This window comes from Perognathus longimembris, chromosome 1, assembly GCF_023159225.1.
Source record: "Perognathus longimembris pacificus isolate PPM17 chromosome 1, ASM2315922v1, whole genome shotgun sequence".
Classification (NCBI taxonomy): domain Eukaryota; kingdom Metazoa; phylum Chordata; class Mammalia; order Rodentia; family Heteromyidae; genus Perognathus; species Perognathus longimembris.
Genome location: NC_063161.1, coordinates 72,137,363 through 72,248,793, shown reverse-complemented (window position 1 = coordinate 72,248,793; position 111,431 = coordinate 72,137,363). Strand labels below are relative to the sequence as shown.

Below are 111,431 nucleotides of genomic sequence, written 5' to 3'. Positions count from 1 at the left end.
TCCTTAAAGGTGTTTGTTTTTTTGTTTTGCCAGTCCTGTGTCTTGGACTCAGGGCGTAGGCACTGTCACTTTTGCTTAATGCTGGCACTCTACCACTTGAGCCACAGCAGCACTTCTGGCTTTTTCTGTTTACATGGTACTGAGGAATCGAACTGAGGGTGTGCATGCTGGGTGAGCACTCTACCACTACACCACATTCCCAGCCCCTTAAAGGTTCTTTGGGGGAGTGAGAGACCCTCACCCCCTATGCCTACTCTATTTCCAACCTGGCTGATTGTTTCTTCTGTCTTCCAGGTAAAGGATTGGTGTATTCTACCTGCCACCTATCTTTGCCAATGGGCAAAGGTGGGTGGTAGATCCAGGGGAAGTGAGTAAGACAGATATTCTTCTATAAGATTCAACTTTAACATAATCCTGTAATCTCTGTTCAAGGGCATCAGGTGCTTGTATTATAAAATGCAAAATAAGAGTCACAGATGTGGCTTAGCTTGGCCCACTCAAATGGAGCCTCAGTTTGCTAGAGACCGAGCAGTTGTAATGGCCATCATCTCCTCACTGGGTCAGAGTAATCACACCCTTCCCCTGCAAGAATCCATCCCCTAGAGGCTTTCAGCAAGTCTGCACACCACAGGCTCACTTTCCTCATCTGTACCCTGGGAACTGGAGGGGAAGCCTGGGAAGGCTTCCAGCCCCTTTTATGGCTGCTCAGCACCTGGTCAGTGAGCCTGGACTTGCAGCCTCCCTGGTCACCATGGCAATAGCTAGAGCTGGCCCAGACACCCGGGGGTGGGGATGGGGACAGAATCCTGGCACTGGCTTCCTCATGTTGGAGAGAGCAAGGCAAAGGTCCTGGCCTTGTGCCACGTGGAGAAAAAATGTGGGGAGGGACAAAGGGAGGGAAGGGACTGAAGGGCAGGCGTGGCTTTCCAAGTGTCCCCCTCTCTCTCCCCTGGGGCACCCTTCAATTTCCTCTGAAGCCAGGTCTGTGCCTCACGTGGGACTGCTTGCGAACCTAGCTAGGGTTGCATAACTGAGGAGGGAGGGGGAACCACCCCTGAGGCCATGGGACACCTCTGAACCCCTAGGTCTCCCTGGTTCCCAGGGCCCCCAGAATCTTCTGCAAGATCAAGCAGCAGCCGTCTAGGCCTGACCCACACTGGAAGTGGGGTCCCCTGTGCCCAAGGCCCTGTGTGCACTGTCCAATTGTTTGGGGCTGCCTCAGTTGCCCTATGGACAGACTTGGGCCAGAGGAGGAGGTGTGTGGGGTCAAGACCTGGGGAAGCAATTTCCACACCCCAATCAGGGCAGCTCACCATTCTGCCTGGCTGCCCTCTCTTCTGCTATGCTCAGCTTTCCTCTACCTGCTTCCATCTCAGGCTGGGCAGGTTTGATGGTGTGAATCACCCTGAAGTTGACTTAAAACCTCCATTACTGCCAGATTTTGGATCTAGTGGCAGAAGTGAGGTCAGCCCCAGGGTGGTTTGCCCTCCCTTTGTATTTCCTTCCATTTCTGGTCCCCTAAGTAGCCCAGCTGACCCATCCTCGATCCTGGGGACCCCAGCGCTATCTACAGTCACAATCAGCTGGATCTTGCCCTGGCCCAGGTTGAACTCCCCACCAACTGTGGTTAAAAGCCTTTGTTTATTCTGTCATCTCAGAGCTAGGGAAGGCTGAGCATGGTTGCTCCTGTCTATAGTCCCAGCTACTCCAGAGGCAAAGATTGGAAGATTATGGTCTGAGATTGGGGCCAGGCAAAGTTAGGGTGAAACCCCATCTGAAAAAGTAAAAAAAAAAAAAACTCACCCAAAACTAAAAAAATAATAAAAGGGTGTGGGGGGGTGTTCAAGTGGTAGAGCAACTGTATAGTAAGCATGCATCCCTGAATTCAATCTCCAGTACCTCACTCTGTTTTTTGTTGGTTGTAGGGCTTGAACACTGTCCCCGAGCCTCTTTGCTCAAGGCTAGTGCTCTACCACTTGACACAGTGTCAATTCTGGTTTTTGAGTGGTTAATTAGAGATTAGTGTCTCATGGGGACTTTTAGGCCCAGGCTGACTTTGAACTGAGATCCTCAAATCTCAGCCTCCTGAGTAGTTAGGATCACAGGCGTAAGTCATTGGTGGTGCCCGGCTTTTTTTTTTTTTTTTTTTTTTTAAGGAGCTTCAGGAGGCTCAGGGCCATGAGGTCAGACACAGGGCTTGGCCCAGGCAGGACCAGAGGGAGGTACACCTGAGGCCTAAAGGCCCTCCCCTCCCCTGGTCTCAAGGCTCATGCTCAGGTGTCTGGCACTGGCTGTCACCTTTCCATCCTTTGGCTGTGGGAGACTCAGACGCCTTGCAGAAGAGGCTTGGGGGGTGGGGGCTGGGAATATGGCCTAGTGGTAAAGTGCTTGCCTCATATACATGAAGCCCTGGGTTTGATTCCTCAGCACCACATATATAGTAAAAGCTGGAAGTGGCACTGTGGCTCAAGTGGTAGAGTGCTAGCCTTGAGCAAAAAGAAGCCAGGGACAGTGCTCAGGCCCTGAGTTCAAGCCCCAGGACTGGCAAAAAAAACAAAACAAGAAGAGGCTGAGGGGCTGGATCCCTTTCCCATCCCCGCTTGCTGACCCCTTTTCTAGTGGGTAGGCTGGAGCTTTGGTGAAGGCTGGCCATGTAGTTTGGGCAGCAAAATGGAATTTCTAGGACCCAGAACTTTGGAGCCTGCCTTGTCTTAGTCCTCTTGGGTCGCTGCAGTTCTTGAGCATGACATGAGCTCATTGACTTCAGGACTTTTCTACCCAGGCTGATTTCAAACTGGGATCTTCTCAGATTCCAGGTGTGAGCCACTGGTGTTCAGCTACATTGAGATGGGGGTCTCACTTTATGCCTGGGCTCAGCTGTGATCCTTCTCTTCCCCCCATTACTGGGGATAGCAGGTGTACACCCACTGCACCCAGGCATTGTGCTTCCCCCCTCCCCTCTGCCATAGCTGGGATGTCAGGTGCACATTACCATGCCCAGCTGTAAGTTGAGATAGAGTGTCTTAAACTTTTATGCCCAGGCTGGCCTTGAACCTCAATCTCCTGATTACCTCTGAAGTAGCTAGGATGACAGGCTTGAGATACCTCGCCTGGCTAAGACCACTACTTCTTGTTACCAGAGCTCAAGTTCTTTAGCTCAAGCTCTTCTTTCCCAAAGTCATATTAGCTTAGCCCCGTTACTGCCTCTTGCTGCTCAAAGTAAGAAACACCGGGCCTCAGAGGCTGGATGGCCCTGGAGAAGCCATACTTCAAGGACAGTAATATGTGCATTTTTCTAACGATGGCAGCAAGAGTAGAATATGGACATATAAATATAGAAAAGTACCTTGTTCCTAGCCAGGCATAGTGGTACATGCCTGTAATCCCAGCTACTTGGAAAAGGATAAAAGACTCTTTAAGTTTAAGACCATCCTAGCAAAAACAGTTGAGATCTTAAAAACAAGCTGGGCCAGTTGACATACACCCATGGTCCCAGCTACATGGGAGACAGAGGTAGGAGTATCAAAGCAAGAGGCCAGGGGCTGGGAATATGGCCTAGTGGCAAGAGTGCTTACCTCCTATACATGAAGCCCTGGGTTTGATTCCTCAGCACCACATATATAGAAAACGGCTAGAAGTGGCGCTGTGGCTCAAGTGGCAGAGTGCTAGCCTTGAGCAAGAAGCCAGGGACAGTGCTCAGGCCAGGAGTTCAAGGCCCAGGACTGTTCAACAAAACAAAAACAAAGCAAGAGGCCAGACCAGGCACTAATGGCTCAGGCCTGTAATCTTAGCTACTCAGGAGGCTGAGACCTGAATATTACAGGCAGGAAAATCCATGAGCCTTTTTTTTTTTTGTCAGTCATGGGGCTTGAACTCTGGGCCTACATGCTGTCCTAGAACTCTTTACTCAAAGCTAGCATTCTACAACTTGAGCCACAGCACCACTTCCAGTTTTCTGGTGGTTTATTGGAGATAACAGGCTCATGGGGACTTTCCTGTCTGGGCTGGCTTTGAACCACGATCCTCAGATTTTCAGCCTCCTGAGTAGCTAGGACTACAAGCATGAGCCACCAGACCTGGCTTCCAGGAGACTCTTATCTCCAATAAACCACCTAAAAACTAGGAGTGGAGTTGTGGCTTAAAGTGGTAGAGCACTGGCCTTGAACACAAAAGCTCAGGGACAGCTCCCAGGCCCTGAGTTCAAGCCATTACAGACAAAAAAGGAAAGAAAAGAAAACAGAAGCATAAAAGGACTGGGAGATATGATGCAAGTGGCAGTGCCTCCCTGGCAAGCACAGGCCCTGAGTTCAAACCCCAGTACCACTCTCATAAAAGAATACAAATATTGTCTAGTTCAATAATGCAAATTTAGAGGTTCAAATGGGTCAAGCTGGAGGCAGAGGTAGGGCCGTGATCAAGGGAGGAATAAGGCAGGGGTGCCCTATTGCATAACATTTGAGATACTGTCTACAGCTCATGGACCAAAAACTGAAAGTCCAAAGCTGCTGCTTAAACTTATCAGGAAGAACTAAATTAGGTATATAAATAATTATGTTGGAAAAGTGTGGGACGTAAGCTGTGGTGTCAAGAGCCTTAACTTGTCACTAGCAGGACCTGGAGAGATAACAAAAACCACCAGGCATAAAACAAATCCAACCACAGAAAGACTGACTTACCAATTTGGATAGAAAGATGAGAAGAAAGGGTCAAACAGAGAAATCAGTCACCTTGCCTTTTGTGTGTGGTGTGTGCGTGTGTGCGTATGCATGCATCCATGCACCAGTATTGGGGCTTGAATTCAGGTATTAGGGACTGTCTCTTAGCTTTTTTTGTTTTTGTTTTTGTTTTTTTGGCCAGTCCTGGGCCTTGGACTCAGGGCCTGAGCACTGTCCCTGGCTTCCTTTTGCTCAAGGCTAGCATTCTGCCACTTGAGCCACAGCGCCACTTCTGGCCGTTTTCTGTATATGTGGTGCTGGGGAATCGAACCCAGGGCCACATGTATACGAGGCAGGCACTGTTGCCATTAGGCCATATCCCCAGCCCCTCTTAGCTTTTTTTGTTCACTAACTAGTACTCTACCACTTGAGCTGCATCTGTACTTGAAGCTTTTTGCTGGTTAACTGGAGTCTCAAAGACTTTCCTGTCCTGGCTGGCTGGGGTCCTCAGATCTCAGCCTCCTGAGTAGCTGGGGTTAGAGGTGTGAGTCAAGGGTGCCCAGTGTTCCATTTCATAGTTGTTTTGTAAGACAAGGTCTTGGTGTTGAACTCAAGATCTTCCTGCCTCAGCCTCCCCAGTACCTGGGACTAGAAACTTGCGCCACCATACTCAGATCCAAGTTCAGACTTTAATGTAAGCTAATTTCTCAGTCTGTGCATTTATGACTTCAAAAGTTTGTGTCATCACTCAGAAAAGTCTCAGAGTTTTTGGAGTCTTGGAGTTTTGGAGGGAGTTTTCTCCCTCCCCTTCTCCTTTATTAGTTTTTTTTTTTTTTTTTTTTTGCTAGTCCTGGGCTTGAACTCAGGGCCTTGGCACTGTCCCTGAACTTCTTTTGTTCAAGGCTAGCACTCTACCACTTGAGCCACAGGGCCATTTGCCACTTCCAGCCTTTTCTGTTTATGTGGTACTGAGGAATTGAACCCAGGGCTTCATGCATGCTAGGGAAGCACTCTATTACTGAGCCACATTCCCAGCCCTCCCCTTCTCCTTTAAAGGAAATTATTTAAATATTTTATCAATCTAGAATTTGAGGGTATAGTCATGTGAAATGTATATCCAATCTGCTATTGTGTGTCTTTTTTCAAGCGTTGAGACGTGGCCATAAACTAGGGAGGGAAATATCCCTGGCCATGGAGTCTAGGAGAAACCAGAGGTAGTATTGTCAGGAAGCTACTGGGATCACCCAGGTAAAAGGTGAACTCAGGTGGGCCTGACAAGGGCACCGGCAGCAGAAAGAGCGAAAAGCAGAAATAAATGCACAGAGATCACTTTTTGTCTCCTGGAGAAAAGCATGGCACCTGGTGATGCAGAAAATGGCGAGGCGAGAGTCCTGTTAGGGTTTCTGGCTTCGCACAAGCAGGCACGAAGAGTAGAACGGGGTTGGGGGTGGGGTGTCACAAGCTCCCTGTCCGGTCCCCTCCGGTGGCCCCTGTCCTGAGGCCGAGGCTGGTCTACAGGGGTCAGATCGGTTCATGGACACCGTATACAGAGCTCTGGGCGTGGAATAATCCTATTATATAATACTGCTTTCACAATATTTGGTTGGAAGCAGAAGAGGGCAGAGGTTAGGATTCTTACACTGGATCTGGGCAGCCAGACTTTTCAAAGCTTCTGCGCCCTCGCCCCCCAAACAGCCCTCGCATGTTGCGCCCTGCAAACCTTCAAGACTCCACCAAGAACAGCGGGGTCGGGGGTGGGGGGGGCCACCACGCGGACGCCCCGCCCCGGAAAACGTGTCTAGCACGGAGGGGCGTGGTCACCCGACCAATAAGCGGCGAGACGGACTGAACCAAGAGCCCCGATTCGCCGGGGGAGAGTAAAGAGCCCCGGGCTCGCCACGGGAGCGCGCGCGGCTCTGGTGGGCGGGGCGGCGGCCTATCTGGCCACGCCCACACCCCCGCCGTCGAGGTGACGGTGGTAGCGCCTGAGTGGTGCGGCCCTGCGTCCCGCTCAGGTGTCCGGGAGAAGCGACCCGGCTGTCGGCGGCGAGTTCAGCGTCGCCGGGCACCGTGTGGGTGAGGTTGGCGGTCATGGGGGCTGGGGGCGCTCCGCGGTGCGGGTCAGCGTTGCCCGCTGAGGCGTCTGGACCTGGGGCGCGGAGATAGGCTCTCGTTCCGGGTCGCTGTGCGTTCGCTCTCCTATGCTGGCGCGGAAGTCGCAGCGCCCACCTCGGCCGGTCTTCGGGGGCCTTTCCCCTCGGGTTAACCCGGGCGGCGATTTGAGGGCCGCGGTTTCCACAGCCCAGGCCCAAGGACCAGGCGTCTGAGGGTTCAGACCCAGTCCCCCCACCCTCCTCCGGCTAAGCCACTGAACCTCTCCGAGCCTCAGTGTCCCCGTTGGCGAGATGGGGATCTGGGGACAGCGGAACCACGGGGGTCGTACTCGCGTGGAGTGGGGGGGGGGCGCTGTGAGGGCGGACTGGACCCGAATGGGGTCGCGCAGCATCAGGTGGGCGCCATAGCAGGCCCCGGGCATCTCCGGCACCGTCGCGCTCTCTCGGGCAACCCCGGCCACACACCCTTGTCCGGCCGGTCCTGGGCGCTTCGCTGGTGGCTCCCGTAGCTCGTGGGAGCAGCTGGGGGAGAGGTCGAGCCTAGGTGGACCTCCGGGCGGCCAGGAGGGGAGCGCAGGGCGCTTGGCCTGGGTCTTTAGCCTTCTGTTTCTCAAGGCGAGTCACCGGGTCACGGTTGTGTAAGCTAGTTGCCCGTTCTGTGGACTTTGGGACCAAGAAAGCTGCTGTCTCCTCTCCTAATACCCGGGAAGCTGCAGCCTTTGCTTTGAGCCTGGCCCAGCTAGAGACGAAGGCATACCTGAGGGATGCAGCTGGGCCTGGGCTCGAGTCTGGTCACTTTGGCAGAATACATACCTTCTCTGGGCCTCTGTTTTGTTTGTAGCCACCCGGGCTGCCCCCTCTGTCCAGGATGACATTTGGAAGATCAAGACAACAGGTTCTGAGAGTGCTGTTGAGAACCAGAAGGCTTTAATTTTTTTTTGTTCCACCTCTTTTAAGAGTTCTTATGTTCCTTTTGAAAAAAATGATTTTTTATTTTATTTTTTTGCCAGTACTGGGGCTTGAACTCAGGGCCTGGGCACTGTCCCTGAGCTTCTTTGTTTGATTTTTTGTTGCCAGTCCTGGGGCTTGAACACAGGGCCTGAGCACTGTCCCTGTCTTCTTTTTGCTTAAGACTAGCACTTTGCCACTTGAGCCACAGCACCACTTCCAGCTTTTTCTATATGTATGGGGTGCTGAGGAATCGAACCCAGGGCTTCATGTGTATGATGCGAGCACTTTACCACTAGTAAAGTCCACGTCCCTGAACTTCTTTTGCTCCAGGCTAGCACTCTACCACTTGTGCCACAGCACCACTTCAGGCTTTTTCTGTGTATGTGGTACTGAGGGATCGAGCCCAGGGCTTCATGTATGCTAGGCAAACACTCTAGCACTAAGCCACATTCCCAGGCCCAAAATGAATATTTTTGTTTGTTAGGAAAATGGAGGAGAAAGGAAGGAAACAGTCCGGATTTGATCTTCCGCAGGCGAGGACTATTTGTTGAGATAGAGCAGCGAGGGACACAGCCTTCCTGCGGGCTTGGAGACAGTGTGTAGGAGCTGGGACAGGAGCTGGGTTTTATGAGGTCTGAGCAAGGAGGCAAAGGTTAATGAAAAAGTCATTAGGTCCATGGAGGTGAGGGGCTTTTGAATGTTTACTGTCAGGCTTAGCTAGATGGCTGGGGTTAGGCAGACTGCACTTATTTTTGGTGGCTTGCTTGGTATTTGTGTGTATCTGTGTAAACAGGGTGAGGGTCAATCCATCTTTGTTATTTGTTTTTTCTCTAATGCAGACACCTGGTCTCAGTAGCCCACAGCCTCACTGTGCTCCTCCTGCCTCAGTCTTCAGAGTGCAATCCAGGGATTGCAGGTGTGGGCCATCCTGTCCATCTGAGGGTGACTCTTGGCCTTCATACCTTTTGAAGTGGGGAATTGATTTTCCCTCTGAGCAGACGGCTTCATCCTTGTCAAAAGTGGCCAGAGAAAAGTGTTGCCTGGGAGAGAATGGACTGTGAGCTGCTAACTCTGTTTAGTGGTCTCACCTGTCCAAATTTCTTCACAGCTGGCATTTGAAAAATAAGTAGTAAGTAGTAGGATTGCAATGGAACAAATCTGAGGGATGTACTTTGGCACTTGGAAATTGCAGATTGAGAGCAGCCTGCCCAAGTCAGGCCAGTACAGGTAGCCAGTAGGAGTTTATAAACAGCCACAGGGATATTTGTGGCCTGACAAACCTGAAATTTCAGGATATAGATGTACCTTTGACTGAGTTGATGTTCATTTCCTGAACTCTGAAAATCATGATCTGCTAAAGTCTGTGTATTTAGGAGAGCCCCCCCCCACTTTTTTTTTTTGCCAGTCCTGGGGCTTGAACTCAGGGCCTGAACATTGTCCCTGGCTTCTTTTTGCCCAAGGTTAGCACTCTACCACTTGAGCTACAGCACCACTTTTGGCTTTTTCTATATTTGTGGTGCTGACAAACCCAGGGCTTCATGTATATGAGGCAAGCACTCTACCACTAGGCCATATTCCCAGCCCTGAGAGCACTTATTTATTTATTTTACTTTTTGGTGGTGGTGGGGTTTGAACTGGGGGCCTTAAGCTTTCTGGGCAAGTGCTCTACCACTGTAGCCACACACCCTCAGTCTTTGTATCCTAGTACTTGGGAGGCTGAGGCAGGAGGATCTAGAGTTCAAGGATATCCTGGGCTACATAGTGAGATCTTGTCTGAATAATAGTATTAGAACTAGCCACAAGCACTATGTGTTTTCTTACAGTAGAAGAAACATAAATAAAGAAGACAGAAGTGCCCGTTCCCTTTATTAATGTTTTTACAGAGGCTGTAAAGCAAAATTCCTTTTCCTCTGCAGTCCTGTTATCTAACATCTAACAGAAATTTAAATTTTAGACTGTGGGGCTGGGAATATGGCTTAGAGTGCTCACCTTATATACATGAAGCCCTGGGTTCGATTCCTCGGCACCACATAAATAATATAGAAAGAGCCAGAAGTATGGTTAAAAAAATAAATAAAATAAAATAAAATTTAGGCTGTGGAGAAGCCCTGAACCAGAGGTGCTTATCTGCTCTTCGAGACTATTGGCTCCCACCCAGACCTGATTTCTTCATCAGGAAAGTTGGGGAAGATTCCTGTTCTTCTTGCTGCCTCGTATTGATCTGGAGATTACCTTCTCATTTTGCTTTTTGTTTCCCCCCCCCCCCCCCCAAGACTAGAGTTTGAACTCAGGGCCTCAAGCTTGCTCAGCTTGCATGCTAGACTGATATCCTACTACCCCAGCCACACCTCTAGCCTGTTTTTTTGCTGGCATTGTTTTGAGATGGAGTCTTGGAGTCTTATAAATTTTTCTGCTCATGTTGGCTTTGAACTGCTGTCCTCCAGTTTTTAACCTTCTGAGTAGCTAGGATTATAGGTGCACCCAGCTTGTTTTTTGTTTTATGTTTTTGAGATGGGGGTGGATTCTGCCTGTTCTTGGCAAGGTTAGGTCCCTGTGGAATGACACTTAAAAACACATATTTGGCCCTCAGGGTGTGCCTGTGTGTGGCCTCTGCTTCAGGCCCTTGAGAACTCTGCTAGGGAGGGAAACAAACAAAACTAAATATCTGGCAGAGCTTGCCAAGTTCACTCAAGGTGGTGGGTGCTCAGTGCCTCCTAGTCTGAGCCTGCAGTGTGTTCCTGGAACAGAATGTGCAGGGGACCACATGGCAGCTACCACCCCGAGGCAAGTGTCCCTGAACACATGCCAATTTTGAGTTGGGTCTTGGTGGGTCCTCCACTTCTGGCTTTTTCCTGGTTAGTTGCAGTCTCTTGGGTTTGTCTACCCTGGTTGGCTTTAAACTGAGATACTTAGATCTCAGCCTCCTGAATGAATACCTAGGATTACAGTTGTGAGACACTGGTCCTAGCTAATAGGCTGTTTTAGCACCTGTGTACATTGGGCTGCCTCCTTAAGTATTTATCATTTCTTTATGGTGACAGCTTTCAAATCTTCTTGAGAATGAGGTTCATCATTGCTATCCACGGTCCGGTCCCTTACCTGCAGTCACACCCAGCATTCTTCAACCTGTTTTCTTTTCTCTTCCTTTTTGGTGGTGCTGGGATAGAACCCAAGGTCTTGTGTATGTACAGCAAGTATTCTATTTGAGCCATGTCCCCAGTCCTTTATTCTTTATGTCTCTCTCTTTCTCTCTCTCTCTCTCTTTTTTTTTTTTTTTTCTGGAGGACCGTCCCTGAGCTTCTTTTGCTCAAAGCTAACACTCTACCACTTGGGCCACACCGCCATTTCTGGCTTTTTCTGTTTATGTGGTACTGAGGAATCAAACCCAGGGCTTCATGCATGCCCAGCAAGCACTCTACCACTAAGCCACATTCCCAGTCCCTTTCATTTTGTTTTTAAATGGGGTCTTTAGCTTTTATCTGGGTGGCCTTGGACCATGAGCCAAGTAGCTGGGGTCATAGTAGCCCCTGTTCTATTGTTTTGTGCCAGTCCTAGGACTTGAACTCAGACCCTGGTTTTGCCAGTCCTGGGGCTTGAGCTCCGGGCCTGAGCACTGTCCCTGGCTTCTTTTTGCTCAAGGCTAGCACTCTACCACTTGAGCCACAGCGCCACTTCTGGCTTTTTCTATGTATGTGGTGTTGAGGAATTGAACCCAGGGCTTCATGTATACAAGACAAGCACTCTACCACTAGGCCATCTTCCCAGCCCCCCCTTTGCTTTTTAAAGAGATGTCTTGGGTAAAGGCATTCTGAGCATTTCCTTCTATTGGAGTGCTAGAGGCTGAGGTCTCTGGATCTGTGTATAGCATCTATCCATAGCTGAGGGAATTATACACCTGGCTTCTGGAAATTAGACCAGAGTGTAAGGTGCCTCAAACCAGTGCCATTTGCTGTGGTGCTATTTGAGACTGGAGTTCTTCCTGAGCCAGCCTGTGGTAAAGGAGGGTGGGAGAAGCTGGCTTTTGTCCACCTGGCTGTGGCCATACATCATTCACTGACAGGTGAAGTTCCCAGAGCCTGGTCTTATTCTTGGGGCTTTTTCCTGCAGCGTTCATCTTCCAGCCCCTCTCTTCCTGTGGCAATCTCTCAGTGTGTGAGAACACTGTGATCTCGGCACTTTCCTGCTCAAGGCGTGGAGGTGGCACTGATGCTGACTGGATCCGGGCAAAGGTTTGCAGGATTGGGTGGGAACACATGAACTCCTGCTCACCTCAGCACATGGATGCCAGGCCTGCGGGTCACCCGGGGTTGTTAACACTGTAAACAGCACACTGGTTCTTGAACACACAGGCAACTGCATTGGCCAATCGTGCAGGGTTCTGTGGGTACACACTCCAGGCCTCCATCCCCATCCTGATTGGTGGGGTTGGCCTGTTTGTTGTTTACTTTATGGTTTCAGAACCTTTGTGATCGTTGGTTGGAAGCACATGGTACTGTGCGGGCATGCTGAACATGGCCTTTTACGTAATGGGATTTGAGGTCTAGGGGTGTAGCTCTGTGGGAACACACATCCTTAACCTTGATTTGATCCCCAGCCAAAAAGAATTCTTCATGGTTTTGAAAGGTCATTTAATACCTCGTCTACCATGAAAGCCTCACAAAGGAGGGGCTGTGCCCTGATAGTGGCCTTGCCATTTTTGTGGTCCCCAAAGCACTCTCCTTCCCCCTTCATCCTTGCCACATTAAGTCCTCCCAGTTTCTATGCTTCCATTCCCTCTCTGCTGTAAGGGGGCTTGGTCATCCCTGCTGAGCACATTCCCATCTGTTTTTTGGGAGCCAGTTTTCCTCTCCTCTTCTTCTCCTTTCCCGAGATCTGTCCATGGTACCCCCGCTAGACTGAACTTGCCCCTACACTGCTTTGCAGTTGTGTGTGTGTGTGTGAGTGTGTGTGTGTGTATTTGTGGCACTGGCGATTGGACCCATGGCCTCACACGTGCCAAACATACTATACCACTGAGTCACGCTCCATTTCAAATCAGCCTCACAGGCTTCTTTTCTGTGGATTTCTCTCAAGGATATAAAGTGGCTGACCCCTGGAGGAGTGTAGCTAAGTACAGTTGCACACACCTGTAGTCCAAACACTTGGGAGGCAGAGGCAGGAAGGTTGTGGTTCCAGGCCAGCCTAGGGTACATAGGGAGACTCTTATCTCAAAAGAAGAAAACAAAGCAATAAAAATAGTCTAGGGTTAGAAGCATGTCTCAGTGGTAGAGCACCTTCCAAGCAAAGCCCTGAGTTCAAACCCTAGTACCATCCACTAAAGGAAAGAGAGTAGTGCCTTTCTTTGTGGTGGGAACAGAGCTAAAGGCTGGCTGGGGGTGGGTGGGTGGAGGGAGCTTCTTTTATTTCTGGAAGACTGAGCCAGCATAAGTGGGCACTTGGTGGGTATTGACTAGATGAGTGAGTGAATATGGCTTCCATCTCCTCAGTTCACGGTAATGTAGTATGGACATGGCAGGTCTGGTGTGAACTGAGCTCTCTGTGAGGTTCCTTTGCAGCTCAGTTGGGTGGCTCAGCTGGAGTTAAGTCTGCCTCACTCTCCAGCAAAACTGAGCACCCTGGGGAGCACTGAAAGCCAAGAGCCTGGGAGACAACCCAAGGTCTTCTCCCCAACCAGTCACCAAGGTGGTTGGGAGTGCCAAGTATGGTGCACAGCTGAGGTCACCGAAGGAAGGAAGGAAACCATTCCTCACAAGAAGTGCTTTCTCTGGGGTTCACCAAGGAAAGCAGCCTGCAGCCCCATGCTCTGCAAGTCTTTTCAGAGCACCTCGCGTGCCAAGTTTTCTGCCTGGCTAGGACCATTCTGTGTGTGTGGACAAGACCAACGACAAGGAAAGAGGCCAGCGGAAAGGGAACAGAGGATTGGGCTGGGTGTGGTGGTACATGCCCGTAATCCTAGCTACTCAGAAGGCAGGGCTAGGATGATCATGGTTAAAGGCCAGTCTGGACAAAATTAACCAAGGATCTTCTTTTTTTTGGCCAGTCCTGGGCTTGAACTCAGGGCCTGAGCACTGTCCCTGGCTTCTTTTTGCTCAAGGCTAGCACTCTGCCACTTGAGCCACAGCGCCAGTTCCAGCTTTTATATATATATATGGTGCTGAGGAATTGAACCCAGGGCTTCATGTATACGAGACAAGCACTTTACCACTAGGCCATATTCCCAGCCCTAACCAAGGATCTTATCTGAAAAACAAGAAGCAAAAGGGCTAGAAGAGTGTCTCAAGTAGCAGGAATAGTGAGGCCCTGAGTTCAGAAAGGAACAGGGGTGTAGCCTCCACCAGGGCCTCCCCAGACTCACCTGGTCATGAACCTGAGCTTCAGGTTCAGCTGTGCCACTGTGGGGACCAGCATCTGGAGATGGGAGCAAGAGGATAGAGCCACAGTCCTACGTGGCAGCAAGGAGGGGTAAAGGCGTGGTGATCTGGGACAGGATGTGGGAAGAGGCGCTTTGCCTAAAAGTAGCAAGCAGCTAGTTCCAAGTGGAGTGCTGAGTGCTTAGTACCTTCTATGATCTTGTCTTGCCATTTTTGTGTGAAAGTAGGAAAGAAAGCCTGGCTGGCACTTAGTGGGGGCTGTGCTGTGAGCTACATGTGACGACCTGTGGCTCTGACCCAGGGCATCTTGCTCCTGTTGAACTTGGCATATAAACATTGAGCCCTGGTGCTGTGCAGGGCCTGAGGACCTTAGGTATACAGAGAGAGGGCAGCATGCCAGGCTTTCACCGTGTCCTCTGGTGGCAATGCTGTCATTCTGTGGAAGGACTGAGCTATCAGGCTGCTGGCATTTAAGGAAGCAGGACCTGTCTCCATCTTTGAAAGTGCAGGCCTTACAGGTGGCTGCCTGTGGCTGGGGCTCCAGGGGGCTGTGCATGGTTCTTCAAATCTGCTGTGGGCCAAGTCATTGAACCTTTGTGCTGCCTGTACCTCCTTGTCTCCAAGGGTTAGGGATTGATGGTTTCTGATGTTGAACCCAAGGCCTCTCCTGCCAAGGGTTGTTAGGAGGAGGAGATGAATGAGTAGAATGTCATATGAAAGGGGCTTAATACATGTGGTCATTTCAATAGTATTTCCTTTTTATGTTGTTTTTGTGCCTGTCCTGGGCCTTGAACACAGGGCCTGAGTGCTGTCCCTAAGCCTTTTTGCTCATGTCTAGCACTTTACCACTTGAGCCACAGCTCCACTTCTGGCTTGGCTGATTAATTGGAGCTAAGTGTCTCACAGACTTTCCTGCCTTGTCTGGCTTTGAACCTCCATCTCCCGCCTCTTGAGTAGCTAGGGTTATATGTGTAAGCTGCTAGGTGACAGGGCACATAGGAGCGAGGGGGAAGCTGGGATAGGCTGGTTGGTTACCCGAGGCCCTAAAGGTTTCTTCAGGGGCTTCTGATGTTAGGACAGAGGGGGAAGACATCCGGTGCCAGGTCACTGTGTCTCAGTTGAGGCAAAGCAGGATCCATCAGGGGGCACTGAGAGGATGAACTGGACCTGAGGTTGCTCCTTGGCAAGTACCCTGAGAACCGGAGTGCACAGTGGATGTGGGGAGCTTCCTTCTATGACCTCAGGCTTTGTCAGCATTTGGGAATCTGGTTGACAGGTCATGAGCTGTTGAGTAATAAGGTTCCTGCCCTGTCAGGCCGCACCCCACGACCTGAGCACGCCCCATACCCCTGCAGCCGGCAGCTGCTGTCTTGGGTAGTTCTCTGCTCCATACTTCTGAGTCCTCAGGGACTGAACTTCAGTGATGGCTGCCACTGTGGACAGGCATTTAGGAGGGCGGGGCTGCACCCCAGCCTTTCTGTGTCCTTCTCCAGGAGTTGCTTTGCTTGAGCAGTCTGCAGTTGCCCTGCAAGGTGGAGTGAATGGAAAGGTAGGCGTGCCCCCTGCCTCCACACCACTGATAGGCAGAAAGTTAATGGAGAGGCCCTGAAACTTCTGAGTTTGGGGTGTGTCTTCCCAAACATCCCATGTTGGTAGCTTGTCTTCTGCTTGGCAGTGTCTGTCCAGTGCAGAAGGAAGTCCTCAACCTAGAGGAGTGCCTTGTGTGGCCTCATGTCCTGACCTGCATGTGGGGAGCATGGGAGAATTTTGTCTCCCTGCCGCGTATGAGAATGCAATGTTGTGATGGCCTTTTTTTATTGGTGTGGAACTTGAACTGTGGGCCTGGGTGCTGTCCCTGCACTCTTCAGCTCAAGGCTAGTGCTCTGCCACTTGAACCATAGCACCACTTCCAGTTTTCTGGTGGTTAATTGGAGATGAGAGTCTCACAGACTTTTCTGCCCAGGCTGGGTTTGAATCAGATCTCAACCTCCTGAGTAGTTAGGATTACAGGCGTGAGCCACTGGCGCCCGACAAGCATAAATTTCTTTTTGGACCGTGTCACCCCTTCCCTCATTCTCTCCCAGTTTTGTGGTGGCTTTTACAGGTACAGCCACACCTGGCTCTGTCCCACAGAGAGAGATGGGATGCTGTGGATAGAATACTACATGTCTGTCTTCACATGGATCATATGACTGCCTACCCACAGATCACATCACTTTCCACTTGCAGGTCACAGGAGTCACCAAGACTTGATGTTCAGTACACATTTAGTTGAGGACAGCCTCTGTGCACAGTGACCTCATGCCATGGTGAAGCACAGCAGAGCCAGGGCAGGGTCAAATGGTACCATCCAAGGTCTCAGCTCAGCACTAGTCTGGGCTGTTCCCTGCATGTCCCCCATTGGCTCCACCAATTTTGCAGCTTTCCAAGGAGGCTACTTGTTAGACAGAAGAAAGGTTTTGCCTCCCGAGGCTGTCTGGTGTAGGGCTTTGAACTCAGGGCCTTGCTGGGCAGGTGTTCTACCACTGGTCCTATTCCCCTAGTTCTCTCCTTTTTACTTTAGCTATTTTTTGGATAGGGTTTCCAGTTTGTGCCTGGGCTAGACTGAAGCATGATCTTGCCATTTATACTTCCCACAGAGCTGGGATGACAGGTGAGTGCCACCACATCCAGCTCTTATTGGTTGACCTGGGTTTCTTGCAAAGTGTTTGTCCAGGTTGGCCTTTGAACATCGATCCTTGAAGCTAGGATTACAGCGGTGAGCCACCACTTCATCCTAGAAGCACCCATTTTGCTAAATGGCCCTGCCTGCTCTGGGTGCATAGACCAGCCCAAGAACCCTTGGGACCATCATGACCAGAGGTGGTGTTATCCTTCCTTGTCTTGGTAGCAGATGGCAGCTAAGGTATTCACAGAAGTGGCAGGCAGGGCCCTGCAGGGCCCCTCAGGACCCTCACAGCTTGTTCTGTAACTGGCTGTCCATGGGACCCTCAGTCTCTTAAGTGTTTCTACATAGGCTTGTCATGTGACCAGAAGGCCAGGGCTCCTGTATTGCCTCACATGGTGTTTGGCATGTGCAGGAGGTTAGAAGGGTGGTCCCTGTGCCTGGCTCTTGGTTAAAGAGCCGAGCAGCATAGTGCAGCCTTGGTCTAGGCAAGTTATGCTTCCCTCACCTACAGCCCTCAGTGCCCACTGACTTCCAGGAGCCAAGGGTATCAAGTGCCACACTTACTTGGAAATGTGTATACCTGAACCAGGGAGGAGCCAGACCCGATGGTGGGAGGTGCTGCAGGGCACAAGGAGGAGACCTCAGGGTATGGATGCTGATGCTGGGTGTGTTGTTGCTAACATTTTATTGTATCTATTTTCTTTATGTAATTTGGAATTTTAGGTTACTGTTGGTAGTGGAACACAGGCCTCAGACTTATTAGACTACCATCTCCAGCCCTCTTGCTTTAACCTTTATTAATTTTTTTTGGCCAGTCCTGGGGCTTGAACTCAGTGCCTGAGCACTGTCCCTGTCTTCTTTTTTTGCTCAAGGCTAGCATTCTGCCACTTGCGCCACAGCGCCACTTCTGGCCGTTTTCTACATATGAGGTGCTGAGGAATTGAACCCAAGGCTTCATGTATACGAGGCAAGCACTCTTGCCACTAGGCCATATTCCCAGCCCCACTTTAACCTTGTTATAGTTATCGGAAAGTTGCAAAATAGCATAAGGAACTGTGTTTCTCACCAAGCTTCCGTAATGTGAACATCTTACACAATGGTACTAAAGTGAGCTCTTACAGGAATCAGTTTTGTGCAGTGAGATCAAGGAACAGGTGGAGAGGACTTTGTTGACCTTGTAAAGATGGTGAATTTTCTGCCCACTGCTCAACTGTTGTTTTAGCAAGAAAGCAGCCTGCTTATATAACCAGACACAATAACTGGTATTAGGAAGTTAACAAAGGTATATGTTACCTAATCAGAAGTTTGTTCAAAGCCAGAGGTAGCAGCTCAAGCCAGTAATTCCAGCCACTTGGGAGGCAAAGATCAATAGGATCCCTGGTTGAAGGTCACCCTGGACAAAAAGTTTGCAAGATCTCATCTCAGCCAATAAAGAAAAAGCTGGGTGTGGTGGAGCATACCTGTCATTCCCACCTGACAGTATCCAGGTCCAGGTTGGCCAAAGGGGAGTTGCGAAGATCATATCTCAAAAATAGCTGAGGAATTTATTCAAAGTTTGCTGGGTATATCTTTCCTCCTCTCTCTTCCTCCTGTCCCTCACAGTCCTCTATCCTTATCTCTTTCTCTTCCCTTGCCTCTCTTGCTTCTGGTATTGGTGTTTGAACTCAGGGACTCACAGTTGATAGGCCAGCTCCCTTTCACTTGAGCCATGCCCCCAACCCCTTTTTGCTTTTTTTTTTCCTGACAGAATCTTGCATTTTTGCCCAAGTTGGCTTCAGACTGCAATCCTCCTGCCTTTGCCTCCCAGTAGCTGGTATACAGGCATGATGAGCCACCATAGCCATTTATAATTTCTTTTACAGCAAAGAAAAGTATTTTCCAGACCAAGATCACACTTTACACTTAACCTGGAGCCATTTTTATTCTTCCTTTGTCTTTGATGGCCTTGACATTTTCCAGAAAGCCAGGCCATTTCTTTGTAGGGTATCTCTCAATTTGGGTTTGTTTGATATTTTCTCAGGATATAAAAATTGTTTTAAATGCTTTGGGTGGAATGTGCAGAATGGTACTGTGTCCAAGCACTCCAAAGCAAGTGGCCTGTGGTCTCTTTTTGTTCCTGTACTGAGCCTGGGGACCTGTGTCATTTGGCCATCTTAGCCAGGTTCTCCCTGAAGAATTATTTACCCTTGGCAATCAGTGTCTCCAGTGAACTCTTCAGAGTTCTAATGATCGATTGTGATAATCTGAAATGGTGGTTAGCACTCAGTGTTTCACTGGGTTCCAGCTTTGGGAAGCAGGCTGCAGTGTGAAGTGCTGGAAGTGTGCAGGGCAGAGCCTTGTGAAAGTTCCCAGGCGCTGAGGGTGTCCTGGGCTTTGCTCTGAAAGGGTGGCTATGAAAGAGCAAGTCTAGCACCTGAATTGCCCTCTGGCGCCCTGACTTGCCACATGGTCTTTGATCTCTGCCTCCTTCACACTCCTGCCACCCTGCTACCTTGCAGCTAGGATTTTCTGCATGATGTCCTCATTTTAAATCAAACTAGGGGCATGCCCTTGGAGATTTCATTCCAGTAACAGAAAGCACACTTGTTTGTATAGCTACCATGGTGGTTGTTGTGTATTCTCCTCCCTCCCTCCTTCCCTCCCTCCTTCCCTCCCTCCTTCCCTCCCTCCTTCCCTCCTTCCCTCCCTCCCTCCTCTTCCTTTTCCTTCCTTCCTTCCTTCCTTCCTTCCTTCCTTCCTTCCTTCCTTCCTTCCTTCCTTCCTTCCTTCCTTCTTTCCTTCCTTCCTTTCTTGGTCTTCTGCTCCATCTAGATTACCCTTGGCTGGCCTCAAGTGCTGGGATTATGCCTCAGTTTAGTTGGCGATTTTTGTAAGACCTCCATCTTTCTGCACTTATTAATTTTCTACCGTACAGAATAGCTTTCCCTCCCTGCCTGTGGACTTACTTGTACAAACTGGATTATTACTTTATTTTGTGAGTTACAGTACCCTAGGAATGTTGCTTTAACCTGGAGTTCCACTGTGGGCCTGTGGAAGCTCCCAGATACACTGCTGTGTTGGGACAGTTCCCCATGTTCAAGTGCTTCTTTAGTCTCTGGCTCAGCATGGTGAATCCAGTTCTTTCCCCTATTTCCTGCCCTGGTGGAGCTCTGGTTCCCTTGGATAGGGGAACCAAGACCCAGTGCTGAGGGTGCTTGTTACTGCCACCAGGCCCTCTCCACACACCACACATGCCCCCAGGTCCACCTTTATAGACTAAAACCCAATGCAAACTGGGGCTTCCGCCTCGTCTCAACCAACCACATGAGTCTTTCCCTCTCCCTCCCCTTAACTTCCTTCTCCAGCAGTAAAGACTCCAGCTTCTTCCATAAACATTTCATCAGACTTGTTGATGAAGCCATCTGGTCTTAGATTTTAATTTTGTTGAACACTTTTCTTTATTGTCAGTCATGGAACTTGAACTCTGGGCCTGGCGTTGTCCTGAGTTCTTCAGCTCAAGGCTAGTGCTCTACCACTTGAGACACAGGCCACTTCTGGTTTTCTGGTGGTAGTTGGAGATAAGAGTCTCATAGACTTCCAAAAGTGTTCATGCCAGGCATTGGTGGTGGCTTGTTTCTGTCCTAGCTACTCAGGAGGTTGAGATCTGAGGATCACAGTTCAAAGTCAGCCCAGGCAGGAAAATCTGTGAGACTCTTTTCTCCAGTTAACCACTCAAAAACCAGAAGTAGTGCTGTAGCTTCAAGTGGTAGAGCGCTAGTCTTGAGCAAAAGAGCTCAGGGACAGTGCCCAAGCCATAAGTTCAAACCCCACAACCAACAGGAAAAGACAAAAGTCAACCTCATGTAACTTGCAGAATACTGGCCGAAAGCTGTTGGTGATTACCTGGGTTCCCATTCAATGTCTGTAGAACCCAAGGATGTCAGGTAATGAAGACGTCCTATGTGAAGGCAATTTAGACATCAAGAATTTAAAAAATTCAGGCTGCAGACATACCTCATGTCCTTATTTAGCAAGATGAGGCCCTAGCTACCTCCCCATCCATATCCACAATAAAGATTCAAACCTAGTTGAACATGTAAAAAATTTTCCTAAAAGTTGTTTGTCCAAAGATGCTTTTTGTTGTTGTTTGTGCTAATCCTGGAGCTTGAACTCAGGGCCTAGGTGCTGTCTCTGAGATTTTTTGCTCAAGGCTGGTGTGTACCATTTGAGCCACAGCTCCACTTGTAGCTTTTTAGTGGTTAATTGGTAGTGAAGCCTCACAGCCTTTCCTGCTCAGGCTGGTTTCAAACTATCATCCTCAGATCTCAGTCTCAAACACTTAATTCTAGCGTTGCACCTTTAGCAGTGGGGTGACCTTTAAGCAAACTACTTAAATCTTCTGAACTCTGAGCCTGGTGTGTTGGTACTTAGCTGTAATCTTAGCTTAAACTTAAGTTCCAAGCCAGCACTGGGGATAAAGTTATCAGGACCCTATCTCAACCAACTAGTTGGGTGTGGTGGAGTAATCCCCTAGAGGAGGTGGTAAGAAGTTGCTTGTCTCAGGGCCAGCCCTAGGCAAAAATCTTGAGACTTTATCTGAAAAATAACTAGAGCTAAAAAGGTCTGGGGAAAAGATTCTGGTGGTAGAGCACCTGAGTTCAAACCCCAGAATGGCAAAAAAAAAAAAAAAAAAAAAAAAAAAACCAAAACAACCCAAACCCTAAATCAAACCAAACCCCTCTGAGCCTTGGTTTTCCCATTGAGAAGTAGCTAATAGTCCACTGGAGGTTGTTCCGCAGCTCCACCTCTCACCATGCTTGGGGAATTATTTTGTTGTTGTCTTTTTTTTTTTTTTTTCCCGCCAGTCCTGGGCCTTGAACTCAGAGCCTGGGCACTGTCCCTGAGCTTCTTTTACTCAAGGCTAGCACTCTATCATTTGAGTCACAACACCACTTCTGTCTTTTTCTGTGTATGTGGTGCTGAGGAACCGAACCCAGGGCTTCATGCATGCTAGGCAAGCACTCTACCAGTAAGCCACATTCCCAGCCTGGGAGAATTATTTTATGGCATTTCCCCCATTTGTCTTCAGTACCAGCTGAAAGTGTGCGGTGCTGCCAACACTCTGGCGCAGCGGGTGTGGATGAGCAGCCCCTAGCTCTCAAAGTGGGGAATTTTTAATTTTTTTTTTTGCTTGTTGGCTGGTGCTCTACCAACTGTGCCACACCTCCAACCCAGGACCTGTTTTTTTTTTAATTTAATTTATTTATTAATTGAACACAAATTTTTTGACAAGGTGTTGTGCAAAAAGGGTACAGTTACATAGTAGGGCAGTGTGTACATTTCTTGTGATATCTTACGCCCTGTTTTTCTATCCCTTCTCTAGGTCAGGTAGACATATATACAATATACAATGTATCAAGAATATATACAGTAGCCACGTGGCCACGCCCAAGAAAGTTCACCTAGGGCTTTAAATGTAATGTTGATATTAGACAATATGTCGACAGTAGTCTTATATGAACATACATACATAGCTTTTGAGCTATTGTATTCCCCTGAGAGGTCAATTTTTGACCTTTATATGTTGAGTAATTGTTTGGTTTTAGTTACATACTGTTGGGTCGCTGCCCCAATCCTGTGGGGAATACTATTTGACAAGCAGTTTTTGGTTTCACAGACTTGGTCTCTACTGTCTCTCCATCTCCCTTTGTTAACAGTCATATATCAGGGAGATCATGCCCCTTTGTTTTCTGTGTTCTAGGCTTGTCTCGCTCAACATTATTTGTTCGAGTTCTGACCATTTCCCTGAAAATACCAATATTTCACCATTCCTAATCGCTATGTGGTATTCCATTGTGTATAAGTACCATATTTTTTGGATCCATTCGTCTGTGGAGGGACATCTGGGTTGTTTCCATATTTTGGCTATTGTGAATTGTGCCGCGATAAACATGGAAGTACAAATGTCTTTTTGATATCTTGGGGTTTGCTGTTTAGGATAGATGCCTAGGAGTGGTATGGCTGGGTCATAGGGTAGGTCTATATTGAGCTTTTTGAGAAACCGCCATACTGTTCTCCAAAGTGGTTGTACTAATTTGCACTCCCACCAACAATGGAGAAGGGTTCCTCTTTCCCCGTACCCCCTCCAGCATTTGTTGTTGCCTGAGTTCAGGGTATAGGCCATTCTAACTGGAGTGAGGTGGTATCTCAGGGTTGTTTTTATTTGCATTTCCTTTACTACCAGGGATGTTGAGCATTTCCTCATGTGTTTCTTTGTCATTTTTATATCTTCTCTTGTGAAGTCTCTCTTTAGCTCATTTGCCCATTTCCTAATAGGTTTATTGGGCTTGGAGGGGCTTCGTTTTTTGAGTTCTCTATAGATGACAGATATCAGGCCTTTGTCTGTTGCTGTGCTGGTAAATATCCTTTCCCATATGGCTGGCTGTCTTTCTATTTTGGTAGCTATGTCCTTAGCTGTACAGAAACTTTTTAATTTGTAGTAGTCCCATTTGTCGAGTCTTTCCCAAAGTGGGGAATTTTTAAAGACAAAAAATCATAAGCAGGGGTCACATGAGTTCATATGCTTTTGGCGTTACAGGATTGGTTACTAGAGAATGCTCTCTTACATGATTGGCTAGGAAGTCTAGGGGGTCTCCTGGTTTCGTATCTTGACTCACATCTATGTTTGCCAGCATCTGGTTTTTCCTAACTACCAGTTATTTTAGGATTAAGGCGACCTGACAGCAAGGTGGGGTAGTTCTCAGAACGTTTTATTGCTGTTCTCGAAAGCAAAAGGATTGGGACATGACTCAAGTGGTAGAGCACTTACTTGTTTAGCAAGTTGTGGTCCAGAGTTTAATCCTCCGTACCTTAAAAGTATAAAGAAAGGAAACAGGATAGGTTTTGTCAGCTTTTGATAAGAATTGTATATGTGGGGGTGGGAAGAGTGCTTGCCTCGTATACATGAAGCCCTGGGTTCGATTCCTTAGCACCACATATATAGAAAAAGCCAGAAATGGTGCTGTGGCTCAAGTGGTAGAGTGCTAGCCTTGAGCAAAAATGAAGCCAGGGACAGTGCTCAGACCCTGAGTTCAAGCCCCAGGACTGGCAAAACAAAAAAAAAAAAAAAAAAGAAGAATTGTATATGTATGTGTAGAGTGTTATAATTATGTATAGGAAAATAGGAAGAACCAGGTGCTGGTGGCTCATGCCTGTAATCCTAGCTACTCCAGGCTGAGATTTGAGGATTGTGGTTTGAAGCCAGCCCTAGCAGGAAAGTCTGTGAGACTCTCGTCTCCAATTAACCACTAAAAAGCTGGAAGTGGGAGAGTCCTAGCCTTGAGCAAAAAAGCTCAGGGACAGTGCCCAGGCCCTGAGTCCAAGCCCCGGGATGGGACACACACACACACACATACACGCGCGCGCGCGCGTGCACAAAACACTTGTAGAGAATAACTAGTTGGTAGGGGTCCCATTCATCTTTTGACCCGGAATCCCGGAGCACACACAGCAAGCCTAAAATGGTGAGTAGTGAGTTTCCTGTCCCTGGAGGCTGAAGGGCCTGCAGGGAGTGGGACCAGAGCTGTGATTACATTCCTCCACACCTCCCCCATGGCGCTCCCTCCTCCAGCCGGAAGAGGCGGGGAAACACTGTGAGGGAGCCTGGTTTGCAAGCCTTGTGCAGACACAACACTGTTGTGTTTTTCGGAGCCAGGAACAGGATGTGCTCATTTGCCAGACACCACCTTGTCGGCCAACTGTCTAGCCCTGCACAGCACACGCTGCTCCCTGTGCTAGGCTCTTCAGTGAATGAAGTCTCCCTATGCTGCCTTTGTGACCCTGCCTAGACCCTTTCTCGAGTCTTGAGGAGCCACTTGCACCATTGTGTCTGTAATGTCTCGTCATTCCTTAGCTTTTATCTAATGTGTGTGGGTGTGCGCGCATGCGTGTATGCACGTGAATGCACTTATTTCACCAGGAGTCAGTCTTCCGGGCCAGTGCCGGTCGTTTATCACTAGTGACCATTAATTTGGAGGTCTGTGCCTCTCATAAATCTGGAGGCCTGGGCCCTGGGCCCTGTGATATCACACTGAGACCTTCTGTCACCAAGGCCATGCTACCCAGTGTCCTGTGTGTATGTCTTACCTTGATTGATTTTCACCATGACTCATTCTGTTTTCATGTATCATTGTGTCTCTGTGGAGCCCCTTTGGGGTTCCCTCAGTGAGTCTTAGTGTATCTGCATTTTAGGGGGACTTGGTGGCATCCACTTCCCCCATTGTCCTCTCTAGAGAGTGGAGGGGCTGTTCTACGTATGTGTGTGTGTGTGTGTGTGTGTGTACATACATGTACATGTGCATGCACTGTACACAGGCAACAACCTTCTGTGAGCCTGTGTGAAGTATTTGAGCCCCAAGTTGGGTTACTGAAAAACAACTGGGAAACGGCCTGGGCCAAGTTGCCAAGGCGTGGGCGGCTGTGGGCTGGCCAAGCGGCCTGCTAGAAGTTGTAGCCCTGGGGGCCTGGTGAGCCAATCTAGGGCCCTGGGCCCTTCTCCTTTTACGGGGTGTCTCCGACATATGGCTGCTTATGTGGGGGAGGACCGGCCTTGGCATCTCATGGGGAATGTAGTCCAGGCCGTGGCCACCCTGGTGTTGCCTGGTCTGGCACCACCCACAAGGTGGCCTTTTCTTGTGGCTGTCCACAGAGTCATGCAGGGCTCCTGCCTGGTCTTGGCTCCTTTTCAGAGCTGGAGTCTTGCTGCCCTGCACCCACCTGTGCTTACAATCGTATTCCCTGCCCCCCTAACTGTTTTCCATGCCCCACTGATGATGATCCCACTCTCTTCCTGCCCCTCACCCCATCCTCCCTTGTCCTCAGAGCTTTCCCAGAACCCCCCCTACCCCCATGTGGGGCTCTTGGGTTATGCTCATTCCCAGCCCAGGTGGTGCCCCTCGATCTGTGCAGTCACTTCCTGGCCTGGGGCTGAGACCCTAGCTGCTGACATATGCCGGGTGGGCAGGTGTGACTTGCTATTCGACAGTGATTCAGAAGCCTTCCAGGCCCATGGATTCACTCAGCCTGTGCCCTGCCCTCCTGGCTATGCAGATCAAGTGATCAGTGCAGGACACAAGAAGAGTTAAGTCAGACCCCGCCAGAATTGGGGAGCCTAGAGGCCCTCAGCCTGGGGTCCCCTAGACTTCCACCTCCCTTGCACTAGTGACAGTCTAGAAGGGTGCCCTGTGCCCCCAGCCGGCTGCAGGGAGAGGGCTGGCTGGATTTAGAAGAGTCTTCAGCAGACCAGGGTTTGAGGCTGAGCAGTGTAGAGGTTGAGTATCCAGGCTCTGTGCGCACAGCCACGATCCAAACTCAGGAGGTTTTTTTTTTTTTTTTGGCCAGTCCTAGGCCGTGAACTCAGGGCCTGAGCACTGTACCTGGCTTCTTTTTGCTCAAGGCTAGCACTCTGCCTCTTGAGCCACAGCGCCACTTCTGGCCATTTTCTGTATATGTGGTGCTGAGGAATTGAATCCAGGGCCTCATGTATACGAGGCAAGCACTCTTGCCACTAGGCCATATTCCCAGCCCAGGTTTTTGTTTTAACTGGATGCATTTTGCTTCTCCAGCAAGGGTCAGAAATTGTTTTCCTTGTAATGCTGGGAATTAGTAATTAGTATTTCAGGCCTTGTGGAGTCACGGTGTAATTTAGGATTTCACATAGGTACTAATGGGACAACAGATGAAGCAAGTTCTGTGACTTTTTGTTGATATAATTAAAGTAAGAACATGAGCATCATTTTCTTTCTTCAGAACTGGGATTTAAACACTTGAGCCACACCTCCAGCCCCTTTGTCCTAGGTGTCTCTCAGCTAGGGTCTGGTTGACTTTCTTGGGGCTGGCCTTGGACTGCAAGCCTCCTACTTCCGCCTCCCATGTAGTTTGGGTTAGAAGACTGTGTCATCATGCCTGTCCTGAGTACAGTGTTTTTATAGGTGGTACTGGGGTTTCTGAGCACAATTGTAAATGTAGGTAGACTAATAAGAAGAGTGGAATTCTTTTTAGAAGAACATTTTGTTTTTGTAGGGTTCAAGGGTAGTTTCCCATCATCAAAATGACCTTCAAATACTTACTGTTGGAACCAGATGCATGGCCCAAACGATTAGAGTGCCATCTGTGAGGAACAAAGCAGAGCCACGCAGACTCAAAACACACTCACACTCACGTGTTAGGGAGGCTCTGTGATGCAGTTTTGTGGGTAATCCTTGAGAGTATCTTTTCACACCCTCAGGTACTGCCACATAGTGATGTGAGGCTGTGCTTACAAATGGCTGCTGGGTGGAAATCAATCACTGCAATTGAGGGCACTGGAATTGATGAGAGTTCCTTAGTTGTAGTCAACTGATTCTGTGTGTGAGCTGGTACTGGGGCTTAAATTCAGGGCCTGCATGTTTCTGATCTTTTTTGCTCAAGTTTGGCACTACCTTTTGAGCCATAACTCCATTTCTGGCTTTTTGGTGATTAATTGGAGATAACAGTCTCATGGACTTTTCTGCCCAGTCTGATTTTGAACTGTATTCCTCAGCTCAGATCTCAGTCTCCTGAATAGCTGGGATTACAGGTGTGAGCCATCAGTAACTGACTCTAGTATTTTATTCTCTCTCTCTCTCTCTCTCTCTCTCTCGTGTGTGTGTTAGTACTGGGGCTTGAACTCAAACCCCATATTCTCACTTGGCTTTTTCTACTCAAAGCTGTTACTCTCCCACTTGAACCACATCTCTACTTCTGGCTTTGGGCTAGTTAATTGGAGATGAGTCTCCTGCTTGGGCTGGCTTAGTACTCAAGGACAACTGTGTAGGCTTTGCCCTTCACTCTGTGTGACATACATACATATGTATACATATACATAATTTTTTTGCAGGACTAGGGACCAAACTCAGAGTCTCCATGTGCTAGGCAAGGCAATGTACCACTTGGGTCACACTTCTAGTCATTGGGTATTGCTATTTGCTTGAGCAAAAATGGGAGTCATAAACTTTTGGCCCAGGTGAGGCTGGCCTTGAACTTCGATCCTTCTGATCCTAGCCTCCTAAGTAGCTGAGGTGACAGGAATGAGCTATTAAGTGTCCAGCTAGGAGAAAAGTATGGGCAGTGGACTTTTAGATGTTGTGGAGGTAGTATAACCTGACTTCTTTGTCCGTGTTTCTCTGGCTGCTGTGTGGGGAGTGGCCATCAGAAGCCTCCGGCAAGTGGCCAGGACATGGTTCTGTGGGTACAGATGCTCTGCTCTCCCCGCTCCCCAGCATCCCCAACTTAGAAGCCAGCATGAGTTTCTTCGAAGTTGCACAATCCGCCTCATAAAGAGAAGCTGTGACTTGGCCATGTGAGCAGTTTTGTGTCCTTCCTGAAATGCTGCAGGGCCTGGGTACCTGGTGAGGGCAGGGGGCCGGTGCGCTAGCCTGCAACCACGTCTTGTACGCCGGTGCTGCACGGAGCAGACACGCAGCTAGCTGCAGGCTGCTCAGAGTGCCACTTGCACCACAGTTCTGTGGGACAGGTCCTTCCAGAATTCTTCAGAGCAAGTTCAAAATGCAGGTCAGGCTGTGGAAGTTTGGCAAGAGCAGCATGGGCCTGTAGAGCCTGATGGGTGGGACAGATGTGGCACAGATGTGGCAGTGCTGCAGAGCAAGTGAGTGAGCATCTAGTGCTGTGGTGGGAACTGTGCAGTCACATGCGAGTTCAGTTCATTCTTCAGCACCAGAAATCAATGAGGAGGGTGGGGACATGACTGAGTGGTTAGCACTTGTCCAGCCTGCATGAAGCTCCCGGTATATCTCCAATGCTTGCACACGCACGCGCACACCCACCCACCCACCAGTGAGATGAGATTAATGCTGACTGTGGCAGGAGCACTTCTGAGAGCCAAGAACCAAGAGTGGGTGGTTCTGAGTGGAGGATGGGCCAACAGTGCTGAGCCCAGCCCTGAGCTTTCCTGGAGGCTTCAGCTGGGTGGGCAGCTGAGCCTCTTTCTAGGAAGTAGAGATGGGAGGTCCCTAAGTCCGCCTCTTGAGTTCAGTGACTTGCCAGGACTCACAAATTTTGAACAGCCTTTTACATATTGAAGCAAGAGAGTACAGAGTAAAGGCAGCAAAAGAAAGGGCATGAAGGGCCAGATGTGTTTCATACCTGTAATCCCAGCCATAGAGAGATGGGGATGGGAGGATTGTGGCCCAAATCTAACCAGGCAAAAATATGAGACCCTATCTGGAAAACAAACTAAGGCAAAAAGAGCCAAGGGCATGGCTCAAGTCTTGACTTCAAACCCCAGTACTTCCAAGAGGAAGAAGAGAAGAAGGGAAGACAGCCCTACAAATATCCTGGTTTTCCCAGGATTGTTGGGGATATTCAAAACCTCAGTACCAAATGGCTTTGCATGACATGGTATGCTTTTCAGTAGGCTAGTGGAGGAGTTTAATGGAGGCCTGGCCTCAGGAGGGTGCTCAACGCTCAGTCTGTTGAGAACACTTTGGCTCAGTGATACTTGTGATTTATGGTGAGGTTATCAGGATATCCTTGGGTGGGCAGCCTCTGCATCACCAGCCCCGGGCTGCCCTGGGCTTGGAGTTCCGCTGTTACTGGGAGCTGGCAGGCCATATCTAGAAGCTGCCTGCTTTGGCTCCAGTGCAGGTTCCAGCCACCCTGGATGTCACCCAGCTGAGGGGTTCTAAACTAAACCCCAGGCAGTCACCAAACATCTCAACTCTGAGCAGTACCCGCTCACCCCACCAGGGGTCAGGTAGACAAAAGCATTTGTCAGGAGGGCATTGCAGGCCCTGAGGGCACTTCCTGGGAGCAGCCCAGGGACCAGTGCTGGATTCAGGGCAGCCCTGCAACTGGGGACAGGCCTCCTCTGGGGCCCGATGGCACCAGAGCCTCCAGCCATGGGGCATATTCACCATTCCAACTCCTGTGAGGCTGTTGCCCCAGGGCCACTCTCTGATCATGTCTGCCCTTGCTCTCTCAGGACAGTTTCATCATCCACAAGGGGAGATTTCCACCAAGATACCTGCCACCATGCCTGAGGCCACAGCCGAAGAAGTGTCGCTTTTCAGCATGACAGACATAGTTCTCTTCTCTGTTATCGTGGGGATCCTGACCTACTGGTTCCTCTTCAGAAAGAAAAAAGAGGAAACAATCGAGTTCACGAAAATTCAGACCACGTAAGTGACACTGCCCTATGTCCCCTTTGTCACTATTGCTTGGCTTTTCCAGCACATCTCAGCCCTCCCTGCACTTGAGTTCCTGAGGGGAAGTAGATCCATGAAGGACACAACAGTGCAGAGTGATTGTACTGTGTCCCCCTTCAATCCTGGTGCTTGAGCTGCCTGGGAAATGGGAGTGTAGGGTGCTGTGGGCACAGTCACATCTCACATTTACTACTGGCTGTGTTGAAGCCCAGTTCAAGCCAGGTTTGAATAGGGAGCTGTCAGGCCAGGTTTGTTCCAAACAAGCTGAGGGCTGCAGCCCTGCCCTGGGCGCTCCCAGGGACTTGGCACACAGCAGGTTTCAGGGCAGCATCTGGGGCCTTTGCAGGCCACTGAAATGGCCAAGGCTTCCAGGAAGGGAGTTTCTTACTCCAATTTGGTAACAGCTTCAATTTTTATTTTTATTGGGGTGCTGGGGATCTAGTCATTGCTTCATGCATCTGAGTGCATGCGGCACTGCTGAAATCACAGCCAGCGCTGGGTCATGGCCTTCCCTTCTAGAAAAGCCTTCTCTAGCCCACATATTGTGTAGACACCTGTGAGCCTAGTTGAGGTAGGAAGAGCCCTGTGTGCACCGAGGTTGGCCCCTGGCAGAAACATGAAAACCTTCCTGATAAATTATTAAAGCACAAAAGCATAAGGAATGTGGCTTAAGTGGTAAAGCACAGGGGCCTGAGTTCAAATCCTTGTGGTGTAAACTACAAAAGAAAGAATGAGAGAAAGAAAAGGCTCAGTCTTCCAGTGTTGCATCACCTGCTTTCAGCGGGCACTCCTATGCCACCCACATGGCACTTTCCATTTTTAACACACATTTTACAGTTTTCAAAACTGGAGTCAGGCTGAGTGCTAGTGGCTCCCACCTATATCCTAGATACTCAGAGACTAAGATCTGAGGATCCGGGTTCAGGGTAAGAAAGTCTGTGAGACTTTTATCTCCAGCTAATCACAGAAAAAGCTGGAAGTGGCACTGTAGCTCAAGTGGTAGAGTGCTAGCCTTGGGCAAACGGAGCTTAGGGACAGCACCCAGGTCCAGAGTTCAAGCCCCAAGACCAACAAAAAAGGTCTCTCAGACTGTCTGTAAACTTCAAACCTCAAATCTCAACTTCCTGAATAGCTATGATTACAGGCTTGAGCCACAGATGTCTGTCAAGTAATAGATTTCATGACCTTTTTTGGTACATGTGTAAACATACTTTGTATATATTTACCTGCCAGTACTGTCTTTTGTCCTCCTCCCTGCTTTTTTTTTTTTTTTTTTTTTTTTTGCCATTTCATTTACCTTTTTGGCTGTTGTGAGACTGGGTCTTGCCACATAGCTCAGGCTGGCCTTGAACTCTCAATCTTCCTCAGACTCTGGAGCGATGGGATTTTAGGTGTGCACCACCAAGCCTGGCCCTGCTTATTATCTCTATTCTTCTTCCTTCTTTCTTCCACCCTTACAAGAGCCCTTCAAGGAACACCCTAGGGCCTACTTTGCAGAAGCAGGGTCTGCCTGAGGGCTGCAGTTTCCACAACCTGGCTCTTCCTTTGCCAGCCATCTTCAGTCTCTGAGGACACTGGTCCTGTTCCTGGACCTCCTGTCATAAATGCCACCTCAGTATCCCTGGCTGGGTTTTTTTCTTTTGTTGTTGTTGTTTTTGTTTGTTTGTTTTTGCCAGTCCCGGGGCTTGAACTCAGGACCTAGGCACTGTCCCTGAGTTTCTTTCTTTTTTTTTTTTGGCCAGTCCTGGGCCTTGAACTCAAGGCCTAAGCACTGTCCCTGACTTCTTTTTGCTCAATGCTAGCACTCTGCCACTTGAACCACAGCGCCACTTCTGGCCGTTTTCTATATATGTGGTGCTGAGGAATCGAACCCATGGCTTCATGTATGTGAGGCAAGCACTTTACCACTAGGCCATATTCCCAGCCCCCCTGAGTTTCTTTTGTTCAAGGCTAGAGTTCTACCACTTGAGTCACAGTGCCACTTCCAGCTTTTTTCTGTTTATGTGGTACTGAGCAATTGAACCCAGGGCTTCACGCATGCTAGGCAAGCACTCTACCACTAAGCCACAGTCCCAGCCTCCCTGGCAGAACCCAGAGCAGCCATGCTGCTCTGTTGGGCACTGCAGGAGGCCCAGGGTGGCAGGCTCCGGTTTGCAGGGTGTGTCATGATGGGGAATATGGGAAGCACAATGAGGGGGGCAGGTTGAAACCTGATCTCAGGGCTGCGGCTCACATGGAGAGGGTGTGGATGGCATTGTGAGCTGGGATGACCAATGCTGACTTCACCATGGCCCCGCATGGGTGGCGCATGAGGGCGGCCCGAGAGGACCACATCCAGGATGTATTCCTGGTCACGTGAGGCCCCAGAACATCTAGTTGGGACCCAGTGGGGCGAGGTTGGTAGCAGGCCTGAGTGAAGGCCATGGAAGGTGGGGCTGGGCTGGGGCACCCGGGCAGGCCCAATAGGCCGGGGAAGGAGTACTAGAGTTTGTGCCCCCCCAGCCACTGGGAGAGGCTGATGAGGTGATTGAAGATTTGAACATCTTTGCAGACAGGACAGGATGGGGCACATTGGAGAGATGAGATCAGGTTGTTGGAAGGAAAGTGATGAGATTAATTTTTTTTTAATTTTTATTTTTGCCAGTCCTGGGGACTTAACTCTGGGCCTGAGCACTGTCCCTGGCTTCTTTTATCTCAGGGCTAGCACTTGAGCCACAGCGCCACTTCTGGCTTTTTCTATATATGTGGTGCTGAGGACTCAAACCCAGAGCTTCATGTTTGGTTTTGTTTTTGTTGCTAGTCCTGGGGCTTAAACTCAGGGCCTGAGCTCTGGTCCCTGGCTTCTTTTTGCTCAAGGCTAGCACTCTACCACTGCACCACAGCGCCACTTCTGGCCATTTTCTATATATGTGGTGCTGAGGAATCCAACCCTAGGGCTTCATGTATACAAGGCGAGCACTTTACCACTAATCCATATTCCCCAGCCCCAAGATCAAATTTTTAAAAATAATTAAGCCAGGCTTGGTAGAGCAGGCCTGTAGTCCCAGCGCTCTGGAGGTGGAGGCAAGAGGATTGTGAGGCCTATGCCATTTTGGGGCATAGAGACTCAGTCTCAAAAAAAAAATAAAAGATTAAGACCTACAGAGCTGTATAGGTAGCGGGTCTGGCTGCCTCAGGGCGGAGCTGGAGAATGTGCAGGTGTGGTATGCAGGCTCAGGAGGCAGAGGGTCCCTGCCAGGCCTTGCTGCTGCCTGTGTATGTCCATTCCCCTAGTAGCATGGCTGTGCATTCCCACTTACATCAGCACTGGCCAGCACCCAGGGAGCCCTCGCCCCCTCCAGGGTCGCTGTGACTTCTCAGAGCTCATGAGTTTAGTCTAGGTCATGACACCCATGCCTCTGGCTGGCTTCAGTGTGTCGAGCCAGCACCATTACCCAGCTTCCAGGCCCTCCACCTGCCTGAGCTGCCCCTGCCCCCAGCCCTGCCCACCCTCATTTGGTATGCTTGGTTTTTTTCACTACTGGCATGTGAACTAAGCACTGCACCCCTTGAGCCCCATCCCCAGCCGTGGATAGGGTCTGGTGCTTTTTACCTAGGTCTAGCTGAACTCCTCCTGCCTATGCCTCCCATATGCCTGGGATTATAGGTGTGCATCAGTGCACTGGGCTCAACTCATTAATCTTAATTGTCTAATGGCATCCTGTGTCAATCCCCATTTCTCTGGTGATCCATGAATTTGCCCCCATTCCATAGGTTCACTGGCCGTGTAGACCCCTCTTTGGTGAAGATCTTGTTCTAGAGTCCCGGTTCTCTATCTCCTTGTGGATTGGTGAAATAGGCAGTCACCTCCCTGTGCCAGCTTGCCTTTATTCTCCTAACAGAACTTTTGGGATGGAAGTTCCTTGTCCTTGCTTAATCTAATCCATCAACCTTTTGGTTGACCTTAACCTTTATAGTTAATGTTTTTTAGTCCAGTTGAAGAAATCTTTACTGGTGTTGGGGTATAGCTCTGCAGGGGAGTACTTGCCCAGCTTGTGTGAAGTCCTGAATCCCCTCCCCAGAACAGGGAAGGAAGAAAAGGGGGAGGGAGGGAGAGAGGGAGGGAGGAAAAGAAGGAGGGACAGAAGGAAGGGAGGCAGGTGGGGAGGGGGGATATGGATCATGAAGATGTTCATTGAAGATTGATAGTGATGAGGTGCTGTGAGTTCAGTGTTGGATCTTCATGTCTCTACTTGTCCCAGTGCAGCTTTTCCTCACCCCTGCATCAACAGCACAAGTTGGCATGGCAGGTGACTGCCTCCTCTAGGCAGGCTGTTCCCGGGGCCATTTGCTGGTGTCTCTCCTGTCCTGCTCCTCTGTGCTCTGACATATCACAGGGACTCTCATCTTCACAGCTGGTAGCTTTGTTGGCTTTTTTTTTTTTTTTTTTTTTTTGCCAGTCCTGGGGTTTGAACTTAGGGCCTGAGCACTGTCCCTGAGCTTCTTTTTGCTCAAGGCTAGCATTCTACCATTTGAGCCAGAGAGCCATTTCTGGCATTTTCTGTGTATGTGGTAATGGGGAATTGAACCCAGGGCTTCATGCATTCTAGGCAAGCACTCTACCACTGAGCCTCATTCCTAGCCCCTCTTAGCTATTTTTATTTTTACTTTTTTATTTTGTGTGTGTGTGTGTGCACGTGCACACGCATATCATCCTTGGGCTTGTACTCAGGCTAGGGAGCTGTCCCTGAGCTTCTTTTGTTTGAGGCTAGTGCTCTACCACCTAAGCTACAATTCCACTTGTGGCTTTTTTAGTGTAGTTTAGAGGAGATAAGAGTCTCATGGGCTTCCTTTCCAGGCTGGCTTTAAACTGAGATCCTCAGATCTCAGCCTCCTGAGTAGCTAGGATTATAGGCCTGAGCCACCAGTACCTAGCTACTAGTTTTATTTTTATTTTTTTGTCTTTGACATTTGGTGTCAGCTTGTTGATATTTACCAAATTCAAACAAAAACAATACAACCACCACCTACCCACTGGACTTGGGCTGAGGGCCGGTGCTGGGAGGGGAGGGTATTTTGTGTCACACAGCCTGGGGGCCTAGGGAGGCCTTGTTGGACTGTTTCAGAAATACTTGTACTTGTTAAAGAGGAGCAGACACAGGCAATAATGTAATAACATTATATAATAATAACACAATTACATCAGTAATAAGAAACAAGTGTTCTCATATCCTCTCATGCACCTACCACGGCAGCTCAGTTCCACGTGGATCAACACATTTCTTCTTTTCCAGTACTGGTATATGAACCCAGGGCCTCCAACTTGCTAGGCAGGCTCTCCACCGCCTGAGCAACGGCTATTGTAGCACTGTGCCTCCAGAGGGTCATGGGGAAGCCCAGGGGAGTAGCTTGCTCTTGTGGTTGTATCTGTGGTCTCCTCTTTGGAGTGGGGGCCTTGTGTGCAGAGGTGACACCCCTTCTTCTGGGGTCCCCAGCTTAGCCCAGGGCAGTGTATTATTCTCAGCTCCCCAGAATGGCTGTTGAGTTAACATGCTAATTTCTGTCTGGTCATCTCCAGGTTACAATGTGGCCACAGGCTGGATTTAGTTTACAAGGTAGTGTTCTTGTTTTCTTTTTGGCCAGTCCTGGGGCTTAGACTCAGGGCCTGAGCACTGTCCCTGGCTTCTTTTTGCTCAAGGCTAGCACTCTGCCACTTGAGCCACAGCGCCACTTCTGGCCATTTTCTGTATATGTGGTGCTGGGGAATCGAACCCAGGGCCTCATGTATATGAGGCAGGCACTCTTGCCACTAGGCCATATCCCCAGCCCCAAGGTAGTGTTCTTTAATATTTCTGTGGGAATGTTAAACTGCCTGACAGTGTCACATAAACCCCCAGACTGATAGCTTCTTTGGAAACAGGAAAAATCAGGGACTTGGTCCCATGGCCCACCTCCTAGCTGCCTCAGGGTGCTTTGCTCACAGCCCTGAGAAACTGCCTGTGCCCCCACCCCCCTCTCAACCAGGTTCTATAAGGAAAAAACTTCATTTTTTGGACCTTTCAAACAAACACCACAGTCAAGCTAGTTGGGATGCCAGGGTCCCTGTATGGCGGCTTACCCAGTTCAGTATAATCCTGCTTCTGGCCTGTTTCATGTCTGTCACCCTCCACCCTGCCTCTTCTGGGTTATTTTAAAGCTCTCCCTGTAAATCACATTTTATCTGAAAACATGTCCTCTAAACTCAAAGGTCTCATCTTTAAATAGCACCCGGTGCTACCCTTTTACTGGAAGATGTTGTTGCTAGCCTTCTGATGGAGTGCTCATGGTTTTAGATGGGATTTTATTTATTTTTATTTTTGTCGCTCATGGGTTTGAACACTGAGCCTGGGTGCTGTCCCTAAACTCTTCAGCTCAAGGCTAGCACTCTACCACTTTGAGCCACAGCGCCACTTGCAGTTTTCTGGTGGTTAATTGGAGATAAGAGTCTCATGGACTTTCCTCCCTGAGCTGGCTTTGAACCATGATCCTCAGATCTCAGCCTCCTGAGTAGATAGGATTACAGGCATGAGCCACAGGCACCCGGCTCTTGCTTGGGATTTTTGCTTTTTTGGTTTTTTTTGGCCAGTCCTGGGGCTTGGACTCAGGGCCTGAGCACTGTCCCTGGCTTCTTTTTGCTCAAGGCTAACACTCTGCCACTTGAGCCACAGCGCCACTTCTGGCCATTTTCTGTATATGTAGTGCAGGGGAATTGAACCCAGGGCCTCATGTATACGAGTGCACTCATGTGCACTCTTGCCACTAGGCCATATCCCCAGCCCCTTGGTTGGGATTTTTAAGGAATATTTATTGTTACTTTAAATCAAAATCTCAAAAAAAAAAAATCAGGATCTAAATAAGTAAGACCTGTCTACTGCAGTTAAATCCATCATTCTCTTGTATATTTGGAGGGGAGTTTTGAGTATATAACATTTCACTTCTATGGGGCTGGGAATATGGCCTAGTGGCAAGAGTGCTCACCTTGTATACATGAAGCCCTGGGTTCAATTCCCCAGTACCACATATGTAGAAAACAGCCAGAAGTGGCACTGTGGCTCAAGTGGCAGAATGCTAGCCTTGAGCAAAAAGAAGCCAGGGACAGTGCTCAGGCCCTGAGTTCAAGTCCCAAGACTGGCAAAAAAAAAAAAAGATTTAACTTACATACGACAAAGTCCCCTCAGACCCCACTTCTTTTTGTGGTGCTAAGGATGGAACCCAGGGCCTTGTACCAGGTTGAGCAAGTGCTCTGTCAACAGCCACAGGCCAAACCTGAAGTTCCTTTATTATTTTTTTTTGCTTGGTGCCATCCCTGGGGCTTGAGCTTGTGGACAGCTTTTTCATTTAGGGCTGGTGCTCTACTACTTGAGCCATAGCTCCACTTCTGGCTTTTTGGTGGTTCGTTGGAGATAAGAGTCTCACAAACATTGCTGCCCTGGGCTGGCTTCAAACCACAATCCTCAGATCTCAACCTTCTGAGTAGCTCGGATTCCAGGTATGAGTTCTGAGGTGCTACCTTTTTTTTTTTTTTTTTTTTTGGCCAGTCCTGGCGCTTGGACTCAGGGCCTGGGCACTGTCCCTGGCTTCCTTTTGCTCAAGGCTAGCACTCTGCCACTTGAGCCACAGCGCCTCTTCTGGCCTTTTCTATATATGTGGTGCTGAGGAATCGAACCCAAGGCTTCATGTATATGAGGCAAGCACTCTTGCCACTAGGCCATATTCCCAGCCGAGGTTCCACTTTTTAGTTGTGCAGTTGATTCCTGACATGTCTGCAGTCACACAGTGAGTGTCTCAGTGTTGTGTCTCTGCCCTTTGCCCTTCCTCCATCCCCTCCTCTGGCCCTCGGTCCCTGGTCACCACTGAATGTATTCTGCAGCTCTGTTTAAGCTTCCTCCACAATGCCAGAATGAGGCATTTGCAGCTGCGCCCTTCTGTTCCCAGCTCCTTCCCTTCGTCATCCTCTGCTTCATTTGGTCGCCATCTTCGTCCCCTGGCAGCGTCCAACCCCACACTTGTCCAATTGCTTCCCACAGTGCCTTGTGTGGATTGTCCCACTGGGAAGAGCCACAAAAGATCTCCTCCCCACAAGTGACCTTTTTTCATGAGCCAGCTCTTATCAGAAAGCCCAGCAAAGCCAGGAGTCAAGGCTGTGGCCACACACAAGCAACTGGCGTTATCCTTACAGTATTGGCAGGTGGAGCCTGGGGGAGGGGACCAGGGGTCTTACTGCCAATCTCATAGTAAAGTCACTTTTTCTGTAGAGACGACCTTGTGCTGCTGAGTGTGAAAAGAGAAACACAGCTGACTTTCACTGGAGAGAAGTGTTGAGATTGCAGGTGCCTTCGGGCCGTGGCTATGATATGGCCTGTGTAATACAGGTCTGCCTCCCTTTCCTGTCCAGGTCCCTGACGAGATTGTGTCCCTCATGCTGTCATCAGCCTTTCTGGGCATTACCAGGGGACTGGGGGCTGCTGGTGTTTCTGGCTCTGTGCCAGGCCTGAGGGCACAGGAAAAAGCAGAGTGGCCTTGGGGGTTATGCGCACTCTGGGGAAGGATGTGATACAGAGTGACAGCCCTATGAAAGCCAGAGCCGGGACGAGGCCCGGCACATGCACACAGGAAATGGCAGGCATGTGTGAGTGACTCACCCAGAGGAGGCTAGGAGAGGAGGAAGCTGGGGCAGGGCTATGGAGGCTCAGGCCTAGGCAAGAACCAGCAGAGCCTGCCTGGGAAGGACATGTCTTGGTAGAACTGAAATGTGCATGCCAAGGGAGTCTGGGCCATGGAGGAAGCTGAGATGGGAGATTGGAGGCTAGGGCAGAGCTGAGGGGCCTCAGGGCCATCTTTGGGGTGTGGACACCTTCCCTGAGTCCAAATTTAAGATGCAGGGCTGGGACTATGGCCTAGTGGTAAAGTGCTTGCCAAATTTAAGATGCACAGCTTTGGTCTAGGTATCTGACCCTCAAGGCTGGGGGACTGGACCTGGGAACCTAGGAGTGAGCAGGAGCCTTGGGGGAGCTCTTTGGAACTGGGTGAGATGGGCTGGAAATCTCCCTGCTTCCTGGGTAGCAACGGTTAAATGGAGTAAAGCACCAAGCTCCTTAAGTACTTAGTGCTGGCATGCTGCATGTGCTTAGAGCTTCCTAACGGTTGTTCCCATTCCCTCTTCTGTCCTCGACCTGAGGCCTCTCTGCCTGCTACCCCCTCTCTCCCCTCTTCTGTCTGGTGGCCATGTCTGGGCCCCACTATGGCCTGTTTCCCTGGAGTTTGTCATATTGGTTGCCAAACCCCGAGTTCTGCTGGCTGCCAGGGAAGGCAGCTCCCCCGGGTCATCCCAAGAGAAACGCAGCTGCAGCGTGACCTGGGAAGGAATGGAGCAGAGCATGCAGGGCATCCCTGCTTTTCTTTCCTTCTTTTCTTCCATTTTGGACTTCTGCTCCCCTTGGAGAGGAATAAGGGAAACCTTTCACTTGAGTTCTCTGTTCAGGAGCCACGTGGTCTGGCGTCTGGCTGAGCTGGGAAACTGCAGCCTGTGCACAGGAGGGGTGGCGTGTGTGTCCCAGGAACCACACATCCAGTGCCATAGGCCTCCGGCTCTTATAGGGGGAAGATGAGAACCAGACCCTCATGCGTCCCCCGACACCAGCTTCCTTCTTGGGGCTGCTGTAGCAGCCTGGCCGCCTTGTGCTGGAAGAGCTTTGTTCTGCAGACAGGACTTCCTCTTCTCCCCCTGGGAAGGGGGGTGGGAGCCGGGCTGCGATGGGAACAGTTACCACGGAGACAGTTGGTCCATACAGGGGGGGCACCCAGCCGCGGGGGATCACGGGAGGCCGCAGCTCCGTCTGATCCCTGCCAGATGTTGCAGAGTTCTTCAGCTCGCTGAACTGACAAGGGCCTAGGTGCCCAGGGACTCTGAGAGGATTTGGGGCATATGGCAGCACTTTCTGAGTCCCCAGGCCCACTCTGAGAATGGACAGGGCCGAACTTCCTGCCTGGTGGCTCCCCGATCTCCGTGTGACCTCCCTTTTCCCTTAAGTGCTGGGGTTGAGAGAGAAGCCATGGGGTGTGCCTACTCATCTCCGCTGGACGAGCTCCACCCGAGGTCAGTGCTGGCCTGTGCGGCCTGGGCAGGGCCACTGTGAGAGGGCTCGGTTTCCGAGGACACAGCCAGGGCTGCATTCGCAGGCTGCATTTCCTGCTTCCTGGAGGCCAGGAAGGCCCCGCCAACCCCTGGTGAAAGGCCTGGTGTGAGCCCTGTCTGGAACTTTAGGCAGAGAAAAGCCATTGCAGAGCAACCTGCAGCCTAGACCCTTGGGCTAAGCAGAAGGGATCTGCTCCCCTGGGCCCCACGCAGGCCTGAGAGTGGGCCAGTCACCGCAGGGACTTAGCCGCTCTGCTCTGACACAGGGTCCCTTTAGCCTACCTCGGGGTCCCCCTTTCCCCATATCTGCCTGTTCCCCAGGAGGCAACCTGAGCAAGGCTGGGGGAAGAGAGGGCCCCTCCTCTCCCCCAGGCCTACAAGGGACATGGCCATTCCTCCTGAGAGGCTTGCTCTGGTGGCAGAAAGGGTTCCTGCCTTCACCACACTGGGATGTCTTCAGGCCTGCCCCGGTGATGGCCACAGTGACCCCTGAACCTGCCTGCTCTAGGCAGTTAGAGCCGGGCCTGAGAGCCAGTGCTTATATGGTTCTCATCGGGGGGGTCCTAGGTAGCCCCTCCTCCTCCCATTACAGCCCCAGGCCCTCCATGGAGGAATGTGCAGCTGTGCCGTGTCCACAGTGCAGGTGCACATACAGTTGCACATGCTGGAGTGACTTACAGACGTGACGGTGTCACGTTCAAAGTGTAACCCAAACCTGTGGGGCCTCTGGGGTAGGAGGTCCTGGCCGGGATGCAGGTGGGTTCCACCAGGCCATGTGGACAAGGGGCACAGAAGTCCTTCAAGGGGCACGAGTTCCTGTCCATCAGGAGTGGGCAGGCTTGGCTGTGCAAGTGTTGCTATCCAGGCCTTGGGTTAAGTGTCAAGGGTCTGGGGGTCTGTACTAGCACCCAGCTTTGGCTTGCTCACCTGAGAGTGTCCCATGCCCCTCCCAAGGCACCTGCACCTATTCTTACAGTGCTTTCTTGTGTTTCAGGACCTCTTCTGTCAAAGAAAGCAGCTTTGTGGAAAAGATGAAGAAAACAGTGAGTTGCATGGCCCCTAGTGGGTGAGGGGTGGGTGGGCGCCTCCTCCAACCCAAGCCACAAAGTTCTGCTCTCCTCACTTTGTCCGAATAAACCAAGGTCTAAGAATAGACCCTTCCTCCTTAGCAAAGTTTGGAGTTTTTAGATTAAAAAAAAACTCACTGGACGTGGTAGTTCATGCCTGTGATCCCGGGCTGGGGAGATAGAGGCCAGCCTGAGCTATGCTGTGAGGCTCTGTCTCACAAAACAAAAACTGATACGTTGGGAATTGGTTGTGTGTAAGGCATGGTGTGGATCTGATCTGCCTTTCTCCCAGCTCACCACTAGAGCGAGGGGGTAACTGTTTCTGGCCTGGCTGGCAAATCTACTTTGCATAAATTCCAGCACTCATTTGAATACCCTGTCCTCAGCCAGGCTTAGTTTTCAGTTTTCCTGTATACGTTTTATATACATTTATTTTAAGCTACATTTGAGATACAGTCTGTCTGCCTTACAAAGTAACTTCTTTTTTGTTTGTGTTTGATGCCATCATCGGGTTTGAACTCAGGGACTGGGCACTGTCCCTGAGTTTTTTCACTTAAGGTTAGCACTCTAGCACTTGAGCCACAGCTGCATTTACGGCTTTTTGGTGGATAATTGGAGTTAAGAGTCTCACAGACTTTCCTGCCTGTGCTGGCTTCAAACCACAATCCTAGATCTCAGCTTCCTGAGTGGCTAGGATTATAGGTGTGAGCCACTGGCACCCAGCCAGAGTCTCCACTTCAAAATAATAACAATGTTTCTGGCTGCCATCATAAGCACTTACTTTCCTAGCCCTGGTGTGGAACCCAGGGCTTGTGTGGGGTAGGCGGTTGCTGTATCTTAGCTGTGTCCTCATCACCTGGCTCCTGAGCCAGCCCCGGGGAACACAAAGGCTGAACATGTGCAGACTGTCTAGTTTTCATTCCCTAAACAATACCGGAGTTTACCTAACATATACACTGAGCCAGCCATAGAAGTGATTGAGGTCACAGGGTGCTATGAATAGGCAAATAGTACACCCTTCATATTTATTTCTGTGGGTGGTGGCTGTCCTTGAACCTGTCTCCACCTCCACCAGTACCACCAGGAGGAGTGGATCTTATTGCTCTCTTGGTCCAAACACACAGGCATACAAGACAGGCATTCGAGACTAGATCTAATGGCTCAGGAGACTGAGATCTGAAAATCATTCATGATTTGAAGCCAGCCTGAGCAGACGAATCCCAGAGACTTGTACCTCCACTAAAGTAGCAGAAAGCCAGTAGAGGTGCACTCACTCAAGTGGTAGAGTACCAGCAATGAGCAAAAAAGTGAAGCAAGAGAGCAAGGCCCAGTACTGGCTCAACAACAAAACACTTCTTGATTAATTTCAAGGGTTTTTTGGCCAGTCCTAGGCTTGGACTGAGCACTGTCCCTGGCTTCTTTTTGCTCAAGGCTAGCACTCTGCCACTTGAGCCACAGCACAACTTCTGGCCGTTTTCTGTATATGTGGTGCTTGGGAATCAAACCCAGGGCTTAATGTATACGAGGCAAGCACTCTTGCCACTAGGCCATATTCCCAGCCCCTAATTTCCAGGTTTTTATGTAACATCATGTTGTGTTTTTTCCCACGTCATTAAAACCATGTCAGGCTAGATACTGGGGGCTCCTGCCTGAAATCCCAGCTACTCGGGAAGCTATGAGATTGAGAATCATAATTCAAAGCCAGCCTGAGCAGGAAAGTGAATGAGACTCTTTTAACTACAATTAACCACAAAAAGCTGGAAGTGGAGCTGTGGCTCAAATGGTAGAACACTAGCCTTGAGCACAAAGCTCAGGGACTGTGCCCAGGCCCTGACACACACACACACACACACACACACACACACACGCACGCACGCACACACACGCACACACACACACACATCCCCCCCCCCCCCCGCGATCCATGTACTGTGAGACTCCTGATCACTCCTAGGGGGGTGTTTGGGGTGCAGTTCATTCCCCCTGACCACACAACTGTGGTGGTGAGATGCCAGCTGGAGTGACTGAGGACTGGAGCTGGGGAGGAGGGTTTCGTGCCCCATGCTGACCTGTGCATCTGCTCCCCAGGGGAGGAACATCGTTGTGTTCTATGGCTCCCAGACGGGGACTGCCGAGGAGTTTGCTAACCGGCTGTCCAAAGATGCCCACCGCTACGGGATGCGGGGCATGGCAGCAGACCCTGAGGAGTATGATCTGGTACGCCCTGGGCATACCCTGCCCTATGGAGGCGGGCATGGGATGCAGGCAGCTTGCGTGAGGCTGGAGTGAGAGCAGGGTCAGGAGACCTGGGGAGAGCCCAGCCTGAGCCACAGCACTGGGGCAGGGGGCCCTTGCTGGGGGAGAGGCTGGCAGGGAGCCAGTGGTCCTGCCGAAGCCCCTATGCCACACGCAGCAGGGCTGGCTAACCCTAGCCACCCCTCATTCTCCCCTCCCTTCTGCCACTTGCTCTGTCCCCTTCTCAAATATCCAAGCTGTGCTGTGCCCCTGGAGTCCTGAGGGGTGGGGGCGATTTCCAGGGCATGCAGAGTGAGCCATCTTCTGGGAGCCCCTGGCTGTCCAGAGGCCAGCCACTCCCAGCTCTGCCCACCGTGGGCTCTCGCATTTGCTGTCCCCTTCCTAGAAAGGTGCCTGTCTCCACCAACCTGGGAGGCAGCTCTGTCCTGTTTTGCCTGGCTCTATCACCACCACCACCCTCCCGGTGTACCACCCATTGCCCTGCTTCCAGCCCTGTTGGCCTCCCCACCAGTTGCCCTGTGGGCCACCATGGGCCTGACCCCCGCAGGCATGGTCATGGTGGCGGTGGCCCCTTGTGTCCCCAGGCTGACCTGAGCAGCCTGCCAGAGATTGACAACTCACTGGTGGTGTTCTGCATGGCCACCTATGGCGAGGGTGACCCCACCGACAACGCCCAGGACTTCTACGACTGGCTCCAGGAGACAGACACAGACCTCAGCGGCGTCAAGTATGCGGTGAGTGGCCCAAGGAATGCTGGGGGCGCTGCCCTCATGTTGGAAAGGAACCCTGCTCCTCATTCAGTTCTTTTGGACTCCATTCATTCTGACCCAGGCCCCAGCCCCCATAGGAGCTTCTCCTAAGTCCCCAGCTGGCCACTGATAATGTTGTTTGTTGGAGACAAAAGGACAGAAAGTTGTGGTGGGGTGCAGTGCCCCCTGCTGGTCGCTAAAGGTGTCATGGCCCCATGGAGGGGTCACCTGTGGGTTGCCAGCGTCCACCCACCACAAGCCCTTCTGAGTGGCCAGCCTGAAGGCCATGCCTCGGATTTATACCTCTGCCCACACAGGTGTTCGGCCTGGGAAACAAGACGTACGAGCACTTCAATGCCATGGGCAAGTACGTGGACCAGCGGCTGGAGCAGCTTGGCGCCCAGCGCATCTTTGAGCTGGGCATGGGCGATGACGACGGAAAGTGAGTACCACACCCCAGGAGGGCAGGATCCCCAGCCTGTACATGGGACACCCTGGGGTTACAGGTCAGAGGCAATGGGGTGCAGGAGCACAAACCCCATGCCAGCAGAAAGTCAGGGATGTGCTTCACCAACAAAGCCAGGAGCACCCCCATCCTTCACTCCCACCCTGGGACATCACTGTGTCTAAAGCAGCCTCACACAAGCTCCACGGTGGGCCTGGACACTTGTGGACTTCCTTCCTGAGGTCTTGGTTTACACTACTGGGTAGGCCCTGAGGAGTGAGCCCTGGGTGCTGGAGAGGTGCTTAGGATTGGGGTTCAAGAATGCCTCACCCATCTGGTGCCAGACATGCTTGTCGTGTCCCTCCCCAGCTTGGAGGAGGACTTCATCACGTGGCGAGAGCAGTTCTGGCCGGCTGTGTGTGAGTCCTTTGGCGTGGAAGCCACTGGAGAGGAGTCCAGGTAAGCAGAGGCCAGGTGGGGCCTGACCTGGGCAGCCCTGGGGATATGTGGCAGAAGCTCACTCAGAGTCAGGAGGGTCTTCCCTGCCTACCCACTGAATCACCTGGAAGCTGCTCACCCCACACCCTGCCACAGGATCCCCACTTCAGGCCAGCCCCTTCTCTCTGGACTGAGCCCCCAGCCTCAGCCTTGCTGTCCCCTCCCCCAGTATTCGCCAGTATGAGCTCATGGTCCACACGGACATGGACGCTGCCAAGGTCTACACGGGCGAGATGGGCCGCCTGAAGAGCTATGAGAACCAGAAACCGTGAGTAGCAGCGGTGCCCGTGGTGTGTGCGCGTGGTCTCAGGTAGCTTGTCCGCCGATTGGGCCTAGTGGCAGGACCCACACTCCTCACATCCACTGCATGAGCACAGCTAGGAGCTGGTCCAGGGAGCGGTGCCGCTGCCCACTGGCCCCTCAGCAACCCCACCATAGCCAGCCTGGGCCAGTATGGCCTCGGGCAGTTTGTCCCTTCTCTGACACCTTGCTCTAAGGACACCTCAGTGCCCCCTGAGTTTTGGGCAAAGCCCCCCACAGACTTGTAGCTAGGTCCAGGATTACTTGCCTTGATTCCACCCCAAAACTCTGATGTTCCTCCCGTGGGCCCTGAGTCTTGCTCAGCACCCCGGGTACTGCCCACACTCCAGCTAGTGCTGCCCCAGGCCTCCCAGGACCTGAGTCAAGCCCACAAGCCTTACTGGGCCAGAACCCATGTCTCACCTAGGTGGGCTGTCTGGACCCAGGCAGCTTAGGGCTGCCCTTGGCACCCTCTGCTGAGAATGGGGGTTTAGGTCACCTAGTTCTGCCACACTGCTGTGCTGATTGGCCTCCGAGAGCCCTTGCCATATGGGTGAAGCCCAGAGGCCCTGGCCCACTCTAGTCGCTGTGCTTTGTGTAACTGGAAGGTCTCATGGGGACAAGGAGAGTCAGACCAGAGCCCTGGGGTCAACAGAACCCCTCACCCCCCAGGCCCTTTGATGCCAAGAATCCATTCCTGGCTGCGGTCACCACCAACCGGAAGCTGAACCAGGGAACTGAGCGGCACCTCATGCACCTGGAACTAGACATCTCAGACTCTAAAATCAGGTACCTGCTGCCCCCCGGCCGCCTTCTTGCCCCAAATACCTGCCTTCCACCCTCTAAGCCTATGCCTCCCTCAGGTACGAATCTGGGGATCACGTGGCTGTTTACCCGGCCAACGACTCTGCCCTCGTCAACCAGATCGGGGAGATCCTGGGTGCAGACCTGGACGTGGTCATGTCCCTCAACAACCTTGATGGTGAGCTGGAGACTCAGGCACTACTTGGGCCTGCAGCACTTACTCCAGGACTCCTAGGGTCTGGTTTTGTCCTTTATGCCACGCCTTATGCCTGTGGTGAAAGGAGAGAATGCCTGAGTCCTAGAAGCAGAGCTGGTTACCCCATATAGCTGGGGAAGGGGCTCTGCTCCCTCCCTTCTCCGCCTCCTGTGCAAAAGATGAGGCAGCAGTGCTTGCTGCCTGCTAAGTCCCTTCCAAGGTGCCGTGAAGCCCAGTCTCCCCCCATCGATTCCTGGGAACTGGGCAGGACTGACCCCGCTTCCTGCTCTCACAGGCAGAGCAGAGCAGGAAAGAGATTGTGCTTGTCCACTGCCTGCCCAGGCCCCTCTGTGGCACCAAGCTGCGCAGTCCTGGGGCAGCCCCACCTCCATGGCACCCTGACTGCTCCCCAGGGCTGACCACTCCAAATTCTGCCTCCCACCCTGCAGAGGAGTCCAACAAGAAGCACCCATTCCCCTGCCCCACCACCTACCGCACTGCCCTCACCTACTACCTGGACATCACCAACCCCCCACGGACCAACGTGCTCTATGAGCTGGCGCAATATGCCTCGGAGCCCTCAGAGCAGGAGCACCTGCGCAAGATGGCCTCCTCTTCAGGGGAGGGCAAGGTGAGTGCCCTGTGTGCACCCTGCGCACACGCATGCCTCCCATACCACCATACTATGTGGGTGTGTCCCACCTACACTTTGCATAGACATGCCCACTCATGCCCCCACCCACCTCATATAGACAGGCTCCTATGCCCTGCCCACACCTCCTGTTGAAATGTCCACACTCCCCATGCCCTGCCCACCCCTCCCATGCACTGCCATCCAAGCTATCCCTCAGGTAGACATGCCCATAGCCCCCCTGTGCCGTCTCCCCTGGACACACTGTGTCCCCCACAGGAGCTGTACCTGAGCTGGGTAGTGGAGGCCCGCAGGCACATCCTGGCCATCCTGCAAGACTACCCGTCCCTGCGGCCCCCCATTGACCACTTGTGCGAGCTGCTTCCCCGCCTCCAGGCCCGGTACTACTCCATTGCCTCCTCCTCCAAGGTGAGCACTGCCCGGCGGCCTAGAGAGGAAGTGGGCCTGGACAGGGTGGGACTGAAGCCCAGGCATGCCTGCTCTCACTGCCCTTTCTCTAGGTCCACCCCAACTCTGTTCACATCTGCGCCGTGGCCGTGGAGTATGAGGCCAAGTCGGGCCGCGTTAACAAGGGGGTGGCCACCAGCTGGCTGAGGGCCAAGGAACCTGCCGGAGAGAATGGCCGCCGGGCCCTGGTGCCCATGTTTGTGCGCAAGTCCCAGTTCCGCCTACCCTTCAAGTCCACCACGCCAGTCATCATGGTGGGCCCGGGCACTGGCATTGCCCCTTTCATAGGCTTCATCCAGGAGCGTGCATGGCTGCGGGAGCAGGGTAAATGTGCGGGCCTGGGCGTGGGGAGGGAGCAGGCACCCGCCCCCCTTCCCCCCCCAACTCACTACGGCCCCCCAGGCAAGGAGGTGGGGGAGACACTGCTCTACTATGGCTGCCGCCGCTCGGATGAGGACTACCTATACCGCGAGGAGCTGGCTCATTTCCACCAGGACGGCGCACTCTCGCAGCTCAACGTGGCCTTCTCCCGGGAGCAGGCACACAAGGTGAGTGGGCCGCACTGAGGTCCGGGCATGGCTGGCCATGGAGCCACCACCCCTGACACCCCGTCCCCACAGGTCTATGTCCAGCACCTGCTCAAGAGGGACCGGGAGCATCTGTGGAAGCTCATCCATGAGGGCGGTGCCCACATTTATGTCTGCGGGTGAGTGGGGGGCCAGGTGGGCATCCCTTCATCTTCTAGGATTACCCCTGCCCAGGGAAGTGGGGACCCACTGCCTTTCTGCCCCCAGGGACGCTCGGAACATGGCCAGGGATGTGCAGAACACCTTCTACGACATTGTGGCTGAGTTCGGGGCCATGGAGCACAGCCAGGCGGTGGACTACGTCAAGAAACTCATGACCAAGGGCCGCTACTCCCTGGATGTGTGGAGCTAGGAGGCTGACGAGCCCTCCCCACCCACCATCCTCACTCCCTCTGCTGGCCTCGCCACAGACAGGTCCAGCCAGACTCCTTGGGCGAGCCCCAGGCAGCCCAGCCCGGGCCCACCAGGGGACCTGGTCTCTTGGGACACAGGCCCTGGGCCATGTGCAGGTGGGACTGTCCTTGGTTGGGCTGGGACCTGGCCCTGCCACATAATTTTTGAATGAGTGTAAATAATTTTAAATAAGCTCTGGCCCTTAGAATAAAGTTCTGTTTTCTGTATGTGCCTGGTACTGTTTGTGTGTCTCAGGGGCCTTCCAGGGTTCCCAGGGAACCGAGAGCCCCAAGAGTGTGCTGGGGGGATGCTGATCCCTGCCCTCCTCCAAGGATTACAGCAGCCAGCAAGTGTCTCTGTGCCTCTTTATTGGGGCTAGTGCCTCGCTTCTGCAAGTGGAGATCAGGCCCAGGTCCTTTGCAGAGCCCTGGGGGGCAGGACCATCCCCCACCCCCGGCAGAGGGCGCTCCGGGCCTGCGAGTGCAGCCCGCTCATTCCTTCTTGCTTCCGTGCGTCTGGCTGTGGAACTTCTGGTGCACGACCCGCAGGGTGGTGAAGAAGTTGCCCAGGAAGAGGAGGAGGAAGGTGAGGCCACACATGAGCACCTGCGGGAAGCTGGCATTAGCACTCGGTCAGGATGCCCACGTGCTCCCCGCCCTGCCCGGCTCACCTGCCACTCCTTGCACTGTGGGTCCTGGGCCAGGCTGAACAACGTCAGGGCGTTGAAGAGCTGCCAGAACTGCACGGAAGGGGCTTTGCTCAGTGGACTTGCACCCACACATGCCCCGAGTCAGGCACATCATGGACAGGGGGACACCAGGCCAGACTTACATGTCCAAAGAAAAGGAAGGGGAGCAGGAAGGTGAGGCCCCGCCACATCCAGGACTGGAAGCCCTCTGTGGGGACAAGGCCAGGCAGAGTGACTGTGCAGGCCCCAGCACGTGGGCCTGGCCCTCACAACTAGCCCTGGGGGGACTGAGCCGTGGCCACTCACCCACAGTGAGGTCCATGGTGTGGCGTTCCCCCAGGGCGCGCAGGCGGTACAGGCAGCCGCTCTGGTAGTAATACTGCAGGAACTGGACAAAATCTGGGGGCAGGGCCGGTGCAGCCTCAGTGCCGCCCTGGCCTCAGCCCTGGGCTGGGCGCCTGCACTCCTCCCCTCTGCCCTGCCCAGCACCTCTGCACACTCACTCTGGTATATGGAGAAGGACAGGAACTGGTTCCGGAACTTCTGGTACATGAGCCCTTCGGGCCTGAGGAGAAAAGAGGAGGTTGGGGGACACCAGCCCAGCCCACCCCACACTGCCCCATACTGTCCTGCCCCAAGCTGGCCGGCCTCCCCGCACCCAAGCCCTGCACACTCACCATGTGAGCATGACGCCCGACAGGAATGTGGACACGTAGTGATGAAACACCCACCAGCCTTTGATCCTGGAGGAGGGAGCCACTGTCACCCCTGTCCCCAGCCGGCAGGGCTCAGCCCAGCGCCCGCCCTGCATACCGGGAGCCATTGGTGATGAGGACACTTTCGCGGATGGTGAGTGTGCAGTAGTACCACACCAGCAGGAAGTTGAAGGCTGCATCCGTCACCCTGGAGAGGGGTGTGGGTGGGTGCCAGGCCCAGGAGGGAGGGAAACACAGGTGGAGGGCCGGGGAGGGGCAGGGCCCGGGAGGAGGCTGGTGGCATGGCGGCCCAGGAGGGGCAGCACCCACCTGGAGTTGAGCAGGAAGCGGCAGGTGAAGGAGGAGAGGATGAGGATGATGGTGAGGTAGAGCTTGAACTTCTCATACTCATCTTTGTAGGCAAACCTGGGGTACAATGGTGGGCTGGGCTGCCTGGAGGCCCCTCCCTCCCTAGCACCCCTGCAGTGCACCGAGGGAGAAGGGCCTGGGAGGAGGGACATACTTGGCCTGCTTGCTCAAGAGTGTCACGTTGACGTTGCCGAGAACCAGGTTCAGGTACAACCTAGGGGATAGGAGACAAGCTGAGGCGCGGCCACCAACCCCAGTGCCAGCTGTGAGCCCCAGTGCCCGGCTGCTGACTCGCCACCTTCCCACAGCACTCTAGCCTCATGCCTGGCTGTCCCCAGTCCAGGTGGGACTCTGGGTTTCTGAGCTTGCGTGACCTCCTGCCACTGTCCTGCATCAAGATGCCTGCAACCTCAGCCCTGGTCTGTGCAGCACCCCACACCCATGGCCACCCACAGCCTCTGGGAAAGCCAGGCCCCAGCTGCGAGGATCTCAAGTTCCCACCCTCTGCCTGAGAAACACCACAGCAGAGTCCCGGTTGGGCTCCCAACCGCTCCACTGGGCTCTTCCCACTCAGCCAGGTGAAGAGGTAACCAAGCCGCACCACACAGCACCACACAAGCCCAATAGGGGACCAAGCTGCAGACCCAGCTTGTTCCCAGGAGGAATGCTCAAATCCTTGGCAGACCTTCCAGCCTGTTCCTCCACCTCCAGCCTCCACCTGCCCCTTCCTGCACCTCCACCCCTCACCTCCCACAGACAGAAGTGACAGCCACACATGGTGACACACAGTGACCTGCACACCTTAGTGAAAGCTGACCCCCCCATCTACCACTTCTAGTGACCTGTCCCCTTCCACACACAGCAGATTCTCGAGCGCTGCAGGGCTGGCCCAGCTGCCAGTAGCAGCTGCCTGGCAAGCACAGGCCCTGAGTTCAAAACCTAGGACAGGGGAGAAATAAAAGCCATCCAAACTGGGCTGCCTCTCCACTTCTGCCTCATATCAGTGTCTACTTTCTCCCTTCCCCAAAGGATAACCCCTGACCTCTGGAAGTCACCCCATCCTCACAGTGCCCCCTACTCCCATCTGACAGTGGCTTGTAGTCTCCTCTGCTCAAGGACAGCCCTGACCTTTCTACAAGCACATGGCACCTTCGCCCCCCTCCCCCGCCTGCTGCTGTGCCCAGCCAAGTGCTACTGCCTGGTGCCACCTCTGCTCTTATCAGCCCCCTCCCCAAGCTCTGCTGGGGCACCTTGGGATGGGGGAGGAAGCCTCAGGGCCTCAAGATTGCTAGACAATCACTCTATCATCTGAGCCAGCCCGTTTCGCTCATTTCTCAGATAGCATCTTGTTCTTTCTGCCTCAAGCCGTCCTCAAACCATGATTCTTCTACCTACATCTCCCAAGCAGCTGGAATTACAGACACGAACCATCATTCCCCATGCTCTTTGGCATAGGGTCTTATTAGCTCTTCTGCCTGGGCTAACCACAATCAATCCATGTCTGCCTCCCAAGCAGCTGAGACTACAGACATGTACAAGCACATGGGCCCCTAGTCACTACATTTTGTCCCAGACATTTTGTCCAATCTTCCCAGACCCTCACTGCTCTGTCTTCCCACTTCTGTCTGGCTCACTCTTTATTGCTAAAGACAGTCTAGATGTGGAGCTTTCTCTGACCTGCGGTGCTGGCTTGGGTGGCCTTCACTATGTCCTTATTCCTCCCTTCACAAAGCCTCTCACCATGAGCTGTCAGGACTGGACCGAACTGCTCAGAGAACACTGAACTCATGCTGTGCCGCAGCCCTGTGCTTCAGGCTGCTCCCCTGGAGAGAGTTTAGGACAGTAGCTGGAGTGGAACTCACCTGGTTTTGGTATGTTTGCCTATTTTTTGTACTGCGAGCTTGAATGTAGGACCTCAAACTTTTTTTTTCATTTGCCAGTCCTGGAGCTTGAACTCAGGGCCTGGGTGCTATCCTGAATTTTTGTGCTCAAGTCTAGTGCTCTACCCCTTGAGCCACAGCTCCATTTCAGACTGGAGATAAGAGTCTCCATGGACATTCCTGCCCGGGCTGGCTTTGAACCATGGTCCTCAGATCTCAGCCTCCTGAGTAGCTAGGATTACAGGTATGAGCCACCAGTGCCCAACTTTGTACCTCAAACTTTTTTTTTTTTTTTTTTTTGCTGGTCCTAGTGCTTGAACTCTCAGCCTACACACTATCCCTAAGCTCCTTTTGATTAGGGCTAACACTCTACCACTTGATCCACAGTACGTGCCACTTCTGGCTTTTTGTGTGACTAATTGGAGATAAGAGTCTCACGGACTTTCCTGCCTGGGCAGGCTTTGAACCAGGATCCTCAAATCTCAGCCTCCTGAGTAGCTAAGATTACAGGTGGGAGCCACTGGCACCCGGATAAGGACCTCAAATATTTTAGGCAAGTACTCCATAGCTTGAGTCACACCCCAGTCCTTTTGCTTTGGTTATGTTTCAAATAGGTCTCACTTTTTCCAGGGGCCAACCTGGGCCATAATCCTCCTATTTATGCTTCTCCCTAGCTGGGTTGACAAGTGAGAAGCACCGCACTTAGCTTTTTATTAGCTGAGAAGGTGGGGGTGGGGGGTTCGCATGAACTTTTTGCCCAGGCTGGCTCAAACAGCAATCCTCCCCACCTCAGACTCCTGGATAGCCAGGATTGTAGGTGTGAGCTAACAAGGTCTAGGAACCCAGGCCTACCCCACCCCACCCCGTCTTTTTTCTTTAGATGTTTCTAAGATAGAGTCTTAACACATTTTTTTCCTCAGGGCTGGCCTTGGATCATAATCCTTCTACCTATGCCTCCCTCTTGAGTAGCTGGGATCTCTGGTGTGGCACGATACCACTCTACTTACCCGTTCTTCTTAGGCAGGTAGGCTTCCATGTCAAAGAAGAGGCCTTGGCGCTCCTTTATTTGGTTCTCGAGCTCCTGCGCAGCCTTTGAGGCCTCTGAAGAGAGGGCCGTTCTGCATCTGTGGGTGGGGCTGGCATCACAACAGCCCTGCCCACCCCACCAGTCCCATTGGAGGGCAGGAGCCAGGCCAGGAGTTTCCAGCCCAGTGGTGCCAGCTTGCCACCCCACCAGGCTGGATGCCCTCCCCCAGCTGAGGGGCCTCACTTCTTCAGAACCAGGGCCAGCTCTTGGAGCCGCTTCTTTTGGCGTGTGATGGAGCTGGTGCAGTTGTTCTGCAGCTTGGTCAGCTCCTCCAGCTTCAGGCGGTACAGCCGGTGGGCCTCCTGTGGTGGAGGGAGTGGGCGCCAGGGGCAGGCAGGCTGACAAGCCGCAGCTTCCCAGGTGGCAGGACTTGCTATGCAGAATGTCCTGGGAGCGCAAGGCCCCCTGCCATAGTGCTCCACCAAAATGTGACTGCTAGACCCAGAGGTCCACTTCTGGACAGAGTGGTTGCCTGAAGCCACCCCTTGCACTCCAGCTCCTCCTCACTACCCAGTAGGGTGAGAACTGGAGGTGGTGTCTCAGGTCATCCAAGATCCCTTCTACTTGGACATTCCTCAGGCTTCCTCCCAGGTTAAAGGTCATTGCCCCAGTCCCCTCCCCTCTGTAGCACCTTTGGCCGGAGGGCACCCTGGGCACTTTGCCCTGGTGGGCAAGTGTCCACCAGGCACAGCATAGAGACAGGGCAAGGGGCAGAATGGGCAGCATGGCAGGGGCCTCAGCCAGCTCCACAGCTCCAAGTCTGGGCTGCAGAGGCCTCCAGGGAGCAGTAATGGCAGCAGGCTGGGCAGGGGACAGCCATGGAAAGGCCAACAGGCTGGAACCAGTCCAAGAGAGGCAAAGGTCTGACCCAGTCTCCAGCTGGCTTGGGCTCTGCTCTCTGGGTCGTTCCTCATACCCAGGAGGCCACCACACCCCCTGGAACTCCCCCATGTGTCACCTCTGCCATCACGGCCCCTTTCTCCTGGGATGGTGACAGGAGAGTGTCCCCAGCGGGCTGGGGACAGAGAGGTCCCGCACAATTCCCATCCAGACAGTTCCTGGGTCCCTGCGGGCCCACCCAGCCCACTCCCCAGCAGCCATGCCGACGGCGGGGTTCCCCCCCACCTCCCCCCCCTCCCCCCGGCCCCTGTTCTTCCTTGGGGACACCAGCCCCACTCCAGGCCTGGCTTCTCCTAACCCAGCCGGGGGCGGCCTGCGGGGGGGGGGGGGCGGCAGCCCACTAGGGACCCAAAACACTGGGCTCGGCGGGTCCTGGCCCGGGCGGCGGCTCTCCAGGAGGGTCAGGGTCCGGGGTGGATCGAGGTGCAGAGGTCGGGGTGGCCCATTGCGGAGTCCCGCCGGGACGTGCCGGAGAGCAGGGCCGTACCCGGGATGACTTCCGATCCCGAGCCTGACCTGGAGCCGGCCACCTGCCCCAGGGCTGGGCCGTGTCCTCCGAGACTTGACCGCGAGCCGGCCACCTGCCCCGGGGCGGCCCGACCCTTGACCCCGCGCAGAGGGACTTGGCTCGGGATGTTGAGCAGCGGCAGTGGGTGCTCACCTGGATGCTCTGGAAGTCCCGCTGCAGATCTACCCAGTCCTGCAGGCAGCTGCCCAGCGGGCCCGGGGGTGGGGGCTGCATGGCTGCCACTCCACCGGCCGCAGGGCTCCGGAGTCCAGGACGCCGCCTCAACCCCGGCCCGCCTGAGGCGCCTCCGCCGCCGCCCCCCGCCCCCTCCGTCCCTCCTTCCCGCCCCCCCCCCCCCCCCCCCCCCGTCGCTTCCGGGCCACGGCCAACGGGAAAAGGTCCGGCGCAGGCCGCGCGCTGACCACGCCCCCTGAGTCAGCCAATCAGAGCGTGGGGCGGGCCCTCCGGCCCTGTGCGCAGCCCACGGGAGCGGCCTCTGCCTCGACTCTCCGCCGGCCCGCCCGTGAGGCCTCAGGCCACGCCTGCTTCCGCGCTTCCTCCGAGGCTCCCGGGAAGGGGTCCTAGGCTCCCCTCTCTGCAGGTTTATATATATATATATATATATATATATATATATTAATTTTTTGCTTGAACTCGGGGCCTGAGCACTGTCCCTGGCTTCTTTTTGCTCAGGGCGAGCACTCTGCCTCTTGAGCCACAGCGCCACTTCTGGCTTTTACTATATACGTGCTGCTGAGGAATCGAACCCAGGCTTCCTACATGCGAGGCAGGCACCTTACCGCTGAGCCACATTCCCAGCTCCAGATTATTATTATTATTAATTTTTTAAAACAGTTTCACTGTGTAACCCAGGCCAGCCGGAGCTCAGCATCCTCCTGCCTCGGCCTCCGGGCAGCGCCTGCATCTCTTGCGGTTCTCTTTCCAGCGCCTTCCTTAGCCTGGTCCCCGGGATCCCGGCCACTCACTGCCCTTCCTAAAACAGGGCCAACTCCCCCGAGAGTCCTGGCTCCACCGAGCCACCCAAGGCTCCATTCGTCCCACACGGGTCAGGGTCTGTGCTGTCGGGAAAGTCCTTCCCCAGGGAAACCTCAGCCCTAGAAGGACCCCCTTATGAGGGTGGTGTGGCTCTACCCCATGTACTGTGCCAGCCTTACCCAGAGGTGGGGGGGGGGCGGCAAAACTGAACCCACCCCAACCCCCAGGCTTCCCCACCCCACCCTAAGTGCCTTCCCATTGTTCCTGGGAAGATGCTGATGCTCAAGAATTATGTTTGGGAAACGACTCCTTTTAAGATCTGAGGAGCCAGGCCCTGGTGCTAACGCCTGTAATCCCAAGCTCCTCTTGAGGTCGGAGGAGTTCGGTTTGAAACCATCCTGGGTAGGAAAGCCCATGAGACTCTTATCTCCAATTAACCACCAAAAAGGCCAGAAGTGGAGCTAGCTGTAGCTCAAGCAGTAGAACGCCAGCCTTGAGTGAAAAAGCTCAAGGACAGCATCCAGGGCCTGAATTCAAAGTCCAGGTACTACCACTAAAAGAAAGAAAAGAGAGAGAAACAGGAATTTCTAGGAACCCTAGTAGGGGTAGTGGAGAGGGGAGTTGCTCTTGGTAAACACCCCCAGACAATGAGTTGGGGGGCAGGGAAAGGAAATCGGAACCATTGATCAAGGGCAAGGTTAGAGTGCAGGGCCTAGGGGACAGGGCAACTCTCCACATTCCTGGACCAAGCACCCCAACACTGCTCACCCTTGTGGACTAACACAAGGCACCCTATATAATCTCCAAAGCCAAGTCCCAGTGGTGTATGGCAGTTGTCCCAGCACCAGGAGTGCCCATGCAGGTAGGTTCCTGTGGAGCCTGAGCGCATGGGCCCCGTCACCCAAGCTAGGGGCCTGGGAAGAATGGCAGCAGAACACACACAGAAACTTCAGGCAGCAAAGGCTCTTCTTCCAGGACAACCCAGCTGCCCCGTGTGTACTGGCCCACAGCCCCAGCAGGGTGCAAAGACATCAGCAGAACTGCTCCGTGATGTCTGTGACGGACATACCAAGGACCATACTCTCCCACTCCAGCAGCTGGCTCAACAGGCCCCGGTTGGGCCGCACGGCAGGTTTGCACTGCTTGACATAGGTCCAGGACCTCTGTGAGTACAGAAAGAATAGACTTCAGCATGGTTCTGGGTAAGGGGGTTCAGGAGGATGGGGGTACCTGCCTAGAGGTCCTCAGGATGGCTGAAGGGCTAGACAGGAAGAGCAGCAGCCTGGAGTGAAGTAAGGCAAAGCGATGGGAGCTGTCTGGGGCACAGTGGCACCTCTATTCTGAACAGGGGTACAGAAATGAACCCTATGTCCTGTGGCTCCTAGGAAGGCCCTGATTGCAAAGGTGGACTCTGCCTACAGCTCAGAAAGCAAGCCTGGCCCACACAGCTGCATCGCAAAGCTCACGCTGAGACCTGATGAGTTTCTGGGAGAAAGAGGCCAGAGCTGGGGCAGGTTCTCAGAAGGAAAGCAGAGAGCCTGCCTTTGGATAGGGCTCATCACAGGAGCAGAGGAAGGAGTGCAGTGACACCAAGGATGCAGGAGAGACGGAAGAGCACACATGGGCACAGACATCGGAGCTCAGGGCAGAAGCAAGTAAAGCCCACAGCATCGGCACATGCAGAAGGACCCAGAGCTCCTGGAAGACCAGCACGGAGCCCCGGAATCAGAAACAAAAGGAATCCAGATTGGAAAGAAGACATAGAATTGTCTCTGGTTGAGGATGGCATGATCTTGCAATCTGCACATGTCAGGGCTAACAGGAATTCAGCCAAGATGCAGCATAACAGAATCAATGCTTTCCATATGCAAACAATGAACAATTCAAAAGAAGTAAGTAAACACATCCATTAAGATGCTATCAGAGGGGGCTGGGATATGGCCTAGTGGCAAGAGCGCTTGCCTCATATACATGAGGCCCTGGGTTCGATTCCCCAGCACCACATATACAGAAAATGGCCAGAAGGGGCGCTGTGGCTCAAGTGGCAGAGTGCTAGCCTTGAGCAAAAAGAAGCCAGGGACAGTGCTCAGGCCCTGAGTCCAAGCCCCAGGACTGGCCAAAAAAAAAAATAAATAAAAAGATGCTATCAGAGGGCTAGGAAGGTGGCTTAGTGGTCAAGTGCCTGCCTGCCTCGCTTGCATGAAGCCCTGGGTTCGATTCCTCAGCACCACATACACAGAAAATGCCAGAAGTGGCACTATGGCTCAAGTGGCAGAGTGCTAACCTTGAGCAAAAGAAGCCAAGGACAGTGCTCAGGCCCTGAGTTCATGCCCCAGAACTGGCAAAAAAAAAAAAAGTAATAATAATAATAGGAAGAAGGCAAGAGGGAAGAGAGTGGGGAGGAGGAAGTAGAGGAGGAAAGAGGAAGGAAGGATACTTCCATATGCCAAGAATGGGGTGTGTGTCATGTGCATAGGGCAGATCACCAGATGTGGAATGACCACACACCCGGGACTCTTCTTCATGACTCTCCCTCCACTGTGTCAGCACCCCCAAACTTGTAGCCAGTACTAAGGAAGCTTATTTCTTTTTATTTGGTGGTCCTGGGGTTTGAACTCTAGGCGTCACGCTCACCAGGCAAGTGCTCTAATGCTTGAGTTACATCCCCCGTCCCAGGTTTACTCTTGTTTGTTTTTCAGATAGGGCCATGGGCTTTTGTCAGAGCCAGCCTTAGACCAGGATCCTCCTATCCCCACTTGCTGAGCAGCTGAGACTACAGGCATGCACCACCAGGCCCAGCCCCTCACCATGGTTGTCCTTCACACCTCCTGGCAAATGTGGAAGCCTGAAAGAGCAACACCTAGGAGCCCCTCTGGGTTCACAGTGCCAGCTCCCTGCTCCCCTCCTCAATTGCTGGCCAGGGCCCAGCTGGCACAGTGATTCTGTGCTTCCTCAAGCTCTCCCTGGGATTGCAATGTGGCACCATGCAGAAGTCCTGGCTTAGGGGGCCATGACTGGGTAATAGCTAAGTTTGGAGTCTCCCTCCCAGTGCTGAGCCCCATTTCCCTCTGGCCCAGCTATGACCCCACCTCCTCAGTGTGGCTGTGTGCTCTGCCCAGCCCAGCCCAGAACACATACCTTCAAGGTCTCCTCGTTATGATGCATTAAGAAGGCCACCACTGCAGCACAACTGCGACTGATGCCCAGGGTAGAAAAGACCAGAATGGCGGAGTTAAGCTCAATGTGAATTTCTGCAGAAGGAAGGAAGCGGGGAGGTTACACATGGCCCCCTTCTCTGTGGCTCTGGATGGTGAGGCAGCAGGAGTCTGGAACCTATGGTCCAAGAGTTCACAGGACTGGGTGCAGTGGCTCATACTTGTAGTCCCAGCACTCAGGAGGCTAAGGGCCAGAGGACTGAGAGTTCGAAGCCAGCCTGGGATAAGCCTCAGGTGGAGGGCTGGAGCTCAGTGAAAGAGCACTTTGTCTAGTGTGCAAGGCCCTCTCATTCCATCCCCAGCACTGCACGAAAAAAGGGGGAACTCATGGTCAGCTCCAGGCCCTAGGCCATCCATGTGCCTCCTCCTCCAGCAACACCGGGCCTCAGGAGCTAGGCCAGCGAATGCTGGCAACCCCAGCGATGCCAGAGGCCCAGGCAAAAAGATCTGGGTATGAGGCCAGCCCTTGGCAAAAATCCAAGATCCTGCCTTTAAAAAGTAACTGAACCAAAAAGGCTGGGAATGTGGCTCAAGTGGTAGAACACCTGCCTAGCAAGCCCTAGGCTCCAAGTTCAAATCCCAGTAGGACAACCACAAGAACAACAACAAAAGGAGGGATTTTAGACCTGATTGGGCAGGCTTCTAGCTGTAGAGGCTGAGGCTTTTCCTGGTTCCCACAAGGTGCTCACACACCACAGAGACTGTGTGTGCAGCCTGGTAGGTTGTGGCTCCATTATTGGGTGGGGGAGGGGCTCAGCAAAGTGTCTGAGCCACAGTTCTCACTTGGGAAGGGGGAGAATGGTGCACCACCCCTTTCCCTGTGGGGCTGGACACTGAGCCCCTCAGCGGGTGTAGATACATCCACTACAGGACTAGGACAAGACTCAAGGTGGCAGGGTGCTTGCCTAGCAAGTGTGTAGGTTCATCCAAGGAAGGAAGGAAGGAAGAGAAGGATCTGCCATCACCATGTAAATCTCCAGGCTCATGCTTCCCAGTGAGGGGTAGGAAGTTTGGGCTGGCCTGGTAATCCCCGAGAACAAAGCCAGACACATAAAGTCATAGACCGTCTGAGCTGGGGGGAAACTGAGGTACAAAGCATGGAAGGACTGGCTCCAAGCCACAGCACTGGGGCAGGGGCGGGCCTCACGCCTTGGGGCCTTATGCCGCAGGCCCTGCCATTGCAAACAGGACCATGAGTAGACTCAGCTTCTGATCTTAGTCAGGTGGCCGTGGGGATCTGCCGGGCAAATGAGGGGTGGCTGGACTCCAGGGCCGCCTCCAACCCCTCCTGCAAGGCTAGGGCAAGGGGTCCTGTGGGCCTCAGCCAGGGTTAACTTGACTCAGCCTTGAGCTGTGCTGGGATCAGAACTCAGGGTCTCACACTTGCTAGGTAGGCGCTGCGCCACTTGGGCCACACTTAGCACTTTTGGCTTGTGTTTATTCTTCAGGCAGGGTCTTGTGTTTTTGCCTGGACTAGCCTCAGACTATGATCCTCCTACCTACTGCCTCCCATCTAGCTGGGTTCAGGAAGCATATAGGACCATATCAGGTGTATTGACTGACATGGGGCCTCCGAAACCTCCTGCTTGGGCTGGCCTCCCCCTACGATCCTCCCAATCCCTGCTTCCTAATAGCTGGGATTGTAGGAGTGAGCTACTATGCTCTGCCTCACCAACCCAGCCCTGTTCGGCAGCTGGTAGGTACTGCTTGTGTGATGGGAAGAAAAAGGGGCAGGCTGCACACCTGGAGAATCATGGGAATTGGGACTGGGTTTTAGGGTCCTCCACCTCACCCAGCTGGGCAGAGCTCAGGCAGGGGTGGAGTGAGGGGCCTCTGGGACCTCAAAGTCCAGCACAGAGCAGGCCTTTGTGACACACATCTATGGCTGCATCCCTCATTGCAGCATGGGCTCTAGAGAGCCTGGCACTCTAGCTGGAGCCAGAACATGGGCGCTCAGCCCATGGGCAGTGCTCGTCCAAACCCCAGTGCCCCCAGGTAGACCTGCAGCTGCCTCCACATATGTGGATCTCATGCAGGGGCCTGGCCACCCTGGGCCATGGTGTGTCAAGGCTGGGCATGGACAGGAGGCGCCAGCAGGCCGCGTATGCTGGAAATGCTGCTCACCCATGAAGTGACAGATGGAACGCAGATGTGGGATGATGCTGTCCTCCGGGGTGTCTTCTATTTTCACATGCAGAAGGTGATCTGCGTCCCCCTGGAAACTGCAGAGACCACACACTGGTCCCTGGACCTGTGCACAGCCCCACCCCGGCCACTCCCAGCTCCTATGCTGAGTAACTGGAGATTCCAGTCTGCAGGGCACTTCCCTGCCCCGGCATCCATGTCTCTGGCACCAGGTCATCTCACAGTGAGTGACACTGTGCCCGTCAGTGCAGGAGGGCCTCACAAGTGGGCGAGGCCCCCAGGCCCAGGCCAGCGCAGGCGATGGCCACTGAGACCTACCCCAGCAGGTGATGACTGAGCCCTTGAGAGGGCAAGGGGCTGGAACATGGGAGAGGGGAGAATTAGTGACACACCCTGAGATGAAAGCCAACGGCCTGTCTTTCACTTACAAGGGAGTGGAGTCCATGGACACGTTGACGTGGGCTTTGATTTTCAGGTCCTTCTTGATCCTGGGGTCACAGGCTTGCTTGAAGCTTCCCAGGTAGACACGGCTGGGTATGATCTCAATAGGGTAGGGCTGAAAGGCATCCAGCTCCTGGGTGGGGAAGGACACGAGCTGCTGTGATTGCAGGGTGGGGGGGTGGGGGGAGCAGGGCCAGAGCCACGGGCAAGCGAAGCAGAAGATGCTGAAGATGCTGAAGAGAGGGGCTGAGCCTCAGAGGGCAGCACTGGCCCTCAACACTGCCACCCCTTCCCATACAGCACCTGCTCCACGGTTCCCTGGGAGATGGCTGGAGCACGTTAGGTGCTGTTCTAATGAAGATCGTTGTGTAGGGGGGTCCAGGGATGCCTGGAGTCAGGCCATCTCTTCCCAAAGAGTCCTCAACAGCAGAGGGCACAAGGGAAAGGCTGGGTGGGGCCCAGGGAAACCTCCCAGGAGAGGCCAACAGCACTGCTCAGAATCACACAGGGCCAGGGCTAGGGATATGGCCTAGTGGCAAGAGTGCTCACCTCGTATACATGAAGCTCTGGGTTCGATTCCTCAGCACCACATATATACAAAAGGCCAGATGTGGCACTGTGGCTCAAGAGGCAGAGTGCTAGCCTTGAGCAAAAAGAAGCCAGGGACAGTGCTCAGGCCCTGAATCCAAGGCCCAGGACTGGCAAAAAAAAAAAAAAAGTGGAGCTACAGCTCAAGTGGTAGAGCCTTGAATGAAAAATCTAAAAGTGGAGCTACAGCTCAAGTGGTAGAGCCTTGAATGAAAAATCTAAAGGACAGTGCCCAAGCCCTGACTGACAGAAGAAATAAAATATAATTTCATAAATATAAAGCTGAGCATAGTGGCATGCATATGCTTCAGTAATCCCAGCCCTTGGGAAGTGAGACAAGGGGATGGTGAGTTCAAGGCCAGCCTGGGTTACAAATGAAGCCTGTTTCAAAAACATGTATATATGTATATTCCATATAAATACTATATAGAATAGTATACAAACACTTCCGTCCACTCCCCAGCTTCCAGTATCATTAATTCATGGCCAATATTGTTTCGTCTATATCCCACTGACTCCAATTCTCCCAGATTATTGTGAAGGAAAATTTTAGAAATCATAATTTCACCTATAAATATTTCATTCTGTATGTATATAATATATATTATATAACATAATGTGTGTGCGCACACACCTGTGTGGATGCTGGTCCTGGGTTTGAACTCAGGGCTTGGGCGCTGTCCACTGCAGTCCACTGACCCTTCCTGAAAACTCTTCCTCCATCCTTCAGGCACCTGTGTGGCCCTCTGCCACCACCCATGTTATAGCCCCCAGTCTCCCCTGGGACAAGGGGTCCCCAGGAACCACAGGACCGACCATTTACCTCTGGATCCGGCTAGGGTTCAGGGAAGTGCACAGCTGAGTGTGGAGCAGCCCCTCCCCCTGCTCCACCTCTGGCTCAGCCTTTGGGCCATGAGCCCCCCATGGGGAGCCGGACCCCTGCTGTCCCCAGGCTGCTCCTCACCCCTGCTCCTCCTGCCCGGCCAGCCTGAGCTCACCTGGGGCATCCAGATGATTTTCTGGGTCCGGAGGAAGTGGTACAGGCTGGTGAAGTGCTCATAGCCACCTCTCAGGATGTAGACTGGGTGGCGGGTGAGGTGAATGAGGACCCGACCGAACTGCACGGCAGGCCCGGGCTCCAGTTCTAAGAGTGGACAACACAGAGACCAGCGCCCCCTGTGTGTCCAGAGCTGTCCCTGTCACTTCCCTGAAAAGATCCCTCAGGGAGCTGGAGCACTGGCAAGTAGAGAGGGATATGCTACAACTGAAGTGAAAAAGTAGGTTGGGGCTGGGCACCCGTGGCTCATACCTGTAATCCTAGCTACTTAGGAAGCTGAAATCTGAGGATCACGGTTCAAAGCCAGCCCAGGCAGGAAAGTCTGTGAGACTCTTTTCTCCAATTAAGCCACTCAAAAACTGAAAGTGGACCAGTGGCTCAAAGTGGTAGAGTGCTAGCCTTGAGCAAAAAAGGTCAGGGACAGTGCCCAGGCCCTGAGTTCAAGCTCTACAACCAACACACAAAAAAAGTGGACTGTGTGCATGGCTTAGGTGGTAGAGCCAAAGCCTTGGCAAGAGGAAACTGAATTCAAACTCTGGTACTGTCAATAAAGAAATAAATGTTCTGTCAGCAGCCTAACAAGTAGATTGAGATTTTCCCTGTAAATACACATACACACACACACCCCATACACTGTACACCAAGTCTGTGCTTTAGTATATTCAGAGTCAAAGCACTCAGCTAATCACCAATCGCCACACTCACCAACAACCCTGCCTGTGTTTGCAGACCTTTCCTCGCTTTCCCTAAGCTCCCAGCTTCTCTTACATCAAGCTCTAGTTAACCACAGATCTACTTTTGCTGAGGAATTTACCTGTTCTCCATATTTCCTATATCCCCTATTCTATCATGAAGGTATGATGTTTTGTGTCTGTCTTTTTGGTTTTCAGTAGTGGGGACTGAACTCAGGGGCCTCAGGTTTGGTAGGCAGTGTTCTACCACTTGAGTCGCACCCCAGCCCTGTGTTTATCTTCCATCCCTGGCTATTATCTCACCACCCTTTCTCTCTGTTGTTGATACCACTACATCTCATTCCTTTTCATAGCTGAATAATACTCCATTGTGTGGGTTTGCCACAGTCTGTTTTACCCATTCATCTGCTGATGGACATTGGTGTTGTTTCTAAGGTTGGGTTGTTTGTTACGAGGAACATTCATGTACAATCTTTTGTGTAGGTGTTTTCATTTATTCTGGACACATATCTTAACCTTGTAAGAAATACCAGATGATTTCCTGTGTGGCTCTACCATTTCACATGCTGGTCAGCAACGTGGGACAGTCCCAGTGTCTCCATGCTCCCTCCAACAATTGTTAGCATCTTTCTTTTTAAATTTATGCCCAACCTAAAAGCTCCACTTGTGGGGCTGGGGATATGGCCTAGTGGCAAGAGAGCTTGCCTCGTATACATGAGGCCCTGGGTTCGATTCCCCAGCACCACATATACAGAAAACGGCCAGAAGTGGCGCTGTGGCTCAAGTGGCAGAGTGCTAGCCTTGAGCAAAAGGAAGCCAGGGACAGTGCTCAGGCCCTGAGTCCAAGGCCCAGGACTGGCCAAAAAAAAAAAAAAAAAAAAAAAAAAAAAAAAGCTCCACTTGTTTTTGAAGAGGTCTCACTATGTCTTCCAGGCTGGCCTTGAACTTGTGATCCTCTGGCCTCAACTTCCAGAGTGCCAGGGACTACAGGCGTGCACCCCCATGCCTGCATCTCATTGTGGGGTTTGTTACCGCCTTCCCTGATCTGTAGAATTCAATGAGACCAAGTGCAAACTCCACATCTGTGGCAGGAAGGTGCATAGCTAAGCCTCAGCCACAGCCCTGGACCCAACCTGTGGCACAGCATGAGGAGGAGGAGCAAGAAGAGCACAGGAGTGGAGGGAGACCAGCCTCCCAGCCTTGTCCTGCCCTCCGCCATCCATCACTGGAAATAACAAAGCTCACCCTTCTGAATTAACTCACTTTTACCCCAGTGAGCACCAGTTCTTCGTTGCTGGTAGCTTGCATTCATTACTTGGAGAAACAGAACAGCGAGGAGGCCAAGTTTATGGAGTGGGGCTGGGGGGGGAAGACCCTAAATCAAATTTGAGATCCCTCCTGAGCCAGGTCTCATGAAGGGCAGGATTTGCTGAGAGAGGGGAAAATGATTTCCCAGATCTCCAAAGCTTCTCTTCCTATGTCAAAAACGTGTCCTGGGCCAGGCACTGGGGGCTCATGCCTGTAATTCCAGCTACTTAGGCTGAGATTGAGGGATTGTGGTTTGAAGCCAACCCCAGCAAGAAAGTCCGTGGTACTCTTATCCCCAGTTAACCAGCAAAAAGGTGGAACTGGTGCTTTGTCTCAAATGGTAGAGTACCAGCCTTGTGCCAAAAAAAAAAAAAAAAAAAGAAAGAAAGAAAGGAAGGAAAGAAGGAAGGAAGGAAGGAAAAAAAAGAACTGAGTAAGAGCTTAAGGCCTGGAGTTCAAGCCCCAGTGCTGGCACAAACGACAAAAAAAACAAAAACAAAAAACCCCAGCTTGAACAGCTTGGGGACCTGTAACCCACATTGCTTAAGGAAGGATGAACACGAGATATTTCATAAAAGAAAGAAGGAGGTGCTTTTAGTGCTGCTTGGAGAGAGACTCGGAGAGAGCCACTTCCTGGTTCCTAAGACACCGGCTAAGGAGGACGACTGCACGTGCGCAGGCTTGAAGGCGGCTGGTGCCTATCCAGGGGCACTGCAGCCCCCACGGCAGGCAGTGGCGGGTGAACCCCATTGAGGCGGTGGGGGACAACAAAAGGGCCAGGGGCTCACAGCCTGGTGGGGAGCCCAGGCAGGAGGGCCGGGGACGGGGTTCCCATGAGCAAGGGCTGTGCACCCCCAGGTACAGGCCCACTCACCTCTTCCTCTAGAAGCCACGGGGGGTGGGGGAGGGAGGTTGGTGCTGAACACAACAGGGCCAGGACCCGTGAGGTGCCACCTCCCCGATGCCTCACACCCCCACACCCGATCCGAGGCCACAGACTTCTCCCAGGTCTGAGGGTGATTAACGATGGGAAAAAGGCGGTGGTCAGAGGAACCCCAACATGGGTTTGGGCCTAACAGGCTTTGCATTTACTCAAAAGCTGCTGTCTGAACGGAGGAAAGTGCCTGGAGTTCCCGTGTGGCTTGGGGGTTCCTGCCGAGCTAGAGTGATGGAATGGAAAGAGGGTCTTAGGGTGCAGAATGTAACCCTAGAACTGCAAGTGGGAGACCCAGGGGCTGGAGGGGCACCAGAGCCGGAAGCGCAGGCGGAGCCTCGGCACCACCCCGTGGCAAGCGCTGGGATTGCACCCTGGAACTGCCCCCTGCCCGGGCCACAGGGGCCGAAAAGTAGGCTGTGGAGCCTCGGAACCAACAGAGCACCTTGGAAGTGATGGTGAGTACACACGCAAGCCCCACGTGGCTTCCCTTCCAGCTCACTGCCCAGGCTTGGGAGACAGACCAGGGTCAAACTGCCTGGCTCTCACCCCGACCCCACCATCGACCCCATTATGAGGCTTGAAAATGTGGTCATAGGTGTGATGGCACATGCCTGCAATCCCAGCTACCCCGAGCTAGGGATAGGAGGCTCCAGAGTTTGAGGACAGAGCAAAGCAAAAGTTAGCAAGACCCAAGTCTGAAGACAAGATGGGCATGGAGGCTACACATGGCGGTCCCAGCCACTGGGGAAGAGGAAGCAGGAGGACTGAAATCAGAGGACAACCTGGCAAAAGCACAAGAACCTATTCCAAAAGAGAAAGGACACTGGGCACCAGGGGCTCACGCCTGTAGTCCTAGCTACCCAGGAGGCTAAGGTATGAGGATCACAATTTGAAGCCAACCTGGGCCAAAAGTCCATGGAGCTGTGGGTCAAGAGGTAGAGTGCCAACCTTGAATGAAAAAACTAAGGCAGCTTCCAAGCTCTAAGTTCAAGCCCCAGTAGCTTTACAAGGGGGCGGGGGGGGGGGCTGAGGTACAAGTGGCAGAGTGCTGGACCAGCTCCATCAAGGCCATCTGGGTTCAACAGTAAGGAAGGGTGGGAAGAAGGAAAGGCCCACCTGCCTCCCCTGGAGGGTAGGCTGGACTTTGTAAGGACTGTGGCTGAGGGGAAGAGCAGGAAATAAAGGTCACAGCTTCTCCTCATCTCTGGGCTCACTCACACTGGAGAAAACCAGCTGCCATGTTTTCCCGTTGGCCACACAGTCCCTAGGAACCGTGGTGTGGTGAGAAGCTGAGGTCTCCAGCTTCCAGCTAGAATGAAAACAAGGCCTCTTAAGAGACAGAGGGAGGGAATCATTTCAATGCCATTGGTCCTGGCTCAAAGTCCCAGTGACAGCAGCTGGAGCTGATTTTTATTGAGGTAGTATCTCACGATTTCACCCAAACTGGCCTTGAACTCATGATCTTATCTGAGCCTTCCAAATGCTGGTGTTAACAGGCAGGAATGACCACCCCTAACCTAGGCTGACATTGTTATTACAACCTCAGAAGAAACCCTGGGTCCTCCCAGATGAGTAGTCCCTAAATTCTGGACCCATGAAAATAGAAAGCTAATTAGGTTGAATTTGGGATCACTTGTTACACAGACACAGATAACTAATTCAATATAAACTGGGCTAGCTTCAAACCATTTTTTTTTTCAGTTATGGGGCTTGAACTAAAGACCTGAGCACTGTCCCTGAGCCTCTTTGTACTCAAGGCTAGCACTCTGCCACTTGAACCGCAGCACCACTTCCGGTTTTTGAGTGGCTAACTGGAGATAAGAGTCTCACGGGACTTTTCTGCCTGGGCTGGCTGCGATCCTCAGACCTCCATCTCCTGAGTAGCTAGGATTACAGTTGTGAGCCTCCAGCACCCAGGAAACTTCAAACTCTTGATGCTCCTACCTCCACCTCCTGAGTGTTGGGATTCTGGAAGTGTTCCACCATACCTGGCAGTTAAATATTATTCTTGCCTACTGTTGGGGAAAAAAACCCACCTGTGAAATCTTCCTCTTCTTCCTCCTCCTCCTCCCTCTCTTCCTCCTCCTCTTCTTCATCTTCTTCTCCCTCGTCGGCATCCCCCTCCTCGTCATTCCTGTCCTCAGTGCTGTAATGGCTGCTGGGGCCGTACTGCTGGCTGTGTCTCTTGGGCTTGGCCTTGGGCTTGTCTCCCTTGTGTGTGTGGTCGGATTTGAGGCGCACCTCCAGCGAGCTGGTGTTTTTATCGTATACCACACAGTACCTCACACAGTCCAGATCCAGGCACTCAGGGACGAGGTACTGGTTCCCCTTCTACGGAGGCAGAGAGGCATGTGGTGGAGGCTGGCTGAGCACGCCTTCCCCACATACCAGCACTCCAAAAGCCTGGGGTGAGGGTGGTGCTCGCTCCTGAGGGTACAGGGCCGGGGATGCAGTCTGCTGCATTTGAGGGTCTCCCACAGCCGGATCCCCTTCTCAGCAGAATGAGCACAGCTGAGCATGCCACTAAAGGGCTGTTCCACTAAGGGCACAGCAGCCCATCCCAGCCTCTGCAGGAAAAGACACTACTACAATAAAAGTATAAATTGAGGGTAGAGGCAGGAAGGTCGTGGCTCAAGATTAGCCCGGGAGAAAAAATGTTGGCAAAAACAACCAACAAACTGGGCATGGTGGATCATACTTGTAATCTCAGCTAGGCAGGAGGCAGAGGTAGGAGGATCATGGTCTAAAACCCTAAGCAAAAACTATGAGATCTTCACTGAAAAATAAGCTAAAAGCAAAAAGTGCTAGATATGGTGGCTCAAGTGGTAGAGTACTTGCCTAGCAAGTACAAGGCCCTCAGTCCAGTGCCCAGCACCGCTGGATTATGGCCTTCTCGCTGAGTGATGGCAGGACCCTGTGCTGGCATCCCTGCCCCACGGGGAGGCAGCAGCTGGTTATTCTGACAGAAGTGGGGCACCTTTGGGAACAGGGGAGGATGCTGGTGGGGACTGCCACCATGGATGCATAGTGTCTTACAGGAAGTGCTGTGTCCTGGACTGAGAGCAGAATCTCTCCCCTTTCCCACCCTCCTGCAAGGCCGCCAGCCAGGCCCCAAGGCTCTGACATGTTCTGGATACCTTCTTCACCAGCATGGCCGTGATCACGTGACTCTCATCATATTCTTTTTTTGGACGAACATCTGGAAAGGAAAAGTGTTCAACTCAGAACTCGATTTGTGAAGAAACAGAGGATCACACTCCTTAGCATGACATCAGCAGTGTCCACTTTGATTTACCTGGCACATAGATTCCTGCATGTGTGCTCTCATGGCTCTGGGCTATTTGCTACTTCTCATAGCCCCTCAGGGGCAATGAAGTCCTGATCTCTGACTTGGAGAGTTTTCTCTTGAGGCTACAGAAGGAGATCTTGGAGGGCACCAAAGCCCAAAGGAACTCACACTGAGTACCTCATGAATGTAGACCCAACACAGACTCTAGAAGCTACAATCTAAGGTGTGGACAGTGCCCAGGCTAGACAGAGGTATGTATTGCTGATCTTTCTAAAAGATAAGAGGAAAGTGGAACAGATATACTTGTGGACATAAAGGAATAACACATCAGCTTGAGGAGGAGGATTATAAAAAACAAACTACTCACAAGAGAGAATGAAATGGGTCTGTATTGTGTGAAAAAACGGGTTCAGGGCTGTTGAAGGTGTGGGAGCCTGGTCAGGAATAACCCAGCCTTCCTGGGGGCTGCTTCTGTCACTCCCATGGAGGGATGAATTCATGACCAAGAATTAAAAATCACACGGGCCCCTCTACAGATGAATGGATCCAAAAACTGTGGTACCTATACACATTGGAATACTACATAGTGATTAGAAATGATAAAATATTGGCATTCGCAGGGAAATGGTCAGAACTTGAACAAATAATGTTGAGCGAGACAAGCCTAGAACACAGAGAACAAAGGGGCATGATCTCCTTGATATATGACTGTTAAGGTGTTGGGGTGGGGGCAGTAGAGACCAGGTCTGCGAAACAAAAAACTTCTTGTCAAATGGTATTTCCACAGTTTTGGGTCAGCGACCTTACATTAAGTATCTAAAGCCAAACAACTACTAAACATAAAAAGGTCTAAAATAGGGCTGGGGATATAGCCACTGCTGGGGATATAGCCTAGTGGCAAGAGTGCCTGCCTCGGATACACGAGGCCCTAGGTTCGATTCCCCAGCACCACATATACAGAAAACGGCCAGAAGCGGCGCTGTGGCTCAAGTGGCAGAGTGCTAGCCTTGAGCGGGAAGAAGCCAGGGACAGTGCTCAGGCCCTGAGTCCAAGGCCCATGACTGGCCAAAAAAAAAAAAAAAGGTCTACAATAGACCTCTCAGTGGATCACAATAACTCAACAGCTATGTATATATGATCATATAAGACAAGGATAAGCAAACTCTATTGTTGGTGTTATATTTAAAGTCCTAGGTGAATTTCCTTTGGCGTATGCCACGTGGCTACTGTATATGATTTTGGTACACTGGATATTGTATATATGCCTACCTGATCTAGGGAAGGGAAAGAAAAATGAGGGTGTAAGATATCATAAGAAATGTACTCACTGCCCTATTATGTAACTGTACCCCTTTTGCACAACACCTTGTCAACAAAATTTAATTAATAAAAAAATTTTGGGGGGCTGGAGATATGGCCTAGTGGCAAGAGTGCTTGCCTCGTATACATGAGGCCCTAGGTTCGATTCCCCAGCACCACATATACAGAAAATGGCCAGAAGTGGCGCTGTGGCTCAAGTGGCAGAGTGCTAGCCTTGAGCAAGAAGAAGCCAGGGACAGTGCTCAGGCCCTGAGTCCAACCCCCAGGACTGGCCAAAAAAAAAAAAAAAAATTGGGGGTGGGGCTGGGGATATGGCCTAGTGGCAAGAGAGCTCGCCTCGTATACAGGAGGCCCTGGGTTTGATTCTCCAGCACCACATATACAGAAAATGGCCAGAAGTGGTGCTGTGACTCAAGTGGCAGAGTGCTAGCCTTGAGCAAAGGGAAGCCAGGGACAGTGCTCAGGCCCTGAGTCCAAGGCCCAGGACTGGCAAAAAAAAACAAAAAAACAAAAAAACATTTTTTTTTAAATTACACAGGCCAGGTACCAGCAGCTTATGCCTGTCACCCCAACTACTCAAGAGGCTGAGATTTGAGGATAGTGGTTCAAAGCCAGCAAGGGCATAAAAGTCTGTAAGATTCTTATCTCCAATTAACCACCAAAAAAGTCAGAGGTGGAGCTGTGCCTCAAGTGGAAGAACATTAACTTTGAGCACAAAACTTCAGGGATAGTGCCCAGGCCCTGAGTTCAAGCCCCAGGACTACACATGGGTACACACACACACACACACACACACACACACACACACACACACAGACATTTACCACATATCTGCTGTTGCTTGTGTTTGTTTTGTACTTACCAAATAAATAGAGATAGTTGGGTTCAGCTAACCTGGACAGTTTTGTAGCCTGATTCAAGATGTTATAAAGCCTTGTTGGTTCACAAAATAACAATTCAGCCATCTTCCTATGGGGAATCAATAGTGGACAGGTTCAGCAGGCTTCTTTTTACATTTTTGATGGTCCTGGGGCTTGAACTCAGGGACTGGGTGTTGTCCTTGAGCCTCTCTGTGCTCAAAGTTAGCATTCTACTTGAGCCACAGTGCCACTGCCAGCTTTTTTTCCTGCCTGGACGGGCTTCAGATCCTCAGATCTCAGCCTCCTGAGTAGCTAGGATGACAGGCCTGAGCCACCAGTGGCCGGCTCAGCAGGCTTTTAAGATGAATGCCCATAGAATAAGACACTGGATTTAAATTTGAACATACCTCAAACTTCATAATATAAGTAATCAGGAAGGTTTCAAGTTTGTGGAGAAGAATGTACTGAGTGCAATGAGTACTGAGCACAATGTATGACACCATACACACACACATATTACCATATAATATATAATACAGGCTGAGCCACCAATTCACTGGTCATTTTGCAATTAATTCCTGATCACTCACCATGTGACACAGACTGGACATAACCAAGATAGACACAAACTACCCTCATGGAGGTTGCAGATGCAGATATCCCATCATAAAATAAAGCAAGTAGGAAGTATAACTTTAAGAGGAGGCCTAGCCAGGAACCATGGCTCAAGCCTGTAATACTAGCTACTCAGAAAGCTGAGATCTGAGGATCACAGTTTGAAGACTAGGCAGGAAAGACCGTGAGACTCTTATCTCCAATTAACCACCAAAATCCCAGAAGTGGAGCTGTGGTTCAAATGGTAGAATGCTAGCTTTGAGGGAAAAAGCTCAGGGACAGCACCCAGGCCCTGAGTTCAAGCCCTAGGACCACCACAAAAAAAGGGGGGGTGGGGAAAGACGCCCACCTGTGAAAGCAGGAGCCGATGGGAGTCTCACGTCAACTTATACCAGGGACTTCTGAGCTCACTTTCTGACCAAGGCAGTGTAAAAGGAACCTGGCTGGTGAGAGCCCCTCTAGCCAGGTCACAGGGCTGGACTTAGGATAAACAGCCAATGGGGATGTTTGATTAGGGGTTGCCAAGCCAACCAGATCCATTTGTTCTGCCTGCCTCCCAGGGCCTGCACTGGGTAAGAAGCTCTGCACCCGGGCATGTCTGGGCCAGCACTCAGCCACCAGACCCAGGCCCCATGCAACCTTGCTTCTGGGAAGCACTGCCTGCTGTTCCCGAATGCGACTCCAGCCCGACCCTAGGAGGAGCGCGACTGAGCCAGTGGCGTCCAGTCTATAGCCCAGCTCTCCAGAGCCCTGCTCTCTGCAGGAAACTAAGGGTGTGCCAAGGCAACACCACCTGAGTGCTGAGTGCCGAGATGAGGAAAGACCGGTTCCTCTCTTTATCTTCCCTTCTCTTCTTTCTAGCTTCCTCTAGAGCAACAGCTCCAACAGGCAGACAGCACCATTTGGAGTCTCTCAGGCCACAGCTGGACAGAGCAGGAGCTGGACAGAGCAGGAGCTGGTCACTGTATATGAGCCCTGGAGCCTGCACTGCTGCCCCAGGGCCTGGATCTCACTACCATCCATGTGACCCAAACCCCTGTAAGAATGGCTAGATGTCCTGAAATCTGTTCCAGTTCAGAGGGACACCAGGTCCCACAGATACAGAAAAGAGAAGAGCTGTGCATGGTAATGCACTCCTGTAATCCCAGCACTTGGGACATGGAAAGCCAGAAGGACTGCAAGTTCCAGGCCAGCCTGGGCTAAATAAGGAGGGAGGGAGGAAAAAGGAAAGAAAAGAGAGGAGGGAAAGAGGAGGGGGGAAAGGCCCGGGTCCAGGGCATTGCCTCTGCAATGTGGACAGGTGGATGTGGGCTGGAGATGTGAAGCAAGCTGTCTGCATTGCTGCCACTTCTCTTAGATCAGGCTTTCATCTCTATCCCCCACAGGCGCACATGCTACTAGAAGTGCCCTTGTGATCTTGGAGGGGTTAGGTCTCCATGTTCTACTACTGGACAAGGGGGCTGGGGAAAAGCAACAGTCTCCATGGACCACAAGGGTCACGCCCCAGCCTGGCTTCTTCTGGGGTGAGTGTAGGCCTACCTAACACTATTTTTTTCTTGGTGCCTGTCCTAGGCTTAAAGTCATGGCCTGGGCACTGTCCTTGAGCTTTTGTGCTCAAAGCTAGTACTCTACTACTTGAGCCACAGCTTCACTTGCAGCTTTTTGGTGACTAATTGGAGTCCCATAGACTGTCCTGCCTGAGCTGTCTTTGAACCATGATCCTCAGATCTCAGTTTCCTGAGTAGCTAGGATTACAGGTATGAGTCACTAGCACCTGACCATCTTTTCTTTTCTTTTTTTTTTTTTTTGACAAGTTGCCCTGGAACTTGCCATGTGACCTGGGCTGGCCCTGAGCACGGGATTGCAGGATCCTGTACTCAGCGCCATCTTCCACAGTAGGTCCTTGGCCCTGACTGGGTTATGCACTTGGCCCTGTTCTCACTTCCTGCCACCCTAGTCCACTGCCACAGGCGATGGGGTCATGTTCGGCTCTCAGGAGCCCCTGTCCACTGCCTCCTTGCTGTCTGGATGGGATAGGACTGGAAGCTGAAACCTTGGACTTTCTGACTCACAAGCGAACATCAAACTTATCTAAATATGGCTCTGAGTCAGGGGTATGTGGTGGCACATGTGTACAACCCCAGATCTTCAGGAGGTGACAGCAGGAGATCAGCTAGGACAAAGCTAGTGAAACCCTGTGTCACAAACAAAGAGGCTAGGGGCACCAATGCCTCACACCTGTAATTCTAGCTACTCAGGAGGCCGAGATATGAGGATCGCAGTTCAGAGTCAGCCCAGGTGGGAAAATAAATCCATGAGACTCTAATCTCCAATTAAACACCAAAAAAGCCCAAAATGGAGCTGTGACTCAAGCAGTAGAGTACTAGCCTTGAGCACCACAGCTCAGGGACAGCACTCAAGACTTTAAGTCCTAGGACTAACACACAAAAAAGCTGGAATGGAGGCTTGACTCAAGTGGTAGAGAGCCAGCCTAACAAATACTGAGGTCCTGAGTTCAAATCCCAGTATGGCAAAAACAAACAAAAGGGAACATTTCATACGTTACTTTAGGTAAACTGGAAGTCAATGAAGATAAAGTGAATTGCTAAGTTGTACATGCATGTGTTTATGTGTTGCAGGATGTGAACAAGCAGAGGTGTGCGTGTGCCACACGAGGCTGTGCAAGTCCATGATGTTGGGTGGGGTCTGCTCTGCAGTATACCCTGGGGGACTGACACACACTGGCAAGTTCAGAGCCACAGGCTGCTCTTTCTCACCTTGCCTCACTGACCTTCCCGGGACATGGTAACTCACTCACACCTTCTCAGCCATGCTCAGCCCCCATGAAACGTCTCTCATTTTCTAGTTGTTGCCTAGAACTAGGCAATGTTTAAGGGCTCTAGAGCCACTGCTCCTGGATGCTCTCCTGCGCCCCCCCCCCCAGGCAGAGCTTTTGCAGCTCAACACCCTCCTCCCAGGAGCATCTTTTTATGATGTTCAACATTCCTAGGTCTCCATTTCCTTGGGCCAACTCAAGAATCCAAAAGACAACTCCAGAAGTTAGCCTTGCTGGACCTTTGCTGGCAGAGGTCAATGCTGCCCCAGTGGGTCTGCATTGGGAGTGGCCCACACCCTAAGGGCTGGGGCAAGGATCTCTAAGTATTCGGCAAGGTATGAAAGGCCAACTAGAAATCACCTTAATGGAACATAGGCCAAAGCCTGTGCAGAGGCTCACACATGTAATCCTAGAGCTGAGAACTGTAAGGAGGATTGAGATTCGTAACATCCCTGGGGGGAAAAAAAACACAAGTCTCTGGTCTGGGAGTGTGGACTAGTGGTAGAGTGCTTGCCTAGCATGTATGAAACCCTGGGTTCGACTTCTCGACACCATATATACAGACAAAGCCAGAAGCGGTGCCATGGCTCAAATGGTAGAGTGCTAGCCTTGAGCAAAAGAAACTAGGGACAGTGCTCAGGCTCTGAGTCCAAGCCCCAGGACTGGCAAAAAACAAAACAAAACAAACAAAAAACCCAAAACAAAAAAAAACCCCACAAGTCTCTGTAGAGGAAGAGATATGGCTCAAGTGGTGGAAGGCCTACTTAGCAAGCTTGAGAACCTGAATGCAAACCTCAGTAAAGCAAAGTGGGAGGAGCAGAGGGACGATGCCCAAGAGGACTACCTATAAGTTTACCAGTTCTGAATCAAGTGGAGGATTCCAGAAACTGCGGGCTGGGGAAAGCATGCAAACAAGACAGACAGGAATAAATGTGAGGTCAGGACTGGAGGTAAGAAAGACTCACAAAAGCACAGCATGGCAAAATGAACTGGTTCAAACTTCCATGGAGTTCACAAAGAACACCAGATCACAAAGGGAACCTTCTGACTTCATCTCTACTTATAACCTGTCTACCAGCATCAGCTGGGTCAGAAGCCACTGGGGGTGGAGTGAGGAAGATGAAGAAATAGAGAAGTCAAGGTTCTCTTCTCCAGGTGCAGAGGCCTGCAGAGAGCTAGAGACTGAAAGGAGGGAGGCTATCACAAGGAATTAATTTATTCAGGTGAATGGCACATTAGAGCACCACGGCAAGAACTTCCTGGTAACCAGACACAAGCTAAGGGCAAAGATCTAATAGTTGTGGTACACGCCTTTAATCACAGCTACTGGGGGAGGCTGAGGTAGGAGAATCAAGGTCCAAGGTCTGCCTAGACAGAAATATAACTGTCTGCAAACAAGCTAAAAGGTCTGGGGGCATGGATTGAGTGGCCCAGCACTTGCATGTCAAGTATGAGGCCAATCTCAACCCCAGAACCACGACAGAAGTCCATGTGGGATGAAGATGAAATGCTGCTCTGCGATGTCCAGCAGTCTTGCTTGTTCAATGTGTTACCCATGCAAAGCATGGAGCATAGCACCTGCCAGGAAGCTGGTATTAGGCACAGCAGCTGCTATGGCTGTGAAGATCATTATGAGTGTGGGCCTTTCACTCAAGGTGGCCCAGAAAGAAGAGGACTTGGGAGGTATTGAGTGCTTGCTCTTGGAGATAGCAGCATGGAAGGCATGCAGAAGGGACTAAACTGGGGTGTAGGGGTGGCCCCAGCTTCTCTCCCAGAGCCTCAATTCTTCATCTATAGGGATGACTTCAGCCTGGGCTGAACTTGTCTGTCCTGGAATAATTCCCACCTGTCTGTCCATCTTCCCATATGCCACCCATCTAAAATGGGCTTTTCTTTTTCTCTGGCCAGACCCCTTTCCATTTAACCCGACTTTCCATTTCTGTGAGTGTACTTCTCCCAGCCTGAGAAGGCCACATCCCTTCCACTCCTTAACCCTGACTAAGCACAGACTCCATTCTGCCCTGAGACCTGCCCCCACGGTCCCTACCCTCTCCATTTCTATGGCTACCACCACCATTCATTCCAAGCTTCACCATCTCATTGGTGGTCTCCTAAACAGTCTCCCTGCCCTTCACAATCTGTTTGTTCTACCTTCATCTAATACCAGCGCTTTCAGAGACCCACTATTGGGCCAGTTACGAGTTGGACACTAAAGACAGATGGAAGATACAGTTCCTGACCCCAAGATACAAAGTTAAACAATTACCAGATAACTATGTTATGATAAGAGCAAGGGCACTGCATGTGCTAGTGTCCCGCTCCAACAGAAGTTATCTGCCCCCAAATACAGGACTCTGCCTTCCCACCTCCAAGTTTGCCCTTTTTTTGTTGTTTTGTTTTGTTTAACTGGTTTGTTTGTGCTAGTACTGGGGCTTAAACTCAGGTCCTAGGCACTGTCTCTGAGCTTTTACTGCTCAAGATTAAAGCTCTACCACTTAAGCCACACCTATACTTCCAGCTTTTCAGTGGTTAATTGAAAATAGTCTCCTGGACTTTCCTCCCTGGGCTGACTTTGAACCACCATCCTCATCAAATCTCAGCCTACAATGAGAGGCCTGAGTCACATGCACCTGGCTCCTCTTTCCCCTTGTAAAGGGTCAGATTCTTCAGCTCTCCTTTAAGAGCTGTTTTCCAGGCTTGAGAATGCTCCCACCTCTGGGGCTCTCAGAATACCACCCACTCTTCTCAGTGTAAAAGGTCCTTTCCCAGCCTACACCTCTACCCTAGGTTAAATGTACCTCCAGTGTTCTCACAGACAGCAATTCTTCTACTGTGACCCACACAGCTGTTTACCATTTACCTGGCCCGCCCATAGACTGCATTCCTTGATAGCCAAAAAGGTTTGGATCTTTTTTTTTTTTCTTCCATTAGTCATGGGGCTTGAACTCAGGGCCTGGGTGCTGTCCCTGAGCTTTTTGCTCAAGGCGAGTGCTCTACCACTTTGAGCTACAGCACCACTTCTGGTTTTCAGGTGGTTAACTGGAAATGAGTCTCACAGATTTTCCTGCCTGATCTGGCTTTGAACCGTGATCACCAGATCTCAGCCTAAGTAGCTAGGATTACAGGTGTGAGCTACCAGTGCCCTGCTTGGATCTTTTTCACAGATAAAGATTAGGTAGGCAAAACTTAGCAACTCACTAAACAAGTGCAGGGGAGGGAAGAGCAAGGCAGCCATCATGAACGCTCTTGGAATGGGACGTTCTTTAGCACTGGTGCTAATATTACCGGTCCTGCTTCTCCAATCATTGTCTCAGGTCCGTTTGGGTTTCACATCCCTCAAAGCAGCTGCAGGGCACATCTGCTCCACTTGCCTCTGAACTTTTGAGATAACAGGGCTGGCCTTAGCCCAGGCAATTCTCTGAAGGACTAAGGACTGAAGTCAGGGCCTCAAGTCTGCCACTCAGGACATGCTCCCAGTCCTTTGGCTCGTGTGTGTGTCTTTGAACCAGTCACTTTCAGGTGTGTCTGTGTGTGTGTGTGTGTGTCTTTGAACCAGTCACTCTCAGATCTCTACCTCCTGAGAAGCTATGATTCTAGGCATGAGCCACAGACTCCCGGCTCTAACTCTGAACTCTTTTTAACAGCAAAGACGGGGTCAGGGATGCCTTTATATGCGCAGGGCACAGTAAGAGAGGGGTGGCCCATAAGATCCACAGATGAGGATAAACTATTTAAGCGCTGGCGTGCCAGTTCTACTTTGTGTAGACTGCACAAATCCACTGAGCTCCGCCGGGAGACAGAGGCTCACGCCTGTAATCCCAGCTAGAGGAGACTTGAGATCCGAGGATCACGGTTGGAGGCCAGCCTAGGTAGAGGAGTCACCAGTCACCGAGACTCTTGTCTCAGAACCCCCTCCGGTCTCGCTCCAGGGACGGGGGTGGGGGGCCTGGCTGAGGTCGCAGGTCGCGAACCCACTGCGCCTGACCTGCGGCGTGACCCCAACCGGGCTGCCCGTCCGGGGGCTCGACTTGGAGCCCCACCTGGAAAATGGCTCTTCTAAGGCGCTTCCAGTCTAAAGCCGGCGCTCTTCCGCTCTTGGGTGTGGACGCTCCCCCTCACCCCCGCGCCCGCTCGCACCGCGGCTTCCCTGCGGGCCACGCCGCCAACCCCGAAACTCGAAACCACTCAACCGGCCACTCCGGGGCGACACTCCCCACCTTTCTCCTCGGAGACCGGAAGTGGCCTTCTTATCGCGAGCCCTAGAGGCGGACGGAGCCGGAAGGCGGGCCGCTCTCGCGAGATTTGAGAGCACTAAGGCTAGCGGCGCGGCGCAGCGTGGAGGTCGTTGGAGTCACCGCCCCGCCGCCAGCTCCGCACCTGCCTGCCGCTCGCCTCTGTCATGCTGTCCGCCCTCGCCCGGCCGACCGGCGCCGCTCTCCGCCGCGGCTTCAGCACCTCTGCCCAGGTAGGCGAGGCCCGAGAGCGGGCGGGCTGCTGGCGTCCCCGGCCCGGCTCTCGTGTGTCCCGGCCCCGCGCTCACCCACGGGACTCACGGGCCAGCCTAGGCCGCGGAGCTCGGGTTGGACGCCGGGGCGCATGGGGCCAGCCCTGGTGCCCCTCGAGAAGTGTGGGGTGCAAAACCTGGGAGAGGAGCGAGGTCGCCCAGTCTGGAGGCTCGGCCCCCGCGGAGTCCGCTCCCGGCCTGCGTGCCCCCAGGGTGGACAGGCTCAGGCCCTCGCTGCGCAAGTGACCTACGTTCTTTTGTGGCTGTCTCTGCTCTCACGTAATTAGACCTGCAGCCTCCATGCGGCTGTGCATTAAACGGGAGGGTGTGTGATGGGCAAGCCATCGTCGGGAGGGTACAGAAGTGCACCGGGGCGAGGGTCCTTCGGCCCGAGGATCCTGACCACACTCTCGGTGGCCTTGCCTTTAAGAGCCTCAAGATTTTTCTTCCACTTAAGAATCCTTTTGATGAATCTTTCCTGGCTTGGGTGGGCTGAGCTGCTCCCCAAGTATTTTGACGGTTCCTGACTTGGCCTAGGACCACTGAAAGCTAAGCTATTTTTAGCCGTCTTCTAGGTGAATGAAATTCTGCTCCTTGAGATGCCCTGGTTCCTTCCTGCGCCCAGGAATTCTCACCAGGTGCTCCCAGTGAATCCAGTAGAGTCAAAGTTTTGAGAACCCAGTAGGTGCCTGCATTGCCTCTAAATTACCATGCCCAAAAATTACTAAAGAGAAGTTGTGCACTGATGGCTCGTTTCTATAATCCTGGCTACTCAGGAGGCTGAAATCTGAGGGTCGGGGTTCAAAGCCAGGATGGAGCAGTCGTGAGACTTATCTCCAGTTAACCACCAGAAAACTGAAATTGGCATTGTGGCTCAAGTGGTAGAGTGCTAGCCTTGAGCTGGAAGAGCTCAGGGACAGCACCCAGGCCCAGAGTTCAAGCCCCACGACCACACACACACAATAAAAGATTATTAAAGAGAACCCCACATTTTTTATGGTGGGTTTTGTTCCCCATACAGCCCATTCAATTGAAAAATAAAGATACAAGTAAGTTTATAGTACATCTGTGCAGAGTGCTGTGGGGAATACCCAGGTGAGTGAGAAGAGGCTCAGGTGCAATGAATGAATTAAAGCAGTGAATGAGGGGCTAGGAATATGGCCTAGTGGTAGAGTGCTTGCCTCATATACATGATCCCTGGGTTTGATTTCTCAGCACCACATATATAGAAAAAAGCCAGAAGTGGTGTTGTGGCTCAAGTGGCAGAGTGCTAGCCTTGAGCAAAAAGAAGCCAGGGACAGGGCTCAGGCCCTGAGTCCAAGCCCCAGGACTAGCATGAATGAATGAATGAATGAATGAATAAATAAATAAATGAAAACAAAATAAAAAACAGTAGCGAATGAGTTGGGGTCAGGTGGAGGCAATTAGGACTGGTGCTGAGAGGGGCAGCTAAGCAGAGAGAAAATGGGGAAGAAAGGAAGCAGAGTGGGGAGGTGGTTGGATTTTGTGGTGGCTTTTTTTTTTTTCCCCAGTCCTGGGGCTTGGACTCAGGGCCTGAGCACTGTCCCTGGCTTCTTTTTGCTCAAGGCTAGCACTCTGCCACTTGAGCCACAGCGCCACTTCTGGCCTTTTCTATATATGTGATGCTGAGGAATCGAACCCAGGGTTTCGTGTATATGAGGCAAGCACTCTTACCACTAGGCCATATTCCCAGCCCTGTGGTGGCTTTTTCTCAGCACTGAGAATGGACTACACTTGATGATCAGCAACCACTCTCCCACTCTCGGCATCTCTAGGCATGTTCAGCCTAGAAGGCTTCATTTTGGTGGCATTACACCTAGGCACTGATGTCCAGTAGTGAATAAAACACACAACTCGACATTTTAGTTACCTTACTGTTTTTCTCCCTCACTATGAAGTGTCTTAGTGATGCACACAGAAGGAAAAAAAGGAAAGAGGATTAAGATTTTCAGACAATCAGGTACATGATCTTTGAGTAAAGCTCAGAAGGAAGCAGAGCACACCCTTCAGAGTTTTCCAGGCAGTTGGGACAAAAGAGCAGGCCTTGTAGAAATGGGGTAGGTGTGGTGGCACAGGTCTGCAGTCTCAGCACTCTCAGAAGCTGAGGCAAAAGAATTGTGTGTTCCATGCCAGTCCAGGCTATATAGTTAGGCCCTGTCCTTGAAAGATGTGTGAAGGGCAGGGGAGGGGGGGTTCACCTGTAAACTCAGCTAGTTAGGAGACAGTCTCCTGATCAAGGCAGTAATGGAAATGCAGAAGTAAAGATTTTAAAGAAACCACAGGCCTTTATTTTTCTTTTTTTTTTTTTTTTTTTTTTTTTTTTTTTTTTTTTTGCCAGTCCTGGGCCTTGGACTCAGGGCTTCAGCACTGTCCCTGGCTTCTTTTTGCTCAAGGCTAGCACTCTGCCACTTGAGTCACAGCACCACTTCTGGCCATTTTCTGTATATGTGGTGCTGGGGAATCGAACCCAGGGCTTCAAGTATAAGAGGCAAGCACTCTTGCCACTAGGCCATATCCCCAGCCCTTTCTTTTCTTTTTTTGGTGCCAGACTTAGGGGTTTAAACTTAGGACCTGGGCGCTGTCCAAAGCTCCACTTCCGGCTTTTTTGGTGGTTAATTGGAGATAAGAGTCTGGTGGGCTATCCTACTCAGGCTAGGTTCAAACTATGATCCTCAGATCTCAGCTCCTTGAATAGCTAGGATTACAGGTGTGAGCCACTAGCACCTGTACAGACTTACCTTTTAAAGCCAAATTAATTAATGCAGCAAGAATTTTCATGTGTGTATTCTTTCAACAGTGGCTAAACAGTGTTGGTACTTGCAACTCAGTAGTTTGGACATTTTCAGAGCTCTCTAAGAGCTAAACAGCTGTGATATCGATTTCTCTAGTGCACTGTGTAGGTCCCACTGCTTAAGCCACTGTTTTTGTAAATGTGAGCTGTTGACCAGGTAGAAACAAGGTCTGAGGAAGGGCTCTTCCTCCGGGCTGTCCCCTCATGGCTCCCGTGGGACTGATCACTTACAGACCCAAGTGAGGGACTGTCCATGGCACTCTGCTACTTGAGCCATGTCTTCAGCTTTTTTTTTGCACAGCATTTACATTGCATTTCATGTTGCACGTGAGGTACAGGTGATATAAAGTTCACAGGATTGTATAAGTTATATCAAATGCTACTGGGGATTTTGGTGGGGAAGTTATCCTGGAAACAGCCCCTCTATAGGGGTGGTGGTGTTAGGGTACTGTAGTCCTCTTCCTCAACTCCCTAATGTATCAATTTGCTTGTCACTTATTCCTACACCCCCATGTCCAGTGATGGGCCTGTTGCTAGGGTCTCTGTTTAGTTTTTAAAGTTGCACATTGACGGTGAGGCCAGTCAGTACCTGAGTGGATGAAGCTGCTGCTTTATCTCTACAAGAATGTTGGGTGTCTAATTACAGTGGCACAACTTCCTCTCACCTGAGTTCTCCCCACTTGGAACTGGACCTTGGGAGGAATGACCAGAATTCTTCCACAGTGATATTGGTGCACACATATGTCTTATCTAATTTTGACACCACTTCAGCAAAAGCCCAGTGGCAGGTTTTGTAGGCTACTGTGTAGGTCCTTTTCAATGAGGACTCTGTCCTGACTTTTCCCTGTGCCTCTTTTTAGAACAATGCTAAAGTAGCTGTTCTTGGGGCTTCTGGAGGAATCGGGCAGCCCCTTTCCCTTCTCCTGAAGAACAGTCCCTTAGTGAGCCGCTTGACCCTCTACGACATCGCCCACACGCCGGGGGTAGCCGCAGACCTGAGCCACATCGAGACCAGAGCAAATGTGAAAGGTATGGGGCTGACCTGCCCTGAGACTCCACCCTCCCTCTGTAGATCAAGATCTTAGGTGAGACCAGATTTTTTGGGGGGTGGGGTGGGGGGGCGCCAGTCCCGGCCCTTGGATTCAGGGCCTGAGCACTGTCCCTGGCTTCCTTTTGCTCAAGGCTAGCACTCTAAAACTTGAGCCACAGCGCCACTTCTGGCCGTTTTCTATATATGTGGTGCTGGGGAATCGAACCTAGGGCTTCATGTATAGGAGGCAAGCACTCTTGCTACTAGGCCATATTCCCAGCCCTGTGAGACCAGATTTTTAAGGACATGGGGCTCTTGTGTTAATTGTATTAAATTTTACAAAGGACTACAATGAGCCAGGTGCCGGTGGCCCACACCTGTAATCTTAGTTACTCAGGAGGCTGAGATCTGAGGATCAAGGTTCAAAGCCAGCCCAGGCAGGAAAGTCCATGAGACTCTTACCTCCAATTAACTACCAGAAAATTGGAAGTGGCGCTGTGGCTCAAGTGGTAGAGTGCTAGCCTTGAGCTGAAGAGCTCAGGGACAGAGCCCAGGCCCTGAGATCAAGCCCCACGACTGACCAAAAAAAAAAGAACTACAATGTTTTGGACTTGGGCCCACAAAAATTTAAGTAGCATTGTCTTTTAGGAAACATGGTGGTCTGATCTTGCCATTTTTTACGTTTTCTGATTTGAAAAGTAGTGTGAGGAAGGGGAAGTTCAAGAAGCTCTTTGGGGTATTGGGGTGATGTCCCCTTGCAGGCCGTAGGCTGCCTTCCCTTCACCCTTGCTGCTCTTTAACTACTGTCCCCAAAGTATGACTGCCACTGGTCATAGACCACTGGTCACACATCCAGGTAGTGCAGCCTTCATAGTCTCACAGTCTTGCATATCTCCAAATTCTAGGTAAAACCATTTTTAAAGCTTCCAATAATTTACCATTTATTTACTCTGCCATCTTGTTGGCCTTTGGGCTGCTGGTGAGTTGTGATCAGCGTCTATGTGCACTTGTTTCTTAGAGTGCTGACTGGGTGAGTGGGTCTTGGGCTCTCACTGTACTGGGAAGGCCCTGCTGGTGCCTTTGTTTTTGCCATGAGGACAACAGCCATGTTTGGCAGTGCCTCCCTGGCGAGAAGACTTGAATTGCTTATTCCCATGAGTTCACTGGGGTGACTGAGCCTCCCCTGGGTCCTCGAATTCATTCTCCCATTTTCTTTTGAGCTAATAGAGTTTCTGAGAGTGCTTATAGTGAAGAAAAAATCAAAACCAAGCAGATTTTAGACATTGTAGCAGTTTTCCCTGATACAATGGGACAAAACAAAGTAGACACTAAGAGTCCTTGCTTATCAGCCTAGACATGTCAATGTGCCTGGCTTTTGGTCTGTGGGGGCTTGGGGGCGGGGGCACTGAGCTGGCCAGGCAGCACTGCAAGCAAGCAAGCTGGGACGATGACTGGCTTTGGTTTTGTTGGGACCAGAGGCTCGCTGAGGCTCTCCCTGTGGCCTGGGGTCTGCCCCTTCTCAGTCGGGAGCTGTCACCTTACAGGTGGGGCTGTACTTCCCAGCCTTTTCCCTGGAGCCTTAGCCTCTATGGATTAGAAAAGGTGAGGTTGCTTCCTTGGGTGCTTTTAGGTTTCCTCGGACCTGAGCAGCTGCCAGAGTGTCTGAAAGGATGTGACGTGGTGGTGATCCCAGCCGGAGTCCCCAGAAAACCTGGTGTGTTGGGAAGCTTCACCCTGGTCTCCCTGCATGCCCGCTGAGGATTTAATCCCATTCTACCCTCCGCCAGAGAAAACATCCAAAGGCTTCCCACTGCCTGGGTTGGGGGGTCACATATTGGCCTGACATTTAAATCCTAACGTGTCTGCATTGTCTTCCCTGCCCTGGATTTCACTGGTCCTGTTGGGCCTAGTGTGTGTATGTGTGTGCGTGTGTGCACACACACACTTAACACACACTAATCCCTGATTATCCTTGGCTGGCCCACCTCACTCCCCACCCCCAGCTGTCACTAGCCACACTGTTATTTCCAGATAAGGTAGATTAACCTGACCGCTCCTGATCATGTTGAATTGCCAGTACCAGCGAGCAGCAGCCCTGGGCACTAGTAGCACTCACTACGAATGAGCATCTTGCTGGTCATTGCAGGCATGACTCGGGATGACCTGTTCAACACCAACGCCACCATCGTGGCCACCCTGGCTGCTGCCTGTGCCCAGAATTGCCCTGAAGCCATGATCTGCATCATTGCCAACCCAGTGAGTGTGGGCAGGGTGCATGTGCCTTGGCCAAGCTCCAGCTGGAGCAGGAGGGAGACATGTGAGAATGTGGGGTGACAGGAACAAAGTGAATGTTATAAGAGATTATCTTTTTTTTTTTTTTTTTTGCCTGTCCTGGGGACTGGGACTTGGGGCCTGAGCCCTGTCCCTGGCTTTTTTTCTTGCCCAAGGCTAGCACTCTACCTCTTGAGCCACAGCACCACTTCTGAACCCAGGGCTTCATGCATGCTAGGCAAGCACTCTACCGCTAAGCCACATTCCCAACCCAAGATTATCTTTTTTTTTTTTTTTTGCCAGTCCTGGGCCTTGAGTTCAGGGCCTGAGCACTGTCCCTGGCTTCTTTTTGCTCAAGGCTAGCACTCTACCACTTGAGCCACAGCACTACTTCTGGCTTTTTCTATATTTGTGGCGCTGAGGAATTGAACCCAGGAATTGCCTTCTATACAAGGCAAGCACTCTACCACTACTAGGCTACATTCCCAGCCTGATTAACTTTTTTTGAGACAAGGTCTCTCCTGTATCCCAGGCTGGCCTTGAGGTGACAAGCCTCCCTGTCAGCCTCCCAAGTGCTGGGAAGGCAAGTACCACTATGCCTGGCTAAAATTTCTCCTTTCAGTCATGATGGTAACAGCCTATTGACTCCTTTTGTGTTGTATACTACTTGGGGTCTGCAGTTCAGACTCCACTATCCCTGTCTCTTTACATCTAGAGACCACTGATAACACACAGCAGCCCCAGCCCTCTAGGAAATGCCCAGGCTGTACCACATTTAGAGGACAGCTGTGGTCCCCGACCTGGTTCCCTGTGGCTCCCGGAGTCGGGGTGCCGTGAGAGTCTAAAAGACAGTGCAGAGAAGGGACTGAGAACAGGCTGTCAGAGCTCATACCTGGTGCTCCTGGCCTCAGAAGGGGTCCTGCTGTACCCACTCACCTGCCTTGCAAGGTGGCCAGCAGTCTGCTGGGAGCCAACAGTGATCATAGAAACCTTGTGGTTTTGTTCTCCAAGGTTCCCTGTCAGCTCACAGACTCTTGAGGGAAAGCCATACTGGAGCCTCCAGACACTGAGCCCAGGCTCCAGCAGCTGCAGCAGGAAAACTAGTGGCCCTAAAGCCCCTACCTAGCCAGAGGTGCCTGGGTGTGGTGACATAACAGAAAGTGAAGGCTCCCTGGGGATGATCGACTCCTGGCATAAAGATGGCTTTGTCCATGTGAGGTGGCCGTCCTGTCTTGCCAGCATCTGGCTTGCCAGTGGTCTCAGCAAATGCCCCCATCGTTTGGCTCCTTATGCCTGCCTTGGGTTTCCTAGGTCAACTCCACCATCCCAATCACGGCTGAGGTATTCAAGAAGCATGGTGTGTACAACCCGAACAAGATCTTTGGCGTAACCACCCTGGACATCGTCCGTGCCAACACGTTTGTGGCAGAGCTGAAGGTAAGCCACACAATGTCCTCACTGACTGGCTTCTCGGCCACCTCTGCCCAGGTAGTGACACAGAGGATGAAGAACAAGGCCCCGGGGTTCTTGCCTTACCATAGAAAGGGGCTCCTGCATGCGATGGAGAATCCATACCTCGCTCCTGCCCAGCTGCTACATGGCCCTGCACCCTCTGACCTTGGCCTCTTCCTGGGTGCACTGGTTCAGAGTTCCCTAGGCTCCCCTCCTCCCCATGCTCCAGGTCCCTAAACAAATACCCGCTGTTTCCTAGACAAAGGCCCATGTAGTCAGCAAGCGGGAAGCTGGAAAGACCCCACCTGCTGTTCTACCTGGTCACCAGATCATGCCTTGTTGGTTCTGGGCCTGCCAGCTGCCTGGGTCCTGGGCAGCTGGACAGAACTGCCAGCTTGTCCTGAGGCGGACTTGCTTTGGCCCTGAGGCTGTGTCCCCGCTACCTTTCGCATCTGCCCGCAAAGCCAGAGAAGCACTTCCCCTAGGACTGAAAGGTGCACTCTGCTCTTGAGCCCTGGGTCCTTTTGTTCTGATGCCTTGGAAGAAGGGACAAATTGTCCTGCACATGCCTGGTGTCAGGCGCATTCTCCCTGTGTGCTGGGCAGTCTGATCCCATCTGAACTCGGGCTATGAAGGTCCCGGGATGCAGCTGGGGTGGTACAGGGGCCTGCAGGTACATGTAGAATGTTCTGGAGTGTGCAGGGAAGGAACAGCATAGCTCAGTAGAGAGCAAGGTCCCCTGCAGCTGGGCAGCTTGCTTGAGGGCTGCTAGTGGTCCATTAGAACCGTGTCACACCAGCCACGCTGGTAGATGGGGTAGCCACAGGAGCACCAGTGTGCTTGCAGAAGGTTGTTACAGGCACCTGCCATTCTGGAAGGTTTCTGAGCTGTGTCAAGAGTGGCTGTGGGTTGTAGCTTCCTTTCCGAGTGTGCACTGATGCACTCTGCCCTCCCCACTCCTTTCAATCTAGAATCTTCCTGGCTGGCTGTGCCTGTTTCTCACACCTGGTTAGGTGTTCCCCATGCCACTGTTTGAGCGTAGGACTGGTCCTTCATACCACAGGGACAGGATCTTCCCATGTGACCACTGTCCCCTTCACCCCCCTCCCCTCCCCCAGCATCAGTCTTCAGCTCCCTGCAGCATACCCACCCTCCCTCTTTCCTCCTCCCTCCTGGGCAAGCCTGGCACCCTTCCTTTGGGCTCTTTTGCAGACATTGTATTTGGGGAGCTACTCACCTCCCTGTCATCATCCAGTCAGGGTTTTTTAACTTGTTAGAAGTATCTGGTCACAGGCCCTTGCAGGCTCGGTGGCTCTGGTGTAACGCCTAGAGCGTGTGGACAATTCACGGAGGTCTCTTCTCTTTGCAGGGTTTGGATCCAGCTCGAGTCAACGTTCCTGTCATCGGTGGCCATGCTGGGAAGACCATCATCCCCCTCATCTCCCAGGTACATGTGTGCATGCGTGTGTGTGCGTGCCTGTGTTGTTCTTTCCCTCCAAATGTTTCAAAATACCAGGAGTTCTTTGAAAGTGACTGCTCAGAGGCCTGTCAGCAGGGCTGCCTTGTCTTGGATGTTTTTGAAGTGGAGCTCTTGGGTTGAGCACTTGCCTAGCACAGGTCAAGAAGGCCAGGGGTCTGGGAGCATGGCACCAGCATGGAGGAGGGGCTGAGGAGGGCACCAGAGGAGCTGGGTAGCTCATGCCACTCATTGCTTGGCTTCCAGTGCACTCCCAAGGTGGACTTCCCCCAAGACCAGCTGGCGGCACTCACCGGGCGGATCCAGGAAGCTGGCACAGAGGTGGTGAAGGCCAAGGCTGGAGCAGGTGAGGTCTTGGGCCAGTGTCTGAGGTCTTGGGAGATGGGAGTGGCAGAACAGCTGCTTGTCCCTGGCCTGGGAGGGGTGGGGGCGGGGAACACTGGGCTGAACCGCCTGTTCCCTAGGCTCTGCCACCCTGTCCATGGCCTACGCTGGCGCCCGCTTCGTCTTCTCCCTGGTGGATGCGATGAATGGGAAGGAAGGAGTTGTGGAGTGCTCCTTTGTGAAGTCGCAGGAGACAGACTGCACCTACTTCTCCACGCCCCTGCTGCTGGGGGTGCGTACCATACTGTATGAGGAGGAGCACTGGGGCTGTTAACAGAGCAGGGGACAAGGGGAAGTGGGTGACGAAAACACACTCGTGGCTTTCTGACAATTTTTGTCTCTGGCCATATTATAAGGATCTCTGAACACCATTGTTGGTAGGAAAGTCTGGTGGCCTGCACTGATTTCAGCTGCTACCCATGGGTGCCCAGATATTTATCTACTTAATCTCTATTTGAGGTGAATGCTAAAGTGTTTCTTCCACCTGGGCATAGTGGGAAACACCTATAATCCCAGCACTCAGGATATAGAGCAGCAGGATCTCCAGTTCAAGCCTGGCCTGGTCTATAATTTGAGATCCTGGGTCAGAACCAGAAAAAATTTCTTCAGGTCCCAAACAGCTTAGAGAGGGACTAGGGCCATGAGTACACAGTTGGGACAGGAAGTGCTGCTGATGACAAGAACTTTCTTGGCCAGCTGCCGCACTAATAAACACACAGTCTTCTGGGAGGTAGATGAGGAAACTCGGGGAATGGAGTTGTTCAAGGCTCGTGGGTAGTGAGTGGGATCCCTCGCAGGACGGCGTGGCCAGAGCCCGAGCTCAGGGAGGTAGGGCAGGCCAGGTCATTGGGGCATCCTTTGTTTTTATTTAAAGCTGTTCTATTTGGGTTGGTATTTTTTTTTTTGGGCCAGTCCTGGGCCTTGGACTCAGGGCCTGAGCACTGTCCCTGGCTTCTTCCCGCTCAAGGCTAGCACACTGCCACTTGAGCCACAGCGCAGCTTCTGGCCGTTTTCTGTATATGTGGTGCTTGGGAATCGAACCTAGGGCCTCGTGTATCCGAGGCAGGCACTCTTGCCACTAGGCTATATCCCCAGCCCGGTATTTTTTTTTTAAATACCTAAGTACATGTGAAGCAGGGGCTTTACCACTTAAGCCATGACCCCAGTCCTAAAGCTTCCTTGAGGTGAAATCTCAAATGCCCAGTCAGGCTTGGCACTCATGAGTGCAAGTGCAGGTGGTCTCTGCCTTTAGCTCCTAGTGGGTGACGGTGGGTGTGCAGCTCTGTGGGGCTTCCTCCCAGCTATCACCTGCCCCCTCCTCTCCAACAGAAAAAGGGCCTGGAGAAGAACCTGGGCATCGGCAAGGTGTCTCCATTTGAGGAGAAGATGATCTCTGAAGCCATTCCCGAGCTGAAAGCCTCCATCAAGAAGGGAGAGGACTTTGTGAAGAACATGAAGTGAATGTGGCACCAGAGGCCGGGCATGGCACCTCTGTCTTCTTGCTCGATGATGGCTGTTAGCATCACCCTCCTTTTCAGATTGTGACTGGTCTGTTTGTTCAACAATAAAACAGACTTCGATTTTCTTTTTCAGGTGAACCTTACATGTGTGCTGTCCTTCTCTCAGAGCAGACTCTGCAGTGGCTGTCCCCTCTCGCAGATCATCCAAAGGTGTGAGCGAGTGTGTGCCCATCCTGGGGCTTGAACTCAGGGCCTCCATACTGTTGCTGAGCTTATTGCTCAAGGCTAGCACATGAGCCACAGCTTCATGTCCATCTTTTTTGGTAGCTTAGTGGAGATAAGAGTCAGACTTTTGTGCCTGGGCTGGCTTGGAACTGTGATCCTCATCTCTCTGCCTCTTGAGTAGCTGGGATTACAAGCGTGGGTCACCAGATCTAAGTACTAGGCAGAGGAGTGGGCTGCATGTTTCTGAAGTAGGGCAGAGGCTCCCCGCTTCCGTCCCTCCCCACTGCTCTCTGCACTGTTAACCCCCATCCCTGCCCAGGTATGGCTCTGATAAAGCAGGGACAGCCCACAACATGCCTGGATGGCCTTTGCCCTCGCCGTGACAGTGCCACAGCCATTGGCAGGCACCAGTTTCCTCATGGATTCTCAGACCGGCCCTGACAGGACCTAGATGTCCTGGTGGAAGATGCTCCGCCCCTCAGTCCAGCTAGACTAGCAGTTGCGGGGGAGGCTCCTGTTTGAAAAGGATAAAGGCCAGCAACATCATGGCCCAAGTGGTCAAGAGTTCAATTGCCAGTACCACTAAGGAAAAAAAAAAAAAGGTAAACTGCCCTTATTCATCGAATCACCAGGGAGAAGCTCCCTGAGCTGCAACAGGCAGCCTGGGCTTGAGGAATGGCTGATGCCACCCGAGGCCTGCACTGAGGAAAGGCTTAGGGTGCCCATCATGCCCACTGAAAGCCTGCCCGTCCTGGGCATTGTGGGCATCTCCAAGTAGTGACGCAATCCTATGCTGAAGCCTCACTTCAAGGTCAGGACTTCAAGGTGGCCTGCATGCCAATGCCACCACGGAGGGCTGGAATGACAGGAGTCCTCAGTCTCCTGTTCCCATTGTGCCTAAGACCCTGGAGGTTACCCTGCTCACACCCACTCTCCAGCTCCCCATTATCCCCTGGCCAGGCTGCAGCCTGGACCACCATCCTCCTTACAACAAAATCCAGAGATTGCATGCATGGTGTCCATGACCAAAATGGGTAGGTGGCTGCAGTCTTTGCCAGGGATAGCAGTGTTCAGCCAGCAGCGGGGAGCTGATGTGAGGCAGCCATTAGCAGAAGAGCCAGGGCTGCAAGGAAGCTGCTACTGAGTCCTGGGCAGCCACAGCCAAGCTGGGTGATTGTGAGGGAAGTGGTGATAATTATAAGTGAGTCGTCTATGCAAAGGCAGGACATGGATGGCTTAGCCCCCAAGAGCCTGACCTTCCTGCAAGGGCCTGGGCCTGCAGTGGAGTAAGCCTCCCCTACAGTTCTCCCTGTGGCCTGGAGAGGGAGCCAGAGGCTGGTGCTGCTGTGACTCCCAGACCCAGCTAGGTCACCATGGAGCCAGATTAGCATTCCAGAACCAAATCCTGCTCCCATGCTGTCTGGACTCCCCCTCATCCAGGCGGGAGCCAACAACCACTTCCAGACAGGGATAATGCAGACAGAAGCGAATTTAGAGATGGCTGAGGAAGCCAGCTCCCAGGTTGGGAAACAAGGCCCAGGCTTCAATGGCCCAGGCTTCAATGTCAATGCAAGAGTTGGAGCAGGATGAGGAGCCCCCATACACCCTGCCAGCCTTGCCCACAAGAAGATGGCACCTCATGATGAGCTAGCTGGAGAATCTCAGGTTCCTTCTATCCCCAGTGTCCTGGACAGTGAACAAGGACAGACCTGACACCTCAAAGGAGGAAGGTTAATTAGTGCAAAGCCAGGAAGCACTGGTGGCAAGGAGGAAGGCCTAGGCATTGGCAGAGGCCTGCCCTGACCTTGGCCTCCTGGACAGGCCCTGCCAGACACTGGCCTGGGCCTCCTGTTTCTTGCTTCTCCGGGGGAGAAATGGATCCTCTCGACCTGCTGGGAGCCACCATCATCTCCTCCTGCCTGAGTCCTGCTTGAGGGATGGATGGTCTGGGCTGCTTGGGACAAAGCCTGACAGCAACCAGAGCCAGCCAACTGGAACACATTCTCTTTCCTTCTAATTATGTTCTAGAATCCAAAAGAGTCATGCTAGGGCAGACAGAACCAGATGCAGAAAGTGGCGGGGGGGGGGGGGGTTGAATTGGAGCCCGTTGGCACAAATGGAGCAGTAAGAGAGACATCCAAATCCATGAATCACCAGCTGCTGTCAGGGTGGGCCCCCCCAGGGGTCCCCGAGTACCCTGGTGAATCCTGGCAACATCCTGTTGCCTTCCAAAGCTAAAATGACACCAGAGCAGTACCCCTTCTGCAGAAAGCTGATGTTCTGCAAACATGATTGTTTACAGCTCCCAAATTGCCTGGGAAAAGTTAGTAAGACCCTATCTGGGGTGGGAAAATAAAACAAAAAAAAAACTGAAAAACCACGAGGTAGGCACCACTGACTCATGCTTTTAATGCTAGGTACTCAGGAAGCTGAGAGCTGGAGAATTGTGGTTCAAGGGCTAGCCAGGGCAGACAACTCCATGAGCATCTATTTCCATGTAAATGCCAAAAACGCACTGCAGGCATGGCTCAAGTGGTAGAGCACCAGCCTAGTGAGCACAAACACTTAAAAAAAAGCATGTTGCTGGGCTGACCCTTTGTGCTCACATACTCCCCATGATTAAGCATGGGCTATGTTACTCCAACTGTAATCCATTACAGATTCCTGGGTGAAGCTCATGATGATGCAGCCCAGGACTGGAGCCCTGGCTCATTGACTCCAAGGGCTTGAGCTTCCTGTGGGAGGGGAAGGGCTGACACCCCCCCCCCCCAGCTCTCAGGCCTCTAACCCCTCATACACAGCTGTTGCAGGCACTTGTACTCTGGAAAGACCCAGACCAGTCCTGTGCAGAGGAGGGAGACAGAAAAGGAGGCTGGGAGGACCAGCTTTCCTCCTACCTCACTGAGCGGGGGTGGGGTGGGGCGGGGGCAAGGGAAGCATCAATACTTTTTAGCAATAGCAGTTTCTCAGTACCCTGTCACAGGTGCATACTTCCCCAGCTCTCTGTCCCAGGGCTGAAGTGGGTCCCTGTACGTGGATGTATGTTTAGGTAGGAGTGTGTTTGTGGTGTGCAGGTGAGGAGCTACAAGCATGTGGAGTGGGCAGGGCTTGAGGAGGGAGCACTTGATGGAGCACGGTGGGGCGCATCCCTGTGCACACATCCGTGCGGCACACCCTGGGCCTCAGGGGACTGGTATCTGCTCTGCTGGCAGATCTAGAGATGAAAGTGGGTCACGTCCTCCAAGGCCTCCCTAGCTCCTGTCCTGTCCTCATCTCTGTTCTCCAGGCCTTCAAAGAGAGGCCACCGCACGGCCTCGGAGGTCCCCATGCCAAGCCACCTGCCCAGTAGCTTGTGCGGGATAGGCGGAGTTGGGGTCGTCTGTGATCTCACGGAACCCGCCAAGGAAGACATGGGATGTAGACAGGGCAGGGTCACCCAGCCCTGTGACCTCCACTCTCTTCCCTGCAATCCCCCCCACCCCCTTGTTTCCATCCTGTCTTTTCTCTTTCTTTGTCTGAGGCAAGGACTCACACTGGTCTTTAATTCAGTCTTTGGTGGTTGTTGTTTTAAATTTCCTGGCAGTACTGAGGTCTTGAACTCAGGGCCTCCTGTTTACTCTATCACTTGAGCCATGCTTCCAGCTTTGCTTTTTGCTGGTGATTTTGGAGATGGAATTTAGCAAACTTTTCTGCTTTATCTGGCCTTGAATAGGCCATGACCCTTTAGATCTCAGCCCTCTGAGTAGCTACAATTCAAAACACTGGGTGATATTGCCACCCACCCTGACCTTTTTTTTTTTTAATTTTTTTTTTATTGCCAGTCCTGGGGCTTGAACGCAGGGCCTGAACACTGGCCCTGAGCCTCTTTGTGCTCAAGGCTAGCACTCTACCACTTGAGCCACAGCGCCACTTCTGGCCTTTTCTGTTTATGTGGTACTGAGGAATCGAACCCAAGGTTTCATGTATGCTAGATGTCAGGCAAGCACACTACCGCCAAGCCACATTCCCAGTTCCAGGTCTTCCTGCTTCAGCCTCCTAAGTGATAGGGTTACAAGTTATCAGATGTCTCCACTATGATCTTGACTTCCTGGGGCAGTTCATTTTTTTTTTTCTTTTTTGCCAGTCCTGGGGCTTGAACTCAGGGCCTAAGCACTGTCCCTGGCTTCTTTTTGCTCAAGGTTAGCACTCTGCCTCTTGAGCCACAGCGCCACTTCTGGCCATCTTCTATATATGTGGTGCTGAGGAATCGAACCCAGAGCTTCATGTATGCAAACCAAGCACTCTTGCCACTAGGCCATATTCCTAGCCCCTCTGGGGCAGTTTTGAAGACATTCTTTGAGGGAAAAGATATAAGCAGAAAGTATCAAAATCAGCCAGATAGTACATGGATCAGCAGATTTCAGATGGACCCCACAAGTGTATCCTGAGTGTACTGGGCGTGGTGGTGCATATCTGTAATCCCGGCTACTCAGGAGGCAGAGTTAGGAGGATCACAGTTGGAAACCAGTGTGGGCAAAATTCATGAGACCTGACTGTTGGGATTGGCAGGGACCCTGGGGGGGGGGCGGGAGGATACACAAAAAGGATGATAGTGATCAATGTATACTGTACTCATGAACTAATCATGTTGAATTGCAACCCCTTTGTACAACTAAAGATAACAAAAATAAAAATTTAAAAAGAAAAAAGCTAAAGGACTGAGGGTGTGGTGCAAATGGTTCAGGAGTACCTACCTCATAGGCACAAGGCTCTGAGTTCAAATCCCAGTGCTGACAAAAAAACAATAAGGAAAAAAAGAAAGGACGTATCAGCCACCCTTGTGCCCCTTTCTGGTGGCCACCCCTGGCAGAGTCACCCTCTCAACTTCAGACCTCATGGATTAGTTCTATCTATGGCGATGCTAGCTGCTGTAACAAATAGGCCCTGACATTTCAGGGGCTTATGGTGACATTTCTCACATAGTGGCAGTTGAACATGGATGGTTCAATGAGAATTGAGGAACCCAGATTCCTTCTGTCTTGTGGCTGGCAGTGGTGGGAGGGAGGGGGGCAGAGGTGTGTGTGTGTGTGTGTGTGTGTGTGTGTGTGTGTGTGTGTGTGTGTAGAGAGAGAGAGTAGAGAGAGTACCTCACTTCCTCTTAGGTGAGAATTGATCACATGACCCCTTCTTCCTCCCCCTCTCCCAGGAATGCTGGGAGCTGAGGCCCTGGAACAGTCATTCTTGTCCCATGACATCTGTCACAGGAACCTTAATATTCTTGTCTGAGGGAAGGCTCAGAGAGAGCACAGTCTCTTTGTCAGCCATGCCTGGCAGGACTGAGCTCACTGACCCAATACCTCATTGTTGTTTATTTGAGTGAATTTGTACGTGTGTGTGTGTGTGTGTGTATGTGTAGTGTGTGTAATTTCATTCAAGATTTTTTTTTTGCTCATTTTCCTCCACGTCTCACACATAATCTATTCACCCATCTGTGCATGCACACCTGTGCATTTCCCGTAAGACCTATTCAAAGACTCAGTCACACCTGCGCAGGCAGAGGCCTGCGGCCACCATGCAAACAGTGCAGGGTGGCCCGCTCCCTGGTTTGGTGAGGCCCATCTGGAGGGCCAGGCTCTGGAAGGATGAGGGACTTTCATGTCAGGCTGAGGGTAGGGGTCTGGGCTGCAGACTCAGAAAAAAGAGAAAAGAGAGCTACACACAAGGCCTAGGCCAGTAGCTCTTGAGTCAGGCATGGCCCTGTTGCAAAGAGCTGTGTGGGTGTGTCTTGAGCCACTCTGGCCTCAGTATTCTCATTTTTTCATCAGGAAGATGGATGAGTGGTCCCTCATCACAGGTTCTTTGTGAGGATCTGCAGCGATGAAGATGAGTCAACACCTCTCCAAGACGCTGGTCTTGGAGTGGGACCCCTGCTGGTGGCTCACACCATAATCCTAGCTACTCAGGAGGCCGAGATCTGAGGATCACAATTCTAAGCCAGCCAGAGCTTAAAAGTCCATGAGACTCTTATCTCTACCCAAAACCAGAAGTGGGGCTGTGACTCAAGTGGTAGAGCCCTAGCCTTGAGCAAAAAAAAAAAAAAAAAAAAAAAAAAGCTCAGGGACAGTGCCCAGGCCCTGAGTTCAGGCCCCAGGACTGACACCAAAACTAAGATGCCAGTCAGGAGTGGACCTGCGTCTGCTGGAGACTTGATTCCTGCAGTGGCCGGATAGGGCTGGACCCTTAGGACAGAGTGTCCAGGGGAGAATAATGGGGTTCCAGAAAGCCTGCAAGGCATCCGCAGGCCCAGCCTCAGTGTGCAGCCCCTCCCTGCCACCCCATCCCCAGATCCTTCCCTTCCCTTGCCTGAAGATTGACACCACTCCAAAACACCCTAATGAGGGTGTCTGAACCCTAAACCAGCCCCCCTCTTCGCCCCCCTCCATGGGTGGTTCACAAATGAAGGAGGAGAGAGAAGGAGGCTGGGAGGGAGGAGGAGAGGAGGGGCATGGAGGGGCGCGGAGGGGAGGCGCGCTCCAAGGGAGCCTGGCTGTCTCTGCTCATTTTTTATTAAAGATCTGCTGCAAGGTCAGCCCTGAACAGCTGCCACAAGGGACTCCTCAATTTCCCAGGTCCTGGAGGGGGAGGGGGGGAGAGGAAGAGGGAGGGAGAGAGAGGAGGGGAGAGGAGAATGGAGAGAAGCTAGAGGAAGAGGCCAGATGGGGCAGAGCAGAGACAAGGGCACAAAGAGGAAGAAGCAGCGCTGGGGGCCTGGCTCCATGGTGGAGGGTTTACTTAGCAGGTGCAACTCCTGGCTCACATGCCTGGCACTGTAAAAGAGCTGGGTGCTCAGTGCACACCTCAGGGGTCCTGGAGAAAAATGTGTACTATCAAGGTGCTGAGTGCTGAGGCTGGTAGCGGGGTGAGCAGGAACTGCCTGTACTGAGAGAGCCTGGGAGGACCAGCGCTCTGCTCTTCCCGACTACTGGTCGCTCACTCACACCACCAATGTGCTGCCGGCACTGCAGCAAAGACGTGTGTATAAATAAATCCCTCTTGCTTTTTTCTCTTCTCTTCTTCTCCTTCTTTCTTTTTTTCTCTCTCTCTCTTTCTTTTTCTTCTTCTTTTCTTTCTTTCTTTTTTTTTTTTTTGCTGGTACTGAGGCTTGAATTCAGGGCCTTAAGGTTGCTCAGTTTGTTTGCTTGAGCAATGCCTCCATCTTAGTTTTTTTTGCTGGTTATTTTGTTTGTTTGTTTTTGCCAGTCCTGGGCCTTGGACTCAGACTGAGCACTGTCCCTGGCTTCTTTTTGCTCAAGGCTAGCACCCTGCCACTTGAGCCACAGCGCCACTTCCGGCTTTTTCTATATATGTGGTGCTGAGGAATCGAACCTAGGACTTCATGTATGCGAAGCAAGCACTTTACCCCTAGGCCATATTCCCAGCCCCTTGCTGGTTATTTTGAAGACAAGGTGTTACAGAAATTTTCTGCCAGGGATGACTTTGAACATCAATTCTCTAGATCTCAGCCTCCTCAGAAGCTAAGATTACAGGCAAGAGCCACCACTACCTGGCTATAGAAGAGACTTTTTTCTGCATTGAGATTTGAACTCAGGGCCTCACACTGAGTCTGTCACTCTTTTTGCTTTTGGTTTGTTTTTCTTTTCCTCTCTCTGTCTCTCTCTCTCTGTCTCTCTCTGTCTCTCTCTCTCTCTCTCTCCCTCCCTCCCTCCCTCTTCCTTTCTTTCTTTTGTTCTAAGCCTTGAGCATAAAAGATCAAGGACCGTGCCCAGGCCCTGAGTTCAAGTTCCAGTACCGGCACCAAAAATAATATTGACCCAGGGGAACGAGCGATTTGGGGGATGTTAGCAGGCTTGTCCTTGCTGTGGGCTGTAGTGAGGTAGAGCTACATGGCCGCAGGAGTGTGGAGAAACACAGCCCCTCATGGTGACCAGGAGCGTGAGCAGGAAGGGGCTAGGGCAACATCCAGTCCCCAAGGGCATGCCCCCAGTGACCCCCTTCCTCCAGCTAGGGCCAGCCCCTGATGATGCCAGCACCTCTCAAAATAGCATCACCAGCTGGGGATCCAGCTGTAACCCAGGAGCCTGTGGGAGCCGCTTTCTATTCAAGTCCAATGGCAGGAGCATGAGGCTGAGGTTTGCAGGGAGGACACTGAGACACCACCCAGGCTCCCAGCTAGGAAAGTTTGCTTGCAGCTGCTTTCTGGTCCCCAGAAGCAGCTCCTGTTGCAAAGCCGAGGAGGCAGGGGGCTGCAGAAGCTGAAGAAGGGAAGGCCAAAGAAAAGAGGCCAAGCTGGGGCAGTGTTCACAGGTAGGAGCTCCAAAGAGAGTTGAAGTAAAGGCCAGTCAGGAATTGAGTGTATGTGGCAAGATTTCCTAAAGCCAATCTCATTTAAAGATTGCTCTCCAGTGTTGGATAAAAGGGTGCCCTTGTGTGCACCACCCCTCCAGCTCTCCTCCAGCCCTTTGCACACAAACCTCTGGAAGCCCTCTCCAAGCCCTGGATATGCCTGACACCCTCCCTGCTCTGCCTTGAGAGGCTAAGCCAGGCAGAAGAACCGGCCCCCCTTTTCTGGAAGGGGGGACAAACTGACTGGTGCTTGGCCACCCAAAGCCCCAGCAGATCAAATATTCATGTAGCCCGAAGGCAAGAGACCAGCAGAGGCCTTGCCCAGGGGCTCTGGGGCTGCAGGGCTGGCAGCCGCAGCTGGACCCCACCCCCAACCTTTGTTCTGCAACAGCGTGGAGAGATCCCAGCGATACATATGCCCATACACACACACACACACATGCAAGATGCCACTGGGCAAAGACACCTGGGGAAGGGAAGAGGGGAGGAGAGGAGGTCACATGGATTCCAAGAAGTCACACACACACACACACACACACACACACACACACACACACACAACTGGACACAGACCTGCATGCACAGACTCACTGTGAATGTACTCAGTTCTGGGGATGGCACTCAGCATCATTCAGAGCTGTTTTTTTTGGTGCTGGTCCTGGGGCAGGAACTCAGGGCCTGGATGCTGTCCCTAAGTTTCTTTTGCCCAAAGCTAGTGCTCTACCACTTGAGCCACAGCTCCATTTCTGGCTTTTGGGTTGGCTTATTGGGGATAAGAGTCTCACAGGTTTCCCTGTCTGGTCTGGCTTTGAACTGCAATCCTCAGATCTCAGCCTTCTGAATAGCTGGAATTACATTTGTGAGCAACCACCATCTGGTCCCAATGAAAAACAAAAACCCGAAGAAAAAAAGCCAAACTACTTTTAGGTGTTAGTCATAGGCTGAGACAGTCTTATCAGAGACTTAATACAGAGTCATTCCCACCCCCAAATTAACATCCTCCTTCATCCCTAGGTGGCTCTGAGTCAAAGGGTGGGAGCGGCTGCGTCGGCCCAGAGCCCGGCCGCGGGCGGTCCTCCAGGCCGGGGGGCGGCGCTGTGGGCGCTGCGGGCGCCGTGCGCCGGGACGCTCTGGCACGCGGGAGGCCCGGGAGGCCGTCTCGGTGGTGGTGCGCTGTCCAGCATTTCAGCACCGGCGGAGGCGGCGGGAAGACGGACGCAGGGCCGCGCAGCTGCCCTGCCGCCCGGTTGTCCCGGACAAGCGGGGCCGAAGGGCCCGGCTCCGGCGCCCGGCGGAGCGCGGCGATCGGCGGGGAGGTGAGAGCCCCCGGTGGGAGCCGAGTCGGACCTCTGCAGGCCGCGGAACTGGGGAGGAGGGTGGACCGCGGCCCCGGCGCTAAGGGTCGGTGTGGGGGGGGGGGCTACGGGGGTGGCGGGAGGGATCGGGGGAGGGATCGTGGCAGGGTGGGGGGGGGGCGCGATGTTCTTTTCACTGGAGGGACGGAGAAAGACAGCCCTGCGCGGTGAGGGACAGGACGTCTTGGTGCGAATGACCCCGGCCCAGCCCGCAGGGTGCCAGGGGGACCCCCAGCTCTCATCCAGCTTCCTCTTCCAGCTAAGGGGGAGCACCTGCTCCCCAGGGAAGGGAGGGACAGATGCAGGGATCCCGGGGAGACTCTGGCAAGGGAGGAGGGAGCCGGCCCCTCCTGAGGCTGGGCCTCTGTCCAGCAGGGGGTGCCCGCATAGGGCGCCGCCTGGCCCCTTTCCCAGCCATCCAAGCGCCCCCGTGGAGCCGGGAGAGGGCCAGGAGAGCGGGATCTCACGCTAGGAAGGGAACGGAGGGTTCATGTGCGGGAATCGCCCGTGCTAGTGGGGGAGAAGGGTTCCCTGTGGCTAGAGAGAGTTCCTGAGGGCTCAGAGCGGGCCCAGCCCCAGGGCTGAGCGAAGAGACGCAGCCTGCGCCTGGCTGCCGCCGCCGCCTCCCCCGCCTCCCCCACCCTCCCAGGGCTCCTGCCTGGACCCCGTGGAAGCCGCCTTGCTGTCTCTGCCCCGGGAAGCAGATCCATTGTGAGGATGGCTCTGGGCTCCAGCCCAGAGAAAGAAGCTCAGGGCCGATCTGGTCTTTCAGGTATAACTTCCAGCCATAACTTCTCATGAGATCTCTGCACCCACACTCCTGGGGTGAGAGTTTGGGCTGGTCATTCGTTCTGTGTCAAGAGAAAAGGCAGGTGTTTTGATGGGGAGAAGGAGCCTTCTCCTGTCCAAGGGGCATCTTAAGGTCATGCCCCTAGCTTGTACTAGAGTCTTCCTGAGCCAGAAATAAGATCAAATTAGCTAGGAAATCGCTCCCACACAACCTCAGCTTCTGGGTGCCTTAACTTTACACCCCATCCCACTCTTCTGTGCCAGGTGGAGGAGGAATGCTTGAAGAGTGACTAAAGAGTGGGTTGCATTTGCAGAGGTAGGGGTGGGTGAGTGGATTGACAGTCATGAACTCTGGAGTCAGAGAGACCTAGCTGTGAAAACACATCTCCCAGACAATGGGTGGGAAACTTCTAATAAGCTGTAAGATTCTGGGTGAGTTTGGTAAACAGAATACAAGTAAGACCTTATTGACAGGTATGGTAGTGCATGTCCACAATCCCAGCACTCAGGATGCCAAAACAGGAGGATCGTGAGTTTGAGGCTAGCCTAGATTACATAGCAATATCCTGTCTTAAAAAAGAATCCCTGAAAGAGAAGCGCTGGAGCTGGCAAAGGCTGAAATTTGGGGACACTGTTTGAAGCATGCCTGTTCTCTTCCCAGAAGAGTCTGACATTGATTGAGGGCATCACACCAGCCTCCATGCCAGGCATACTGCTGGCAAGGGCCGGCTCCACAAATCCACACAAAAGCTTTCCCAAGAAAGATATCATTGTCTCTCTCTCTCTCTCTCTCTCTCTCTCTCTCTCTCTCTCTCTCTCTCTCTCTCTCTCTCTCTCTCTCTCTTTTTTGGAGCTGAGAAACAAGGACCGAGCGACTTTCCCAAGGTCATGAAGCCACTCCAGCTGCCTTCCCTGGGGCAGAAGTGTTTCTGATAGCTTTCCCCAAGTCTTGGTACCTAGGCCCAGATAATCTCATGTTCTTGATGCATGGCACCAGTTTTACAGGTGTGGAGCCTGAGGCATGCACAGGGGTGAGGGGGTACAGCCCTGGCTCTCTACAAGGTCATGGGGAGGCTTGAAGGTAGACAGTGCTTTGAACAGGCAGCTAGATGCCCTCACCCCATCCCGTCCCTGTTATAATCCCACCTTCAAAAGGGGAGTGTGGGCAGGCCCATCTGCTTACCCTCACACCTGCACCCCATCTCCTGTGCTCAGCAGCCTCTTGCTGACCTGCACATGCTGGTGACTGCCACCCCCTGAAATGGCTCATGGTCACAAGCAGCTGCCAGTGCCACGGGAGCTAGCCTCCCGCCCCTGCTCACCTCCTTCCCTCTGCCCATAGTTTATTACCCTCAGGTATGCAGTCGGAGCAGCTCCAGTCCCAGAAACCAGGAGGAGGCAAGGAGCCCGGCTCCCCTTCCTTAGCCCTACCCAGCTGCCCACGATCTGACTCTCACCACGATGCTCTCATCTTGTCCTCACATGACCTGGTGCCAAGGTGCCCATGTTGCCTCTTCACAGAGGAACAAAATGAAGAGAGGGGTGATGTGACTTTCCCAAGGTCGCAGAGCAAAGTCTGGGTGCAGCCCAAGCCTCTTGCCTCAGGGGCCCCCCAAGGAGGCTTCCACAACACCCCTATCCTCAGTTCTGCAGGTGCTCCAGGGTGGCAGCCACCCATGCCAACAGAGGACAGAGGAGGTACGGGAGGAGGTGCAGGAGGAGGAGGAGGAAGAGAAGGAGGAGGAGGAGGCATGTGGTAGGGGACCAGAATGGCCCTAGGGCAGAAATCCAGCTCTAGTCCTGATTTCTTGTTTGACCTTGAATACATCCCTTCCTACCTTTAAATCATCCCAGTGTCCTTGACTTTAAGATGATAGGGTTTGCCTCATCCCCCCCCCAAATCCATGTCAGCACCTAGATTTCAAGATCTTTTTGCTCTATTAATTTGTACCTCAGGAATTCCATCGGCAGATGTCCAAGGCAATGTTTCGAGCTTGGACTTCTTGCAGCTGAGATTTCAAATTCACCTGTCCCTCCCAATGGCAGACTTGGGTTTACAATGGAAGGGGAAAAGACAGGAGAGGCCAGGGCTTGCCTGCAAAAGCCCTGCAGCTGAGCCAAGACCAGATCTCCCATGGTCCTTTCTTTGGGGTGACCTGTGGGGACCCTGAAGGTGCCTTCCTGGCCTGGGGCCTCCATGCACAGATGCAGGAAGCAGCGGGGTACGGCGGTCAAGGCTGAGGCACAGATGGCAGAGGAAAGGGGATTTTGCAGGCTTGTCCTGGGAACCCAGGGCCTGAGCAGGGCTAGCGGGGGAGCTGGTCCAGAAGACTGGGAATGGCAGAACGAAATGGAGAGCTTTCTGCTGAGTGCCCACACTGGCCTGCAAGGTGCTGGAATCCCAGGAACTGAGAAGGGTTTAATGAGGGGGCCAGGGATCCTCAAGGGGGAGAGGGTGCTCAGGGAAGAGAAGGGACTCAGGGAGATGGTACCCAGAGGAGCGCTAGGGTCAGAGGTTGGGGTGAAGTTAGAGGGGAAGGGGTGGGGGCAGAGCAAGTAAGGGGAGAAGGGATCAGCAATAGGGCGGCAGGCCTGTGATGGGAGGACCGCCCCGCCCCCCCCCCCCCCACCAGACTGGCCTAGGTTCTTCTTGCGAAGACACCTCTGCACTCCTGCTCCTTCATTCTCCTTTGGTCACGAGCTCAGGAGGTGACCGTGCTGTCCCTAGAGGCCCAGCACTGTTTGCGCCCATATTCTCCACAGGGATCTAGGCCCAGGTGGACTCTTGGCCAGGGAGAAAGGCCTCAGTATCCACATGCATGCTGACTCCCGAGCAGCCCCAACCCCCAGGGATGCCCCGTAGCTGGAAGCCAGCAGCCTGCTGGACTGGTCTGCAGTCCGTAGGCAGCCTGGCTTCAGCCTCCATCACCCTCGCCCTGGCCTCCTGCCCACTGCAGGGGCCACTGTGCCAGCAGAACCTGGCAGACGGTGCCCAGCTCCCTCGGCGGCTGCCAGAGCCTCTGAGGGCTGTGAGGAGGCTGAGCCAGCTTCCCCAGACCCTAGGGTTCAGGCAGCTTCCTCCGCAGGGGTCTATGGCACAGAGCCCTCAGTTCCCAGACTTCCCAGGACAGAGGCAAGTCAAAGCACCTGTGTTGAATTCTTTTTGATTTTATGGATGGCCAGGTGTTGTGGCACATCACTGAAATCCCAGCAGTCATGAGCTTGAGGCCAGCCTGGGCTGCATAACAAGATCCTATTTCCAAAATGGGAGAGAGAGAGAGAGAGAGAGAGAGAGAGAGAGAGAGAGAGAGAGAGAGAGAGAGAGAGAGAGAGAGAGAGAGAGAGAGAGAGGTAGTGATGCATGTCTATAATTCCAGCTACTTCAGAGGCAGAGACAGGAGAATTTCCAGTTTGAAGATAGTCCAAAGTTAGGGAAACCTTATCTCAAAAACAAAAAATGGGCTGGGAATATGGCCTAGTGGCAAGAGTGCTTGCCTTGTATACATGAGGCCCTGGGTTCGATTCCTCAGCACCACATATACAGAAAATGGCCAGAAGTGGCGCTGTGGCTCAAGTGGCAGAGTGCTAGCCTTGAGCAAAAAAGAAGCCAGGGACAGTGCTCAGGCCCTGAGTTCACGGCCCAGGACTGGCCAAAAAAAAGAAGCTCAGGGACAGTACTCAGGCCCTGAGTCCAAGCCCCAGGACTGGCAAAAACAACAACAACAAAAAAAAACAAAAACAAAAATCAATTGGGTGCTAGTGGCTGACACCTGTAATTCTAACTACTCAGGAGGCTGAGATCTGAGGATTGAAACTCTTATCACCAATTAACCACCAAAAACAAAAACAGAATAAAAAACCAGATGTAGAGCTGTGGCTCAAGGGGGCCAGGGACCCTCAACGGGCAGAGGGTGCTCGGGGAAGAGAAGGGACTCAGGGAGGTGGTACCCAGAGGAGCGCTAGGATCAGAGGTTGGGGTGAAGTTAGAGGGGAATGGGTGGGGGCAGAGCAAGTGAGGGGAGAAGGGATCAGCAATAGGGCGGCAGGCCTGTGATGGGGAGGACCCCCCCCCCCGATCAAAAAGAAGTTCAAGGGGCTGGGAATATGGCCTAGTGGCAAGAGTGCTTGCCTCGTATACATGAAGCTCTAGGTTCAATTCCTCAGCACCACATATAGAAAAGGCCAGAAGGGGCGCTGTGGCTCAGGTGGCAGAGTGCTAGCCTTGAGCAAAAGGAAGCCAGGATAGTGCTCAGGCCCTGAGTTCAAGGCCCAGGACTGGCAAAAGAAAAAAAAAAAAAAGAAGCTCAAGGGCAGGGCTCAAACCCTGAGTTCAAGCCTTGGGACCAACACAAAAGAGAAGCCACCAAAAGGTCCAGGATATAGTTCAAGTGGTAGAGCACCTGCCTAGTGTGTGTGAGGCCCTGGGTTCAATTCCAAGCACCATAGGAGAAAGGAAGAAATGGAGGGTGGGAGAGAAAGAGAGAGCGCTTTTTATTGTACAAGACTTGAGAAATACAAAAAACAAGAGGAAAATAAATCCCACCAAGAATCCTACCAGCTCAGCATGGTGGTACATTCATATTATACCAGCTGCTTGGGAGATGGAGGTAGGAGGATCTTAGTCCAAGGACAGCCAGAGAAAAAGAATCTATCTGAAAATCAAACTATAAGGACTGGGGGCATGTTTCATGTGCCAGGCAGCTCAAGAATTACAGTACCACATTTTTTTTAATGAGTGAATGAGATGATATGAAAAGCTGTGGGAAAGCATAGAAAAGCTGGACGCAGGGGAGAATGAATTATCTACTGCCATCAGAGCAGAGACATGCCAGGAAATAGCAGGCAGCTGGTGGGGACAGCAGGCTGGGCCTGGAAGGACACTGAGAATCTTGTCGGAGCTGGGAAAAGTGAGTTGGAAAGTGAATATAAGTCACAAGGAGAGTCACATGAATGGCCAGGTTGGGGAGACAGGACAAGAGGGACACGCAGGCCAGGAGGTGATGGCACAACTGAAGAGGGGTGGAAACAGACCCCTGGGAGATTTGACCTGGCAGGGCTCCAAACAAGGGTGTCCAGGGAGGAAGGAAGACCCAAGGATGGGGCAGAAAAAAGGGCAGGGACAGGGTGAAGGTGACAACCTGACCTCTAGTCAACCCCACCACAGTGCACAGCCCTTGGCACCAGGCAGAGAGACCTCAGGTTGGCAGGGTGGATGTCATGATTGTCATTGAGCCACCCAATCAGGGCTCTAGAGAGGGCTTCTGAGGAGCAGGAGTTAAGCTGGGATTCTTAGTGGTCCTGCTCTCAAGAAGTCCCGCCCCCTCCTTCATCTGACCTGGACACATGGCTTTTGGTCCCTGTGACCGACCATTAGTTTCCCCTGAGTCCTTTCTCATCTCTTCCTCTTGAATTTCCTCTGTCTTCTACTCCTTGGACAGCAGAAAGCATGCGTGGTCCTTCCTACATTCATGTGGTCATTCATCAAACTCTGAACTGGAAAAAAAATATAAAAAACCATTGTTATCTCCTTGGCCTGTGCTGGACATTGGGTAGAGGAGGGAAAACGGAAGTGAGGCTGACATACTGAGAATGCTTGTGGTGGGTGAGGTATGGGTTGTATGGGAATTTTCAAGAGCACTGGCCTGCCTGGGTGACTTCCGGCTAGCTCGCAGATGGGCCTCATCAGTGGGGCCAGGTCTGCCAAAGGGAGGAGGGCATGGCTGGCAAGGGGACAGCAGCAGCAGAAACAGGAGGAGAGGGTACCACGCGCTGGGGAATGGCGCAGTGTGGGAGGGTGAAGGGATGGGACCCAGGGACTCAGCTGGAGAGTAAGGCCTCATGGGGGCTCTGAGTGCCGGGAAAGCCTCATTCTCCCATGGCAGCTTAGAGGACAAGGAATGTCCTGGCACAGAGCTGTTTCAGGACAGTCACACCCGAAGGCTGAGTGTGATTTGGACAGATGGAGAGAATGGAGGGGCCAAGGTGTGCTTTCAGGACATGGGTCACGTGGCTTGGGACCAAGCTAGGACATCTAGAAACCACTACAGCCCTGATGTGGAGATACAGAATCCCTGCTTCTGTATTTCTAGAACAGTCTGTGATAAGCAGTCTCCTGGGTCCTACTCCAAAGGATGAATTTAGGATCTGAGCTTGGTTCTGGGGCTCTGCACTTTTTCAAGCTGGCAGGTGACTCTGTGTGTGTGTGTGTGTGTGTGTGTGTGTGTGTGTGTGTGTGTGTGTGTGTGTGCATGCACATGCATGTGCCAATCCTGGAGCTTGAACTCAGGGCCTGGACACTGTCCCTTAGCTATTTTTTTTCCCCTTCTCAAGGCTGGTGCTCTACCTACCATTGAGCCACAGCTCTACTTCCAGCTTTATGCTGGTTAACTGAACGTAAGAGTCTCATGGATGTTCCTGCCCTGGCTGGCTTTGAACTGAGATTCTCAGTTCAAAGGGATCCTCATTAGCTGGAATTATAGGTGTGAGCACTGGTAACTGACACGCTGTTTGATTTTGGTCTCATTTGGGTAGTGACAAATCTCACTCTTCCTCATGGCAGAGCCTCCTCATGTGGAGAGCCACAGTGGAGGGAAACTGAGGCACAGAGACTCCTAAGGTCTTCCACACTTCTCAGCTCAGAAGCGGTGCTGCCACAGGGCTGGCCTTGTTCTCTGCAGGAGGGTCCCAGCGCACACACAGGCTGCCATTCCCTCCCAGGGCTGCCCTGAGGCTTGCACAAGCCCATGGTTGGCTAGGAAGGGTAGGCTAGGAGGTGCTTGGTTTGGGGGGGAAGTGGCAGCAGAAGCAGGGGCTCCCCTCCAAGATTTGCAGGCCGCAGATGGAAGACCCTAGTCCTCTGTGGGCCTCTCCCCCTTGGCTCAGGGCCTGGGAGGAGCTGGGATCTCGGGGGGGGGGGGGGGGGGAGGGAGCTGGGATCTGGGGGGGATGGAGGCTCTGGACTGATGGCAGCAGGTGGAGGCTTGGAGAGGCCACTTCTACATGAGAAGTCACCACTCCCACTGCAACCTTAAGGGCTTTCCCCACCAAATCACCACCCATAATCCCTCAGGAGCTGTGGGTTATTGTCAGTGATGTTGTTAATTAACTGCTTAATTAACTATTTAGGCTAATCAGATTAATTGACATTAATTGGTTGCCATTTGTCAAGGACCCTGGAAAGCTGTGCCTCTCAGAGTTGAAGTGTGTGCCTGGTGCTGGCCTGGGGGGTCGGGAGGAGCCGCCATGAGCTGCAGTGTAGCTGGCAGTTAGCAGGAGGGGCAGGACCAAGGGCACCAGAGCTGCTGCCCAGGGCTGACCACCTCCAGGCAGCACTCGAGGATGAGCCCTTGTGCCTAATTGTCAGCTAGGTGTGGTAGTAGAGGCCCTCAATCCCAGCACTGTGAAGGACTCTGAATTCCAGAACAGCCTGGGTTACATAGCAAAATCCTATGGCGGGAAGGAAGGAACAAAGGAAGAAAGGAAGGGAGGGAAAGAGGGGGAGAGGGAGGGAGGGAAGGAGGGATGAATTTTTTCCTACCTTTTGGGTGGGGAGAGACCTTAAAATCCTAAATAAGCTGTGATGTAAGTAGGTCACCACATGACAGTGGCTGGGTTGCGGTACACATATTCAGTCCAAAAAAAGAAGAGAAAGATGAGCAATATAGGGCTGATAAAATATGCAAAATATTAAACTGTGATAAAATGATTCCATTTGCATTATTTAGTCAATTACAGCCCCTCCAGCCCACGGTACATTTTAATGCCTGTTTTAAAACACAACTTACAGTTTTAAATTATAGCACTTGAAACAACAACAGAAAGAAAAAAACCACTATGAAATGCATCCTACGTTTTAGGAGGAGAGAAAAAAAAGACAACCCACTCAAAAATAAGAGTGTGAATGTCTTCAGAGCCATTTTCTCAGAATCAAATGGTTCTCACATGGGGGTCCAGTGCTGACCCTACGGTCTTGTCTAGACCTTCCCAGTGACCCCTGGGGTCCTTTTCCTGTCTAGGCCTCCATGTTCTCAGTGATGAGCCCTTTGTCTCTCTTCCTAAGAGGTGATGTGTGTGAGTGGGAAAGAGGAGCTGAGTACTGGAGACACATTCGAATGGGAAGAGGGAAAGGGGGTCCTTTTGGAAGGCAGGGTCAACCCCCCCCCCCCAACATGGAGGGAAGAACTTCCTCAGCAAGAAAGGCTCCCAGCTTGGTGACAGAAGCCTTTAATGTGCTATGAAAAGATGCAGAGAATGAATATGGGGTCTCTCTCCTCCTCTCTCTTCCTCTCTCCCCCTTTACTGCCCAATCCTGCAGCCCCTGGGGGGAGGAAGGATGGGGAGAGACTAGAGGCTGTTGCCTAGCAACGAAAGGCACATCTGGATGGATGGGGAAAACAGGCGATGCTCCAGCCCCCAGCCCAGCTCTCTGTCTCTCTTTGATCTCAGCCAGCCCAGCAGGAACCTGGGGGGGATGCCCAAGGCGGCCTGCCTGATTAGAGCTGAGTCAATAGAGGGAATTTTCCAGAATAAGATTGCTTGGAACATTGGAGGGCTGTGTCCCTGGCTTCTCCCAGCACCCTGTGCTGGTGGCTGGAAGGGGTTGTCTGTCTGTCTGCCTGTCTGGCACCTACCCTCCCTGCTCCTAGTACATGGGTGCTTTTCAGCTTGAATCTTTTCTATCTTGAACTGTTGAGGGACTCAGAGTCCATGAATCCATAATCCAGGCCCTGACACAGGGTTCAGATGAGGGAAACTGGGGCTGAAGAGACAAAGGGACCTGGTCATACAGCCTCTAGTCCATCTTGCCTTCTTCAGGACCTGGGAGGTCCAGTCCCGGGGAGAGAGGGAAGTGGCTGTATTAGCTGGGAGAGTTTGTGGCTCCTCCAATTACAGGGTCAGCGCCAGAGGCCAGAGTGGGCCGGGTCTCGGGGAGCTCAGGGATCTGGGCCAGGGCCTCTGGCATGCATGTGGCCTCCTGGAGATAGCTAAGCACCTCCAGACCTACCTCCAAGAGCAAGGGCCCACCCTCAAGCCCTCCTTAGCTCTGGGAACCTCCAGGAAGGTGACTGAGGGCTCCGAGGAGAAGCTGGGTGGGTCGGCCATGGTAAGGGTCCCTTTGTCAGCTTGCAAGTGCAGGGAAGGGGCACTGAAGTTGCTCATGTAGTATGGATGCTGGCTTCTCTATGCTCCTCTGCCTTGTCTGGTCTGTTTTCCATAGCCAGTGCTGCCTGATTTGGTCCATTCCACCCCCTCGGTGGGACAGGACTATTGCTGCCCGGTGCTTTAGCTCGTCTGAGATGCGTTGGTTGGGTTTGTCCAACTGAAGGCTCTGAGTGGCCTGTCTAGGCTGTGTGGCTGCCCTGGGCTCACCTGGGCTACCTTTCCTTGCATGGGAGCCTCATTACATAGCGCATAGCAGAGGTCTTCTTGTCCCTGGGGACCTGCCACTCAGATTTCTGACCTGAGAATCCAAATCAGGACCCCCCTTGATGGAGCTGGGCACAAATGTGATTTGTGCAAAATAGTCTGGGCAAATTTGGGGTTGGGAACCAAAGAGTTTTTCCATTGGAGATGCTGGAGATGGAGTGGGAAACACAACCAATGAGCTTCCCATCTGGGCCGGCTGCCCTGTGCCAAGGCGCAAGGGGCAGGAAGACAGACTGGCCCAGTCATGGCCTCAGTCCATCTAGCATTGAACAGGACAGAACAAGGCAAGCCAGTGAGTTAGGGGTGCCTGCAAACATCCTTCCAGAAAGTCAGGAATGGCTTCTTGGAGGTGATGACACTGGAGGTCTTGCAAGGATGGGAGGAGAAAGGGCATTCTAGGCACAAGGCACAGCATTCCTGGGTGGAGTGAAATGAGAACTTGCTTGGGGCTGGACAGGTTGACTGGACACACATGCCAATGAAACAGCCTTTCTTGTTGTTTGGTTTTGTTTTTGTTGCCAGTCTTGGGGCTTGAACTCAGGGCCTGAGCACTGTCCCTGGCTTCTTTTTGCTCAAGGCTAGCACTCTGCCACTTGTGCCACAGCGCCACTTCTGGCCATTTTCTATATATGTGGTGCTGAGGAATCGAACCCAGGGCTTCATGTATATGCGGCGAGGACTTTGCCACTAGGCCATATCCCCAGCCCTAGCCTTTCTTCCATGCTGGGCAGGCAAGCCAGACCTGAGTGCCCATCTTGGCTCTGGGAACCTTACTGGCTCAGCTGAGAAGGGACAGGAAAAGGGACAGGCCAAGCCCAACCTAGGCACAGCTGAGCCAGCCCTAGACTGGACAGGGGCAGATAGAAGAGTGGGGGGGGGCAGGGGATGAGGTCAAGGGGCAGTGCGAGGTGCTGATGTGCTCACCGGTGGGACTTCCTGTTCACCCTCCCC

The 111,431-nt window shown here is 52.4% G+C and overlaps 4 protein-coding genes across 6 annotated transcripts; 2 read left to right on the top strand and 2 right to left on the bottom strand.

Moving 5' to 3' along the window:
• The first annotated feature begins 6,591 nt into the window (after positions 1-6,591).
• On the top strand, positions 6,592-48,753 carry LOC125368100 (NADPH--cytochrome P450 reductase). Of its 2 annotated transcripts, none has more exons than XM_048368959.1 (16): positions 6,592-6,701; positions 29,762-29,952; positions 41,127-41,175; positions 43,288-43,416; positions 44,040-44,189; positions 44,522-44,646; positions 45,019-45,108; positions 45,317-45,415; positions 46,120-46,236; positions 46,311-46,429; positions 46,897-47,078; positions 47,358-47,507; positions 47,600-47,870; positions 47,949-48,094; positions 48,167-48,252; positions 48,341-48,753. In XM_048368959.1, exons 2-16 carry the CDS (start codon positions 29,807-29,809, stop codon positions 48,483-48,485), a joined length of 2,004 nt encoding a protein of 667 aa, XP_048224916.1. In that variant the 5' UTR covers positions 6,592-6,701; positions 29,762-29,806; the 3' UTR covers positions 48,486-48,753. The 2 variants fall into 2 exon arrangements, with proteins under 2 accessions (XP_048224916.1, XP_048224923.1); XM_048368966.1 differs by lacking the exon at positions 6,592-6,701 and adding an exon at positions 6,880-7,055.
• A 120-nt stretch (positions 48,754-48,873) lies between these two features.
• Tmem120a (transmembrane protein 120A) lies at positions 48,874-54,964 on the bottom strand. Of its 2 annotated transcripts, XM_048368987.1 has the most exons (12): positions 54,807-54,964; positions 53,429-53,547; positions 53,166-53,282; positions 50,433-50,492; positions 50,240-50,335; positions 50,028-50,117; positions 49,892-49,957; positions 49,718-49,779; positions 49,521-49,613; positions 49,358-49,422; positions 49,197-49,265; positions 48,874-49,131 (listed from the first exon to the last, which is right to left on the bottom strand). In XM_048368987.1, the coding sequence occupies exons 1-12, from the start codon at positions 54,885-54,887 to the stop codon at positions 49,018-49,020; spliced, it is 1,032 nt and encodes a 343-aa protein (XP_048224944.1). In that variant the 5' UTR covers positions 54,888-54,964; the 3' UTR covers positions 48,874-49,017. The 2 variants fall into 2 exon arrangements, with proteins under 2 accessions (XP_048224944.1, XP_048224952.1); XM_048368995.1 differs by lacking the exon at positions 50,240-50,335.
• A 1,589-nt stretch (positions 54,965-56,553) lies between these two features.
• Styxl1 (serine/threonine/tyrosine interacting like 1) lies at positions 56,554-71,696 on the bottom strand. The gene is made up of 8 exons (XM_048368976.1): positions 71,504-71,696; positions 69,170-69,231; positions 68,069-68,363; positions 63,037-63,182; positions 61,438-61,583; positions 60,989-61,086; positions 58,788-58,900; positions 56,554-56,812 (listed from the first exon to the last, which is right to left on the bottom strand). The coding sequence occupies exons 1-8, from the start codon at positions 71,604-71,606 to the stop codon at positions 56,681-56,683; spliced, it is 1,095 nt and encodes a 364-aa protein (XP_048224933.1). The 5' UTR covers positions 71,607-71,696; the 3' UTR covers positions 56,554-56,680.
• Positions 71,697-79,260: 7,564 nt separating this feature from the next.
• Positions 79,261-90,480, top strand: Mdh2 (malate dehydrogenase 2). The gene is made up of 9 exons (XM_048369006.1): positions 79,261-79,417; positions 83,129-83,297; positions 84,929-85,012; positions 85,445-85,554; positions 86,881-87,006; positions 88,391-88,468; positions 88,745-88,844; positions 88,963-89,114; positions 90,212-90,480. Exons 1-9 carry the CDS (start codon positions 79,352-79,354, stop codon positions 90,341-90,343), a joined length of 1,017 nt encoding a protein of 338 aa, XP_048224963.1. The 5' UTR covers positions 79,261-79,351; the 3' UTR covers positions 90,344-90,480.
• Positions 90,481-111,431: the final 20,951 nt, after the last annotated feature.

What these genes read in the sequence shown, in the direction of transcription:
- Tmem120a (XM_048368987.1), bottom strand. Translation starts at nt 54,887, where the DNA reads ATGCAGCCCCCACCCCCGGGCCCGCTGGGCAGCTGCCTGCAGGACTGG. An exon ending in GGGACTTCCAGAGCATCCAG is followed by an intron (nt 53,548 to 54,806) that starts GTGAGCACCCAC and finishes CCTCCACCACAG; the next exon opens with GAGGCCCACCGGCTGTACCG. An exon ending in CTCTTGAGCAAGCAGGCCAA is followed by an intron (nt 50,336 to 50,432) that starts GTATGTCCCTCC and finishes ATTGTACCCCAG; the next exon opens with GTTTGCCTACAAAGATGAGT.
- Styxl1 (XM_048368976.1), bottom strand. Translation starts at nt 71,606, where the DNA reads ATGGCTGAATTGTTATTTTGTGAACCAACAAGGCTTTATAACATCTTG. An exon ending in TCCATGGACTCCACTCCCTT is followed by an intron (nt 61,087 to 61,437) that starts GTAAGTGAAAGA and finishes TGGTCTCTGCAG; the next exon opens with TTTCCAGGGGGACGCAGATC. An exon ending in ATAACGAGGAGACCTTGAAG is followed by an intron (nt 56,813 to 58,787) that starts GTATGTGTTCTG and finishes CTGTACTCACAG; the next exon opens with AGGTCCTGGACCTATGTCAA.
- LOC125368100 (XM_048368959.1), top strand. Translation starts at nt 29,807, where the DNA reads ATGCCTGAGGCCACAGCCGAAGAAGTGTCGCTTTTCAGCATGACAGAC. An exon ending in TGGAAAAGATGAAGAAAACA is followed by an intron (nt 41,176 to 43,287) that starts GTGAGTTGCATG and finishes TCTGCTCCCCAG; the next exon opens with GGGAGGAACATCGTTGTGTT. An exon ending in CCCGGGAGCAGGCACACAAG is followed by an intron (nt 48,095 to 48,166) that starts GTGAGTGGGCCG and finishes CCGTCCCCACAG; the next exon opens with GTCTATGTCCAGCACCTGCT.
- Mdh2 (XM_048369006.1), top strand. Translation starts at nt 79,352, where the DNA reads ATGCTGTCCGCCCTCGCCCGGCCGACCGGCGCCGCTCTCCGCCGCGGC. An exon ending in GCTTCAGCACCTCTGCCCAG is followed by an intron (nt 79,418 to 83,128) that starts GTAGGCGAGGCC and finishes GCCTCTTTTTAG; the next exon opens with AACAATGCTAAAGTAGCTGT. An exon ending in GACCAGAGCAAATGTGAAAG is followed by an intron (nt 83,298 to 84,928) that starts GTATGGGGCTGA and finishes GGGTGCTTTTAG; the next exon opens with GTTTCCTCGGACCTGAGCAG.